Source organism: Cherax quadricarinatus, chromosome 21 (genome assembly GCF_038502225.1).
Source record: "Cherax quadricarinatus isolate ZL_2023a chromosome 21, ASM3850222v1, whole genome shotgun sequence".
NCBI lineage: Eukaryota > Metazoa > Arthropoda > Malacostraca > Decapoda > Parastacidae > Cherax > Cherax quadricarinatus.
Window position 1 is genome coordinate 34405974 of NC_091312.1, and position 144179 is coordinate 34550152.

Sequence of the window (144179 nt, forward strand, 5' to 3'; positions counted from 1 at the left end):
TTATAAGTACCGTCTGGTACATTGTTAGAATTTGATAACATAATACAAATTTATACAAGTAAGTTTGTGTGTATGTGTGTAAGTGCTCTAAGTAGTTTGCTATGTCTCAAGACTAGACTAGTCTTAACCAGTGACTGACTAAAAGTCCTCACATAAACTAACTTCTTGACCAACCTGGCAATCAGAACAGCTTGCTTGAACAATAAGGCTACTGTTAAGCCAAACAGCAATATAACAAGCAACAGCGACACAGAATCAGGTACAAGGAGATAATATAACGATACTAAGTAGGGACCATCTGCAGATCCTCCACAAAAGTCACAAAACTCCCATACTACTGAATCTAAGTTCAGCATTAGAAAATCCCCGACTGTGGCAGTACACAGATACCAGTACAAATTAGGAGAGAAGCTACAGCTCAGGACCTGAGTTTCTCAGAGTGTCTATGCGACACAACCTCAGTACAACGTCGAAAATCACTAAGTCTAGGCTATGTTCTGTGAACAGAGTTACACAGAACCAACAACAAGAAAGCGACAGTGACGATCTTCCAACAAGAGCCAGTAAGGAAGACACATCTTGTCGGAAGCCAAGCCAAACAGAAAGAGACAAGTGCAGGCCAGGCAGACTACTCTTGACGAGGTGTGATCACCCCCTCCCCCTGATCACATGATAGCTCCATGCTGCTGCTGCCCAGCAACACCGAGAAGCCGGCAGGGAAACGAGCAACGAGCGATAATTACAGTAGTTAGACAATCAAGACTTGAAATATGATCACTGAATAATATATATAAATGTTACATTCTATAATATAACTAAGTCAAATAATAATATAAAGCAATCTATTTACGATTTAGCTATTATCGCAGATATAAGCAATATAAAATTATATGAACAGGTAATATACATTATATACATTGTGACCCATTCAGGGGTCGCAATACCCATGCACTCTGCCCCAGGGCCAGACTCATGGAATTCCGTGTTCAGGATCTGATCCACCAGGACGCCTGGTCACAGACCAGGCTGCGGGGGCGTTGACCCCCAGAACTCTCTCCAGGTAAACTCCAGGTAATACCATAAACCCGAGATAAAATATAGTGAACAACTTTCAATAAACAGAAGAATGGATGGGGACTCAAACAGTGATCCTTGTATACATCAGACCCAGCGCTGTAAGCACTGTCATGCAACTTGCAATAGGCTGATTTTGCAACCAGCACTTCTGTGACATGGTTGTATCAGCGGCATCAACCGTGACCATACTGTGCCATCCCTCAACCCTACAAGCTTTCAAGGTACATCTATTCTCATACCCCTCGAAACCATATATGGCTTATATGAGCTAGGTGCAGTCTAAAAGAGCAAAGAGTAAGGAAGGTGCAGTCTAAAACAGTAGGGAGTGGGGGAGGTGCAGTCTAAAACAGTAGAGAGTGAGGGAGATGTAGTCTAAAACAGTAGGGAGTGGGGAGGTGCAGTCTAAAACAGTAGAGTGAGGGAGGTGCAGTCTAAAACAGTAGGGAGCGGGGGAGGTGCAGTCTAAAACAGTAGGGAGTGGGGGAGGTGCAGTCTAAAACAGTAGAGAGTGAAGGAGGTGCAGTCTAAAACAGTAGGGAGCGGGGGAGGTGCAGTCTAAAACAGTAGGGAGTGGGGGAGGTTCAGTCTAAAACAGTAGAGAGTGAGGGAGGTGCAGTCTAAAACAGTAGTGAGCGGGGGAGGTGCAGTCTAAAACAGTAGGGAGCGGGGGAGGTGCAGTCTAAAACGGTAGGTAGTGGGGGAGGTGCAGTCTAAAACAGTAGAGAGTGAGGGAGATGTAGTCTAAAACAGTAGGGAGCGGGGGAGGTGCAGTCTAAAACAGTAGAGAGTGAGGGAGGTGCAGTCTAAAACAATAGGGAGCGGGGGAGGTGCAGTCTAAAACAGTAGGGAGTGGGGGAGGTGCAGTCTAAAACAGTAGAGAGTGAGGGAGGTGCAGTCTAAAACAGTAGAGAGTGAGGGAGGTGCATGACTCGGGACATGTGGCGCAGTGCAGCAGCATAATACACACGTGGCTACTGGCATCACTGGGATGTACCATTATGAACGAGGTTAGTATGAGATCAGCTGTGAGTTAGTGAGCAGCTCAATTGTGCTACAATACACAATGGTAAGTGTCTTCGTGTTTTTTATTTTTTATTAATTCATCGGCAATTTCCCACCAAAGGCAGGGTGACCCGAAAAAGAAGAAACACTTTCATCATCATTCACTCCATCACTGTCTTGCCAGAGGCGCACCTACACTACAGTCATAAAACTGCAACATTAACACCCCTTCAGAGCGCAGGCACTGTACTTCCCACCTCCAGGACTCAAGTGCGACTTGCCAGTTTCCGTGAATCCCTTCATAAATATTACCTTGCCCACACTCCAACAGCATGTCAAGTACTATAAACCATTTGTCCTCACTCGCTACTATCTAACACGTTCATGCACTTGGAAGTACAAGCCCTTCGCACACACAACCTGCTTTACCCCCTCCCTTCAACCTTTCCTAGGCCGACCTCTACCCTACCTTACTTCCACTACAGATTTATATGTTTTTAAAGTCATTCTATTTCGGCCCATCCTCTATAAATGACCGAACCACCTCAACAGCCCCTCCTCAGCCCTCTGGATAATACACCTACTCCTAATTTTCCAAACTACGGATTCTCTGCATTATAGTCACAACACACATTGCCCTCAAACACGACATCTCAACTACGTCCAGCTTTCTTGTTGCAACATTCACCACCCATGCTTCTTTACTTCCATGGATAACATTTATGGAAATTTGTATGGACTGCCTCCTTGTGAACTGCTCACCCTGGCAAGTACTGTTGACACAGACACCCTGTGATTAGTCGTCTCAGTCTCACAAGTGATCTTGCAAGAAATTCCTAACTACATGCACAAATAAAGTACTAACTTACTTGATGGTGGAGAATATGCTACCAGAAATCCCCCAGTTCCACCCAAGCAACTAGATTCCTAAGGCCCCTGATTTCAAAAGGGGGCATTTCCTAAGCAATATTTATGCAGTAAGTGACTAGCTTCTAGACTAATACTTAAGAGTGAATGCCCTTAACGTACTGGTCTTCGGGCGTCCGTCCGCTCATGAGCCATAGTTCAAATAACCTACATTTCCCCAAAATATCGTTGGCAAACTATACTCAGAGAAATGAAAGGTATTGTCTTACTGCGGAGGGCCTGGAAAGAGACGAATATCCAAGGTACTTCGGGAAGCCTCTGTGATTCCTTGTCCCACAGGCCAAGTATATGTAGACACGAGTGGGCACCGAGCTGCAGCTCACGGCATCTGTTGTCTCTTTGGTATCTGGTCTTAGAAGGATTGGCTATTGTCTGTCTGAACACTTCTGCCTTAGTTCAAGTCAACCATGTCCTAAATGAAACAAGCTGGAAAGATATCCTAAACAACACGGATCCGAACCTTTGCCTAGAAAAAATAAACTCTGTGGTTCTTGAGATCTGCTCAAGGCACATTTCATTAAGAAAAAGAAAGAGATGTGCACTAGAAAGAGAGAGATGCTCCCTACACAGACGAAAGCGAAGAGTTACAGAGCTGCTGAGAGGGGTCAATTTATCTGAAATATGAAGGGAGGCACTGATCAATGAAACTGACCAGTGAAGATGAAATCCGTGTGTGTTTATCAAAAGTTCGACCCAGAATTACGTATTTGTGTACTAAAAGGCAACTGCAGGTTTCACATTAGAGAAGCAAATTTCATTATCTAAACTGGTTTCAAAAACATTTCCTTGTCAATAAACGATTAAGTTATTGTAGTAGATATTATCTGTTTTCGTTCTATTTGTGTGTGTTATGTATATTAGTTATTTAATTTTATATCTTTTTTGTTCACATATACGGTTAATTTTTTTAACCAGTTATCAGAAAAAAATATATATTCCTTATGAACTTCAAGTTTATAAAAGAGAAAAAAACGAAGCAGGATATTAATAATGATATATATTTTTTATGTATTGGTTCCCTGAGACATGAAAATTAGTTAAAGTGTTCTGCAAGGATAAAAAGGTTGAGAAACGCTGTCCTAGGTAATATATACATACATGTATGTCACTATGTATGATAACTGCAATCACCTAAATTTGTGTAACTGTACCTAAATAAACGTTCTAATCGTAGTAGCCTAATAAATTTGATATATGTATATATAAAGTTGCTGATTTATAACCTGACTTTGTTAGTAGCACTTTGCGCACCAAGTGTTTTATTGGCTTTTCTCAAGCGGTTGTCACACCAAGCTACGTCAAATCTTACAGATACCTTCCTTGGTATAGATGTACCCTTCAATAAATCCACCATACCACAATTAAATAAGAAATGCAAAGATTAGCTAAATGCTCTTAAAGCTGTTGCTGGCTACAACCCCAACTATGTGAGAATTGTGAGAATGATGTACATAGCCTATGTTAGGTCCTTAATTGATTATGCTGCTCCCATGTTGATATTAGCCAGGGAGAGTTCTCTCCGACCCTTGGAATTAGTGCAAAATGAAGCTCTCAGAATTATTCTTGGCTGTCCCAAATCTACAAAGGTCCTTAATATGAGGAATGAGATTAGTATTTCTAGTATCAGCGATAGGATTATTGAGAATAACGCTTCACTCGGTATTAGAATGTTAATAAATGAACCAGACGCTGTCACTACGAATCTTACTAAATCTCTAGAAGTAAATACACACAGATCTAAATTCTACTTTGATCCATTCTCTCTAAATGACCAAACCATCTCAACAACCCCTCTTCTGCCCTCTGACTAATACTTTTATTAACTCCACACCTTTTCCTAATTTCCACACTCCGAATTTTCTGCATAATATTTACACCACACATTGCCCTTAGACAGGACATCTCCACTGCCTCCAACCGTCTCCTCGCTGCTGCATTTACCACCCAAGCTTCACACCCATATAAGAGTGTTGGTACTACTATACTTTCATACATTCCCATCTTTGCCTCCATAGATAACGCTTTTTGACTCCACATATACCTCAACGCACCACTCACCTTTTTTCCCTCATCAATTCTATGATTAACCTTATCCTTCATAAATCCATCCGCCGACATGTCAACTCCCAAGTATCTGAAAACATTCACTTCTTCCATACTCCTCCTCCCCAATTTGATATCCAATTTTTCTTTATCTAAATCATTTGATACCCTCATCACCTTACTCTTTTCTATGTTCACTTTCAACTTTCTACCTTTACACACATTCCCAAACTCATCCACTAACCTTTGCAATTTTTCTTTAGAATCTCCCATAAGCACAGTATCATCAGCAAAAAGTAACTGTGTCAATTCCCATTTTGAATTTGATTCCCCATAATTTAATCCCACCCCTCTCCCGAACACCCTAGCATTTACTACTTTTACAACCCCATCTATAAATATATTAAACAACCATGGTGACATTACACATCCCTGTCTAAGACCTACTTTTACCGGGAAGTAGTCTCCCTCTCTTCTACACACCCTATCCTGAGCCTCACTATCCTCATAAAAACTCTTTACAGCATTTAGTAACTTACCACCTATTCCATATACTTGCAGCATCTGCCACATTGCTCCTCTATCCACTCTATCATATGCCTTTTCTAAATCCATAAATGCAATAAAAACTTCCCTACCTTTATCTAAATACTGTTCACATATATGCTTCAATGTAAACACTTGATCTACACATCCCCTACCCACTCTGAAACCTCCTTGCTCATCTGCAATCCTACATTCTGTCTTGCCTCTAATTCTTTCAATTATAACCCTACCGTACACTTTTCCTGGTATACTCAGTAAACTTATTCCTCTATAATTTTTACAATCTCTTTTGTCCTCTTTCCCTCCGCCAATCCCTAGGTACCTTCCCCTCTTTCATACATTTATTAAACAAAAGTACCAACCACTCCAACACTATATCCCCCCCTGCTTTTAACATTTCTGTCATGATCCCATCAGTTCCAGCTGCTTTACCCCCTTTCATTCTACATAATGCCTCACGTACCTCCTCCACACTTACATTCTGCTCTTCTTCACTCCTAAAAGATGGTATACCTCCCTGGCCAGTGCATGAAATTACCGCCTCCCTTTCATCCTCAACATTTAAAAGTTCCTCAAAATATTCTCGCCATCTACCTAATACCTCCCTCTCCCCATCTACTAACTCCCCTACTCTGTTTTTAACTGACAAATCCATACTTTCCCTAGGCTTTCTTAACTTGTTTAACTCACTCCAAATTTTTTTCTAATTTTCATTAAAATTTCTTGACAGTGCCTCTCCCACTCTATCATCTGCACTCCTTTTGCACTCTCTCACCACTCTCTTCACCTTTCTTTTACTCTCCATATACTCTGCTCTTCTTATAACACTTCTGCTTTGTAAAAACCTCTCATAAGCTTCCTTTTTCTCTTTTATCACACCCTTTACTTCATCATTCCACCAATCACTCCTCTTTCCTCCTGCACCCACCCTCCTATAACCACAAACTTCTGCCCCACATTCTAATACTGCATTTTTAAAACTATTCCAACCCTCTTCAACCCCCACTACTCATCTTTGCACTAGCCCACCTTTCTGCCAATAGTCGCTTATATCTCACCCGAACTTCCTCCTCCCTTAGTTTATACACTTTCACCTCCCTCTTACTTGTTGTTGCCACCTTCCTCTTTTCCCATCTACCTCTTACTCTAACTGTAGCTACAACTAAATAATGATCCGATATATCAGTTGCCCCTCTATAAACATGTACATCCTGGAGCCTACCCATCAACCTTTTATCCACCAATACATAATCTAACAAACTACTTTCATTATGTGCTACATCATACCTTGTATATTTATTTATCCTCTTTTTCATAAAATATGTATTACTTATTACCAAATCTCTTTCTACACATGGCTCAATTAAAGGCTCCCCATTTACATTTACCCCTGGCACCCCAAATTTACCTACTACTCCCTCCATAACATTTTTACCCACTTTAGCATTGAAATCCCCAACCACCATTACTCTCACACTTGATTCAAAACTCCCCACGCATTCACTCAACATTTCCAAAAATCTCTCTCTCTCCTCTACACTTCTCTCTTCTCCAGGTGCATACACGCTTACTATAACCCACTTTTCACATCCAATCTTTATTTTACTCCACATAATCCTTGAATTAATACATTTATATTCCATCTTTTCCTGCCATAGCTTATCCTTCAACATTATTGCTACTCCTTCTTTAGCTCTAACTCTATTTGAAACCCCTGACCTAATCCCATTTATTCCTCTCCATTGAAACTCTCCCACCCCCTTCAGCTTTGTTTCACTTAAAGCCAGGACATCCAGTTTCTTCTCATTCATAACATCCACAATCATCTCTTTCTTATCATTTGCACAACATCCACGCACATTCAGACTTCCCACTTTGACAATTTTCTTCTTCTTATTCTTTTTAGTAATCTTTACAGGAAAAGGGGTTACTAGCCCGTTGTTCCCGGCATTTTAGTTGACTTTTACAACACGCATGGCTTACGGTATAGATACTAAAAAATCCGGGACAAAAGAATAAATGTATAATTGCTATGGATCCCATCACACATTGGATTACTCCTTCATGATAAAGTTGATATGTTAGCCAAGAAGAGTACCCTGAAGGAAAAATCTAATCTTTCACAATAGCACTTGTCAGCAAGATAGGCCTGTGATTCAGCAGACCTTCCTTGTTGCCTGTTTTTAAATATCGGCACAATGTCACTTTTCACTTGTTCTGCAGTTTAGTCTTCTCGCGAAGTTCTAATGATTTTCCAGACTGATTTCTTCTGTAATTTACAGCTAGGCTTTCAATATTAAGATATTGCAAGGATCTCAATGAAAATAAGTTACTTGACTGTTTTGGGTTATCCTAGATAATTTACACATATGTTAAACTATATATGATAATTGTACTTATGTGTACCTGTACCTATATAAACAAACACACTAGTTCGTCTGTATATTAATTTTTGACCCACATTGCCATGTTGTCTGGATCTTCTGCCATCTCAACCTCCAGTAGTACTTTTTCTTGACCTCTTAGGGTATCACAAGATTTTCCATTTCAACTAATGGCGGTTTAAGGTTTACATCCTCAACGCCTGAGGTGTCCTATTTTTTAAACACACTTTGGAATCTCATATCTAGCATCACAGATATTTCCTTCTCCGATTCTGGGCATTGTTGATAGTATACGTGAAATCAGTATCAAGATAGGACTGAAGCTGCTACGTGCTGATCTAAACTCAATGTTCTGGAATAAATACATGGCCTTCTGGTACAGACTGTGTTGATGGGTCCTTTAACTCTGCCTGACAGTGGGAGGACGGAAAGTGCTGTTATCGTAAACCTGCCGGATACTATAATACAAAACAGTATTAGAGTTAATAACTGTGTTTCCACCCTACAAACTGATCTGTTTCCTATAATTGTTACTCTGAAGCTTGTGAAAACTACCTCCTCAGCCACAGTTTAACTGACTTTACTTTTTTCTAATATACCCTGAGACCTGAATGCAGTATGTATAAGCTAGGCACAGATATATAAAAATTATCAAGAAAGATATTATACTTGAGTTTATGTGGATTCACTCCGATATAGGCCTTCAGGTGCATGACAATAAACAGAATGGCGAATATAATTTTGGTTTTCAAAAAAGAACTAGCAAACGATTTTGAAGAAAGTAGAACAGTAAGTCTTCACTTAACGACGTTGATAGGTTCTTGGAAACTGCGATTAAGCAAAACGATGTATAACAAAACCAATTTTACCATAGGCAATTGATATAAATATCAAGGGTGCACAGTGCACCTTCAGTACTCATTATAACAGGGTTAAATCAAGGAATAAATGTTTGCAAAGAAAAAATTGTAAGGAGCACCACCCACCACCACGCAGTTCAAAAACCAACATGCAAACTCCATACAGACAGTGGGCTCCGGGCGGAAATCGATTTTTTTCTCACCAACGTTATAACGAAACAACGTTAAATGAGGACTTGCTGTGCAAATAAGAATTACCAGATCAATTGTTCATCATAATTCATTGTGTCAAGATAAGCATATTTTTGGAGAAAGTAAGAAGTTCAGTAGAATGCAAGATGTTACTGCTAGATTAAGGCCGGTTTGTTTGGAGAAGTCAGTGACATCAAATGCAGTGTGTGGACAGAGACAGGGGCATTATATTTTAGTATGTAATGTTTGCATTGCAGCTCATGGGTTCCTGTCTACAGTGTGGAAGCGTTACGTTGATGCTTCTGGTCACTGTAATCACAGTCGATGCTCGCACTTTAGCCGCTAGTGACACCGGAGCGGCAAGTGACATCGCAGCCGCCAGTGACACGGAAGCCGCCAGTGACACAGGAGCGGCTGGTGACACCGAAGCCGCCAGTGACACAAGAGCTACAAGTGATACGGCAGCCGCCAGTGACACCGGAGCAGCAAGTGACACGGAACAACTACCAACTAACAACTATCAGTACCTGGATGGCCATCAAGTAAGTACCGCCTTAAAAAGTTCTCTGTCCAAGTAAACAATTGTTAATGGTTCTATACGAACACCTTAAATGACTTATATCTATCTTAATGGTTTAAATTCAGGTGGGCACAAAATGAATCACTCTAAAGCCTATTTTATTATTAATAATAAATAATAATAAATAATATCTTTATTTACTACAAGTGCATGTACATGGTATACAGGCCTAGCTGACACCAGTGACATACTACTATACAGAAAGTCCCTTGTTATGCTGAGCATTTCGGGCAAATTAGGCCAGTTATGTCCCAGGATGCGACCCACACCAGTCGACTAACACCCAGGTACCCATTTTAAACTGATGGGTGAATAGGGACAGGGACAGCAGGTGTCTTATGGAAACACATCCCTAATGTTTTCCAGCCGTACCAGATGAGATTCGATCTCCGGACCTCAAAGTGTGAGGTGAGTCCGCTGGCTGGATGTCGAATTTTATACGGTGTCCCGTAAAAAATACGGGACATCGTATAAAATTTAATGTACATGTATAGCCATATCAAAGTGCTTTTCAAATTATAACACACTGGTTACCCTATTAAATAGCAATGCTCTTCTTGCCGAATAAGGCAAGCGAAAATTTGTGTATGCAATAATTTCGCAAAAATCATTCTGAACCTAACGAACAAAAAATTTCATTGTTTAGTTGCAGTAGGCTAAATTAAATTGCGCTTGATATAATAAGGTTAGGTAAGTTTTCTAAGGTTCCTTTGGCACAAAATTGTTAGTTTTTACTTTAACATAAATGAAAAAATATGTATCTTAAACATATAAGAGAAAATTTTAGAAAAGACTTTAATTTTAAGTGAGTTCTTGCTAATTGACCAATTTTACCTATTCGGCACGATACATACAAACACACATATATATAAGTAGTGATGATTTCTACAGAGCGGTCTCTTCTACAGAGCGGTCTCTTCTACAGAGCGGTCTCCCACGGTACGGTCTCCTATGAGCGGTCTCCTTTTCACACCTTTATGCTAATGACCTTGACCTCACCCACAACCCCCACCCACGACCCCCGCCCATGACCCCACCCACGACCCCCACCCACGACCCCCACCCACGACCCCCACCCTCGACCCCCACCCTCGACCACCTCGCCCTCAACCCACGACCACCCACCCACGACCCCACCCTCGACCCCACACACGACCCCAGACCGTCCGTGCCGCCCAACCGGGGCCCGCCTACGCCGACTCGCGCCCGCCCTCGCGCCCGCTCGCGACCGCCTTCGCCCTCGCGCCCGCCCGCCGCCCCCGCCCGCGCCTTCTGCAGCGCCTTCTGCAGCATCGTCCGGATCGCCCCCGCTCCCCGAATATTTTTTCCGATTTTTTTCGAATTTTTTTTTGAATTTCATTTTCTTGTGCTCTCCATCTTCTCGGATCAAGTTTTTCTCAATATCGATAATACAAAGATGCCACTTCCTCGAATCAAGTTTTTTGGATTCCCCCCTCTGGGGGTAAGCATTCAAAATGGACTCCCACTTGCATACCAAATTCCCTGCTCCAATTCTTCGGATCAAATTTTTCTCAAAATCAATAATACCACGACTCCATCTCCTTGGATCAAGCTTTTCTCGATAATACCAAGACTCCATTTCCTTGGATCAAGTTTTTTTGGATTCCCCCTCTGGGGTAAGCAATCAAATGAACTCCTCCTATGGGGCATGGTACTTTCTCTTATTACAGGTCCAAACAAGTGTGACGTCACCCCACCTGTGTTTACTCGGCGGTCAGTGACGTCACATAATGACCTCACACACACACACACAGGCTGAATCTTGTCGACTTCCCCCTATGTCACTGACGTCACGTGATGACCTCACACACACAGGCTGAATCTTGTCGAGCAGACAATAACTTAAAATGCAGGATAACACTAATACACAATATTTCATTATTTATTTATTATACAACCAATACATTTCATATACATCCAACAAAGAAAATTCATTGAAAAAAGGTACAATTCATCGACTAAAATCAACATATTTTTCTCTTGAAGAAATTCTGTGCATTTTGTTCTGGATCATCTTCGTCGCCACCATCTCAGTATTACACATTTCATATACAACATAGGGAAAACATTACACATTTTCACTCTTAACCCCAGGATAACCCAAATAATTCCACATTTTTTCGTTAATACCCACAACAATCCACAATTTCTTTACAAAAGATTCACTCTCCTCAAGTCTAGACATTTTTCTCATTTTAACTATTTCATCAGAAAAAGTCACCACAACACTTACAACTTATAACCACTTTTCGATAAATTCACTAGTCACAATTTTACATATTACGAAGTTAATACGCACACACACACAAACACAGACACACAGACACACAGACACACACACACACACACACACACACACACACACACACACACACACACACACACACACACACACACACACACACACACACACACACACACACACACCGCCAAGCTGAATGTGAATGGTCTAACTCTCATAGCACGATAAAGAATAGGCACTCAAGTATTCAATAAGGTTTAGCAAATGGTAATCCATTGAACAAGGCGATTAACTCACTATAAGCAGGTCGATATAGGCAACACTGTAAGGGTGGGAGTCAGGTCACAAGAGGTTGTGGACAAAGCAACAACTGAGAATCTACATTACACTCCAAGCACAAGCCACCTACTTTTCAGACACATAATAAACCCACACATAATTCGACACATAATTCGACACACACACACACACACACACACACACACACACACACACACACACACACACACACACACACACACACACACACACACACACACACACACACACATACACACACACACACACACACACACACACACACACACACACACACACATATCCAGACACACATACACTCCCCCCTCACCACCGACATCTCACTACTTTCTCTGATCCCTCCCCTCCCTCGATCACCCTCCCCTCCCCCGTTCACCCTAAACCCTCCCCACCCCTCCCAACTCAGCTCCCACATAGCCACAGTTCCTCCACTACTTCCCCCCCCCACACTCTGACACACACACTACTAACCTAACATACAGAACTACATAGGTTTCCCACTCTGAGGCAATCAGGATAAAACAAAAATGGGTTGCCAGAGAGCAACAAGAAAAACCAAGGGACAGGAGGAGGAAAATGCAAAGGAAGATTGGGCAGCAGAGCTCATAAAAAGGGATCATGAATGGGAAAAGAAACTAGAAGAACTTAGCATGAGAATGGAAGAGAGGATAGATATGGAAAGCAGGAAGTGGGAGGTGCATGTCAAAGCAGCAGAAGCTAGGATACAGAGTTTAGAAGAGGAATTGAAAAATCTGAAACAGCCTAAAGAACTAAAGAACATTTTGGGATGGACAACAGAGACTGCTACCTCAGCCACAAATAAGGGGACTGTAGGGAAAGAAGGGGCACAACTGCATGGAGATGCTCTATCAGAGGAGACTGTAGCAAATGAAAGAGCTAAGCTTTATGTGGAGGCCCTAACAGACAACAACAGAGCCCAAGGAAAGCCGAGAAGGGAAAATGACAGGCCACTGAGCCCAAGTACATTAGCCAGTGAAACTGATAAAAGGAAAGCTGCAGTGGAGGAAACCAAATTAAATGAGGGGATACACAGGGATATGCAGTGGGAGAATGAAAGGGTGAGGTCAGTCTTTGTGTATGGGCTCCAGGAAGTCGAAGGGGAAACATATGAAGCAAGAAAACAAGGGGAAAAAGAAGCAATTGAAAGCATCATGAAAGCAATAGGAGAAGACGATATGACCCAGCTGGAAAATTTTCGGAGAATAGGGGGGTTTGTAAAAAAAAAGAACCCGGCCAGTGAGAGTGACCTTCAAGACAGAAGCGACTCGGACCAGGATCCTGCAGGAGAAAGCACGATTAAGGGACATGACGGCATACAGGAGGGTGTATCTCGACCGCGACAGAACACAAGAAGAAAGGAAGAAACTGAGAGAGAGGGGATGGAGAAGACAGACAGGAGATCCGAGACCCAGGAAGAAGATCAAATACAGCCTCCCTCACAACTTTCTATGGAAGCCTCCCAACCAGGTCAACCCCAGTGCAACCAAACACTCTAAATCAAAACACCCATGCCACATCCAATGCCCCCACCCACTACATTACAAACTTCACCCCCACAGCAACAACCCATAGTTCCTTACCAGGTCTCCCACTTCCCCAACCCCAATATACTTCCCAGACCACAGTCTTAGAAAAGAAGTTGAAGGTGTGGTTTACAAATGCAGATGGAATAACAAACAAGTATGAGGAGTGGCACGAAAGAATCAGAGAGACATCCCCAGACATAATAGCACTCACAGAAACAAAACTCACCAGAATAATAACAGATTCAATCTTTCCATCCGGATATCAAATCTTCAGGAAAGACAGAGGGAGGAGAGGGGGAGGAGGAGTTGCACTGCTCATTAAAAACCAGTGGGGTTTTGAGAAAATGGAAGGAATGGATGGCATGGGCGAAAGGGACTACTTAGTAGGAACAATCCAGTCTGAGGGACATAAGGTGATAATTGCAGTAATGTACAACCCACCACAGAACTGCAGGAGGCCAAGAGAAGAATACGATGAGAGCAACAGAGCAATGATCAACACACTAGCCGAGGTGGCCAGGAGAGCACACATGGGGGGAGCAAAGTTACTAGTTATGGGTGATTTCAATCACAAGGAGATTGACTGGGAAAACCTGGAGCCCCATGGGGGTCCCGAAACATGGAGAGCCAAGATGATGGATGTGGTACTGGAGAACCTCATGCATCAACATGTTAGAGACACTACCAGAGAGAGAGGAGAGGATGAACCAGCAAGGTTGGACCTTGTATTCACCATGAGTAGTTCGGACATCGAGGGTATCATGTATGAAAGGCCCCTGGGAGCTAGTGATCATGTGGTTCTGTGCTTCGACTACATAGTTGAGCTCCAAGTGGAGAGAGTTGCAGGAATAGGCTGGGAAAAACCAAACTACAAAAGGGGGAACTACTCAGGCATGAGGAACTTCCTTCAAGACATTCAGTGGGAGAGGGAACTGACAGGAAAACCAGTACAAGAAATGATGGACTATGTAGCAACAAAATGCAAGGAGGCAGAGGAGAGGTTTGTTCCCAAGGGAAACAGAAATAATGGGAAGAACAGAACGAGTCCTTGGTTCACCCAAAGTTGTAGGGAGGCAAAAACTAGGTGTACTAGAGAATGGAAAAGGTACAGAAGACAGAGAACTCATGATAATAAAGAAATCAGCCGAAGAGCCAGAAACGAATATGCACAGATAAGAAGGGAGGCTCAGAGACAATATGAAAATTACATAGCATCAAAAGTAAAGACTGACCCGAAGCTGTTGTACAGCCACATCAGGAGGAAAACAACAGTCAAGGACCAGGTAATCAGACTGAGGAAGAGTGATGGGGAATTCACAAGAAACGACCGAGAGGTATGTCAGGAGCTCAACACAAGATTTAAAGAGGTATTTACAGTGGAAACCAGTAGGACTCCAAGAAATCAGAACAGGGGGGCACACCAGCAAGTGCTCGATGAGGTACATATAACCAAGGAGGAGGTGAAGAAGCTGCTATGCGAACTTGACACCTCAAAGGCGGTGGGACCAGACAACATCTCTCCATGGGTCCTTAAAGAGGGAGCAGAGATATTGTGTGAGCCATTAACAAAGATCTTCAACACATCATTTGAAACTGGGCAACTCCCTGAGGTATGGAAAATGGCAAATGTAGTCCCAATTTTTAAAAAGGGAGACAGACATGAGGCACTAAACTACAGACCTGTATCACTAACGTGTATAGTATGCAAGGTCATGGAGAAGATCATCAGGAGGAGAGTGGTGGGGCACCTGGAAAGAAACAAGTGTATAATTGACAACCAGCACGGCTTCAGGGAAGGAAAATCCTGTGTCACAAACCTACTAGAGTTTTATGACAAGGTGACAGAAGTAAGACAAGAGAGAGAGGGGTGGATCGACTGCGTATTTTTGGACTGCAAGAAGGCCTTCGACACAGTTCCTCACAAGAGGTTACTGCAAAAGCTAGAGGACCAGGCACACATAACAGGAAAGGCACTGCAATGGATCAGAGAATATCTGACAGGGAGGCAACAACGAGTCATGGTACGCGACGAGGTGTCAGAGTGGGCGCCTGTGACAAGCGGGGTTCCACAGGGGTCAGTCCTAGGACCTGTGGTGTTCTTGGTATACGTGAACGACATAACGGAAGGGATAGACTCAGAAGTGTCCTTGTTTGCAGACGATGTGAAGTTAATGAGAAGAATCGAATCGGACGAGGATCAGGCAGGACTACAAAGAGACCTGGACAGGCTACAAGCCTGGTCCAGAAACTGGCTTCTTGAATTTAACCCTGCCAAATGCAAAGTCATGAAGATTGGGGAAGGGCAAAGAAGACCGCAGACACAATATAGTTTAGATGGCCAAAGACTGCAAACCTCACTCAAGGAAAAAGATCTGGGGGTGAGTATAACACCGAGCATATCTCCTGAGGCGCACATCAATCAGATAACTGCTGCAGCATACGGGCGCCTGGCAAACCTACGGATAGCGTTCCGATACTTCAGTAAGGATTCGTTTAAGACTCTGTACACCATCTACGTCAGGCCCATACTGGAGTATGCAGCACCAGTTTGGAATCCACACCTAGTCAAGCACGTCAAGAAATTAGAGAATGTGCAAAGGTTTGCAACAAGACTAGTCTCAGAGCTACGGGGATTGTCCTATGAAGAAAGGTTGAGGGAAATCTGCCTGACGACACTGGAGGCCAGGAGGGTCAGGGGAGACATGATAACGACATATAAAATACTGCGCGGAATAGACGAGGTGGACAAAGACGGGATGTTCCAGAGATGGGACACAGACACAAGAGGTCACAATTGGAAGTTGAAGACTCAGATGAATCAAAGGGATGTTAGGAAGTATTTCTTCAGTCATAGAGTAGTCAGGCCATGTAATAGCCTAGAAAGTGATGTGGTGGAGGCAGGAACCATACATAGTTTTAAGGCGAGGTATGATAGAGCTCATGGGGCAGGGAGAGAGAGGACCTAGTAGCAATCAGCGAAGAGGCGGGGCCAGGAGCTGTGACTCGACCCCTGCAACCACAAATAGGTGAGTACAAATAGGTGAGTACACACACACATGCACACACACACACACACACACACACACACACACACACACACAGGACTGCGAAGAGACCTGGACAGGCTGGGCATGTGGTCCAGTAACTGGCTTCTCGAATTCAATCCAGCCAAATGCAACGTCATGAAGATTGGGGAGGGGCAAAGAAGACCGCAAACAGAGTATAGGCTAGGTGGACAAAGACTACAGACCTCACTCAGTGAGAAAGACCTTGGGGTGACCATAACACCGAGCACATCACCGGAGGCACACATCAACCAAATAATCGCTGCAGCATACGGGCGCCTGGCAAACCTGAGAATAGCGTTCCGATACCTTAATAAGGAATCGTTCAAGACACTGTACACTGTGTATGTTAGGCCCATACTGGAGTATGCAGCACCAGTCTGAAACCCACATCTGGTCAAGCACGTCAGGAAGTTAGAGAAAGTACAAAGGTTTGCAACAAGGCTAGTCCCAGAGCTCAAGGGAATGTCGTACGAGGAAAGGTTAAGGGAAATCGGACTGACAACACTGGAGGACAGAAGGGTCAGGGGAGACATTATAACGACATACAAGATACTGCGGGGAATAGACAAGGTGGACAGAGATAGAATGTTCCAGAGAGGGGACACAGGGACAAGGGGTCACAACTGGAAGCTGAAGACACAGGGACGATAGGAAGTATTTCTTCAGTCATAGAGTTGTCAGCAAGTAGAATAGCCTAGCAAGTGAAGTAGTGGAGGCAGGAGCCATACATAGTTTTAAGAAGAGGTATGACAAAGCTCAAGAAGCAGAGAGAGAGAGGACCCAGTAGCGATCAGTGAAGAGGCGGGGCCAGGAGCTGAGTCTCGACCTCTGCAACCACAATTAGGTGAATTAGGTGAGTACACACACACACACACACACACACACGTACACACACACACACACACACCTCACTCTACTTTGAACACCTTCAAAACACTCTCATAAATCATTTGAATACTCACAAAAGCACCTTTGAACATTTCCAAACTTCACTAAAACCTTTCCAAGACAACATTTTGAATACTCCCAAATAAGATTTGACATCTCTAATTTATCTACACTTACATATTTCATTAAATTGCAACTCATCCCCCAAACTCCTCCCTCATTCTCCAGATTTTTACAACAGTATCACAAAAACTAACTCAGTCACTTTACTTTGAACAACACCAATAACACCATCATTTACCTTTGAATACTCCAAAAACATCATTCGAACACCCCCAAATCGCCACTGAATACTCCCAGAACTCCTTCATAAATACTCTTGCACATCATTTGAGCACCTTTAAAAACACCTTTGAATAGTCTCAAACACCACTTGAGTACTCCCAAATACACCACTGAATACTACTAAAACACCACTGAATACGGTCAAAACACCACCAAAGTCACCATAAACCAAGATCAACATCACAGACTAACACCCATTTTCACACAAATCCTCTCAAATCACTATAACCAAGAAGATTACCAATTTCTATGAGTACACTCACCTTCAACTAAGATATAACATGAGCGCAAAAAACATGAACACAAACCAAACACACACGAACACTTACAACAGAATCACCTTTTTTTCGGTAACTCTAGTTCGACAACAACGCCCACAACCCACATCACCCACAACCCACATCACCCACAACCCACAACTCCCACAACCCACATCACCCACAACAACAACTCACTTATAATATCTTTTTTGGTATCTCTAGTTCGACAACAATACCCACAACCCACAACACCCACAACCCACAACACCCACAACCTACATCACCCACAACAACAGCCCACTTACAACTTCTTTTCGGTACCTCTAGTTCCACAACAACACCCACAACTCACAACACCCACAAAACAAAACACCCCACAACCCACAACACCCACAACAACAACCCACTTATAACATCTTTTTCGATATCTCTAGTTCGGCAACAACACCCACATCCCACAACACCCACATCCCACAACACCCACAACCCACGTCACCCACAACAACAACCCACTTATAACATCTTTTCGGTATCTCTAGTTCGACAACAACACCCACAACACCCACAACAACAACCCACTTATAACATCTTTTTCGATATCTCTAGTTCGACAACAATACCCACAACCCTCATCACTTACCAATTTATTCACAATTTCTCCTCTTTCCATACAAATTTTTCCCCTTCTTTTTATTGAATCTTAAAATGTAATACACATTCCTCCCTACATTACTAAAATTCTAATAAAATCCTCTCCATACCCATCTCCTTGTATCCACATAAATTAATATTATACTCACAACAAGTAATCTCACTACCCAACTACTGTGACATGTTTCTACACACTCCAATCTTTTCCAGTGTATCATAACTTTTCACTTCTATAATTTCTTTTATAATATTCACACATTATCTGGAGAGAGTTCCGGGGGTCAACGCCCCCGCGGCCCGGTCTGTGACCAGGCCTCCTTAGGTCAGTGTCCCAGGATGCGACCCACACCAGTCGACTAACACGCAGGTACCCATTTTACTGATGGGGAACATAGACAACAGGTGGAAAGAAACACGTCCAATGTTTCTACTCTGGCTGGGAATCGAACCCAGGCCCTCACCGTGTGAAGCGAGAGCGTTAACCACCAGGCCACCAGAACCTTTATTTTCAGTAAAATCCCCCCATATTTCATTAAATTTTTAATACAACCCTCCCCATACCCCTCTCCGTCTCACCCACATTTCTTCACACCCACTCACCCGTCTCCCAACACACCTCTTCAGAACAAACACAAAAATCACATTTCACATCCATAAATGCATCTTATCACCCATCTCAAATCCACTAAAATCACTGTAACCAAGATATTCACAAAATTCTATGACCAACTAACACACAGACAACTCACTTTACTTTGAACACCTTCAAAACACTCTCATACATCAACATTTGAGACCACCTTTTCTCAATATCTCTTAAGAAATATTCTCTCATCGACAACCTTTATCATCTCACTACAGAACAACCCACAGATTACTTCGAATACTCTCATAAATCATTTGAATACTCACATAAACACCTATGGACATTTTCCAGACAACACTGAAACATTTCCAAGTCAATATTTTGATTACTCCCAAATAAGATTTGACATCTCTAATTTATCTACACTTACATATTTCATTAAATTACAACTCATCCCCCATACTCCTCCCTCATTCTCCAGATTTTTACAACAGTATCACAAAAACTAACTCTTACACTTATGTCATGAGGCATTACCAACACTAAAACACACACACACACACGCACACACCACACTTTACTTTGTACAACACCAAAAACATCATCAATTACCTTTGATTACTCCAAAAACATCATTTGAACACATTCAAGAAATATCATCAAACTCCTTTGAATACTCCCAAAACACCACTGAATACTACCAAAACAGCACCGAATACTGCCCAAACAACACTAAAAATCACCAGAAACTAAGATCAACACCACCAACTAACACTCATTTTATTGAAATCCCCTCAAATCACTATAACCAAGACGATCCCACTCACCTCAGACTATTATATAAAATGAGCGCAAAAAAAAAAAAAAATTCTCATAAATCATTTGAATACTCACAAAAAAACACGTTTGAACATTTCCAAACAACACCGAAACCCTTACAGCAGCATCAGCACCAACTGAAAACATAACATGTACACACACACAAAAACAAAAAACTAAGACATCCATCAACTATCATAATGACCACTCATTTTTATAAAAATTCGCACAAAAAATCACAATCACCAACTCCATACAATATCTAATACACTCCTCTCACTACCACCAACACATACCAGCACAGATAGGGATACCTCCCGTGACATCACACTCCATCCTGTGTTTACTTGACGTCACACCCCACTTTTACTTCATTTAACTTATTGAGATGAAGCTACTTGTTTTAACCTGTTATATCTCCAATATCTAAGATCACCACAATCAAGACGTTTACCAAATTCTGTAACCCCACCACTAAGATCAAACATTTTTTGCACACATTCTCTTAAAACATCATCATAACGAAGTTCACTAAAACTATCTATACTTTTACTAAGATCACATAACATTTTGTCTTCTCTAACTCACTCACCAATTTACATTCACACTTACACATTTCATTAACCGAAATTACATCTCATCCACCAAACTCCTCCCTCATTCTCCAGACTTTACAACATTAACACACAAAAATATAACTCATACACATATGACAGGAGACATTACCGCAACTAACACACTGACTAACTTTGAACCAACACTGAACATCACCAAAACATCACTGAACATCTTCAAAAAATACTCTGCAAATCATTTGATCACCTTCAAAAACACCATCAAACACCTCCGAATACTCCCAAAACTCTACTGATTACTACCAAATCACCACTGAATACTACCAAAACACCATCAAAATCACCAGAAACTAAGTTTAGCATCACCAGCTAACACCCATTTTATAGAAATTCCCTCAAATCACTATAACTTAGAACTCCCTCCTCATGGGCGCAAAAAAAAGAAAAACTTGAACACAAACCTTTACTTCATTTACTACATGATCACCATCAACTGAAAACATGTCTTGTACACACATAAATCTAAGACAACCACCAATAACAATCACCCATGTTCACTTACCTCAAAAATCACTAATATCACAGGAAACACTCATTTTTTATAAACTTTCACACAAAAAAAATCATATTTGACAATATCTAAGCGCACTCACCTCACTACCACCAACACACGATGTCACACCTCACAGGACCGGCGAGATCACGTCCAGTGATGTCACACTCCCATCTGTGTTTACTTGGCGGTCGGTAACATCACACCCAACCCACCTTGTTTCAACCTGTTGTACCCACAATATCTAAGAACACTATAACCAAGACGATTACCAGATTTTATGACCTCACCACTAAGATCACAGAAAACACTCATTTTTATAATCATTCACACAAAAATCACGATCACCAATTCCATATCATGTTTACCATCATCTATCAACCCTCATCACCAAGATCACCAAAAATCTAAGATTATGCATCTCAAAACTACTATGATCACTGAAAACACTTATTTTTTTAAACATTCGCACAAAAATAAGACATACACAAAAAATACCACGACACTTCCACCAACATCTATAACATAACATGAGCACTATAACATATCACCATCACCAAAAAAAAAAAAAAAAAATAATACACACACCCACAACTTATACATTTCAATCACAAATTTAAGACATGAGACATACACACCAAATCTAAGACATTCACCTCCAGCTAAGACATACACATCATAACTAAGACATACACCAAAACCTATACTTGACATATTAACAATAAATATAAGACATAAGCACAAAAAAATTTACCATGTCATGAGACATTACCAGAACTAAGTCACACACCTCCAACTAATACACAATCACTTTACTAAGTTCATGTTATCTATTCATCAACTAAAAATATTAATACAATTTACCCACCAAATTTGTTATAATCATCAAAAAATAAAACTATTTTACACATTTTTTCTCAAACTAAATATTCATACAACATTTATCATTTCTCACCTATGCTATAAATCATATTTCTCATCCACATCAACCCTAAAACATCCTTCCTTATTCATCCGTATATCTCTTAGAGATGTTTTAACCCCGACGATCCATCACGACGTAGGAGCCAGAGCAACCATCACCACTCCAACACCACCTACAACACTCTGGCTTCTAGTGTCATGATGGTCGTCGGGGTTAAAACATCTCTAAGAGATATACGGATGAATAAGGAAGGATGTTTTAGGGTTGATGTGGATGAGAAATATGATATGTAGCATAGGTGAGAAATGATAAATGTGGAGTGAATATTTAGTTTGAGAAAAAATGTGTAAAACAGTTTTATTTTTTGATGATTATAACAAATTTGGTGGGTAAATTGTATTAATATTTTTAGTTGATGAATAGATAACATGAACTTAGTAAAGTGATTGTGTATTAGTTGGAGGTGTGTGACTTAGTTCTGGTAATGTCTCATGACATGGTAAATTTTTTTGTGCTTATGTCTTATATTTATTGTTAATATGTCAAGTATAGGTTTTGGTGTATGCCTTAGTTATGATGTGTATGTCTTAGTTGGAGGTGAATGTCTTAGATTTGGTGAGTATGTCTCATGTCTTAAATTTGTGATTGAAATGTATAAGTTGTGGGTGTGTGTGTATTATTTATTTTTTTTTTTTGGTGATGGTGATATGTTATAGTGCTCATGTTATGTTATAGATGTTGGTGGAAGTGTCGTGGTATTTTTTGCGTATGTCTTATTTTTGTGCGAAAGTTTAAAAAATAAGTGTTTTCAGTGATCATAGTAGTTTTGAGATGCATAATCTTAGATTTTTGGTGATCTTGGTGATGAGGGTTGATAGATGATGGTAAACATGATATGGACTTGGTGATCGTGATTTTTGTGTGAATGATTATAAAAATGAGTGTTTTCTGTGATATTAGTGGTGGGGTCATAAAATCTGGTAATCGTCTTGGTTATAGTGTTCTTAGATATTGTGGGTACAACAGGTTGAAACAAGGTGGGTTGGGTGTGATGTTACCGACCGCCAAGTAAACACAGATGGGAGTGTGACGTCACTGGAGGTGACCTCGCAGGTCCTGTGAGGTGTGACATCGTGTGTTGGTGGTAGTGAGGTGAGTGCGCTTAGATATTGTCAAATATGATTTTTTTTGTGTGTGAAAGTTTATAAAAAATGAGTGTTTTCTGTGATATTAGTGATTTTTGAGGTAAGTGAACATGGGTGATTATTGTAGGTGGTTGTCTTAGATTTTATGTGTGTACAAGATATGTTTTCAGTTGATGGTGATCATGTAGTAAGTGTTTGTGTATTAGGTTTGTGTTCAAGTTTTTGCTTTTTTTTGCGCCCATGGGGAGGGAGTTCTTGGTTATAGTGATTTGAGGGAATTTCTATAAAATGGGTGTTAGCTGGTGATGCTAAACTTAGTTTCTGGTGATTTTGACGGTGATTTGGTAGTAATCAGTATTGTTTTAGGAGTATTCGGAGGTGTTTGATGGTGTTTTTGAAGGTGATCAAATGATGTGCAGAGTATTTTTTGAAGAAGTTCAGTGGTGTTTTGGTGATGTTCAGAGTTGGTTCAAAGTTAGTCAGTGTGTTAGTTGTGGTAATGACTCCTGTCATATGTGTATGAGTTAGTTTTTTTTTGTGTTAATGTTGTAAAGTCTGGAGAATGAGGGAGGAGTTTGGTGGATGAGATGTAATTTCGGTTAATGAAATGTGTAAGTGTGAATGGAAATTGGTGAGTGAGTTAGAGAAGACAAAATGTTATGTGATCTTAGTAAAAGTATAGATAGTTTTAGTGAACTTCGTTATGATGATGTTTTAAGAGAATGTGTACAAAAAATGTGTGATCTTAGTGGTGGGGTTACAGAATTTGGTAAACGTCTTGATTGTGGTGAAATTAGATATTGGAGATATAACAAGATGAAGGAATAACATCTTGTAGGAGTGAGGAAGAGCCAGTTGTGAGTGTGGGGGAAGTTCGTGAGGCAGTAGGTAAAATGAAAGGGGGTAAGGCAGCCTGGATTGATGGGATAAAGATAGAAATGTTAAAAGCAGGTGGGGATATAGTTTTGGAGTGGTTGGTGCAATTATTTAATAAATGTATGGAAGAGGGTAAGGTACCTAGGGATTGGCAGAGAGCATGCATAGTTCCTTTGTATAAAGGCAAAGGGGATAAAAGAGAGTGCAAAAATTATAGGGGGATAAGTCTGTTGAGTGTACCTGGTAAAGTGTATGGTAGAGTTATAATTGAAAGAATTAAGAGTAAGACGGAGAATAGGATAGCAGATGAACAAGGAGGCTTTAGGAAAGGTAGGGGGTGTGTGGACCAGGTGTTTACAGTGAAACATATAAGTGAACAGTATTTAGATAAGGCTAAAGAGGTCTTTGTGGCATTTATGGATTTGGAAAAGGCGTATGACAGGGTGGATAGGGGGGCAATGTGGCAGATGTTGCAAGTGTATGGTGTAGGAGGTAGGTTACTGAAAGCAGTGAAGAGTTTTTACGAGGATAGTGAGGCTCAAGTTAGAGTATGTAGGAAAGAGGGAAATTTTTTCCCAGTAAAAGTAGGCCTTAGACAAGGATGTGTGATGTCACCGTGGTTGTTTAATATATTTATAGATGGGGTTGTAAGAGAAGTAAATGCGAGGGTCTTGGCAAGAGGCGTGGAGTTAAAAGATAAAGAATCACACACAAAGTGGGAGTTGTCACAGCTGCTCTTTGCTGATGACACTGTGCTCTTGGGAGATTCTGAAGAGAAGTTGCAGAGATTGGTGGATGAATTTGGTAGGGTGTGCAAAAGAAGAAAATTAAAGGTGAATACAGGAAAGAGTAAGGTTATGAGGATAACAAAAAGATTAGGTGATGAAAGATTGAATATCAGATTGGAGGGAGAGAGTATGGAGGAGGTGAACGTATTCAGATATTTGGGAGTGGACGTGTCAGCGGATGGGTCTATGAAAGATGAGGTGAATCATAGAATTGATGAGGGAAAAAGAGTGAGTGGTGCACTTAGGAGTCTGTGGAGACAAAGAACTTTGTCCTTGGAGGCAAAGAGGGGAATGTATGAGAGTATAGTTTTACCAACGCTCTTATATGGGTGTGAAGCGTGGGTGATGAATGTTGCAGCGAGGAGAAGGCTGGAGGCAGTGGAGATGTCATGTCTGAGGGCAATGTGTGGTGTGAATATAATGCAGAGAATTCGTAGTTTGGAAGTTAGGAGGAGGTGCGGGATTACCAAAACTGTTGTCCAGAGGGCTGAGGAAGGGTTGTTGAGGTGGTTCGGACATGTAGAGAGAATGGAGCGAAACAGAGTGACTTCAAGAGTGTATCAGTCTGTAGTGGAAGGAAGGCGGGGTAGGGGTCGGCCTAGGAAGGGTTGGAGGGAGGGGGTAAAGGAGGTTTTGTGTGCGAGGGGCTTGGACTTCCAGCAGGCATGCGTGAGCGTGTTTGATAGGAGTGAATGGAGACAAATGGTTTTTAATACTTGACGTGCTGTTGGAGTGTGAGCAAAGTAACATTTATGAAGGGATTCAGGGAAACCGGCAGGCCGGACTTGAGTCCTGGAGATGGGAAGTACAGTGCCTGCACTCTGAAGGAGGGGTGTTAATGTTGCAGTTTAAAAACTGTAGTGTAAAGCACCCTTCTGGCAAGACAGTGATGGAGTGAATGATGGTGAAAGTTTTTCTTTTTCGGGCCACCCTGCCTTGGTGGGAATCGGCCGGTGTGATAATAAAAAAAAAAAAAACAGGTTGAAACAAGTAGCTTCGTCTCAATAAGTTAAATGAAGTAAAAATGGGGTGTGACGTCGTCAAGTAAACACAGGATGGAGTGTGATGTCATGGGAGGTATCCCTATCTGTGCTGGTATGTGTTGGTGGTAGTGAGAGGAGTGTATTAGATATTGTATGGAGTTGGTGATTGTGATTTTTTGTGCGAATGTTTATAAAAATGAGTGGTCATTGATGATAGTTGATGGATGTCTTAGCTTTTTTTTGTGTGTGTACATGTTATGTTTTCATTTGGTGGTGATCCTGCTGTAAGTGTTTCGGTGTTGTTTGGAAATGTTCAAAGGTGTTTTTTTGTGCGTATTCAAATGATTTATGGGAATGTTTTTTTTTTGCGCTCATGTTATATAATAGTCTGAGGTGAGTGGGATCGTCTTGGTTATAGTGATTTGAGGGGATTTCTATAAAATGGGTGTCAGTTGGTGGTGTTGATCTTAGTTTCTGGTGATTTTTAGTGTTGTTTGGGCAGTATTCGGTGCTGTTTTGGTAGTATTCAGTGGTGTTTTGGGAGTATTCAAAGGATTTTGATGATGTTTCTTGAATTTGTTCAAATGATGTTTTTGGAGTAATCAAAGGTAATTGATGATGTTTTTGGTGTTGTACAAAGTAAAGTGGTGTGTGTGTGTGTGTGTGTGTGTGTGTGTGTGTGTGTGTGTGTGTGTGTGTGTGTGTGTGTGTGTGTGTAAGTGTATGAGTTAATTTTTGTGATACTGTTGTAAAAATCTGGAGAATGAGGGAGGAGTTAGGGGGATGAGTTGTAATTTAATGAAATATGTAAGTGTAGATAAATTAGAGATGTCAAATCCTATTTGGGAGTAATCAAAATGTTGACTTGGAAATGTTTCAGTGTTGTTTGGAAAATGTCCAAAGGTGTTTATGTGAGTATTCAAATGATTTATGAGAGTGTTCGAAGTAATCTGTGGGTTGTTCTGTAGTGAGATGATAAAGGTTGTCGATGAGAGAATATTTCTTAAGAGATATTGAGAAAAGGTGGTCTCAAATGATGATGTATGAGAGTGTTTTGAAGGTGTTCAAAGTAAAGTGAGTTGTCTGTGTGTTAGTTGGTCATAGAATTTTGTGAATATCTTGGTTACAGTGATTTTAGTGGATTTGAGATGGGTGATGAGATGCATTTACGATGTGAAATGTGATTTTTGTGTGTGTTCAGAAGAGGTGTGTTGGGAGATGGGGGGAGTGGATGTGAAGAAATGTGGGTGAGATGGAGAGGGGTATGGGGAGGGTTGTATTAAAAATTTAATGAAATATGGGGGGATATTACTGAAAATAAAGGTAATGTGTGAATATTATAAAAGAAATTATAGAAGTGAAAAGTTATGATACACTGGAAAAGATTGGAGTGTGTAGAAACATGTCACAGTAGTTGGGTAGTGAGATTACTTGTTGTGAGTATAATATTAATTTGTGTAGATACAAGGAGATGGGTATGGAGTGGATTTTATTAGAATTTTAGTAATGTAGGGAGGAATGTGTATTACATTTTAAGATTCAATAAAAAGAAGGGGAAAAAAATTGTATCGAAAGAGGAAAAATTGTGAATAAATTGGTAAGTGATGAGAGTTGTGGGTATTGTTGTCGAACTAGAGATATCGAAAAAGATGTTATAAGTGGGTTGTTGTTGTTGGTGTTGTGGGTTGTGGGGTGTTGTGGGTTGTGGGTGTTGTGGGTTGTGGGTGTTGTCGAACTAGAGATACCGAAAAGATGTTATAAGTGGGTTGTTGTGGGTGATGTGGGTTGTGGGTATTGTTGTCGAACTAGAGATACCAAAAAAGATGTTATAAGTGAGTTGTTGTTGTGGGTGATGTGGGTTGTGGGTGATGTGGGTTGTGGGTGATGTGGGTTGTGGGTGATGTGGGTTGTGGGTGATGTGGGTTGTGGGTGATGTGGGTTGTGGGTGATGTGGGTTGTGGGCGTTGTTGTCGAACTAGAGATACCGAAAAAGATGTGATCCTGTTGTAATTGTTCGTGTGTCTTTGGTTTGTGTTCATGTTTTTTGCGCTCATGTTATATCTTAGTTGGAGGTGAGTGTACTCATAGAAATTGGTAATCGTCTTGGCTATAATGATTTGAGAGGATTTGTGTGAAAATGGGTGTTAGTCTGTGATTTTGATCTTAGTTTATGGTGATTTTGGTTGTGTTTTGACCATATTCAGTGGTGTTTTAGTAGTATTCAGTCGTGTATTTGGGAGTACTCAAATGGTGTTTGAGACTATTCAAAGATGTTTTTAAAGGTGCTCAAATGATGTGCAAGAGTATTTATGAAGGAATTCTGGGGGTATTCAGTGGTGATTTGGGGGTATTCGAATGATGTTTTTGGAGTATTCAAAGGTAATTGATGGTGTTTTTGGTGTTGTTCAAAGTAAAGTGACTGAGTTAGTTTTTATGATACTGTTGTAAAAATCTGGAGAATGAGGGAGGAGTTTGGGGGATGAGTTGCAATTTAATGAAATATGTAAGTGTAGATAAATTAGAGATGTCAAATCTTATTTGGGAGTATTCAAAATCTTGTCTCGGAAATGTTTTAGTGTTGTTTGGAAATGTTCAAAGGTGCTTTTGTGAGTATTCAAATGATTTATGAGAGTGTTTTGAAGGTGTTCAAAGTAGAGTGAGGTGTGTGTGTGTGTGTGTGTGTGTGTGTGTGTGTGTGTGTGTGTGTGTGTGTGTGTGTGTGTGTGTGTGTGTGTGTGTCTGTGTGTGTGTGTGTGTGTGCATATTAACTTCGTAATATGTAAAATTGTGACTAGTGAATTTATCGAAAAGTGGTTATAAGTTGTAAGTGTTGTGGTGACTTTTTCTGATGAAATAGTTAAAATGAGAAAAATGTCTAGACTTAAGGAGAGTGAATCTTTTGTAAAGAAATTGTGGATTGTTGTGGGTATTAACGAAAAAATGTGGAATTATTTGGGTTTTCCTGGGGTTAAGAGTGAAAATGTGTAATGTTTTCCCTATGTTGTATATGAAATGTGTAATACTGAGATGGTGGCGACGAAGATGATCCAGAACAAAATGCACAGAATTTCTTCAAGAGAAAAATATGTTGATTTTAGTCGATGAATTGTACCTTTTTTCAATGAATTTTCTTTGTTGGATGTATATGAAATGTATTGGTTGTATAATAAATAAATAATGAAAATATTGTGTATTAGTGTTATCCTGCATTTTAAGTTATTGTCTGCTCGACAAGATTCAGCCTGTGTGTGTGAGGTCATCACGTGACGTCAGTGACATAGGGGGAAGTCGACAACATTCAGCCTGTGTGTGTGTGTGTGAGGTCATTAAGTGACGTCACTGACCGCCGAGTAAACACAGGTGGGGTGACGTCACACTTTTTTGGACTTGTAGTAGGAGAAAGTACCATGCCCCATAGGAGGAGTTCATTTGATTGCTTACCCCAGAGGGGGAATCCAAAAAAACTTGAGCCAAGGAGATGGAGTCTTGGTATTATCGAGAAAAACTTGATCCAAGGATATGGAATCTTGGTATTATCGAGAAAAACTTGATCCAAGGAGATGGAGTCGTGGTATTATTGATTTCGGGAAAAATTTGATCCGAGGAATTGGAGCAGGGAATTTGGCATGCAAGTGGGAGTCCATTTTGAATGCTTACCCCCAGAGGGAAGAGTCCAAAAAACTTGATTCGAGGAAGTGGCATCTTTGTATTATTGATATCGAGAAAAACTTGATCCGAGGAGATGGAGAGCACAAGAAAATGAAATTCAAAAATAAATTCGAAAAAAATTGGAAAAAAAATCGAGGAGCGGGGGCGATCCGGACGATGCTGCAGAAGGCGCGGGCGGGGGCGGCGGGACGGTCGGGGGTCGTGGGTGGGGTCGAGGGTGGGGTCGTGGGTAGGTGGTCGTGGGTTGAGGGCGAGGTGGTCGAGGGTGGGGGTCGTGAGTGGGGGTCGTGGGTGGGGGTCATGGGTGGGGGTCGTGGGTGGGGGTCGTGGGTGGGGATCGTGGGTGAGGTCAAGGTCATTAGCATAAAGGTGTGAAAAGGAGACCGCTCAGAGGAGACCGTACTGTGGAAGACCGCTCTGTAGAAATCATCACCTACTTATATATATATATGTATATATATATATATATATATATATATATATATATATATATATATATATATATATATATATATATATGTTATGTATATATATAATATATATATATGTATATATATATATATATATGTATATATATAATATATATATATATATATATATATATATATATATATATATATATATATATATATATATATATATATATATATATATATATATATATATTTATATATATGTATATATATATGCATGTATATATGCATGTATATATGCATATATATATATATATATATATATATGTGTATATATATATATGCATATATATATACATATATATATATATATATATATATATATATATATATATATATATATATATATATATATATATATATATATACATACATATATATATATATATATATATATATATATATATATATATATATATATATATATATATACATATATATATATATATATACATATATATATATATATATATATATATATATATATATATATATATATATATATATGTATGTATATATATATGCATATATATATATATCGTCGTATGAGGCGACTAAAATGCCGGGAGCAATGGGCTAGTAACCCCTTCTCCTGTATACATTTACTAAAAAAGAGAAGAAGAAAAACTTTATAAAACTGGGTTGTTTAAATGTGCGTGGATGTAGTGCGGATGACAAGAAACAGATGATTGCTGATGTTATGAATGAAAAGAAGTTGGATGTCCTGGCTCTAAGCGAAACAAAGCTGAAGGGGGTAGGAGAGTTTCAGTGGGGGGAAATAAATGGGATTAAATCTGGAGTATCTGAGAGAGTTAGAGCAAAGGAAGGGGTAGCAGTAATGTTAAATGATCAGTTATGGAAGGAGAAAAGAGAATATGAATGTGTAAATTCGAGAATTATGTGGATTAAAGTAAAGGTTGGATGCGAGAAGTGGGTCATAATAAGCGTGTATGCACCTGGAGAAGAGAGGAATGCAGAGGAGAGAGAGAGATTTTGGGAGATGTTAAGTGAATGTATAGGAGCCTTTGAACCAAGTGAGAGAGTAATTGTGGTAGGGGACCTGAATGCTAAAGTAGGAGAAACTTTTAGAGAGGGTGTGGTAGGTAAGTTTGGGGTGCCAGGTGTAAATGATAATGGGAGCCCTTTGATTGAACTTTGTATAGAAAGGGGTTTAGTTATAGGTAATACATATTTTAAGAAAAAGAGGATAAATAAGTATACACGATATGATGTAGGGCGAAATGACAGTAGTTTGTTGGATTATGTATTAGTAGATAAAAGACTGTTGAGTAGACTTCAGGATGTACATGTTTATCGAGGGGCCACAGATATATCAGATCACTTTCTAGTTGTAGCTACACTGAGAGTAAAAGGTAGATGGGATACAAGGAGAATAGAAGCATCAGGGAAGAGAGAGGTGAAGGTTTATAAACTAAAAGAGGAGGCAGTTAGGGTAAGATATAAACAGCTATTGGAGGATAGATGGGCTAATGAGAGCATAGGCAATGGGGTCGAAGAGGAATGGGGTATGTTTAAAAATGTAGTGTTAGAGTGTTCAGCAGAAGTTTGTGGTTACAGGAAAGTGGGTGCAGGAGGGAAGAGGAGCGATTGGTGGAATGATGATGTAAAGAGAGTAGTAAGGGAGAAAAAGTTAGCATATGAGAAGTTTTTACAAAGTAGAAGTGATGCAAGGAGGGAAGAGTATATGGAGAAAAAGAGAGAGGTTAAGAGAGTGGTGAAGCAATGTAAAAAGAGAGCAAATGAGAGAGTGGGTGAGCTGTTATCAACAAATTTTGTTGAAAATAAGAAAAAGTTTTGGAGTGAGATTAACAAGTTAAGGAAGCCTAGAGAACAAATGGATTTGTCAGTTAAAAATAGGAGAGGAGAGTTATTAAATGGAGAGTTAGAGGTATTGGGAAGATGGAGGGAATATTTTGAGGAATTGTTAAATGTTGATGAAGATAGGGAAGCTGTGATTTCGTGTATAGGGCAAGGAGGAATAACATCTTGTAGGAGTGAGGAAGAGCCAGTTGTGAGCGTGGGGGAAGTTCGTGAGGCAGTAGGTAAAATGAAAGGGGGTAAGGCAGCCGGGATTGATGGGATAAAGATAGAAATGTTAAAAGCAGGTGGGGATATAGTTTTGGAGTGGTTGGTGCAATTATTTAATAAATGTATGGAAGAGGGTAAGGTACCTAGGGATTGGCAGAGAGCATGCATAGTTCCTTTGTATAAAGGCAAAGGGGATAAAAGAGAGTGCAAAAATTATAGGGGGATAAGTCTGTTGAGTGTACCTGGTAAAGTGTATGGTAGAGTTATAATTGAAAGAATTAAGAGTAAGACGGAGAATAGGATAGCAGATGAACAAGGAGGCTTTAGGAAAGGTAGGGGGTGTGTGGACCAGGTGTTTACAGTGAAACATATAAGTGAACAGTATTTAGATAAGGCTAAAGAGGTCTTTGTGGCATTTATGGATTTGGAAAAGGCGTATGACAGGGTGGATAGGGGGGCAATGTGGCAGATGTTGCAAGTGTATGGTGTAGGAGGTAGGTTACTGAAAGCAGTGAAGAGTTTTTACGAGGATAGTGAGGCTCAAGTTAGAGTATGTAGAAAAGAGGGAAATTTTTTCCCAGTAAAAGTAGGCCTTAGACAAGGATGTGTGATGTCACCGTGGTTGTTTAATATATTTATAGATGGGGTTGTAAGAGAAGTAAATGCGAGGGTCTTGGCAAGAGGCGTGGAGTTAAAAGATAAAGAATCACACACAGGGTGGGAGTTGTCACAGCTGCTCTTTGCTGATGACACTGTGCTCTTGGGAGATTCTGAAGAGAAGCTGCAGAGATTGGTGGATGAATTTGGTAGGGTGTGCAAAAGAAGAAAATTGAAGGTGAATACAGGAAAGAGTAAGGTTATGAGGATAACAAAAAGATTAGGTGATGAAAGATTGAATATCAGATTGGAGGGAGAGAGTATGGAGGAGGTGAACGTATTCAGATATTTGGGAGTGGACGTGTCAGCGGATGGGTCTATGAAAGATGAGGTGAATCATAGAATTGATGAGGGAAAATGAGTGAGTGGTGCACTTAGGAGTCTGTGGAGACAGAGAACTTTGTCCTTGGAGGCAAAGAGGGGAATGTATGAGAGTATAGTTTTACCAACGCTCTTATATGGGTGTGAAGCATGGGTGATGAATGTTGCAGCGAGGAGAAGGCTGGAGGCAGTGGAGATGTCATGTCTGAGGGCAATGTGTGGTGTGAATATAATGCAGAGAATTCGTAGTTTGGAAGTTAGGAGGAGGTGCGGGATTACCAAAACTGTTGTCCAGAGGGCTGAGGAAGGGTTGTTGAGGTGGTTCGGACATGTAGAGAGAATGGAGCGAAACAGAATAACTTCAAGAGTGTATCAGTCTGTAGTGGAAGGAAGGCGGGGTAGGGGTCGGCCTAGGAAGGGTTGGAGGGAGGGGGTAAAGGAGGTTTTGTGTGCGAGGGGCTTGGACTTCCAGCAGGCATGCGTGAGCGTGTTTGATAGGAGTGAATGGAGACAAATGGTTTTTAATACTTGACGTGCTGTTGGAGTGTGAGCAAAGTAACATTTATGAAGGGATTCAGGGAAACCGGCAGGCCGGACTTGAGTCCTGGAGATGGGAAGTACAGTGCCTGCACTCTGAAGGAGGGGTGTTAATGTTGCAGTTTAAAAAGTGTAGTGTAAAGCACCCTTCTGGCAAGACAGTGATGGAGTGAATGATGGTGAAAGTTTTTCTTTTTCGGGCCACCCTGCCTTGGTGGGAATCGGCCAGTGTGATAATATAATATAATAAATATATATATATATATATATATATATATATATATATATATATATATATATATATATATATATATATATATATATATATATATATATATATATGGGAGCAAGGGGCTAGTAACCCCTTCTCCTGTATATATTACTAAATGTAAAAGGAGAAACTTTCGTTTTTCCTTTTGGGCCACCCCGCCTCGGTGGGATACAGCAAGTGTGTTGAAAGAAAGATATATATATATATATATATATATATATATATATATATATATATATATATATATATATATATATATATTATATATATATATATATATATATATATATATATATATATATATATATATATATATATATATATATATATATATATATATATATATATATATATATATATATATATATATATATATATATATATATATATATATATATATATAGTGAGAGTTTACCTTAATTTTTTATTTTCTGAATTTAAATGTTCTTGATGATTGTGAATAGAAATATTAAAGTCGAGAGGTTTAAAAGCCTAACAAATTGAGTGATGACGCTGGTTATTTGCCTCAGGTGTGGAGGGTGGAGGAGGAGGAGGGGAATACTACAATATTACAGCAGCTGCATGTGGCAGGTGTTCTGGATGTGTTGGACCACTCAGGACCTTCACGGACCATTCGGGTACCTCCTGAGTCCCTCAGTGAGGTGAATTACAACCTGCAGAACGCAGGTGTACATTACCTTGTGCTCATCCATGACTTGGCTACGTATCTCCGGGTGAGGTTCTAACACTCTGAATTAGTTACCACTTGTCAATAAACATTGATCTGTTGCATGTGTGGCGTGAGTGTTTGTGTGATTTCTTTGTGCGATTTATGTGCGGTAATTCGTAGTTAAGCGGTAGCACATTCGGCGCACAACTGAAGCACCCAGGTTTAATCCTAGGTCTGTAGAGATGTATGGGAAGTCTTACACTTGTCACCCTATTCATTTAGCATTTAATAGGTACATGAGTGTTAACTGACTGTTGTTGGTGGCATACAGGGGGATGGTGTGTTATATAAGGCTGGGCTGTGAAATGAGCTGAGGTAATATGTAAATTAAATGGTGGAAAATAAAATTGTCTATATTGTGGTGGTAGCTATGTGCCTGGTGGTGGTTGTAGCAGCACCAGATGTGCCTGGTGGTGGTTGTAGCAGCACCAGATGTGCCTGGTGGTGGTTGTAGCAGCACCAGATGTGCCTGGTGGTGGTTGTAGCAGCACCAAATGTGCCTGGTGGTGATTGTGGCAGCACCAGATGTGCCTGGCGGTGGTTGTAGCAGCACCAGATGTGCCTGGTGGTGATTGTAGCAGCACCAGATGTGCCTGGTGGTGGTTGTAGCAGCACCAGATGTGCCTGGTGGTGGTTGTAGCAGCACCAGATGTGCCTGGTGGTGGTTGTAGCAGCACCAGATGTGCCTGGTGGTGGTTGTAGCAGCACCAGATGTGCCTGGCGGTGGTTGTAGCAGCACCAGATGTGCCTGGTGGTGGTTGTAGCAGCACCAGATGTGCCTGGCGGTGGTTGTAGCAGCACCAGATGTGCCTGGTGGTGGTTGTAGCAGCACCAGATGTGCCTGGTGGTGGTTGTAGCAGCACCAGATGTGCCTGATGGTGGTATTAGCAGCACCAGATGTGCCTGATGGTGGTATTAGCATCACCAGATGTGCCTGGTGGTGGTTGTAGCAGCACCAGATGTGCCTGGGGGTGGTTGTAGCAGCACCAGATGTGCCTGATGGTGGTATTAGCAGCACCAGATGTGCCTGATGGTGGTATTAGCAGCACCAGATGTGCCTGATGGTGGTATTAGCATCACCAGATGTGCCTGGTGGTGGTTGTAGCAGCACCAGATATTCCTGGTGGTGATTGTGAAGCACCAGATATGCTTGTTGGTAGTTGTAGCAGCACCATATGTGCTTGGTAGTGGTTGTGCAGCACCAGATATGCCTGGTGGTGGCTGGAGCAGCATCAGATATGCCTGGTGGTGGTTGTAGCAGCATCAGATATGTTGTAGCAGCACCAGGTGGGTTGTTCAGGGAAGTGATGGAATGGAAGAGTGGTAGTGGTGGAAATATAAACACATATGCAGTATAATGCGATCCTTTATTGAAAACGTTTCGCCCACACAGTGGGCTTTATCAAGTCACAAACACATCTACCCGGGTGGAAGGTGAGTATTTGTAGGATGAAGTCAGGATGAGAATGCTGCATGTGACAGTCTACCGAGTAGGGTTATAGAGTCTAATACCTTAGTATATTTTAAAATATTTCACCGCAAAATATGTAACTTGCTTAGCTATCAAAACTCTGCGACCAAGTCCCTGGACCCATTATGTGCCTCTCATATTTTGACTACCACTCACACCATGGGTATGAAGTGCATGACAAGATATTATACTAACTTTACTGTCACATCTTCAAAAAATCTTTACATAAAAGTTAAAACTAGACCTGCTAGCTATGATCTAGTAATGTACTCACTATATATATATATATATATATATATATATATATATATATATATATATATATATATATATATATATATATATATATATATATATATATATATATATATATATTATTACATAATATGGTACAAAAGATTTAAGAGATACATTGTGGATATAAAGGTGGTATATACGGTACATGTTGTTACGTGTGTATCACCGATTATAAGGCGAAAATCTCGTCCAGCTCCTCAGAGCTGGGGCGTGTGCCCAAAATACAGCAGGCATTACCCCTTTGAACAGCCGCACTGAGCCGCTGGAACAGAAAACTAGCTGCCCTGGGATCCCTAGTTACCCTGATGAATCTTTTTCCCAGCTCCTTAAGGAATTTAGATGCATTCTTTTCCCATGAGCCAAGGGTCTCTGAGCCTATGGGAACAAACATATAATGATGGGCAAGTTCTCCATATTTTCTAGACTTTTGGGACTCCCTGAAGCTGGCAGCTGCCCCTCCTTCCTCCCTGGTGTATTGGAGATAGGTATCAGCCAAGGTAGATGCACATGTATAGTCCCACACCACCTGCTTCCCATCTGTCCAAGCTTGAAAGGTGATACCATCTGGACGCTTCTGGCTGCCATCAGATCTGCATAGTTGGGGTGGCTCCCTTACTGCTGGGCATCCGGCTGTTGTGAGGCTCCTCTTGATGATGTTATTAACCTCCTCATGTCTTGCAATCTTTCCCTCGGATTTACGGCACACAAGACCATGGTACCCGAATCGGTCTGCTGCTTCACTGCCACAAATACACCTGTGTTCGGCGAGAATAGGGGCGGCAAGTCGAAGGGCAACACCGATGCGGATGGTCTGTGGGTCGAGGCGTGTGCCAAGGCTGGGGTTGGGAACAGCCAACAGAAAATCCCCTGCATGAGGTGCTCTCACTGCCAGGAGGCGGGCTCTATCCTTCCCTGACACACTCTGGAGCATTGTTGAGGCTATATTTTCCACTATTGGACCATCCCAGTGCGATTGTTTGTAGTTGTTGGGGGGAGCAGGTCTGGTTTCAGAGCCCGTTAGATTTTCTCAGATCATGGCTCCGTCAATGAACTTTTGGTCCTGGACTCCGGTCTTGTCCCTAAGAGGTTCAGGGAGAATCGTTGCTACAAGCCCTCTGGATGCAATACATGAGGACAGAAAAGCAGGTAGCGCAATCTGTGATGACTTACGGACACCAATGCCTCCTTGGCTGACTGGAAGTGTAGCTTGGTTCCACTTCCCGTCTTCTAGAATAAGGTTAAGTACTTTCGTAAAAATCTGCCTCAGGATACTGTCATATCCGTGCAGTATAGGGTTATCATATGAAGGTGCACATCTAAGGAAATATATCAACCTGGGCAAACTCAAGCACTTTGTGAGAAGGTACAAGGCATCGTGGGTGTCCAGATTGCCTATTCGTTGTTCCATTCTCCTTAACTCTTCCAATTTCTTCCTGAGAATTGTCAATGGCATTGCTTCCCAGAGGTGCTCCTAGCAAAACACTGTTTGTGGGGGCAATAACTGCTGCTCCTGGTAGTTTTGATCTCACTGCATTTATCACTTGTTGATTGACTGAGATGATTTCACATTTGGATAGATTCAGGATGAGACCCATTTCCTGTCCCCGTGTCATTACCTGTGTAAGATCATGTAGGAGGGACTCCTTTGTACCTGCTAGTGTGCCATCTTCTAGGAATCAGATGTTTAGCTCGCTGGTCAGTCTGACTGTGATTTCCCTAACTGCTATACAGAAGAGAAATGGTGCAAGAGGATCTATTTGTTGGACACCCTCCAATGATGTGATTTCATGCTCTCCAAAGAGAAGCATTGATTCCTTGCTATACCCAGCTGCAACAAAAGAGAAAAGACCAGGGAAATGTTCTTGTACTGCTGCTAATACCACGTCTCTTTTCAGGAGATTGAATGCATTCTTGAAATCTAATTTTACCACTGCATTGTCCTCAGGCAGGTTGTTGATATACGCCCTTGTTGCATGAACCGCTGCTTCACTTCCTTGAGAGACCCCAAAGCCAAGCTGGTTTGGTTGAAGCATCATGGCTGCCTGTGCACGAATACTTTGGACAGCAGCTTTGGATACGAGGCGGCGTAACGTGTTGCCTACTGCAATTGGCCGAATTCCTCCATCCTTTTTTTTAAGTGCACAAAGTGTTGCACCAAAAAAGAAAGGTCTAATTTCATCAGGAATCAGACCAGCCAAGGAATTGTTGATGAACCTTGTGATCTCTGAAAGCAGTGTGTCTGTAATTTCCCCAATAACTGGATTAACCATTTCCTTTAAATGCTGTGGCCTTATTCCAGTGTAACCCCCAGCAGAGCCAGATGGGAATGACATTATTGCTTTGTAAATGTCTGAGTCTTCCACAATCAATGGTTCCATAGTGGGGACAGAGGTGTTGGAACTGTTGGTGCCACTGGTTTCCCTGGCAGGGTGCTATCCTCTAAGTGCTTCAACCGTGTCAGCATCCCTGGGAGCAACTGTATCTTCACTGGTAATAATTCTGATTGCCCCCACTGTGTTTCCCTCTTCAATTTTCTTGCTCACCTGGACTCTGACTATTTCACTGTCAGTGGAGTAAGTGGGGGTTCTGCCTCTCCCTTTTTAGTGTTGACAGGGAAGGCGAATTACCTGGAGTTTACATGGAGAGAGTTCCGGGGGTCAACGCCCCCGCGGCCTGGTCTGTGACCAGGCCTCCTGGTGGATCAGAGCCTGATCAACCAGGCTGTTGCTGCTGGCTGCACGCAAACCAACGTACGAGCCACAGCCCGGCTGGTCAGGAACCGACTTTAGGTGCTTGTCCAGTGCCAGCTTGAAGATTGCCAGGGGTCTGTTGGTAATCCCCCTTATGTATGCTGGGAGGCAGTTGAACAGTCTCGGGCCCCTGACACTTATTGTATGGTCTCTTAACGTGCTAGTGACACCCCTGCTTTTCATTGGGGGGATGCTTCATCGTCTGCCAAGTCTTTTGCTTTCGTACTGAGTGATTTTCGTGTGCAAGTTCGGTACTAGTCCCTCTAGGATTTTCCAGGTGTATATTATCATGTATCTCTCCCGCCTAATTGAGGTGTTTTATCTCCGTTATGCGCGCCGTGAAGGTTCTCTGTACATTTTCTAGGTCAGCAATTTCACCTGCCTTGAAAGGTGCTTTTAGTGTGCAGCAATATTCCAGCCTAGATAGAACAAGTGACCTGAAGAGTGTCATCATGGGCTTGGCCTCCCTAGTTTTGAAGGCTCTCATTATCCATCCTGTTATTTTTCTAGCAGATGCGATTGATACAATGTTATGGTCCTTGAAGGTGAGATCCTCCGACATGATCACTCCCAGGTCTTTGACGTTGGTGTTTCGCTCTATTTTGTGGCCAGAATTTGTTTTGTACTCTGATGAAGATTTAATTTCCTCGTATTTACCATAGTTGAGTAATTGAAATTTCTCATCGTTGAACTTCATATTGTTTTCTGCAGCCCACTGAAAGATTTGGTTGATGTCCGCCTGGAGCCTTGCAGTGTCTGCAATGGAAGACACTGTCATGCAGATTCGGGTGTCATCTGCAAAGGAAGACACGGTGCTGTGGCTGACATCCTTGTCTATGTCGGATATGAGGATGAGGAACTAGATGGGAGCGAGTACTGTGCCTTGTGGAACAGAGCTTTTCACCGTAGCTGCCTCTGACTTTACTCTGTTGACGACTACTCTCTGTGTTCTGTTAGTGAGGAAATTATAGATCCATCGACCGACTTTCCTTGTTATTCCTTTAGCACGCATTTTGTGCGCTATTACGCTATGGTCACACTTGTCGAAGGCTTTTGCAAAGTCTGTATATATTACATCTGCATTCTTTTTGTCTTCTAGTGCATTTAGGACCTTGTCGTAGTGATCCAATAGTTGAGACAGACAGGAGCGACCTGTTCTAAACCCATGTTGCCCTGGGTTGTGTAACTGATGGGTTTCTAGATGGGTGGTGATCTTGCTTCTTAGGACCCTTTCAAAGATTTTTATGATATGGGATGTTAGTGCTATTGGTCTGTAGTTCTTTGCTGTTGCTTTACTGCCCCCTTTGTGGAGTGGGGCTATGTCTGTTGTTTTTAGTAACTGTGGGACGACCCCCGTGTCCATGCTCCCTCTCCATAGGATGGAAAAGGCTCGTGATAGGGGCTTCTTGCAGTTCTTGATGAACACGGAGTTCCATGAGTCTGGCCCTGGGGCAGAGTGCATGGGCATGTCATTTATCGCCTGTTCGAAGTCATTTGGCGTCAGGATAACATCGGATAGGCTTGTGTTAATCAAATTTTGTGGCTCTCTCATAAAAAATTCATTTTGATCTTCGACTCTCAAGTCTGGTTAGCGGCTTGCTAAAAACTGAGTCATATTGGGACTTGAGTAGCTCACTCATTTCCTTGCTGTCATCTGTGTAGGACCCATCTTGTTTAAGTAGAGGCCCAATACTGGACGTTGTTCTCGACTTTGATTTGGCATAGGAGAAGAAATGCTTTGGGTTTCTTTCGATTTCATTTATGGCTTTTAGTTCTTCCCGCGATTCCTGACTCCTATAAGATTCCTTTAGCTTAAGTTCGATGCTTACTATTTCTCTGACCAGTGTCTTCCTACGCATTTCAGATATATTGACCTCTTTTAGCCGCTCTGTTATTCTTTTCCGTCGCCTGTAAAGGGAGCGCCTGTCTCTTTCTATTTTACATCTACTCCTTCTTTTTCTTAGAGGAATAAGCCTTGTGCATACATCGAGTGCCACCAAGTTAATCTGTTCTAGGCATAAGTTGGGGTCTGTGTTGCTTAGTATATCTTCCCAGCTTATATCGGTTAGGACTTGGTTTACTTGGTCCCACTTTATGTTTTTGTTATTGAAGTTGAATTTGGTGAATGCTCCCTCGTGACTAGTCTCATTATGTCGGTCTGGGGCTCCACGCATACATGTCTAGGAAAATCTCTTAAGGATTTAATTATCATTGAGGCTAGTCTCTTTACCCTTCTTTCCGGCACAGCCAAGCAGACATTGCCAAAAAGTAGCAAGTTGTGCCAGGTCTGTAAGTTTCCCAGCTGCGTGTGGACGGACTGCTTTGGGAATATGTGTGAGTGTTCTGGTACCTGTTGCTTTAATTGCTTCCAAGATATTGTCTGATGAGTTGAGATCTGTTGGAGTGGGTTCAGGTGCCTGAGGAGGCTCTGCATCATCACTTTCCACAGGAGGACATCCTGAACCAGGGAAACTACCGTGTTTGCGGAGGAAACCATTAGAGTTGAGACAACGAAGCTGTAAGCATGACCGACACTTGCCTCTCCTACTATTGCCAGCCGTGCCATTTCCCTGGCTGCTTGCTTCCTCCTGGTTGGCATCCATCTGCTAGACTAGACAATAGGAGTGGAGTCTGACATGCTGGGCGGGTATGGTGCGTGGAAGGTAGTGAACTTGACCGTGGTGGCCTGGTAGAGTTTGAGGGGCAGGTGAGGGGCTGGGAGTTGAAGGGGAAAACTTCCCCTGGGAATTGGGTGGGGGAGTGAGAGTTTACCTTAATCTTTGATTAATGAATTAAAATGTTCTTGATGATTGCGAATAGAAATATTAAAATATTAAAGTCGAGAGGTTTAAAAGCCTAACAAATTCAGTGATGGCGCTGGTTATTTACCTCTGGTGTGGAGGGTGGAGGAAGAGGAGGGGAATATTACGGCAGCTGCATGTGGCAGGTGTTCTGGATGTGTTGGACCACTCAGGACCCTCAAGAGAAGATCGGACTTACTAGGAAACTCCAAACTCTCTGCGATAATAGTCATTGGAAAAGTTTAGGAAGACCTGACATTATTCAAAATCTTTCATCTCGTCTAATGTCAACCACAGAAACTGAAGCCCTCAGCTTAAGCCTCAAATTTGCAACAGAAATTACGAAACCAAAACAAGACCTCAATTTCATCACTAAAAATTAGACACAATGACTTCGACTTCCTAAAAGGCTATCTTCAAGGCATCATCTTAGCGGCCATCTCAACACGCAGCTCCCCAGTCATACCTCGACGTTAAATCATTGCACTTGAAGCTTTAGCAGAAGACACGACCATCAGCGTTACAACCGATGATAAAGGAGGTGGTGTTGTTATCATGAACTCTGACGATTACAGGAACAAAATGTTCAATCTACTTAATGACCCAGATACCTACAAACCTCTCACAACTAACCAAGTGGACAACCTTACCAAAACATTTCTTCACAGGACTCGCTGCATTCTGAGGGACTCAGAACAAGGAAAGAAACTTCTGCACACCATACCCAGCAACCCCAGACCTACCAGAATGTACGGCCTGCCAAAAAAAAACGCAAGCCAAGTATCCCATTGAGGCCCATATCCTCAGGAATGGACAATGAACCCATCAACTCTCAGGAATTCTCGCTAAACACCTCTCTAAACACTTGGGCACTATCAATCCAGCACATCTCAAACACTCGGGTGTTCTTGTCAATAGCATTCGCAACATCACCATCAGGAACAAGAAACTCTCCAGTCTTGACGTAACTTCCCTATTCACCAAAGTACCTACTACACAAGCCATCGATCTCTTGCGCAGGAAAATTGACGATTCACTTGATCTTCCTATTCCAGCCAGCGATTTCATCGATCTTGTTGAACTATGTATTGGATTTACGTGTTTCTCTTTCGAAAATCACCTCTTTCAGCAGACTTTTGGACTACCCATGGGTTTGCCACTCAGTGCCGTCCTGGCGAACCTATACATAAAACATCTGGAATCCGAGCGTTTTTCCACCATTATTCACTCGTCAGTCACCTGGCTCCGTTATGTTGACAACATTCTCCTCATAACTCCCAGACGCTTCAACGTTCAAGCTCTCTAAGACAAGCTCAACCAGGTCGAGCCCTCAATCCAGTTCACACTTGACGAAGAAGTCGACAACACTCTTCCTTTCCTTGATGTTCTTCTCTGCAAAGTTGACCATGAAATTCGTTTTAAAGTCTATCGAAAACCTACTGACCAACACCATCTTCTCCACTTCTACTCTCACCACGACACCAAAACTGAACGTGGTGTAATTATAGGCTTTTCCCTGCTCGCACTCATAATCTGCAGAAATGAGTTTCTTGAAGAAGAATGCTATATAATTGAACAAATATTTTCCAAACTTCACTCTCCTCGTCACTTCATCAGAGACTGCAGACGACAGGCATTAAACATCTTCAACACACCCAGAGAAGACACTGTCCAGAAGAGATACATAGTCCTCCCCACCAACTCTATTGCCAAACACGTTTCCAACGTCTTTTCCAGTACCTCATTCTAAGTATCTACCTCCACAACCATCACCATCAAGGGCATTACCAATAATAGACAGGACAAGCTTCCTTCCTCTGCAGGGGTATACACAATCACTTGTAATGACTGTAGCAAATTATACATTGGCAAAACATCAAGAGACCTCCAAACATGTATTTCATAACACCAGTACGCAGGCAGATCTGACGATTCAAGGAATGCCTGAGTACAACACCGAAATTCACACAACCATTTAATCAACTACAGAAACACAAGACTTATCGCCAGAGAAGACAAAGCTCAATATAGAAAAATCTTGGAATCAAGATTGATGGACTCATTCTATTCAAGATTGATGGACTTAACCAAATGCCCTCCATCGAGCAACTTTACCAACAGCTTAAGGAAGAATTGAGGATGGCGAAGATGAAGATTCGGCGACTGACCGAGGAAAACAAGAGGATTCGTAGTAGTCCTCCTGTTTTGAGTACTCAGGTCAAGAAGGGAAACTGGACAGTGGCTGGACAGCATGGAACGAAGCTGACGATCAAGAAGACGAATGGAAAGGTAGAAACGATGAAGAAGAAAGAGACTGCTGTGGAAACTGTTGTGGAAACATCTAATGCATTCTCCGTGCTACCCGACGAATGTGAGTCGACTACTGGGAACGTCACGACGAACGACACCAAGGAAGGTAAGAATATTGTTGTTGTTGGGGACAGCCAAGTTAGGTACATGGATAGCACGTTCTGCTTGAAGGACAGAAGTAGGAGCTACAGAGGGTTTGCTTTCCTGGGGCTGGGATGGAGGTTGAGGGACTGATTACCTCATTCTCCTCCTGTTCTTCAAGTTTCTCCTATGTATGGACTGATGAAGCCACTGTGTGGCGAAACGTTTCCTCAATAAAGATACCCAAGAGTTGCACATGTGTCTAATTTATCAACATGTCGGTTCTCTGAACCATTCATCTACAAACCTGTCAGACACTGCAACTTCTTGGGATCTTAATACTTAGGAATTCTTCGCTTGCCTAATTCTTGGGCACGACCTACTTCCACATTGAACAAATGTGACACCACCTATGACTGCTGCACCTCTCCTGCCATACGGTTTATAAGCTGCTTCTCCGCTCATATGCCGTATTCTACTCAAGATTGATGGACTGAACACATCGACTCAAGGTTGAGGGACTGATTACCTCATTCTCCTCCTGTTCTTCAAGTTTCTTCTATGTATGGACTGATGAAGCCACTGTGTGGCGAAACGTTTCCTCAATAAAGATACCCAAGAGTTGCACATGTGTCTAATTTATGTTCTTATGTTCTTATCACTTATCTCTATATCCAATAATTTCTACCAGAACAACGGCTTCTATAACATAGCTAAACCTCTTGCCAAGAAACTTCTTCATCGCTATCCCACAAAAGTTTATGATAATGGAGGAACACTGCAAAAGGTCTACTCATATACTTATCCAATCTCTCGTCCAAGCTACCCAAGGTATTAGACTCTATAACCCTACTCTGTAGATTGTCACGTGCAGCATTCTCCGCCTGACCCAGCATTCTCAACCTGACTTCATCTTATAAATACTCACGTACCTTCCACCCAGAAAGATCTGTTTGTGACTTGATAAAGCCCATTGTGTGGGGGAAACGATGTCAATAAAGGATCACATTGTAATGTATATGTGTTTATATTACTATTGTGTCGGAATTTTATACCATTTATTTGCACAGTGGTAGTGGTATGATGGTGGTAACAGTGGTAATGATGGTGGTGGTAGTGGTAACGATGATGGTGGTAGTGGTAATGATGGTGGTGGTAGTGGTAATGATGATAGTGGTAGTGGTAATGATGGTGGTGGTAGTAGTAATGATGATGGTTGTAGTGGTAATGATGATGGTGGTAGTGGTAATGATGATGGTAGTAGTGGTAATGATGGTGGTGGTAGTGGTAATGATGGTGGTGGTAGTGGTAATGATGATGGTAGTAGTGGTAATGATGGTGGTGGTAGTGGTAATGGTGGTGGTAGTGGTAATAAAAACGGAGCAGTTAAATTAGTATATTATGATTATTGATTTTTGTAAAGGCATAGAAAATATTGATAACAATCCTAATGAAAGTTTTGTCTTAACCTGCAGATTATTCATAAATATCTGTTGTCAGTTACTGTTGCTCTCATAGAGTTGAACATTGTACAAGTCGAGTCACAAGGCAAAAGCCACAACTAGTCTTCAGTAATGTGATCCCAGTGTCTCTCCCCCAGGATCACGAGGTGATAAAGCTGAGACGTGGAAATATAGGTCAGACGTGTACCTCCTCCAGCTGTCCTGCCCCTCTCACTGATGCCTACATGACCTTCGAACAGGTGCGTTATGACCTGGGCTCTCGCTCAGATGCGTCATGATCAAGGCTCTCGCTCAGGTGCGTCACGAAATGGCCTCTCGCTCAGGTGCTTCACGACCTGGGTTCTCGCTCAGGTGCGTCATGACCTGGGCTTTCGCTCAGGTGCGTCATGACCTGGGCTCTCGCTCAGGTGCGTCATGACCTGGGCTTTCGCTCAGGTGCGTCATGGCCTGGGCTTTCGCTCAGGTGCGTCATGACGTGGGCTCTCGCTCAGGTGCGTCATGACCTGGGCTTTCGCTCAGGTGCGTCATGACCTGGGCTTTCGCTCAGGTGCGTCATGACCTGGGCTCTCGCTCAGATGAGTCATGACCTGGGCTCTCTCTCAGGTGCGTAATGACCTGGGCTCTCGCTCATGTGCGTCATGACCTGGACTCTCGCTCAGGTGCGCCATGACCTGGGCTCTCGCTCAGGTGAGTCATGACGTGGGCTCTCGCTAAGGTGCGTCACGACTTAGGCTCTTGCTCAGGTGCGTTACGACCTGGGTTCTCGTTCAGGTGCTTCAAGACCTCGGTTCTCGCTCAGGTGCGTTTCGGCCTGGGCTCTCGCTCAGATGCGTCATGACCTGGGATCTCACTCAGGTGCGTCAGGACCTGGTCTCTTGCTGAGGTGCGTCACGACCTGGTCTCTTGCTGAGGTGCGTCACGACCTGGGCTCTTGCTCAGGTGCGTCACGACCTGGGCTCTTGCTCACGTGCGTCACGACCAAGGTTCTCTCTCAGGTGCGTCACGAGCTGGGCTCTCGCTCAGGTGCGTCACGACCTGGGCTCTTGCTAAGGTGCGAAACGACCAGGGTTCTCGATCAGGTGCGTCACGACCTGGGTTATCGCTCAGGTGCGTCACGACCTGGGCTCTCGCTCAGGTGCGTCACGACCTGGTCTCTTGCTGAGGTACGTCACGACCTGGGATCCTGCTCAGGTGCGTCACGACCTGGGCTCCAACTCAGTTGCGTCACGACCTGGACACTTGCACAGGTGCGTCACGACCTGGGTTACCGCTAAGATGCGTCATGACCTGGGCTCTCGCTCAGGTGCGTCACGACCTGGTCTCTTACTGAGGTGCGTCCCGACCTGGGATCTTGCTCAGGTGCGTCACGACCTGGGCTCCAACTCAGTTGCGTCACGACATGGACACTTGCACAGGTGCGTCACGACCTGGGCTCCGGCTCAGGTGCGTCACGACCTGGGCCCTCGCTCAGGTGCGTCATGACCTGAGCTCTCGCTCAGGTGCGTCATAACCTGGGCTCTCGTTCAGATGCGTCATGACCTGGGCTCTCGCTCAGGTGCATCATGACCTGGACTCTCGCTAAGGTGCGTCACGACCTGGGCTCTCACTCAGGCGCATCACGATCTGAGCTCTAACTCAGCAGCATCATGACCTGGGCTCTCTCTCAGGTGCGTCACGACCTGGGCCACTCAGGCGCGTCACGACCTGGGCTCTCAGGAGCGTCATGACCTGGGCTCTCACTCAGGTGCGTCACGACCTGGGCTTTCACTCAGGTGCGTCATGACCTGGGCTCTCGCTCAGGTGCGTCATGACCTGGGCTCTAACACAGGTGCGTCACCACCTGGGCTATCGCTCAGGTGCGTCATAACCTGGGCTCTCAGGTGCGTCACGACATGGGCTCTCGATCATGTGCGTCACGACCTGGGCTCTCGTTCAGGTGCGTCACGACCTGGGCTCTCGCTCAGGTACGTCATGACCTGGGCTCTCAGGCGCGTCATGACCTGGGCTGTCGCTCAGGTGCGTCATGACCTGGGGTCTCACTCAGGCGCGTCATAACCTGGGCTCTCGCTAAGGTGCGTCATGACCTGGGCTCTCGCTCAGGCGCGTTATGACCTGGGCGGCTCTCGCTCAGGTGCGTCACGACCTGGGATCTCACTCAGGTGCTTCACGACCTGGCCTCTCGCTCAGGTGCGTCATGACCTGGGCTCTCGCTCAGGCGCGTCATAACCTGGGCTCTCGCTCAGGTGCGTCATGACATGGGCTCTCGCTCAGGCGCGTCATGACCTGGGCTCTCGCTCAGGTCCGTCATGACCTGGGCTCTCGCTCAGGCTAGTCATGACCTGGTCTCTCGCCAGGTGCGTCACGACCTGGGCTCTCACTGGAGTTTACCTGGAGTTTACCTGGAGAGAGTTCCGGGGGTCAACGCTCCCGCGGCCCGGTCTGTGACCAGGCCTCATGGTGGATCAGAGTCTGATCAACCAGGCTGTTACTGCTGGCTGCACGCAAATCAACGTACGAGCCACAGCCCGGCTGGTCAGGTACCGACTTTAGGTGCTTGTCCAGTGCCAGCTTCAAGACTACCATGGGTCTGTTGGTAATCCCCCTCATGTATGCTGGAAGGCAGTTGAACAGTCTCGGGCCCCGAACACTTATTGTATGGTCTCTTAACGTGCTAGTGACACCCCTGCTTTTCATTGGGGGGATATTGCATCGTCTGCCAAGTATTTTGCTTTCGTACTGAGTGATTTTTGTGTGCAAGTTCGGTACTAGTCCCTCTAGGATTTTCCAGGTGTATATAATCATGTATCTCTCCCGCCTGCGTTCCAGGGAATACAGGTTCAGGAACCTCAAGCGCTCCCAGTAATTGAGGTGTTTTATCTCCGTTATGCGCGCAGTGAAAGTTCTCTGTACATTTTCTAGGTCAGCAATTTCACCAGCCTTGAAAGGTGCTGTTAGTGTGCAGCAGTATTCCAGCCTAGATAGAACAAGTGACCTGAAGAGTGTCATCATGGGCTTGGCATCCCTAGTTTTGAAGGTTCTCATTATCCATCCTGCCATTTTTCTAGCAGATGCGATTGATACAATGTTATGGTCCTTGAAGGTGAGATCCTCCGACATGATCACTCCCAGGTCTTCGACGTTGGTGTTTCGCTCTATTTTTTGGCCAGAATTTGTTTTGTACTCTGATGAAGATTTAATTTCCTCGTGTTTACCATATCTGAGTAATCGAAATCTCTCATCGTTGAACTTCATATTGTTTTCTGCAGCCCACTGAAAGATATGGTTGATGTCCGCCTGGAGCCTTGCAGTGTCTGCAATGGAAGACACTGTCATGCAGATTCGGGAGTCATCTGCAAAGGAAGACACGGTGCTGTGGCTGATATCCTTGTCTATGTCAAATATGAGGATGAGGAACAAGATGGGAGCGAGTACTGTGCCTTGTGGAACAGAGCTTTTCACTGTAGCTGCCTCGGACTTTACTCTGTTGACGACTACTCTCTGTGTTCTGTTAGTGAGGAAATTATAGATCCATCGAACAACTTTTCCTGTTATTCCTTTAGCACGCATTTTGTGCGCTATTACGCAATGGTCACACTTGTCGAAGGCTTTTGCAAAGTCTGTATATATTACATCTGCATTCTTTTTGTCTTCTAGTGCATCTAGGACCTTGTCGTAGTGATCCAATAGTTGAGACAGACAGGAGCGACCTGTTCTAAACCCATGTTGCCCTGGGTTGTGTAACTGATGGGTTTCTAGATGGGTGGTGATCTTGCTTCTTAGGACCCTTTCAAAGATTTTTATGATATGGGATGTTAGTGCTATCGGTCTGTAGTTCTTTGCTATTGCTTTACTGCCACCTTTGTGGAGTGGGGCTATGTCTGTTGTTTTTAGTAACTGTGGGACGATCCCCGTGTCCATGCTCCCTCTCCATAGGATGGTAAAGGCTCGAGATAGGGGCTTCTTGCAGTTCTTGATGATCACGGAGTTCCATGAGTCTGACCCTGGGGCAGAGTGCGTCACGACCTGGTCTCTCGCTCAGGTGCGTCACGACCTGGGCTCTGGCTCAGGTGCGTCACGACCTGGGCTCTCGCTCAGGTGCATCATGACCTGGGCTCTGGCTCAGGTGCGTCACGACCTGGGCTCTCGCTCAGGCGCGTCATGACCTGGGCTCTCGCTCAGGTGCGTCATGACCTGGGCTCTCGCTCAGGTGCGTCACGACCTGGGCTCTCGCTCAGGTGCGTCATGACCTGGGCTTTCGCTCAGGTGCGTCATGATCTGGGCTCTCACTCAGATGCGTCATGACCTGGGCTCTCGCTCAGGTGCGTCATGACCTGGGCTCTCAGGCGCGTCATAACCAGGGCTCTCGCTCAGGTGCGTCATGACCTGGGCTCTCGCTCAGGTGCGTCATGACCTGGGCTCTCGCTCAGGTGCGTCATGACCTGGGCATTCGCTCAGGTGCGTCATGACTTGGTCTGTTGCTCAGGTGCATCACGACCTGGACTCCCCCTCAAGTGCGTCATTACCTGGGCTCTCAATCAGGTGCGTCATGACCTGGGCACTTGCACACGTGCGTCACGACCTGGGATCCCGCTCAGGTGCGTCACGACCTGGGCTCCCGCCCAGGTGCGTCACCACCTGGGCACTTGCACACGTGCGTCACGACCTGCGTTCCCGCTCAGGTGCGTCACAACCTGGGCTCTCGCTCAGGTGCGTCATGACCTGAGCTCTCGCTCACGTGCGTCATGACCTGGGCTCCCGCCCAGGTGCGTCACCACCTGGGCACTTGCACACGTGCGTCACGACCTGGGCTCCTGTTCAGGTGTGTCACCACCTGGACTCCCGCTAGAGTGCGTCACGACCTGGGCTCCTGCTCAGGTGTGTCACCACCTGGACTCCCGCTAGAGTGCGTCATGACCTGGGCTCTCGGTCAGGTGCGTCATGACCTGGGCACTTGCACACGTGCGTCACGACCTGGGCTCTCGGTCAATTGCGTCATGACCTAGGCTCTCGGTCAGGTGCGTTATGACCTGAGCTCTCAATCAGGCGCCTCACGACCTGGGCTCCCGCTCAGGTCCGTCACGACTTGGACACTTGCACACGTGCGTCACGACCTGGGCTCCTGCTGAGGAGCGTCACGACCTGGGCTCTCGTTCAGGTGCGTCATGACCTGGGCTCTCGCTCAGGTGCGTCACGACCTAGGCTCTCTCTCAGGCGCGTCACGACCTGGGCCTTCACTCAGGAGCGTCATGACCTGGGATCTCGCTCAGTTACGTAACGACCTGGGCTCTCAGGCGTGTCATGACTTGGGCTCTCACTCAGGTGCGTCACGACCTGGGCTCTCACTCAGGTGAGTCATGACCTGGAGTTCCGCTCAGGTACGTGACGACCTGGGCTCTCGCTCAGGTGCGTCACGACCTGGGCTCTCGCTCGGGTGCGTCACGACCTGGGCTCTCGCTCATGCACGTCATGACCTGGGCTCTCGCTCAGGTGCGTCATGATCTGGGCACTCGCTCAGGTGCGTCATGACCTGGACTCGCGCTCAGGTGCGTCATGAACTGGGCTCTCGCTCAAGTGGGTCATGACCTGGGCTCTCGCTCAGGTGCGTCATGCCCTGGGCACTCGCTCAGGTGCGCCATGACCTGGGCTCTCACTCAGGTGCGTCATGACCTGGGCTCTCGCTCAGGTGCGTCATGACCTGGGCTCTCGCTCAGGTGCGTCATGACCTGGGCTCTCGCTCAGGTGCGTCATGACCTGGACTCACGCTCAGGTGCGTCATGACCTGGACTCTCGCTCAGGCGCGTCATGACCTGGGCTCTCGCTCAGGTGCGTCACGACCTGGGCTCTCGCTCAGGTGCGTCATGACCTGGGCTCTCGCTCAGGTGCGTCATGACCTGGACTCGCGCTCAGGTGCGTCATGACCTGGGCTCTCGCTCAGGCGCGTCATGACCTGGGCATTCGCTCAGGTGCGTCATGACTTGGTCTCTTGCTCAGGTGCATCACGACCTGGACTCCCGCTCAAGTGCGTCATTACCTGGGCTCTCGGTCAGGTGCGTCATGACCTGGGCACTTGCACACGTGCGTCACGACCTGGGATCCCGCCCAGGTGCGTCACCACCTGGGCACTTGTACACGTGCGTCACGACCTGGGTTCCCGCTCAGGTGCGTCACAACCTGGGCTCTCGCTCAGGTGCGTCATGACCTGAGCTCTAGCTCACGTGCGTCACCACCTGGGCTCCCGCCCATGTGCGTCAACACCTGGGCTCTTGCACACGTGCGTCACGACCTGGGCTCCTGCTCAGGTGTGTCACCACCTGGACTCCCGCTAGAGTGCATCATGACCTAGGCTCTCGGTCAGGTGCGTCATGACCTGGGCACTTGTACACGTGCGTCATGACCTGGGCTCTCGCTCAAGTGCGTCATGACGTGGGCTCGCTCAGGTGCGTCACGACCTGGGCTCTCGCTCAGGTGCGTCATGATCTGGGCTCTCGCTCAGGTGCGTCATGACCTGGGCTCTCGCTCAGGTGCGTCATGACCTGGGCTCAGCTCAGGTACGTCATGACCTGGGCTCTCGCTCAGGTGCGTCATGATCTGGGCTCTCGCTCAAATGGGTCATGACCTGGGCTCTCGCTCAGGTGCGTAATGACCTGGGCTCTCGCTCATGTGCGTCATGACCTGGACTCTCGCTCAGGTGCGCCATGACCTGGGCTCTCGCTCAGGCGCGTCATGACCTGGGTTCTCTCTCAAGTGGGTCATGACCTGGGCTCTCGCTCAGGTGCGTCATGGCCTGAGCACTCGCTCAGGTGCGTCATGACCTGGGCTCTCGCTCAGGTGCGTCATGACCTGGGTTCTCGCTCAGGTGCGTCACGACCTGGACTCTCGCTCAGGTGCGTCATGACCTGGGCTCTCGCTCAGGTGCGTCATGACCTGGACTCTCGCTCAGGTGCGTCATGACCTGGACTCTCGCTCAGGTGCGTCATTTCCTGGATTCTCGCTCAGGTGCGTCATGACCTGGGCTCTCGCTCAGGTGCGTCATGACTTGGACTCTCGCTCAGGTGCGTCATGACTTGGACTCTCGCTCAGGTGCGTCATGACCTGGATTCTCGCTCAGGTGCGTCATGACTAGGACTCTCGCTCAGGTACGTCATGACCTGGGCTCTCACTCAGGTGCGTCATGACCTGGGCTCTCTCTCAGGTGCTTAATGACCTGGGCTCTGGCCCAGGTGCCTCACGACCTGGGCTCTCGCTCAGGTGCGTTACGACCTGGGCTCTCACTCAGGTGAGTCTTGACCTGGGCTCTCGCTCAGGTGCGTCTTGACCTGGGCTCTCACTCAGGTGCGTCTTGACCTGGGCTCTCACTCAGGTGCGTCTTGACCTGGGCTCTCACTCAGGTGCGTCTTGACCTGGGCTCTCGCTCAGGTGCTTCATGACCTGGGCTTTTGCTCAGGTGCTTCATGACCTGGGCTCTGGCTCAGGTGCTTCATGAACTGGGCTATCACTCAGGTGCCTCATGACCTGGGCTCTCGCTCAGGTGCGTCTTGACCTGGGCTCTCACTCAGGTGCGTCTTGACCTGGGCTCTCACTCAGGTGCGTCTTGACCTGGGCTCTCGCTCAGGTGCTTCATGACTTGGGCTCTTGCTCAGGTGCTTCATGACCTGGGCCCTCGCTCAGGTGCTTCATGAACTGGGCTATCACTCAGGTGCCTCACGACCTGGGCTCTCGCTCAGGTGCCTCACGACCTGGGCTCTCGCTCAGGTGCGTCATTACCTGGATTCTGGCTCAGGTGCGTCACGACCTGGGCTCTCGCTCAGGTGCGTCATGACCTGGGCTCTCGCTCAGGTGGGTCATGACCTGGGCTCTCGCTCAGGTGCGTCATGACCTGGGCTCTCGCTCAGGTGCGTCATGTCCTGGGCTCTCGCTCAGGTGGGTCATGACCTGGGCTCTCGCTCAGGTGCGTCATAACCTGGGCTCTCGCTCAGGTGCGTCATGACCTGGGCTCTCGCTCAGGTGCGTCATTACCTGGGCTATCGCTCAGGTGCGTCATGACCTGGACTAGCGCTCAGGTGCGTCATGACCTGGGCTCTCGCTCAGGTACGTCATGACCTTGCCTCTCGCTTAGGTGCGTCATGACCTGGGCTCTCGCTCAGGTACGTCATGACCTTGGCTCTCGCTTAGGTGCGTCATGACCTGGGCTCTCGCTCAGGTGCGTCATGACCTGGGCTCTCGCTCAAGTGGGTCATGACCTGGGCTCTGGCTCAGGTGCGTAATGACCTGAGCTCTCGCTCAGGTTCGTTATGACCTGGGCTCTCAGGCGCGTCATGACCTGGGCTCTCACTCAGGTGTGTCATGACCTGGGCTCTCACTCAGGCGCGTCATGACCTGGGCTCTCACTCAGGCGCGTCATGATCTGGGCTCTCACTCAGGCGCATCATGACCTGGGCTCTCACTCAGGCGCGTCATGACCTGGGCTCCCACTCAGGCGCGTCATGACCTGGGCTCCCACTCAGGCGCGTCATGACCTGGACTCTCAGGCGCGTCATGACTTGGGCTCTCACTCAGGCGCGTCATGACCTGGGCTCTCACTCAGGCGCGTCATGACCTGGGCTCTCACTCAGGCGCGTCATGACCTGGGCTCTCACTCAGGCGCGTCATGACCTGGGCTCTCACTCAGGCGCGTCATGACCTGGGCTCCCACTCAGGCGCGTCATGACCTGGGCTCCCACTCAGGCGCGTCATGACCTGGACTCTCAGGCGCGTCATGACTTGGGCTCTCACTCAGGCGCGTCATGACCTGGGCTCTCACTCAGGCGCGTCATGACCTGGGCTCTCACTCAGGCGCGTCATGACCTGGGCTCTCACTCAGGCGCGTCATGACCTGGGCTCTCACTCAGGCGCGTCATGACCTGGGCTCTCACTCAGGCGCGTCATGACCTGGGCTCTCACTCAGGCGCGTCATGAGTTGGGCTCTCACTCAGGCGCGTCATAACCTGGGCTCTCAGGTGCGTCATGACCTGGGCTCTCACTCAGGCGCGTCATGACCTGGGCTCTCACTCAGTCGCGTCATGACCTGGGCTCTCACTCAGGTGCGTCAAGACCTGGGCTCTCACTCAGGCGCGTCATGACCTGGGCTCTCAGGCGCCTCATGACCTGGGCTCTCACTCAGGCGCCTCATGACCTGAGCTCTCACTCAGGCGTGTCATGACCTGGGCTCTCACTCAGGTGCGTCATGACCTGGGCTCTCACTCAGGCGCGTCATGACCTGGGCTCTCACTCAGACGCGTCATGACCTGGGCTCTCACTCAGGCGCGTCATGACCTGGGCTCTCACTCAGGCGCGTCATGACCTGGACTCTCACTCAGGCGCGTCATGACCTGGGCTCTCACTCAGGCGCGTCATGACCTGGGCTCTCACTCAGGTGCGTCATGACCTGGGCTCTCACTCAGGCGCATCATGACCTGGGCTCTCACTCAGACGCGTCATGACCTGGGCTCTCACTCAGTCGCGTCATGACCTGGGCTCTCACTCAGGCGCGTCATGACCTGGGCTCTCACTCAGGCGCGTCATGACCTGGGCTCTCACTCAGGCGCGTCATGACCTGGGCTCTCACTCAGGCGCGTCATTGCCTGGGCTCTCACTCAGGCGCGTCATGACCTGGGCTCTCACTCAGGCGTGTCATGACCTGGGCTCTCACTCAGGCGCGTCATGACTTGGGCTCTCACTCAGGCGCGTCATGACCTGGGCTCTCACTCAGGCGCGTCATTGCCTGGGCTCTCACTCAGGCGCGTCATGACCTGGGCTCTCACTCAGGGGCGTCATGACCTGGGCACTCACTCAGGGGCGTCATTGCCTGGGCTCTCACTCAGGCGCGTCATGACCTGGGCTCTCACTCAGGCGCGTCATGACCTGGGCTCTCACTCAGGCGCGTCATGACCTGGGCTCTCACTCAGACTCGTCATGACCTGGGCTCTCACTCAGGCGCGTCATGACCTGGACTCTCACTCAGGCGCGTCATGACCTGGACTCTCAGGCGCGTCATGACCTGGGCTCTCACTCAGACTCGTCATGACCTGGGCTCTCACTCAGGCGCGTCATGACCTTGGCTCTCACTCAGGCGCGTCATGTCCTGGGCTCTCACTCAGGCGCGTCATGACCTGGGCTCTCACTCAGGCGCGTCATGACCTGGGCTCTCACTCAGGCGCGTCATGACCTGGGCTCTCACTCAGGCGCGTCATTGCCTGGGCTCTCACTCATGCGCGTCATTGCCTGGGCTCTCACTCAGGCGCGTCATTGCCTGGGCTCTCACTCAGGCGCGTCATGACCTGGGCTCTCACTCAGGCGCGTCATGACCTGGGCTCTCACTCAGGCGCGTCATGACCTTGGCTCTCACTCAGGCGCGTCATGACCTGGACTCTCACTCAGGCGCGTCATGACCTGGGCTCTCACTCAGGGGCGTCATGACCTGGGCTCTCACTCAGGGGCGTCATGACCTGGGCTCTCACTCAGGGGCGTCATGACCTGGGCTCTCACTCAGGGGCGTCATGACCTGGGCTCTCACTCAGGGGCGTCATGACCTGGGCTCTCACTCAGGGGCGTCATTGCCTGGGCTCTCACTCAGGCGCGTCATGACCTGGGCTCTCACTCAGGCGCGTCATGACCTGGGCTCTCACTCAGGCGCGTCATGACCTGGGCTCTCACTCAGGCGCGTCATGACCTGGGCTCTCAGGCGCGTCATGACCTGGGCTCTCACCCAGGCGCGTCATGACCTGGGCTCTTGCTCACGCGCATCATGACCTGGATTTACCCTTCTCTTCCCTCAAAAAAAACAAAAAACAGTGAAAGTTATGAAAATTTTCCGTATGTAAATTTTTAATTTTCAGCTAAATTAGCCTGGAAACTTAACCATGATGGAATTTGAACACTACAACTAGCATAACTTATCTAACCTATCTTAAGAATTTGCTTAACAGTTAACTGAGAGTGGCCAAACTTCAGATTATTTATAATATTACAGATTATTACACTTGCTTATAAAGTTAATTTTGTTCATTTGTTAGGTATGCTTGTGATACGGATGTTAGTATCACTAACATCCGTATCACTAGCAGCCTGTTATTATCACTAACATACTTAAGTATAACTAATCTGTTAGTATCACTAATATCAGTGTAACTAGCAAGCTGTTTGTATCATTAACAAAATGTTTCGGTAGCATTATCACCCATCTTCAATATCAGTAATATAACAATCACTAACAGCCTACTTCATTGTCACTAACAACCTACTACAGTGTCGCTAACAGCCTACTACAGTGTCACTAACAACCTACTACAGTGTCGCTAACAGCCTACTACAGTGTCACTAACAACCTACTACAGTGTCACTAACAACCTACTACAGCGTCACTAACAACCTACTACAGTGTCACTAACAACCTACTTCAGTGTCACTAACAACCTATTTCAGTGTCTCTAACAACCTACTAGAGCGTGACTAACAACCTACTACAGTGTCACTAACAACCTACTACAGTGTCACTAACAACCTACTTCAGTGTCACTAACAGCTTACTACAGTGTCACTAACAACCTACTACAGTGTCACTAACAACCTACTACAGTGTCACTAACAACCTACTACAGTGTCACTAACAACCTACTAGAGCGTCACTAACAACCTACTACAGTGTCACTAACAACCTACTAGAGTGTCACTAACAACCTACTTCAGTGTCACTAACAGCTTACTACAGTGTCACTAACAACCTACTAGAGCGTCACTAACAACCTACTACAGTGTCACTAACAACCTACTACAGTGTCACTAACAACCTACTTCAGTGTCACTAACAACCTGATACAGTGTCACTAACAACCTACTACAGTGTCACTAACAACCTGATACAGTGTCACTAACAACCTACTACAGTGTCACTAACAACCTACTACAGTGTCACTAACAACCTACTTCAGTGTCACTAACAGCTTACTACAGTGTCACTAACAACCTACTTCAGTGTCACTAACAACCTACTTCAGTGTCACTAACAACCTACTTCAGTGTCACTAACAACCTACTTCAGTGTCACTAACAACCTACTACAGTGTCACTAACAACCTACTACAGTGTCACTAACAACCTGATACAGTGTCACTAACAACCGACTACAGTGTCACTAACAACCTACTTCAGTGTCACTAACAACCTACTACAGTGTCACTAACAACCTACTACAGTGTCACTAACAACCTACTACAGTGTCACTAACAACCTACTACAGTGTCACTAACAACCTACTACAGTGTCACTAACAACCTACTTCAGTGTCACTAACAACCTACTTCAGTGTCACTAACAGCTTACTACAGTGTCACTAACAACCTACTTCAGTGTCACTAACAACCTACTTCAATGTCACTAACAACCTGATACAGTATCACTAACAACCTACTACAGTGTCACTAACAACCTACTACAGTGTCACTAATAGCCTACTATAGTGTCACTAACAACGTACTACAGTGTCACTAATAGCCTACTATAGTGTCACTAACAACCTACTACAGTGTCACTAACAACCTACTACAGTGTCACTAATAGCCTACTATAGTGTCACTAACAACCTACTACAGTGTCACTAACAACGTACTACAGAGTCACTAATAGCCTACTATAGTGTCACTAACAACCTACTACAGTGTCACTAATAGATTACTATAGTGTCACTAACAACGTACTACAGTGTCACAACCTACTACAGTGTCATTAACAACCTACAACAGTGTCACTAACAACCTACTACAGTGTCACTAACAACCTACAACAGTGTCACTAACAACCTACTTCAGTGTCACTAGCAACCTACTTCAGTGTCACTAACAGCTTACTACAGTGTCACTAACAACCTACTTCAGTGTCACTAACAACCTACTACAGTGTCACTAACAACCTACTACAGTGTCACTAACAACCTGATACAGTGTCACTAACAACCGACTACAGTGTCACTAACAACCTACTTCAGTGTCACTAACAGCTTACTACAGTGTCACTAACAACCTACTTCAGTGTCACTAACAACCTGATAGAGTGTCACTAACAACTTACTACAGTGTCACTAACAACCTACTACAGTGTCACTAACAACCTACTTCAGTGTCACTAACAACCTACTTCAGTGTCACTAACAACCTGATACAATGTCATTAACAACCTACTTCAGTGTCACTAACAACCTACTACAGTGTCACTAACAGCCTACTATAGTGTCACTAACAACCTACTACAGTGTCACTAACAACCTACTACAGTGTCACTAACAACCTACTTCAGTGTCACTAACAACCTACTTCAGTGTCACTAACAACCTGATACACTGTCACTAACAACCTGATAGAGTGTCACTAACAATCTGATACAGTGTCAATTACAACCTGATACAGTGTCACTAACAGCCTCCCACAGTGCCACTAACAACCTCCCGCAATGCCAATAACAACATAACACAATGCCACTAACAACCTCCCACAATGCCACTAACAACTTCCCACAATGCCACTCTCCCACAATGCCACTGACAACCTCCCACAATGACACTATCAACCTGCTACAGTGTCACTAACTACCTACATCGGTGTCACTAACAACCTTCTTCAGTGCCACTAACAACCTGATTCAGTGTCACTAACAACCTGATTCAGTGTCACTAACAACCTACTTCAGTGCCACTAACAACCTGATTCAGTGTCAATAACAACCAACTACAGTGTCACTAACAACCTACCACAATGCGCCACTAACAGCCTCCCACAATGCCACTAACAACCTACCACAATGCCACTAACAACCTCCCACACTGCCACTAACAACCTCTGACAATGCCACTAACAACCTACCACAATGCCACTAACAACCTTACACAATGCCACTAACAACCTCCCACAATGCCAGTAATAACCTCCCACAGTGCCACTATCAACCTGTTAGAGTGTCACTATCAACCTGTTACAGTGTCACTAACAACCTACTTTAGTGTCACTAACAACCTTTTTCAGTGTCACTAACAACCTACTACAGTGTCACTAACATCCTACCACAATGCCACTAACAACCTCCCACAATGCCACTAACAACGTACCACAATGCCACTAACACCCTAACACAATGCAACTAAAAACCTCCAACAATGCCACTAACAACCTCCCACAATGCCACTAACAACATCCCACAATGCCACTAACAACCTCCCACAATGCCACTAACAACCTCCCACAATGCCACTATCAACCTGCTACAGTGTCACTAACTACCTGATACAGTGTCAATAGCAACCTACATCAGTGCCACTAACAACCTGCTTCAGTGTCACTAACAACCTACCACAATGGCACTGACAGCCTCCCACAATGCCACTAACAACCTACAACAATGCCCCTAACAACTTCCCACAATGCCACTAGCAACCTCCAACAATGCCACTAACAACCTACCACAATGCCACTAATAACCTCCTACAATGCCACTATCAACCTGCTACAGTGTCACTAACTACCTGGTACAGTGTCACTAACAACCTACTTCAGTGTCATTGACAACCTTCTTCAGTGCCACTATCAACCTGCTTCAGTGTCACTAACAACCTACCACAATGCCACTAACAACCTTCCACAATGCCAATAATAACCTCCCACAGTGCCACTATCAACCTGCTACAGTCTCACTAACAACCTGGTACAGTGTCACTAACAACCTACTTTAGTGTCACTAACAACCTATTTCAGTGCCACTAACATCCTGCTTCAGTGTCACTAACAACCTACTACAGTGTCACTAACAACCTACGACAATGCCACTAACAACCTCCCACAATGGCACTAACAACCTCCCACAATGCCACTGTCAACCTGCTACAGTGTCACTAACTACCTGATACAGTGTCACTAACAACCTACTTCATTGTCACTAACAACCTACTTCAGTGCCACTAACAACCTGCTTCAGTGTCACTAACAATCAACTACAGTGTCACTAACAACCTACCACAATGGCACTAACAGTCTCCCACAATGCCACTAACAACCTACCACAATGCCTCTAACAACCTCCAACAATGCCACTAACAACCTACCACAATGCCACTAACAACCTCCCACAATGCCACTAACAACCTCCCACAATGCCAGTAATAACCTCCCACAGTGCCACTATCAACCAGATACAGTGTCACTAACTACCTGGTACAGTGTCACTAACAACCTACTTCAGTGTCATTGACAACCTTCTTCAGTGCCACTAACAACCTGCTTCAGTGTCACTAACAACCTACTACAGTGTCACTAACAACCTACCACAATGCCACTAACAACCTCCCACAATGCCACAAACAACCTCCCACAATGCCACTGTCAACCTGCTACATTGTCACTACCTGGTACAGTGTCACTAACAACCTACTTCAGTGTCACTGACAACCTTCTTCAGTGCCACTAACAACCTGCTTCAGTGTCACTAACAACCTAATTCTGTGTCACTAACAACCTATTTCAGTGCCACTAACATCCTGCTTCAGTGTCACTAACAACCTACTACAGTGTCACTAACAACCTACCACAATGCCACTAACAACCTCCCACAATGCCACTAACAACTTCCCACAATGCCAGTAACAACCTCCCGCAATGCCACTAACAACCTCCCACAATGCCACTAACAACCTACCACAATGCCACTAACAACCAACCATAATGCCACTAACAAATTCCCACAATGCCACTAACAACCTATCACAATGCAAGTAACAACCTACCACAATGCCACTAACAACCTCCCACAATGCCACTAACAACCTCTCACAATGCCACTAACAACCTACCACAATGCCACTATCAACCTACCGCAATGCCACTAACAACCTACCACAATGTCACTAACAACCTTCCCACACTGCCACCAACAACCTACCACAATGCCACTAACAACCTACCACAATGCCACTAACAACCTACCACAATGCCTCTAACAACCTACCACAATGCCACTAACAAACAATGCCACTAACAACCTCCCACAATGCCACTAACAACCTCCCACAGTGCCACTAACAACCTACCACAATGCCACTAACAACCTACCACAATGCCACTAACAGCCTACCAAAATGCCACTAACACCCTCCCACAATGCCACTAGCAATCTCCCACAATGCCACTAACAACCTACCACAATGCCACTAACAACCTCTCACAGTTCCACTAACAACCTTCCACAATGCCACTAACAACCTACCACATTGCCACTAACAACCTAACACAATGCCACTAAGAACCTCCCACAGTGCCACTAACAATCTCCCACAATGCCACTAACAACCTACCACAATGCCACTAACAACATACCATAATGCAACTAACAACCTCCCACAATGCCACTAACAACGTACCACAATGCCACTAACAACCTACCATAATGCCACTTATAACTTCCCACAATGCCAATAACAACCTCCCACAATGCCACAAACAACCTCCCACAGTGCCACTAACAACCTCCCACAATGCCACTAACAACCTCCCATAATGCCACTAACAGCCTCCCACAATGCCACTATCAACCTGCTACAGTGTCACTAACTACCTCGTACAGTTTCACTAACAACCTACTTCAGTGCCACTAACAACCTGCTTCAGTGTCACTAACAACCAACTACAGTGTCACTAACAACCTACCACAATGCCACTAACAGCCTCCCACAATGCCACTAACAACCTGCCACAAAGCCTCTAATAGCCTCCCACAATGCCACTAAGAACCTCTAACAATGCCACTAACAACCTACCACAATGCCGCTAACAACGTCCCACAATGCCACTAACAACCTCCCACAATGCCAGTAATAACCACCCACAGTGCCACTATCAACCTCTTACAGTGTCACTAACAACCTGCTACAGTGTCACTAACAACCTGCTAGAGTGCCACTAACAACCTGCTTCAGTGTCACTAACAACCAACTACAGTGTCACTAACAGCCTCCCACAGTGCCACTAACAACCTCCCGCAATGCCAATAACAACATAACACAATGCCACTAACAACCTCCCACAATGCCACTAACAACTTCCCACAATGCCACTAACAACCTCCCACAATGCCACTGACAACCTCCCACAATGACACTATCAACCTGCTACAGTGTCACTAACTACCTACATCGGTGTCACTAACAACCTTCTTCAGTGCCACTAACAACCTGATTCAGTGTCACTAACAACCTGATTCAGTGTCACTAACAACCTACTTCAGTGCCACTAACAACCTGATTCAGTGTCACTAACAACCAACTACAGTGTCACTAACAACCTACCACAATGCGCCACTAACAGCCTCCCACAATGCCACTAACAACCTACCACAATGCCACTAACAACCTCCCACACTGCCACTAACAACCTCTGACAATGCCACTAACAACCTACCACAATGCCACTAACAACCTTACACAATGCCACTAACAACCTCCCACAATGCCAGTAATAACCTCCCACAGTGCCACTATCAACCTGTTAGAGTGTCACTATCAACCTGTTACAGTGTCACTAACAACCTACTTTAGTGTCACTAACAACCTATTTCAGTGTCACTAACAACCTACTACAGTGTCACTAACATCCTACCACAATGCCACTAACAACCTCCCACAATGCCACTAACAACGTACCACAATGCCACTAACACCCTAACACAATGCAACTAAAAACCTCCAACAATGCCACTAACAACCTCCCACAATGCCACTAACAACATCCCACAATGCCACTAACAACCTCCCACAATGCCACTAACAACCTCCCACAATGCCACTATCAACCTGCTACAGTGTCACTAACTACCTGATACAGTGTCAATAGCAACCTACATCAGTTCCACTAACAACCTGCTTCAGTGTCACTAACAACCTACCACAATGGCACTGACAGCCTCCCACAATGCCACTAACAACCTACCACAATGCCCCTAACAACCTCCCACAATGCCACTAGCAACCTCCAACAATGCCACTAACAACCTACCACAATGCCACTAATAACCTCCTACAATGCCACTATCAACCTGCTACAGTGTCACTAACTACCTGGTACAGTGTCACTAACAACCTACTTCAGTGTCACTGACAACCTTCTTCAGTGCCACTATCAACCTGCTTCAGTGTCACTAACAACCTACCACAATGCCACTAACAACCTTCCACAATGCCAATAATAACCTCCCACAGTGCCACTATCAACCTGCTACAGTCTCACTAACAACCTGGTACAGTGTCACTAACAACCTACTTTAGTGTCACTAACAACTTATTTCAGTGCCACTAACATCCTGCTTCAGTGTCACTAACAACCTACTACAGTGTCACTAACAACCTACGACAATGCCACTAACAACCTCCCACAATGCCACTAACAACCTCCCACAATGCCACTGTCAACCTGCTACAGTGTCACTAACTACCTGATAGAGTGTCACTAACAACCTACTTCATTGTCACTAACAACCTACTTCAGTGCCACTAACAACCTGCTTCAGTGTCACTAACAATCAACTACAGTGTCACTAACAACCTACCACAATGGCACTAACAGTCTCCCACAATGCCACTAACAACCTACCACAATGCCCCTAACAACCTCCAACAATGCCACTAACAACCTACCACAATGCCACTAACAACCTCCCACAATGACACTAACAACCTCCCACAATGCCAGTAATAACCTCCCACAGTGCCACTATCAACCAGATACAGTGTCACTAACTACCTGGTACAGTGTCACTAACAACCTACTTCAGTGTCATTGACAACCTTCTTCAGTGCCACTAACAACCTGCTTCAGTGTCACTAACAACCTACTACAGTGTCACTAACAACCTACCACAATGCCACTAACAACCTCCCACAATGCCACAAACAACCTCCCACAATGCCACTGTCAACCTGCTACATTGTCACTACCTGGTACAGTGTCACTAACAACCTACTTCAGTGTCACTGACAACCTTCTTCAGTGCCACTAACAACCTGCTTCAGTGTCACTAACAACCTAATTCTGTGTCACTAACAACCTATTTCAGTGCCACTAACATCCTGCTTCAGTGTCACTAACAACCTACTACAGTGTCACTAACAACCTACCACAATGCCACTAACAACCTCCCACAATGCCACTAACAACTTCCCACAATGCCAGTAACAACCTCCCGCAATGCCACTAACAACCTCCCACAATGCCACTAACAACCTACCACAATGCCACTAACAACCAACCATAATGCCACTAACAAATTCCCACAATGCCACTAACAACCTATCACAATGCAAGTAACAACCTACCACAATGCCACTAACAACCTCCCACAATGCCACTAACAACCTCTCACAATGCCACTAACAACCTACCACAATGCCACTATCAACCTACCGCAATGCCACTAACAACCTACCACAATGTCACTAACAACCTTCCCACACTGCCACCAACAACCTACCACAATGCCACTAACAACCTACCACAATGCCACTAACAACCTACCACAATGCCTCTAACAACCTACCACAATGCCACTAACAACCTCCCACAATGCCACTAACAACCTCCCACAATGCCACTAACAACCTCCCACAGTGCCACTAACAACCTACCACAATGCCACTAACAACCTACCACAATGCCACTAACAGCCTACCAAAATGCCACTAACACCCTCCCACAATGCCACTAGCAATCTCCCACAATGCCACTAACAACCTACCACAATGCCACTAACAACCTCTCACAGTTCCACTAACAACCTTCCACAATGCCACTAACAACCTACCACAATGCCACTAACAACCTCCCACAATGCCACAAACAACCTCCCACAATGCCACTGTCAACCTGCTACATTGTCACTACCTGGTACAGTGTCACTAACAACCTACTTCAGTGTCACTGACAACCTTCTTCAGTGCCACTAACAACCTGCTTCAGTGTCACTAACAACCTAATTCTGTGTCACTAACAACCTATTTCAGTGCCACTAACATCCTGCTTCAGTGTCACTAACAACCTACTACAGTGTCACTAACAACCTACCACAATGCCACTAACAACCTCCCACAATGCCACTAACAACTTCCCACAATGCCAGTAACAACCTCCCGCAATGCCACTAACAACCTCCCACAATGCCACTAACAACCTACCACAATGCCACTAACAACCAACCATAATGCCACTAACAAATTCCCACAATGCCACTAACAACCTATCACAATGCAAGTAACAACCTACCACAATGCCACTAACAACCTCCCACAATGCCACTAACAACCTCTCACAATGCCACTAACAACCTACCACAATGCCACTATCAACCTACCGCAATGCCACTAACAACCTACCACAATGTCACTAACAACCTTCCCACACTGCCACCAACAACCTACCACAATGCCACTAACAACCTACCACAATGCCACTAACAACCTACCACAATGCCTCTAACAACCTACCACAATGCCACTAACAACCTCCCACAATGCCACTAACAACCTCCCACAATGCCACTAACAACCTCCCACAGTGCCACTAACAACCTACCACAATGCCACTAACAACCTACCACAATGCCACTAACAGCCTACCAAAATGCCACTAACACCCTCCCACAATGCCACTAGCAATCTCCCACAATGCCACTAACAACCTACCACAATGCCACTAACAACCTCTCACAGTTCCACTAACAACCTTCCACAATGCCACTAACAACCTACAACATTGCCACTAACAACCTAACACAATGCCACTAAGAACCTCCCACAGTGCCACTAACAATCTCCCACAATGCCACTAACAACCTACCACAATGCCACTAACAACATACCATAATGCAACTAACAACCTCCCACAATGCCACTAACAACGTACCACAATGCCACTAACAACCTACCATAATGCCACTTATAACTTCCCACAATGCCAATAACAACCTCCCACAATGCCACAAACAACCTCCCACAGTGCCACTAACAACCTCCCACAATGCCACTAACAACCTCCCATAATGCCACTAACAGCCTCCCACAATGCCACTATCAACCTGCTACAGTGTCACTAACTACCTCGTACAGTTTCACTAACAACCTACTTCAGTGCCACTAACAACCTGCTTCAGTGTCACTAACAACCAACTACAGTGTCACTAACAACCTACCACAATGCCACTAACAGCCTCCCACAATGCCACTAACAACCTGCCACAAAGCCTCTAATAGCCTCCCACAATGCCACTAAGAACCTCTAACAATGCCACTAACAACCTACCACAATGCCGCTAACAACGTCCCACAATGCCACTAACAACCTCCCACAATGCCAGTAATAACCTCCCACAGTGCCACTATCAACCTGTTACAGTGTCACTAACAACCTGCTACAGTGTCACTAACAACCTGCTAGAGTGTCACTAACAACCTACTTCAGTGTCACTAACAACCTATTTCAGTGCCACTAACATCCTGCTTCAGTGTCACTAACAATCTACTACAATGCCACTAACAACCTCCCACAATGCCACAAACAACGTACCACAATGCCACTAACAACCTACCATAATGCCACTAATAACTTCCCACAATGCTAATAACAACCTCCCACAATGCCACTAACAACCTCCCACAATGCCACTAACAACCTCCCACAATGCCACTATCAACCTTCTACAGTGTCACTAACTATCTGGTACAGTGTCACTAACAACCTACTTCACTGTCACTGACAACCTTCTTCAGTGCCACTAGCACCCTGCTTCAGTGTCACTAACAACCTACTACAGTGTCACTAACAACCTATTTCAGTGCCACTAACATCCTGCTTCATTGTCACTAACAACCTACTACAGTGTCACTAACAACCTACCACAATGCCACTAACAACCTCCCACAATACCACTAACAACATACCATAATGCAACTAACAACCTCCCACAATAACACTAACAACTTCCCACAATGCCAGTAACAACCTCCCCCAATGCCACTAACAACCTCCCACAATGCCACTAACAACCTACCACAATGCCACTAACAACCAACCATAATGCCACTAACAAATTCCCACAATGCCACTAACAACCTATCACAATGCAAGTAACAACCTACCACAATGCCACTAACAACCTCCCACAATGCCACTAACAACCTATCACAATGCCACTATCAACCTACCGCAATGCCACTAACAACCTACCACAATGCCACTAACAACCTCCCACACTGCCACCAATAACCTACCACAATGCCACTAACAACCTACCACAATGCCACAAACAACCTACCACAATGCCACTAACAACCTCCCACAATGCCACTAACAACCTCCCACAATGCCACTAACAACATCCCGCAGTGCCACTAACAACCTACCACAGTGCCACTAACAACCTCCCGCAATGCCAATAACAACATAACACAATGCCATTAACAACCTCCCACAATGCCACTAACAACTTCCCACAATGCCACTAACAACCTCCAACAATGCCACTGACAACCTCCCACAATGACACTATCAACCTGCTACAGTGTCACTAACTACCTACATCGGTGTCACTAACAACCTTCTTCAGTGCCACTAACAACCTGATTCAGTGTCACTAACAACCTGATTCAGTGTCACTAACAACCTACTTCAGTGCCACTAACAACCTGATTCAGTGTCACTAACAACCAACTACAGTGTCACTAACAACCTACCACAATGCGCCACTAACAGCCTCCCACAATGCCACTAACAACCTACCACAATGCCACTAACAACCTCCCACACTGCCACTAACAACCTCTGACAATGCCACTAACAACCTACCACAATGCCACTAACAACCTTACACAATGCCACTAACAACCTCCCACAATGCCAGTAATAACCTCCCACAGTGCCACTATCAACCTGTTAGAGTGTCACTATCAACCTGTTACAGTGTCACTAACAACCTACTTTAGTGTCACTAACAACCTATTTCAGTGTCACTAACAACCTACTACAGTGTCACTAACATCCTACCACAATGCCACTAACAACCTCCCACAATGCCACTAACAACGTACCACAATGCCACTAACACCCTAACACAATGCAACTAAAAACCTCCAACAATGCCACTAACAACCTCCCACAATGCCACTAACAACATCCCACAATGCCACTAACAACCTCCCACAATGCCACTAACAACCTCCCACAATGCCACTATCAACCTGCTACAGTGTCACTAACTACCTGATACAGTGTCAATAGCAACCTACATCAGTGCCACTAACAACCTGCTTCAGTGTCACTAACAACCTACCACAATGGCACTGACAGCCTCCCACAATGCCACTAACAACCTACCACAATGCCCCTAACAACCTCCCACAATGCCACTAGCAACCTCCAACAATGCCACTAACAACCTACCACAATGCCACTAATAACCTCCTACAATGCCACTATCAACCTGCTACAGTGTCACTAACTACCTGGTACAGTGTCACTAACAACCTACTTCAGTGTCACTGACAACCTTCTTCAGTGCCACTATCAACCTGCTTCAGTGTCACTAACAACCTACCACAATGCCACTAACAACCTTCCACAATGCCAATAATAACCTCCCACAGTGCCACTATCAACCTGCTACAGTCTCACTAACAACCTGGTACAGTGTCACTAACAACCTACTTTAGTGTCACTAACAACCTATTTCAGTGCCACTAACATCCTGCTTCAGTGTCACTAACAACCTACTACAGTGTCACTAACAACCTACGACAATGCCACTAACAACCTCCCACAATGCCACTAACAACCTCCCACAATGCCACTGTCAACCTGCTACAGTGTCACTAACTACCTGATAGAGTGTCACTAACAACCTACTTCATTGTCACTAACAACCTACTTCAGTGCCACTAACAACCTGCTTCAGTGTCACTAACAATCAACTACAGTGTCACTAACAACCTACCACAATGGCACTAACAGTCTCCCACAATGCCACTAACAACCTACCACAATGCCCCTAACAACCTCCAACAATGCCACTAACAACCTACCACAATGCCACTAACAACCTCCCACAATGCCACTAACAACCTCCCACAATGCCAGTAATAACCTCCCACAGTGCCACTATCAACCAGATACAGTGTCACTAACTACCTGGTACAGTGTCACTAACAACCTACTTCAGTGTCATTGACAACCTTCTTCAGTGCCACTAACAACCTGCTTCAGTGTCACTAACAACCTACTACAGTGTCACTAACAACCTACCACAATGCCACTAACAACCTCCCACAATGCCACAAACAACCTCCCACAATGCCACTGTCAACCTGCTACATTGTCACTACCTGGTACAGTGTCACTAACAACCTACTTCAGTGTCACTGACAACCTTCTTCAGTGCCACTAACAACCTGCTTCAGTGTCACTAACAACCTAATTCTGTGTCACTAACAACCTATTTCAGTGCCACTAACATCCTGCTTCAGTGTCACTAACAACCTACTACAGTGTCACTAACAACCTACCACAATGCCACTAACAACCTCCCACAATGCCACTAACAACTTCCCACAATGCCAGTAACAACCTCCCGCAATGCCACTAACAACCTCCCACAATGCCACTAACAACCTACCACAATGCCACTAACAACCAACCATAATGCCACTAACAAATTCCCACAATGCCACTAACAACCTATCACAATGCAAGTAACAACCTACCACAATGCCACTAACAACCTCCCACAATGCCACTAACAACCTCTCACAATGCCACTAACAACCTACCACAATGCCACTATCAACCTACCGCAATGCCACTAACAACCTACCACAATGTCACTAACAACCTTCCCACACTGCCACCAACAACCTACCACAATGCCACTAACAACCTACCACAATGCCACTAACAACCTACCACAATGCCTCTAACAACCTACCACAATGCCACTAACAACCTCCCACAATGCCACTAACAACCTCCCACAATGCCACTAACAACCTCCCACAGTGCCACTAACAACCTACCACAATGCCACTAACAACCTACCACAATGCCACTAACAGCCTACCAAAATGCCACTAACACCCTCCCACAATGCCACTAGCAATCTCCCACAATGCCACTAACAACCTACCACAATGCCACTAACAACCTCTCACAGTTCCACTAACAACCTACCACAATGCCACTAACAACCTACCACAATGCCACTAACAACCTCCCACAATGCCACTAACAACCTCCCACAATGCCACTAACAATCTCCCACAATGCCACTAACAACCTACCACAATGCCACTAACAACATACCATAATGCAACTAACAACCTCCCACAATGCCACTAACAACGTACCACAATGCCACTAACAACCTACCATAATGCCACTTATAACTTCCCACAATGCCAATAACAACCTCCCACAATGCCACAAACAACCTCCCACAGTGCCACTAACAACCTCCCACAATGCCACTAACAACCTCCCATAATGCCACTAACAGCCTCCCACAATGCCACTATCAACCTGCTACAGTGTCACTAACTACCTCGTACAGTTTCACTAATATTACAACCTAGGATTTCAAATGGCCTGTTATCCCAGGTGTAATGGGAGCAAATAAACACAGTAGAAAAAGTTTAGACTTATATTATCCTTCACCAATTATAACAGCAATATGTACACTATGTACAGTGATAAATATAGTGCACTCCACGGTAAGCAAGGCAGAAATAGAAGCCACAAGATAGCAGACCGTGCTTCAACCAGCTCTAGAATGGGAATGACAAGGGCAGACAGGAGAGCGGTATCCACATAACCTCTGCGATTGTCAATCCCACCTTCTTATTGGCTAGAACCTGGTCACTAGTTGAACGATGGGGCCCCATCATCAACTCTTAGCAACCTGGTTCGCTGGTTGGGGGAGATAGCCTGTAAATGAGGGTGTGTCCATGCGCCGAATAAAGGTTACGTACTCTTTGCATGCCACACCCCCACCCCCGAGAAGGCTCAGGATTAGGCTGCCACCTCCCAGTGGTAACCGTGCCGCCATGGCACCAAATAATGGGACCGCCTATCCTCTCCACCATCCAACTCTTAGATAGAGCTCAGCTTTCCTAGTAACCAAAAGCCAAACCCTAAACTCAGAGTGAGACAGCAGTCAGATAGGCCAACATAGGTCCAAGATACAAGCGGACGGTAGCCCGTATCCCCTCACTAAAAAAAAACCCCCACATCAGGGGATAAAAAAAAGAGCTTGAAAGGGGGGTTACCACAAGTACATCCTAACCTAAATAAAATATTAAACTAGACTCTTGACAAAGAGTCTGCCAACACATTTTCTTTGCCGGCAATATAATTTATTTTTAGGTTGTAGGGCTGCAGCCTGAGCGTCCAACGCATAAGCCTTGTGTTGTGATTCTTCATGGCTTGGAGATAGACTAACGGGTTGTGATCACTGTAGACTGTGACCACCTGCGATGTCTGGCCCACATAAACATCGAAATGTTCCAAAGCCATTACCAGCGCGAGGGCTTCTTTTTCAATGGTAGAGTAAGCTCTCTGATGTGGCTGGAACTTAGCTGAAAAGTATGCGATTGGCTGCAGCTCCTTGTTCCCGATTTGTAATAGTACCGCCCCAACCCCAGACTCACAAGCATCAACCTGTAATGAAAAAGGTTTGGAGAAGTCTGGAGACAGGAGAATGGGTGCAGAGCACAATAATCTTTTTGCTTTATTAAAAGCAGTGTTACAATCTGACGTCCAATTAAAGGGAACTTTATGACTGGTAAGAGAGGTAAGAGGGGCTACAATATCTGAGAAATTCTTACAGAATCTTCTGTAAAATCCTATCATGCCTAGGAAACGTTGAAGAGATTTCCTATCATGAGGAACTGGATAATCTTTAATCGAAAGAACTTTAGCAAGTTTAGGTGCAACATTACCACTACCTACTTCATGGCCTAGAAAAGTGATAGTGGCCTGGCCAAAGGAAGATTTAGATAAATTAACTGTTAATTGGGAATTCTTAAAGGTCTCAAACAGAGCTTTAAGTCTAAGTAGGTGTTGATCCCAAGCATCAGACACCACAACAATATCATCTAGGTATGCTGCCGTGCCTTCAAGTCCTTTAATAGCCTGATGGATGAGTTTCTGGAATGAAGAGGGGGAATTTTTCATTCCGAAGGGGGTAACTGTATACTGATAATGACCTCCTGGAATCACGAAGGCAGAGATTTCCTTCGCCTTATCTGTCAAAGGTACCTGATAGTAACCTTTAAGGAGATCTAATTTGGACACAAAAGTAGCCTTACCCACAAAGTCAATTACGTCATCCAGACGAGGAAGAGGGTAAGCATCTGTGATTGTGACCTCGTTCACTTTACGGTAGTCTGTGCACATACGAAACCCTCCATCAGCCTTTTTTACTAGGATGCACGGTGAAGCCCATGGACTAGATGACTCCTCCACTAAACCATGTTCTAACAAGAAGTCTACTTCCTGCTGAAGTAGCCTTTGCTTTTCAGGATTAGCTCTGTAGGGGGAGAGTTTAATTGGTTTAGATTTTCCCACATCTACATCATGGTAACCTAACGTACATTTTTTCGGCACATCCGAAAAAATATTAGGATATGACTGTAGAAGCTCAGTTAAATTGGTTGCTTGTATTTCAGATAATCCATCCATTAACGGGCTAGGATCCTTGAGGAGGACAGAATTTGAAAGTTTAGTATTAATTTCAGAGATAGAGTGCAAAGAGTCAGAGTCGTCCTCAGAGGTAGAGGACAGAGTCATTACTGGGACTTTATCTGGTGTATGAAAGGCCTTGATTTGATTAATGTGGTAAGTTTTTGTTTTTGAGGTCTTATCAATGGGAGCTACCACATAATTTAAATCAGATAATCTACTTACAATCTGCATAGGTCCCGTATATCTAGCTTTCAAGGTGTGGCCAGGTATAGGTTCCTGCACCAACACCTTGTCTCCTGGATGGAAGGAGCGGAATTGTGCACTTTTGTCATACCTCTGTTTCATCTTACTTTGAGCTATCTTTAGGTTAGCCGTGGCTAACTCACGTGCCACCTGCAACCTTGAAGACGGGTTGTAGAGTGCTGAGCTTACGTCTTCTCCCATCCATCCTTCTTTGAGCACCCGAAGAGGACCTCGTACATTGTGCCCAAAGATCAGCTCAAACGGACTATACCCTGTAGACTCTTGCACCGTCTCTCGTACTGAGAACAGCAACAACGGTAGAGATTCATCCCAATCTGTCGGAAAGTGCATGCAAAAACTTCTCATCATTGTTTTTAATGTTTGGTGGAATCTTTCCAAGGCGCCTTGGGACTGAGGGTGATAGGCAGTGGATAAGTTGTGAATTATCCCTAACCTAGTTAATACTTCCCTAAATGCTTTGGCAGTGAAGTTAGTACCTTGATCACTTTGTATAGTTTTAGGAATGCCAAAACAAGAAATGAATTTTGTTAAAGCTTTGAGAATAGCTTTAGTATTGATACTACGCATTGGGATCGCTTCAGGATATCTGGTTACTTTATCCATAATTGTAAATAAATACTGATTTCCAGACTTTGACTTAGGTAGTGGACCTACACAATCTATAATTAAATCTGCAAAAGGTTCTCCATCAGCAGGTATGGGTTGGAGAGGTGCAGGTTTAATGGAATGTCCAGGTTTTCCAACTTGCTGACATTCTCGGCAACACCTAATATGATTCTTCACATCTTTCTTTAATTTTGGCCAATAAAATTCTTTTGTGATTCTATACAAGGTTTTTGTAATTCCTAAGTGACCTCCTGATGACGTATTATGAGCTATATTTAATATCTGAGGTCTATACTTGGTTGGAACCACTAACCTGTCGTATAATTGCCGGCCCTCTTTCTCCTTACCAGTCTCAGTGCAAACCAAATAATCATTTTTAACTTCATACTTGACTGGATGACCCCAAGAGGATTTACCCATGGCTGCCTGAAAAGCGAATTTTAAAGAAGGGTCCTTTCGTTGTTCCTCCCGGAAGGACAGTCCCTCGGGCATGGAAACAGAGACATCTGGCAATCCTGCAACCTGGGAATAGGAAGGCTTGATCGGGGTCTGTTCACTTGATTTACGAGACTCCGGCCGGTGTGTCTCATAAAACAACGTGGCTATTCCGAGATCGGAGTCGTCCAAGGATAGGTCAACATTCTCCCCAGACAACCCTTGGGATGTTGCCCGAGTTATGGCCAACACTGGAGAAGCATTAATCATTATAGGTTCAGGACACGAAGTAACAGTAGTAATGTTATTACCCAGTAATAACATGGCATTTTTCATGGGAAATCCTTTTGAGATACCTACAGTCAAGTACCCAGTGTAATATTTGCACTGTACATAAATTTTATGCAAAGGAACTGAATATATAGCTCCTCCATAGGCTTCCAATAAAACTGAGGAATTCAAGGAAGTATTCTCTGAAAGGGGTAATATTCCTTCTCTGACAAGTGAGCAATATGCTCCAGTATCTCTAAAGGTATTTACTTTAGTTGGTTCTGAGTTTTCCTGAAGGGAAATAAGACTTTCGCAATAATAAGGGGCCATACCTTTTTCTACTTCTCTAGGGGACATGTTACTAGGGATATTAGAGATTTTCCCGATGGGTTGAGGTTTTTGGGGGCAGTTGGAACTGATGTGACCTACTTTATTGCACCTGAAGCAGACGACAGGCTTGCCCTTTACTCCCTGATGACGTTGCAAGTGGTGTCGTTCTGGCTGGTGCCTCTCTGGATATTGTTGTCGAGATGCTCCATAAGTAGTTTGCCTCTCCGCAGGGGGACCATATGTTGAGAAGCGTGGCTCACCAGGTGACTTGGTTGGATGACGTAGACGCTCTCCCTCCGGCTGGCACTTCATTCTCCAATGTTGTCGATCTCTGCTCACGCCAGACTGTTGAAAAGAGAGACGGGACCGCTCGGACAAGGAGCGGTTCGTTTCGAAGGTATCAGCCAACCTGGCCGCCTCCAATGCAGTGGTTAAGTCACGATCCTGCAGAAAGACACGAACCTCTGGTCCCACAGACTCCAGCAGGTTATCAATCAGAATAAGCTGCACCAGCTCCTCAAAGTTAGAGACACCACTCGCTTTATACCAGCTGGTAAAAGCTTTGGTTTGCTGTCTCACAAAGTCCACCAGGGATTGACCAAGCTGCCGCCTGTTCAATTTGAAGGTCTTACGATATTTAGCTGGGATACATGTATATGCTCCCAACACTGTGGTCTTCACTACTTGATAATCAGAGAATTCAGCGTCAGTTAATACCGACGTAAATTCCTGTGCCTTACCCAATAATGCTGTATGAACCAACGCTGCCCAGTGCTGTTCCGGCCACCTCAAGGCTCGAGCCTGATTTTCGAAGCTTTCGAAAAATTGCTCTGGTTCGGCCTCATTGAAGCGGGGAACAAGCTGTACTGCTTTTTGTAAACTGAAATCGTTTACAGAATGCGAAAACTGCCTCCTTTCTCTTTCCCTATCAAATTCTTCCCTTGCGAATGCTCTCTGTTCCCTAGTTTGCTCCAGCGTGATTTTTGCCAGCTCAAGTGCCAACGACGCTGATTCACCTCGAGACAACCCAGCTGCACCATACTGACCATTTTGCTCCGTAGGTGTATCATCTTCCTCATGCGAGAACATAAGAGTTTTTTCCCTAGCTCCCGTAGAGGGAGGAGTTTGATGTGCCATCTCTTCTTCAATAAGTATGTCAGCAATAAGTGAACGCAGTTGCGCAGCTGTGAGAGTGCGTTTATAGGGAATGCCAATGGAATGAGCAATTTGCCAACAACGCTGTAGGGACAATTTAGGTAGGTTATGCAAAGTATATGCCGACACCAGGCGTCTGACTCGTCTAGGTGGCATAAGTTATTCGCTATGCACAGTACGAATACCCCAACGTAACACGTTAATTTGCAGAACACGCTTAGCTATGCACAGTACGATTGCAGAATACGCATACAAGCAAAGCCGACTGTACACAAGATTGACCGTAGCGAAGCGAGCACACTGAACAAGCTAGTAGCGAGCTGTTGAACGATCACCCAATAGCAAGGCTGATCATAAGCAACTGACACGCAAAATTTGTAAAGCGAAGCGAAACAGCAAGCTACACAATGTTCCTGCTACAAGCTTCACCCTAAGCTCAACCGTTTCTCTAAGTCCAGCTCTCGGACAGGCTACCCATATTACAACCTAGGATTTCAAATGGCCTGTTATCCCAGGTGTAATGGGAGCAAATAAACACAGTAGAAAAAGTTTAGACTTATATTATCCTTCACCAATTATAACAGCAATATGTACACTATGTACAGTGATAAATATAGTGCACTCCACGGTAAGCAAGGCAGAAATAGAAGCCACAAGATAGCAGACCGTGCTTCAACCAGCTCTAGAATGGGAATGACAAGGGCAGACAGGAGAGCGGTATCCACATAACCTCTGCGATTGTCAATCCCACCTTCTTATTGGCTAGAACCTGGTCACTAGTTGAACGATGGGGCCCCATCATCAACTCTTAGCAACCTGGTTCGCTGGTTGGGGGAGATAGCCTGTAAATGAGGGTGTGTCCATGCGCCGAATAAAGGTTACGTACTCTTTGCATGCCACAACTAACAACCTACTTCAGTGCCACTAACAACCTGCTTCAGTGTCACTAACAACCAACTACAGTGTCACTAACAACCTACCACAATGCCACTAACAGCCTCCCACAATGCCACTAACAACCTGCCACAAAGCCTCTAATAGCCTCCCACAATGCCACTAAGAACCTCTAACAATGCCACTAACAACCTACCACAATGCCGCTAACAACGTCCCACAATGCCACTAACAACCTCCCACAATGCCAGTAATAACCTCCCACAGTGCCACTATCAACCTGTTACAGTGTCACTAACAACCTGCTACAGTGTCACTAACAACCTGCTAGAGTGTCACTAACAACCTACTTCAGTGTCACTAACAACCTATTTCAGTGCCACTAACATCCTGCTTCAGTGTCACTAACAATCTACTACAATGCCACTAACAACCTCCCACAATGCCACAAACAACGTACCACAATGCCACTAACAACCTACCATAATGCCACTAATAACTTCCCACAATGCTAATAACAACCTCCCACAATGCCACTAACAACCTCCCACAATGCCACTAACAACCTCCCACAATGCCACTATCAACCTTCTACAGTGTCACTAACTATCTGGTACAGTGTCACTAACAACCTACTTCACTGTCACTGACAACCTTCTTCAGTGCCACTAGCACCCTGCTTCAGTGTCACTAACAACCTACTACAGTGTCACTAACAACCTATTTCAGTGCCACTAACATCCTGCTTCATTGTCACTAACAACCTACTACAGTGTCACTAACAACCTACCACAATGCCACTAACAACCTCCCACAATACCACTAACAACATACCATAATGCAACTAACAACCTCCCACAATAACACTAACAACTTCCCACAATGCCAGTAACAACCTCCCCCAATGCCACTAACAACCTCCCACAATGCCACTAACAACCTACCACAATGCCACTAACAACCAACCATAATGCCACTAACAAATTCCCACAATGCCACTAACAACCTATCACAATGCAAGTAACAACCTACCACAATGCCACTAACAACCTCCCACAATGCCACTAACAACCTATCACAATGCCACTATCAACCTACCGCAATGCCACTAACAACCTACCACAATGCCACTAACAACCTCCCACACTGCCACCAATAACCTACCACAATGCCACAAACAACCTACCACAATGCCACTAACAACCTCCCACAATGCCACTAACAACCTCCCACAATGCCACTAACAACATCCCGCAGTGCCACTAACAACCTACCACAGTGCCACTAACAACCTACCACAATGCCACCAATAACCTACCACAATGCCACTAACACCCTCCCACATTGCCACTAACAACCTCCCACAATGCCACTAACAACCTACCACAATGCCACTAACAACTTCCCACAGTGCCACTAACAACCTTCCACAATGCCACTAACAACCTACCACATTGCCACAAACAACCTACCACAATGTCACTAACAACCTCCCACAGTGCCACTAACAATCTCCCTCATTGCCACTAACAACCTCCCACAATGCCACTAACAACCTACCACAATGCCACTAACAACCTACCACAATGCCATTAACAACCCACCACAATGCCACTAACAACCTCCCACAATGCCACTAACAATATCCCACAATGCAACTAACAACCTCCCACAGTGCCACTAGCAAGCTACCACAATGCCACTAACATCCTCCCACAATGCCACTAACAACCTACCACAATGCCACTAACAACCTACCACAATGCCATTAACAACCTACCACAATGCCACTAACAAACTCCCACAATGCCGCTAACAACCTACCACAATGCCACTAACAACCTCCCACAATGCCACTAACAACCTACCACAATACCACTAACAACCTACCACAATGCCACTAACAGCCTACCATAATGCCACTAACACCCTCCCACAATGCCACTAACAACCTCCCACAATGCCACTAACAACCTACCACAATGCCACTAACAACCTCCCACAGTGCCACTAACAACCTTCCACAATGCCACTAACAACCTACCACATTGCCACTAACAACCTACCACAATGTCACTAACAACCTCCCACAGTGCCACTAACAATCTCCCACAATGCCACTAACAACCTCCCACAATGCCACTAACAACCTACCACAATGCCACTAACAACCTACCACAATGCCATTAACAACCCACCATAATGCCACTAACAACCTCCCACAATCCCACTAACAATATCCCACAATGCAACTAACAACCTCCCACAGTGCCACTAACAACCTACCACAATGCCACTAACAACCTCCCACAATGCCACTAACAACCTACCACAATGCCATTAACAACCTACCACAATGCCACTAACAACCTCCCACAATGCCACTAACAACCTACCACAATGCCACTAACAACCTCCCACAATGCCACTAACAACCTACCACAATACCACTAACAACCTACGACAATGCCATTAACAACCTATCACAATGCCACTAAGAACCTCTCACAATGCCACTAACATCGTCCCACAATGCCACTAACATCGTCCCACGATGCCACTAACAACCTACCAATAACAACGTCCCACAATGCCATAACAACATCCCACAATGCCACACAATGCCACTAACAACGTCCCACTATCAATGCCACTAACAAGTGCCACTAACAACCTACCACAATGCCATTAACAGCCACTAACAACCAATAACAACGTCCCACGATGCCACTAACATCGTCCCACAATGCCACTAACATCGTCCCACGATGCCACTAACAACCTACCACAATGCCATTAACAGCCTATCACAGTGCCACTAACAACCTGTCACAATTCCACTAAGAACCTCTCACAATGCCACTGACAACGTCCCACAATGCCACTGACAACGTCCCACAATGCCACTGACAACGTCCCACAATGCCACTGGCAACGTCCCACAATGCCACTAACAACGTCCCGCAATGCCACTAACAACGTCCCACAATGCCACTAACAACGTCCCACAATGCCACTAACAACGTCCCACAATGCCAATAACAACGTCCCACAATGCCAATAACAACATCCCACAATGCCACTAACAACGTCCCACAATGCCACTAACAACGTCCCACAATGCCACTAACAACATCCCACAATGCCACTAACAACGTCCCACAATGCCACTAACAACGTCCCACAATGCCACTAACAACATCCCACAATGCCACTAACAACATCCCACAATGCCACTGACAACGTCCCACAATGCCACTAACAACGTCCCACAATGCCACTAACAACGTCCCACAATGCCACTAACAACGTCCCACAATGCCATTAACAACGTCCCACAATGCCACTAACAACGTCCCACAATGCCACTAACAACGTCCCACAATGCCACTAACAACATCCCACAATGTCCCACAATGCCACTAACAACGTCCCACAATGCCACTAACAACGTCCCACAATGCCACTAACAACGCCATTAACAACATCCCACAATGCACAACTAACAACGTCCCACAATGCCATAACAACATCCCACAAACTAACACGTCCCACAATGCCACTAACAACATCCCACGTCCCACAATGCCACTAACAACGTCCCACAATGCCACTAACAACGTCCCACAATGCCACTAACAACGTCCCACAATGCCACTAACAACGTCCCACAATGCCACTGACAATATACTTCACTGTCACAAACACCTTACTACAGTATTAGTGAGAAAGTTTTCAGTTAACAATTAACCGACTCATTTAACAAAAAGGAAACAAAAAAAATCGTTTTTGGTAATGCAGGGCTGAATAAGAAAGGTAAAGTCATAACATATCAAATTTTATCTTTTTTTTGAGTCTTCTCTAGCTTCTTTTTGTTCTTCTAAGCCCATGGGAGTCACACAGCACCTGAGGAAAAAAATGGAAATCAAGTTTCAACGGTGGAAACGAAGAGTAGCCTCAATTCCCGGAATCAAGAGCTCTCCGCTGACTTCAAGGCACCTACCTACAAGGGATTTACAAACTATTTTTGGGGGGGATATCAATGAGAGGTCTCATTAGGTGGAAAAAAATTAATTGTAAATATCTCACGAAGACAGGACTCAGAGCAATGGATTCAAACTGGTCAAATTTAGTGTTAGAAAGGATACGGGAAAGTGTTGGTTTAGTAGTAAAGTTGTAGATGATTAGAACAAACACTCAGGTAGCGTCATTAATGCAGCTTTAAATACAGGATTGATGGATACATGAGTGGGTGTGGATGGGTGAGTTGAACCTGCCTAAAATGCGTTAGTAGTCCCGCTGCATTGTTTCTTCATTATTGTGTTCTGGTATAATGCACTGCAATGTTTTCTTACTTTGGTTTAGTGTATTGTTTTGGTGTTCGTCCTCCGTTTCACACACTACCGCTAGATATTACCACCTGCTCAGACGTTCCATTAGAACAAGCAGATGACCCACTGGAACCCACCAGTTGCTTCGGAGCACCCACTAGAACTCGATATCAACCCCAGACGACTTACTGAAATCCCTATTTACTTCAGACAACCCATTAGAACCCACTTGCCTCGATCGACCCACTAGAACCCTCAAACGACCTATCGGAACCCACCACTTGTCTTAAGCTCAACACCAACTTCAGAAGATCCACTAGAACCCACCCATCTGTTACAAAAAAATCCACTGGAACCCACCACCTGCCGAGGACTGCTTCTTGTAACTCTATACTTGGTCAAATTCCCCAGATTGAGTGGTACTTGAGACATCTGGCTACTCATCCCCGGGTTGAGGTTACCTCGATTGGCAAGTCGGTGGAAGGTCGCAACATCTGGCTGGTTCATATCATGCCTGCCACCACGTGTAGAGGTAAGTCCCATGTACCATGTATAAGTGGGTCCTATATGATGCATCAACCCCACCATCAGGTGTATAGGTGGGTGCAATATTGCATGCAGCCCACCACCAGGTGTATAAGTGCAATGGGTGCTATGGTGTGAGAAGCTTTCTACTGCGCTAAAAGACATTAAAAGAAGAAATCATTGACATGACTAAAACCTCTATGAAACATTATGAACTTGGGTATTATCAGTGTCTTATATTTTAATCTTCATACATAAGTCATGTATCAAGCCGTCCTACCTCTCAAGGGTAGAATGGAGTGATATATGATTTATTTATGGTGAGGGGCTCTTGATCTAGGGAATTAGATCTGTTTCAGTTCCCTGAATTGAGCCTGAATGCCTTCCATACTCCCTCCTCCCCAGCCTCTGTATAATCCCTTCCGGTTTAGCGCTCCCGCATAATAATAATAATAATAATAATAATAATAATAATAATAATAATAATAATAATAATAATAATAATAATAATAATCAATCCGTCCTAAAAGAAACGTCAATTTCTTACATACGATTTTTATCAATTTTCTAAATATACTTTGTTTAGGATAGGTTAGTCTAGGCTAAATTGTCGTCCATAAAAATTTGACCAATTATAATATAACGCCAATAAACGAAGTTTTGAATCACGATTTCCTAGCATTGTGAGTCAAGTGTTTGATGTTCCTGGACAGTGATGTACTGACGTTGAACTGGAAGATGAACTGTATTTTTTCACGTAATTTCTCAAACTTTTTTCTGTTTTAACTATATTTTTTCAGGTGCAGATAATATACAGCAATATAAATTCCAATATTGGTTTAAAAAAGTCAACATTTCTCTATCTATAAATTTGAGAGAGAGAGAGAGAGAGAGAGAGAGAGAGAGAGAGAGAGAGAGAGAGAGAGAATGAATGAGAATTTGTAACACTGAACCAGTAGAAGACTGTCAGTTATTATATAACTATTGTCGTGATATTTTGTGGTAAAGCTTGTGAATTAAACACTTGTGTTGAGCACTGTCAGTTATTACCGGTTGAACTGTAAACTGTAGATCTTGACATTGTACTAGTTAACAGTTCTGTATGACGTATTATGGAATAAATTGTATAGTTCATGAGAGTACTTGTGCTCTGTAGCGACAAGTGTACATTTAATGGCGTCTCTGCTAACCAAATGTTGGAATAGGAGTTTCATTCCTCACCTTGTAGCGGAGGTAGTTAACTTTTTATTACACGGTGGAATTTACAGGTCAAGAGCTATTATCCGATTTCAGCTCATTTCAAACTCTCGTTCTGAGTTATGCTGCCTCCCCAAGGATGCCATCCAGAACAGTCGATTAACAATGGTGAATAGGTGCAATAGAAACCTGTCAGTATTCCTTCACCAGCCTTGCATTTACCCAGACTCCTTCAGTTGTGAGGTAAAGGTGCTACTTCTTGAGTTACGAGCCACCAACTTCGATGTACCATAATAGGTGAATCTATGTTGCCGCGCGTAGCGCTCCGAACGTACTAGATCTACGTTTTTTTTTTTTAACATAAGATACAGGGCATACTCAACTTCATTTTATTTTGCAGTTACTTCTGTGTATTCCATATCCATTCACTGAAACTAAACATAACAAACCCATAACTCTACGCAAATAATTACCCACACATAGGAGCGAGGAGCTTACGACGACGTTTCGGTCTAACTTGGACCATTTACGAAGCTCCTTTCTCCTATATGCGGTTATTTGTTTATTCCAGTCACGGTACTGTGCCTTTTTGTTCTTTCTTTTCCATAATAACTTTCCGGTTACAAAAACTGTGTGCTGTGTTCAAGTCCCCATCTGATATAAGTGTAAAGTTATGCTGTTATGCTGCCAGGCGCATAACAGCACTTTATAGGCAAAACTTATTATTTGTCAGACATTGGCTGTTGACAAAATCTGTTCTGTTGCGATGGGGATCTTGTGTATTTAATTAATACCTGCCTAGTTAAGCTCTTAACTTCTAGAAACAGGATTTGTTGATTCCTGCCTCCAGACCCGGTCATATCAGCCCTTGAAACTGTGTATTACCTTTGCCTCCAACATTTCCATATAGTGACCTCCATTTGTTCACCACACTAAGTCTGAAAAAAATAGTTCCTAACGTCCTTGTGACTAACTTTCGTCTTAGCTGCGATCTATGTTTTTAAAGATGGCTCCCTCTCCTCTGTCTAATCCTGTGAATATTTTGTATATCATAATCATGATCTCCCCTAGTTCCCTTTATTTCTTCTGTTTAGTGTTTCAAGTGTCTTGGTAGTTCATTCCCCTCAGTTCCGGTACCAATCTCATAGCGGATCTCTGGATATGTTCTAGCTTTTTAGTGGAGTTCAGTGCTGGTGCCACATATTTCAAGATGTCCCTAACGTACGTTGTTATTGTCCGAAATTAATCCAAATTCAGGTTCATAAAAGTTCTAATATTAGCTAGTTTTGTATAGGATGCCGAAGTTATATATTTTGGGTACTGGTGATATACTTTGTATAATACCTATAAATTTCAGATCTTTCTCCCTGCACGTCATCTGCAGTTTCTTTCCTCCCTGGTTGTATCCCTATCCAGTCTCCTTTTTCATATTTTCATTATTTTGAACTCATCAGAATTGAATTCAAGTGGACAACTTCCTGACCAGGTTTGCAACCTGTTCGCATTTTCTTGGAACCTTTTCCCTTCCTCTTGAAATATTCAACAATTTCACATTCAAACATAATAATATGTAAGATTCGGTTTCCTCTAACAGTCCACTGACATATATCGGGCTTAGCAAACGTCCCACCACTTATCCTTGGGACACTCCACTCGTCACCTATGTCTATTCTAATACCCTGTCTGAAGAGATAAGGGCCCAATGTTAAGAGATGTGTGTTACCAGGAGGCAGGTCAGCGGCAGTCATGCCAAGACATCATCAGAGACAGAAACACTACCGAGCCGCGAAGGCACGCTCCATCTGGCTGGAGGCTGGTGCGTATTAATCTATTTTGTTCATATTTCACTGGCATTTGAGGTTTTCGAGTACATGTTAAGTGTCAGAGTAAAAAAAATAGCTAAATCATGTCTACAAAATTGTTGACAGCTTGCGCAAGACTAACTTTGCTCAAATTTTGAAAGAGTTATAGATTTAAATCAACATTAAAGGTTATTGCTATTACAATAATATTGCTATTACAATAATATTGCTATTACAATAATATTGCTATTACAATAATATTGCTATTACAATAATATTGCTATTACAATAATATTGTTATTACAATAATATTGCTATTACAATAATATTGCTATTACAATAATATTGCTATTACAATAATATTGCTATTACAATAATATTGCTATTACAATAATATTGCTATTACAATAATATTGTTATTACAATAATATTGCTATTACAATAATATTGCTATTACAATAATATTGCTATTACAATAATATTGCTATTACAATAATATTGCTATTACAATAATATTGCTATTACAATAATATTGCTATTACAATAATATTGCTATTACAATAATAGCAATAATCAAAAGTAAACTTTAATAAATGAAGCTGCAGAAAATGAAAGATCAAGTGAAATTCCAAGCGCCTTCGTAACTTCTCACATTATCAGGGAACTATAAAAATAAAAGGTTAACATGAAGGCATATAAAGACGAGACTACACCTCGCTGCCACCCCACAACAACACCTGACTTTTATGATGATGTAGGTAGGCCATTCCATCAGAATGGAAACACAGTTTGTTGGATCATTGCTATAATAAACTTAGAAGAATTTGTAATGAACTCAAAAACAAACTGCAACGAAAATTAGACATTTTAGTTGAAAACAGTGATTGGATAAAGCATGCTAATAACAATTTTGTAATTAATTTACCAGATGAAATACTAGATAGAAATACAATTGCTAAGTTTTGCAACTTCAAAAAAAAAAAAACTTGAAAATGTTGAAATTGCAAAAGCCTTCTGTAACTCAGAAAAATCCTCTGATTTATCCACTGATGAAAATAACATTAGTAAGGGGATGATATAGAGCTATATATTAACACAAAATATTTCCGATTGCCCTCAAAGATTCTTTAAGTCTTATGATGTACTTATTAGTAATAAAAAAATCGCATCTCACTAAAGCAGATAAAGTAAATGCAATAGTAATTCTGGAAGAAACTGAATATCAAGATAAAATGAATAATCTCCTAAGTGATACTGAAACTTATTCCAACCTTAGAAAGTATCTCTTAGAATCTGTTAACAGCAATTTCAATAAAATAATAAAACGTCTATTGAAAGGCAAAGATGAATAAATTAAAAAAATTACTTCCACTAATCCATCTTTACCCTATACGTATGGATTAATAAAAAACGCATAAACCAGGTAATCCAGTTAGACCAATTATTAGCTCCATAGGCTCAGTTTCCTATAAATTATCTGCAAGATAATTTATAATTCATAAATTATCTTGCAGATATTTTGAGCCCAATTGTTGGAAAAAATTCTAATAGATTTAAATTAAATTCTAATAGATTTAAATTAAATTAAGCACCTTGACTGACTTATATGATTTCAGTATGGTTAGTTATGACGTTACTTCCTTGTTTACAAAAGTTCCAGTTGATGATTTATTAAGTTTCTTATCTGAAGAACTTGTTAATTACGATTTACCATTGCCAGTTCTACTGTCGTTAAACTTATTAAACTTTGCATTATTGATGCAAAATTCGTGTTTAATGGCGAGTTTTACACTCAGAAATTTGGTATGTCAATGGGAAATCCTTTATCACCTGTTCTTAGTAATTTATACATGGAATTTTTTTAAATAAGATTGCTTAACACAATCCTTCGTAATAGAGCAAAGTGGTATAGATATGTTGATGATATTTTGTGTCTTATGCTTAAGAATATAGATATAAACCATTTCCTTGTTAAATTAAATAGTTTAGCTCATTCTATAAATTTACTGTTGAGTTCGAAGAAAATTACTCATTGCCTTTTCTAGATGTTTTAATTATTAAGGGTAACAATGATTTTAATTTTAAAGTTTACAGAAAACAAACCAATAACTGTTCCTATGTACACTATTATTCTTCACATCATGATAGAGGTAAACTGTCGGTATTCTCATCATTGTTTTTGAGAGCTTTACGTATTTGTAGTCTAGAGTTCATAGATGAAGAAATATCCAAAATTTATAAGAAATAGCTAATGATCTAAAATGCCCAAGAAATGTAACTGATAAAGCCTTTAAAATTGCTAGAAATAATTTTTACAATTCAAAAAGGGACAACCAGCCTTATTCAACTAAAACTATGTTGGTTCTCCCTTACCATGAAAACTTTCTTGATATGCCTTCTATACTTAGGAATTTTAATATCAAACTTGTATTTAAAAACCTTGATACTGTTAAAAAGCTTTTGATAAAAACTTGCCCAAAAATGCTGATGGGCGTGTCTATAAAATTCCTTGTCAAATATCTGATGAAGTTTATTACGGTCAAACTGGTAAAAGTCTTGAACTAAGATTAAAACAACATTAATATAGCATTAGTAGTAGACAAGATTCTAATACTCTGTTTATTCATGAGAGAGATTTTAACCATCCAATTGATTTTCAAAATGTTGAGAAAGTTGTATCAAGCAAGTCCATGGTCGACAGGAATATAATTGAATCTTGTTTCATAAAAAGTAGTTTTGAAAGTAATATGAATATTGCTTTTGGTTTATGTAAATTGGATTCATTTATAATTAATAAAATTTGGAAAGAATTTAACCCTTAAACTGTCCAAGCAGATCTATGTTCACATGCGTAGTGCTCCAAAAGTAGATCTATGTTTTTTTACATATTTCAAATATAACAAAAAAAAAAAAAGTAGATCAAAGTTTTTTTTACACTTTTTCAAATGTAAAAAAAGAAAAGAGGATCTACTTTTTCACATACTTTCAAATGTTGTAAAAACGTAGATCTACGTTTGGACAGTTTAAGGGTTAAGATACATTGGACAAATTTTTGGGGTAGAATGTAAGCTTTGCTTCACGGATCACTGACTACCTACCTACATCATCATAAAAGCCAGGTGTTGTTGCTGTTGTTGTTGTTGTTGTGGGGTGGCAGAGAGGTGCAGTCTCGTCTTTGTATGCCTTCCTATTAACCTTATATTTTTATAGTTCCTTGATAATGTGAGAAGTCAGGAAAACGCTTGGAATTTCACTATTTTTTCAGAGTTCTTATTTTGTATATATATATATATATATATATATATATATATATATATATATATATATATATATATATATATATATATATATATATATATATATATATATATATATATATATATATTTATATTTATATATATATATATATATATATATATATATATATATATATATATATATATATATATATATATATATATATTGTAACCATAGTGTAAATACGATGCTACCCTTGACTAACTGTTATCCCACTAATCCTTATCATATGTTGCACCAGGCCTCCATGCACGGGAATGGATCTCAGTATCTGTGGCTCTACAACTTATTCATAACATGGTACGTGAATGCAGTGTGGGACGAGCAGTGCATGTTTACGTGGTACCCATGGCCAACCCTGACGGCTACGTTTACACCTGGACCCACCAACGCATGTGGCGCAAAAACCGCAGGAGGAATCATGGATCTAACTGTGACGGAGTGGACCTCAATCGTAACTGGGACTTCCAGTTTGGCGTTGGTGCTTCCTCTAGTCCCTGTAGTGAGATTTATCAAGGACCTAGCTCCTTCTCTGAGCCAGAGACACAGTCACTACGTGATGCCATGCATCAGGTAAACAGTGTAAGTAAACTGATGCTAGTTTTAGCCCTACACAGCTACGGCCAGCTACTGTTATACCCATTTGGTCACACCACAGAACCAGCACCTCACACACCCGCCATGAGACGACTGGGCAATATCTTTGCCCAACATGCTAAAGTAGGTTCAGGTACTGTTTACGATGTTATGAACTCTGCTACAGGTCTTTACTTCTCGTCTGGCTCCACGGATGACTGGGCGAAGGGAGTCCTTAATACCAAGTTTGTGTACACGCTTGAACTCAGAAATAAAGTCACCTTCCTTCTTAATGCTGACCAGATATTTCCAACGGGCCAGGAAGTCTGGGATGGCTTGAGGGCAATGATAGAAGCTCTTACCCCAGAAAAACTTTCCGAATAATACTGACTTTATTCTGTGTGATGATGCATGGCTTTTAGCTCACTCCATATATATATTATAAACACTGTTTCTATAGAAACAACACAAAGATTTCTAGATCAATTTGAAAAACACATTTATATTTAAAAAAAGTCAAAATAATTTTTCCGAAACAGGACATTAGTGTTATGATGTAATTAAAAATGCTCGAAAAAACTATACCAATGCATTGATTGTCATAATATATCTGTAGAGATTAAAGCCGCCTCAGTACTGTCGCCTGGGTTCCAATAGTCATTACTTCTCTCTCTTGTAATAAAGACCGGCAAGTATTTCTGTTTCTGATTTATGTAACAAAGATTTCCACTTAGTATATATGTAAGAGACGTAGAAAAACTTGGGTAAATATCACCATATGTAATCACTGCCACACACAACCACCCACCATCACTGCCACACACAACCACACACCATCACTGCCTCACACAAACATCCACCATCACTGCCACGCACAACCACCCACCATCACTGCCACACACAACCAACTACCATCACTGCCACACACAAACACCCACCGTGAATACCACTCACACAACCACCCACTATCACTGCCACACAAGCACCCACCATCACTGCCGCACACAAACATCCACAATCACTGCAACGCACAACCAACCACCATCACTCCCACACACAACCACCCACCATCACTGCCACACACAACCACCCACAATCACTGCCACGCACAACCGCACACCATCACTGACACACACAACCACCCACCATCACTGCCACACACACAACCACCCACCATCACTGCCACACACAACTACCCACCATCACTGCCACACACAACCATCCACAATCACTGCCACACACAACTACCCAACATCACTGCCACACAAAACCACCCACCATCAATGCCACACACAACCACCCACTATCATTGCCACACACGACCACCCACAATCACTGCCACACACAACCACCCACCAGCACTGCTACACAAAACCTCCCACTATCACTGCCACACACAACCACCCACCATCACTGCCACACACAACCACCCACCAGCACTGCTACACAAAACCATCCACCATCACTGCCACACAGAACCATCCACAATCACTGCCACACACAACCACCCACTTTCAATGCCATACACAACCACGCACAATCACAGCCACACACAACCACCCGCCATCACTGCCACAAACAACTACTCACCATCACTGCCACACACAACCACCCACCTTCACTGCCACACACAACCACGCACCATCACAGCCACACACAACCACCCGCCATCACTGCCACACACAACCACCCACCATCACTGCCACACACAGCCACCCGACATCACTGCCACGCACAACCACCCGCCATCACTGCCACACACAACCACCCACCATCACTGCCACACAAAATCACCCAACTTCACTGCCACACAAAACCACCCACCATCACTGCCACACACAACTACCCACCATCACTGCCACACAAAACCACCCACCATCACTGCCACACAAAACCACCCAACATCACTGCCACACAAACAACCACACACCATCACTGCTTAACACAACCACACACTATCACTGCCACACAAGCACTCACCATCACTGCCTCACTCATACATCCACCATCACTGCCAAACACAACTACCCACCATCACTGACACACAAAACCACACACCATCTCTGCTTAACTCAACCACCCACCATCACTGCCACACACAGCCACCCGACATCACTGCCACGCACAACCACCCGCCATCACTGCCACACAAAACCACCCACCATCACTGCTAAACACAACCACCCACCATAACTGCCACACATAAACACCCGCCAGCACTGTCACACAAAACCATCCACCATCACTGCCACACAAAACAATCCACCATCACTGCCACACAAAATCACCCACCTTCACTGCCACACAAAACCACCCACCATCACTGCCACACACAACTACCCACCATCAATGCCACACACAAACACCGACCATCACTGCCACGCAAAACCACCCACCATCACTGCCACCAACAACCACTCACACTATCATTGCCACTCAAGCAACCACCATCACTGCCACACACAACCACCCACCCGCACTGCCACACAAAATCACCCACCATCACTGCCACACAAAACCATCCACCATCACTGACACACACAACCACCCACCTTCACTGACACACACAACCACCCACCATCACAGCCACACACAACCACCCGCCATCACTGCCACACACAACCACCCACCATCACTGCCACACACAACAACCCGCCATCACTGCCACACACAACCACCCGCCATCACTGCCACGCACAACTACCCACCATCACTGCCACACACAACCACCCACCATCACTTCCACGCACAACCACCCGCCATCACTGCCACACACAACTACCCACCATCACTGCCACACACAACCACCCATCATCACTGCCACACACAATCACCCGCCATTTCTGCCACACGCAACTACCCACCATCACTGCCACACAAAACCATCCACCATCACTGCCACACACAACCACCCACAATCACTGCCACACACAACCACCCACCATCACTGCCAAGCACAACCACCCGCAATCACTCACACACACAACTACCCACCATCACTGCCACACACAACCACCCACCATCACTGCCACGCACAACCACCCGCCATCACTGCAACACACAACTACCCTCCATCACTGCCACACACAACCACCCACCATCACTGCCACACACAACCACCCGCCATCACTGCCACACACAACTACCCACCATCACTGCCACACAAAACCATCCACCATCACTGCAACACACAACCATCCACAATCACTGCCACACACAACCACCCAACATCACTGCCACGCAAAAACATCCACCATCACTGCCATGCACCACCACCGACCATCACTGCCACACTCAGCCACCGACCATTACTGCCACACACAACCAGCCACCTTCACTACCACACACAACCACCGACCGTCATTGCCACACACAACCACCCACCATCACTGCCACACACAACCACTAACCATGAATACCACACAAACAACCACCCACTATCACTGCCACACAAGCACCAACCATTACTGCCTCACACAAACGTCCACAATCACTGCCATGCACAATCACCGACCAACACTGCCACACACAACCACCGATCATCACTGCCACACACAACCATTGACCATCACTGTCACACACAACCACCGACCATCACTGCCACACACAACAACTCACCATCACTGCCACACACAAGCACCGACCATCATTGCCACACACAGCCATCCACCATCACTGCCACGCACAACCACCGACCATCATTGCTACACACAACCACCCACAATCACTGCCACACACAACTACCCACCATGATTACAACACAAACAACCACCCACTATGTGTGTGATGAATGGTTTGAAAAACCGACAAGTTGAAGATTGAGACACTTATGCAGCATATGGGAATCTTTATTCAGGAAACGTTTCGCCACACAGTGGCTTCATCAGTCCAATACAAAGAGGAAGGCTTAAGGAGAGGAGGAGTATGAGGTAATCAGTCCCTCAGCCTGGAGTCAAAGTGTTCAGTTCATCAATCTTGTAGAATGATTGATGGACTGAACACATCGACTCCAGGCTGAGGGACTGATTACCTCATACTCCTCCTCTCCTTAAGCCTTCCTCTTTGTATTGGACTGATGAAGCCACTGTGTGGCGAAACGTTTCCTGAATAAAGATTCCCATATGCTGCATAAGTGTGTCAATCTTCAACCACCCACTATCACTGCCACACAAGCACCCACCATCACTGCCTCACACAAACATCCACCATGACTGCCACGCACAACCACCCGCCAGCACTGCCACACAAAACCACCCACCATCACTGCTAAACACAACCACCCACCATAACTGCTACACATAAACACCCGCCAGCACTGCCACACAAAACCATCCACCATCACTGCCACACACAACCACCCACAATCACTGCCACACACAACCACCCGCCAGCACTGCCACACAAAACCACCCACCATCACTGCCATGCACAACTACCCACCACGACTACTTCACACATAACCACCCACCATCACTGCTTCACACAACCACCCACCATTATTGCCATGCACAACCACGCACCATCACTGCCAAACACAACCACCCACCATAACTGCCACACACAAACACCCGCCATCACTGCCACACAAAACCATCCACCATCACTGCCACACACAACCACCCACAATCACTGCCACACACAACCAACCACCATCACTGCCATGCACAACCACCCACCATCACTGCCATGCACAACCACCCACCACGACTATTTCACACATAACCACCCACCATCACTGCTTCACACAGCCACCCACCATCACTTCCACACACAACCACCCATTATCACTTCCACACACAACCACCCACCATCAATGCCACACACAAACACCCACCATCACTGCCACACAAGCATCCACCATCACTGCCACGTACAACCACCCATCATCACTGCTACACACAACCACCCACCATCACTACCACACACACAAAACCACCCACCATCACTGCCACGCACAACCACCCACCATCACTACCACACACAACCACACACCTTCACTACCACACACACAACCACCCACCATCAGTGCCACACACAACCACCCCCATCGCTCCCACACACAACCACCCACCATCACTGCCACACACAACCACCTACCATTACTGCCACACACAACCGCTCACCATCACTGCACAAAACCACCCACCATCACTCCACCCACCATCACTACCACCTTCACTCACAACCACCCACCATCACTGCACTGCCACACACAACCACCTACCACACACACACCCACCATCACTGCCACACCACACATCACTGCCACACAAAACCACCATCACACCCACTTACTGCCACACACAACCACCCACCATCACTGCCACTCACAACCACCCGCCATCATTGCCACACAAAACCACCCACCATCACTACCACGCACAACCACCCACCATCACTGCCACGCACAACCACCCACAATCACTGCCACATACAACCACCCACCATCACTACCACACACAACCACACACCTTCACAACCACACACACAACCACCCACCATCAGTGCCACACACAACCACCCCCCATCACTCCAACACACAACCACCCACCATCACTGCCACACACAACCAAGTACCATTACTGCCACACACACAACCACTCATCACTGCCACACACACGTCCACCCACCATCACTACCACACACACAACCACCCACCATCACTGCCGCACACAACCACCCACCATCACTACCACGCACACAACAACACAACATCACTGCCACACACAACCACCCACCATCACTGCCACACACAACCACCCACCATCACTACCACACACAACCACCCGCCATCATTGTCACACACAACCACCCACCATCACTTCCACACACAACCATCCACCGTCACTGCCACACACAACAATCCACCGTCACTGCCAATCACAACCACCCCCCATCACTGCCACACACAAACACCCGCCATCACTGCCACACAAAACCATCCACCATCACTGCCACACAAAACCACCCACAATCACTGCCACACACAACCACCCACCAGCACTGCCACACACAACCACCCACCATCACTGCCACGCACAACCACCCGCCATCACTGCCACACACAACTACCCGCCATCACTGCCACACACAACCACCCACCATCACTGCCACACACAACTACACACCATCACTGCCTCACACAACCACCCATCGTCACTGCCACACACAATCACCCGCCATCACTGCCACACACAACTACCCAACATCACTGCCACACAAAACCATCCACCATCACTGCCACACAGAACCACCCACGATCACTGCCACACACAACCACCCGCAATCACTCACACACAAAACTACCCACAATCACTGCCACACACAACCACCCACCATCACTGCCACGCACAACCACCCGCCATCACTGCCACACACAACTACCCACCATCACTGCTACACAAAACCTTCCACCATCACTGCCACACACAACCACCCACAATCATTGCCACACACAACCGCCCACTATCACTGCCACACAAGCACCCAACATCACTGCCTCACACAAACATCCACCATCACTGCCATGCACCACCACCGACCATGACTGCCACACACAACCACTAACCATGATTACCACACAAACAACCACCCACTATCACTGCCACACAAGCACCCACCATCACTGACCCACAAAACCGTCCACCATCACTGCCACACACAACCACCGATAATCACTGCCACACACAACCACCGATAATCACTGCCACACACAACCACCGACAATCACTGCCACACACTACCACCGACCATCACTGCCACACACAACCACCGACCATCATTGCCACACACAACCATCCACCATCACTGCCACGCACAACCACCGACCATCATTGCCACACACAACCACCCACCATCACTGCCACACAAAACCACTCACCATGATTACCACACAAACAACCACCCACCATCACTGCCACACACAAGCACCCACTATCACTCCCTCACACAAACATCCACCATGACTGCCACGCACAACCACCGACCATCATTGCCACACACAACCACCCACCATCACTGCCACACAAAAGCACTCACCATGATTACCACACAAACAACCACCCACCATCACTGCCACACACAAGCACCCACTATCACTGCCTCACACAAACATCCACCATGACTGCCACGCACAACCTCCCACCACCACTGCCACACACCACCGAACATAACTACCACACTCAACCACATACCATCACTGCCAAACACAACCACCCACCATAACTGCCACACTCAAACACCTGCCATCACTGCCACACAAAACCATCCACCATTAGTGCCACACACAACAACCCACAATCACTGCCATACACAACCACCCACCATCACAGCTATGCTCAACCACCCACCATCACTGCCATGCACAACCGCCCACCACGACTACTTCACACATAACCACCCACCATCACTGCTTCACAAAACCACCCACCATCACTGCCATGCAAAACCACCCACCATCACTGCTAACCACAACCACCCACCATAACTGCCACACACAATCACCCGCTATCACTGCCATACAAAACCATGAACCATCATTGCCACACACAACCAACCACCATCACTGCCATGCACAACCACCCACCATCACTGCCATGCACAACCACCCACCACGACTATTTCACACATAACCACCCACCATCACTGCTTCACTTAGCCACCCACCATCACTGCCACACACAACCACCCATCATCACTTCCACACACAACCACCCACCATCAATGCCACACACAAACACCCGCCATCACTGCCACACAAGCATCCACCATCACTGCCACGTACAACCACCCATCATCACTGCCACACACAACCACACACCATCACAACCACACACACAAAACCACCCACCATCACTGCCACGCACAACCACCCACCATCATTTCCACACACAACCGCACACCTTCACTACCACACACACAACCACCCACAATCAGTGCCACACACAACCACCCCATCACTCCCACACACAACCACCCACCATCACTGACACACACAACCACCTACCATCACTGCCACACACACAACCACTCATCATCACTGCCACACACAACCACCCACCATCACTACCACACACAACCACCCGCCATCATTGTCACACACAACCACCCACCATCACTGTCGCACACAAGCACCCACCATCACTTCCACACACAACCACCCACCAACACTGCCACACACAACCACCCACCATCACTGCCACGCACAACCACCCGCCATAACTGCGACACACAACTACCCGCCATCACTGCCACACACAACCACCCACCATCACTGCCACGCACAAGCACCCGCCATCATTGTCACACACAACCACCCACCATCACTGTCGCACACAAGCACCCACCAACACTGACACACACAACCACCCATTATCACTGCCTCACACAAACATCCACCATGACTGCCACGCACAACCTCCCACCATCACTGCCACACACAACCACCGAACATCACTACCACTCTCAACCACATACCATCACTGCCAAACACATCCACCCACCATAACTGCCACACACATACACCTGCCATCACTGCCACACAGAACCATCCACCATTACTGCCACACACAACCACCCACAATCACTGCCACACACAACCACCCACCATCACTGCCATGCTCAACCACCCACCATCACTGCCGTGCAAAACCGCCCACCATGACTACTTCACACAAAACCACCCACCATCACTGCTTCACACAACCACCCACCATCACTGCCATGCACAACCACCCACAATCACTGCTAAACACAACCACCCACCATAACTGCCACACACAAACACCCGCTATCACTGCCACTCAAAACCATCCACCATCACTGCCACAGACAACAACCCACAATCCCTGCCACACCCAACCAACCACCATCACTGCCATGCACAACCACCTACCATCACTGCCATGCACAACCACCCACCACGACTATTTCACACATAACCACCCACCATCACTGCTTCACACAGCCACCCACCATCACTGTCACATACAACCACCCATCATCACTTCCACAGACAACCACCCACCATCAATGCCACACACAAACACCCACCATCACTGCCACGTACAACCACCCATCATCACTGCCACACACAACCACCCACCATCACTGCCACACACAACAACCCACCATTACTGCCACACACAACCACTCACCATGATTACCACACAAACAACCACCTACTATCACTACGACACAAGCACGCACCATCACTGCCTCACACAAACATCCACCATCACTGCCACGCACAACCACCCACCATCACTGCCACACACAACCACCCACCATCAATGCCACACACAAACACCCACCATCACTGCCACGTACAACCACCCATCATCACTGCGACACACAACCACCCACCATCACTGCCACGCACAACCACCCACCATCACTGCCACACACAACCACCCACCATCACTACTACACACAACCACCCGCCATCACCTCCACACACAACTACCCAACATCACTGCCACACAAAACCACCCACCATCACTGCCACGCACAACTACCCACCATCACTGCCACACACAACCATCCACGATCACTGCCACACGCCACCGCCCACCATTACTGCCACACATAACCGCCCAAGATCCCTACCACACAAAACCCACCCACCATCAATGCCACACACAACCATCCACTATCACTGACACACACAACCACCCACCATCTCTGCCACACACAACCACCCACCAGCACTGCTACACAAAAACATCCACCTTCACTGCCACACAAAACCAACCACAATCACTGCCACACACAACCACGCACTTTCAATGCCATACAAAACCACGCACAATCACAACCACGCACAACCACCCGCCATCACTGCCACGCACAACCACCCACCATCTCTGCCACACACAGCCACCCGACATCACTGCCACACAAAATCACCCACATTCACTACCACACAAAACCACCCACGACCACTGCCACACACAACTACCCACTATCACTGCCACACAAAACCATCCACCATCTCTGCCACACAAAACCACCCAACATCACTGCCACACAAACAACTACACACCATCACTGCTTAACACAACCACCCACTATCACTGCCACACAAGCACCCACCATCACTGCCTCACTCATATATCCACCATCACTGCCACTCACAACTACCCACCATCACTGCCACACAAAAACCACCCACCATCACTGCCACACAAAACCACCCAACATCACTGTCACACAAACAACCACACACCATCACTGCTTAACACAACCACCCACCATCACTGCCACACACAGCCACCCAACATCACTGCCACGCACAACCACCCGCCATCACTGCCACACACAGCGACCCACCAGCACTGCCACACACAACCACCCACCATCACTGCCACACAAAACAATCCACCATCACTGTCACACAAAATCACCCACCTTCACTGCCACACAAAAGCACTTACCATCACTGCCACACACAACTACCCACCATCAATGCCACACACAAACACCCACCATCACTGCCAAGCACAACCACCCACCATCACTGCCACAAACAACCACTCACACTATCATTGCCACTCAAGCAACCACCATCAATGCCACACACAACGACCCACCCGTACTGCCACACAAAATCACCCACCATCACTGCCACACAAAACCATCCACCATCACTGACACACACAACCACCCACCTTCACTGACACAGACAACCACCCACCATCACAGCCACACACAACCACCCGCTATCACTGCCACACACAACCACGCACAATCACTGCCACTCACAACCACCCGCCATCACTGCCACACACAACCCCCCGCTATCACTGCCAAGCACAACTACCCACCATCACTGCCACACACAACCACCCGCCATCACTGCCACACTCAACTACCCACCATCACTGCCACACACAACCACCCATCATCACTGCCACGCACAATCACTCGCCATCTCTGCCACACACAACTACCCACCATCACTGCCACACAAAACCATCCACCATCACTGCCACACACAACCACCCACAATCACTGCCTCACACAACCACCCACCATCACTGCCACGCACAACCACCAGCAATCACTCACACACACAACTACCCACCATCACTGCCACACACAACCACCCATCATCACTGCAACACACAACTACCCTCCATCACTGCCACACACAACCATCCACCATCACTGCCGCACACAACCGCCCGCCATCACTGCCACACACAACTACCCACCATCACTGCCACACAAAACCATCCACCAACACTGCCACACACAACCATCCACAATCACTGCCACACACAACCACCCAACATCACTGCCACGCACAACTGCCCACCAGGACTACCTCACACACAACCACCCACTATCACTGCCACACAAGCACACAACATCACTGCCACACACAAACATCCACCATCATTGCCATGCACCACCACCGACCATCACTGCCACACTCAACCACCGACCATTTCTGCCACACACAACCAGCCACCATCACTGCCACACACAACCACCAACCGTCATTGCCACACACAACCACCCACCATCACTGCCACACACAACCACTAACCATGAATACCACACAAACAACCACCCACTATCACTGCCACTCAAGCACCAACCATCGCTGCCTCACACAAACGTCCACCATCACTGCTATGCACAATCACCGACCAACACTGCCACACACAACCACCGATCATCACTGCCACACACAACCACCGACCATCACTGCCACACACAACCACCGACCATCACTGCCACACAACTACTCACCATTACTGCCACGCACAACCACCGACCATCATTGCCACACAACTACTCACTATCACTGCCACGCACAACCACCGACCATCATTGCCACACACAACCACCCACCATCACTGTCACACACAACCACTCACCATGATTACCACACAAACAACCACCCACTATCACTGCCACACAAGCACCCACCATCACTGCCTCACACTAACATCCACCATGACTGCCACGCACAACCACCCACCATAACTGCCACACACAAACACCCGCCATCACTGCCACACAAAACCATCCACCATCACTGACACACACAACCACCCACAATCACTGCCACACACAATCACCCACCATCACTGCCATGCACAACCACCCACCATCACTGCCATGCACAACCAACCACCACGACTACTTCGCACATAACCTCCCACCATCACTGCTTCACACAACCACCCACCATCATTGCCATGCACAACCATGCACCATCATTGCCAAACACAACCACCCACCATAACTGCCAAACACAAACACCCGCCATCACTGCCACACAAAACCATCCACCATGATTGCCACACACAACCACCCATAATCACTGCCACACACAACCAACCACCATCACTGCCATGCACAACCAGCCACCACGACTATTTCACACATAACCACCCACCATCACTGCTTCACACAGCCACCCACCATCACTGCCACACACAGCCACCCATCATCACTTCCACACACAACCACCCACCATCAATGCCACACACAAACACCCACCATCCTTGCCACACAAGCATCCACCAACACTGCCACGTACAACCACCCATCATCACTGCCACACACAACCACCCACCATCACTACTACACACACAAAACCACCCACCATCACAGCCACGCACAACCACCCACGATCACTACCTCACACAACCACACACCTTCACTACCACACACACAACCACCCACCATCAGTGCCACTCACAACCACCCCATCACTCCCACACACAACCACCCACCATCACTGCCACACACAACCACCTACCATTACTGCCACACACACAACCACTCACCATCACTGCCACACACACATCCAACCACCATCACTACCACACACACAACCACCCACCATCACTGAGGCACACAACCACCCACAATCACTACCACACACACAACCACACACCATCACTGCCACACACAACCACCCTCCCTGCAACACTGCCACACACAACCACCCTCCCTACAACACTACCACACACAACCACCCGCCATCATTGCCACACACAACCACCCACCATCACTGCCGCACACAAACACCCACCATCACTGCCACACACAACCATCCACCATCACTGCCAATCACAACGACCCACCATCACTGCCACACACAAACACCCGCCATCACTGCCACAGAAAACCATCCACCATCACTGCCACACACAACCACCCTGAATCACTGCCACACACAACCACCCTCCATCAGTGCCACACACAACCACCCTCTATCACTGCCTAGCACAACCACCCACCATCACTGCCACACACAACCACCCGCCATCACTGCCACACTCAACTACCCACCATCACTGCCACACACAACCACCCATCATCACTGCCACGCACAATCACTCGCCATCTCTGCCACACACAACTACCAACCATCACTGCCACACAAAACCATCCACCATCACTGCCACACACAACCACCCACAATCACTGCCTCACACAACCACCCACCATCACTGCCACGCACAACCACCAGCAATCACTCACACACACAACTACCCACCATCACTGCCACACACAACCACCCATCATCACTGCAACACACAACTACCCTCCATCACTGCCACACACAACCATCCACCATCACTGCCGCACACAACCGCCCGCCATCACTGCCACACACAACTACCCACCATCACTGCCACACAAAACCATCCACCAACACTGCCACACACAACCATCCACAATCACTGCCACACACAACCACCCAACATCACTGCCACGCACAACTGCCCACCAGGACTACCTCACACACAACCACCCACTATCACTGCCACACAAGCACACAACATCACTGCCACACACAAACATCCACCATCATTGCCATGCACCACCACCGACCATCACTGCCACACTCAACCACCGACCATTTCTGCCACACACAACCAGCCACCATCACTGCCACACACAACCACCAACCGTCATTGCCACACACAACCACCCACCATCACTGCCACACACAACCACTAACCATGAATACCACACAAACAACCACCCACTATCACTGCCACTCAAGCACCAACCATCGCTGCCTCACACAAACGTCCACCATCACTGCTATGCACAATCACCGACCAACACTGCCACACACAACCACCGATCATCACTGCCACACACAACCACCGACCATCACTGCCACACACAACCACCGACCATCACTGCCACACAACTACTCACCATTACTGCCACGCACAACCACCGACCATCATTGCCACACAACTACTCACTATCACTGCCACGCACAACCACCGACCATCATTGCCACACACAACCACCCACCATCACTGTCACACACAACCACTCACCATGATTACCACACAAACAACCACCCACTATCACTGCCACACAAGCACCCACCATCACTGCCTCACACTAACATCCACCATGACTGCCACGCACAACCACCCACCATAACTGCCACACACAAACACCCGCCATCACTGCCACACAAAACCATCCACCATCACTGACACACACAACCACCCACAATCACTGCCACACACAATCACCCACCATCACTGCCATGCACAACCACCCACCATCACTGCCATGCACAACCAACCACCACGACTACTTCGCACATAACCTCCCACCATCACTGCTTCACACAACCACCCACCATCATTGCCATGCACAACCATGCACCATCATTGCCAAACACAACCACCCACCATAACTGCCAAACACAAACACCCGCCATCACTGCCACACAAAACCATCCACCATGATTGCCACACACAACCACCCATAATCACTGCCACACACAACCAACCACCATCACTGCCATGCACAACCAGCCACCACGACTATTTCACACATAACCACCCACCATCACTGCTTCACACAGCCACCCACCATCACTGCCACACACAACCACTCATCATCACTTCCACACACAACCACCCACCATCAATGCCACACACAAACACCCACCATCCTTGCCACACAAGCATCCACCAACACTGCCACGTACAACCACCCATCATCACTGCCACACACAACCACCCACCATCACTACTACACACACAAAACCACCCACCATCACAGCCACGCACAACCACCCACGATCACTACCTCACACAACCACACACCTTCACTACCACACACACAACCACCCACCATCAGTGCCACTCACAACCACCCCATCACTCCCACACACAACCACCCACCATCACTGCCACACACAACCACCTACCATTACTGCCACACACACAACCACTCACCATCACTGCCACACACACATCCAACCACCATCACTACCACACACACAACCACCCACCATCACTGAGGCACACAACCACCCACAATCACTACCACACACACAACCACACACCATCACTGCCACACACAACCACCCTCCCTGCAACACTGCCACACACAACCACCCTCCCTACAACACTACCACACACAACCACCCGCCATCATTGCCACACACAACCACCCACCATCACTGCCGCACACAAACACCCACCATCACTGCCACACACAACCATCCACCATCACTGCCAATCACAACGACCCACCATCACTGCCACACACAAACACCCGCCATCACTGCCACAGAAAACCATCCACCATCACTGCCACACACAACCACCCTGAATCACTGCCACACACAACCACCCACCATCACTGCCACACACAACCCCCCGCTATCACTGCCAAGCACAACTACCCACCATCAGTGCCACACACAACCACCCGCCATCACTGCCACACTCAACTACCCACCATCACTGCCACACACAACCACCCATCATCACTGCCACGCACAATCACTCGCCATCTCTGCCACACACAACTACCAACCATCACTGCCACACAAAACCATCCACCATCACTGCCACACACAACCACCCACAATCACTGCCTCACACAACCACCCACCATCACTGCCACGCACAACCACCAGCAATCACTCACACACACAACTACCCACCATCACTGCCACACACAACCACCCATCATCACTGCAACACACAACTACCCTCCATCACTGCCACACACAACCATCCACCATCACTGCCGCACACAACCGCCCGCCATCACTGCCACACACAACTACCCACCATCACTGCCACACAAAACCATCCACCAACACTGCCACACACAGCCATCCACAATCACTGCCACACACAACCACCCAACATCACTGCCACGCACAACTGCCCACCAGGACTACCTCACACACAACCACCCACTATCACTGCCACACAACCACACAACATCACTGCCACACACAAACATCCACCATCATTGCCATGCACCACCACCGACCATCACTGCCACACTCAACCACCGACCATTTCTGCCACACACAACCAGCCACCATCACTGCCACACACAAGCACCAACCGTCATTGCCACACACAACCACCCACCATCACTGCCACACACAACCACTAACCATGAATACCACACAAACAACCACCCACTATCACTGCCACTCAAGCACCAACCATCACTGCCTCACACAAACGTCCACCATCACTGCTATGCACAATCACCGACCAACACTGCCACACACAACCACCGATCATCACTGCCACACACAACCACCGACCATCACTGCCACACACAACCACCGACCATCACTGCCACACAACTACTCACCATCACTGCCACACACAAGCACCGACCATCATTGATACTCACAGCCATCCACCATCACTGCCACGCACAACCACCGACCATCATTGCCACACAACTACTCACCATCACTGCCACGCACAACCACCGACCATCATTGCCACACACAACCACCCACCATCACTGCCACACACAACCACTCACCATGATTACCACACAAACAACCACCCACTATCACTGCCACACAAGCACCCACCATCACTGCCTCACACTAACATCCACCATGACTGCCACGCACAACCACCCACCATAACTGCCACACACAAACACCCGCCATCACTGCCACACAAAACCATCCACCATCACTGACACATACAACCACCCACCATCACTGCCATGCACAACCACCCACCATCACTGCCATGCACAACCAACCACCACGACTACTTCGCACATAACCTCCCACCATCACTGCTTCACACAACCACCCACCATCATTGCCATGCACAACCACGCACCATCATTGCCAAACACAACCACCCACCATAACTGCCAAACACAAACACCCGCCATCACTGCCACACAAAACCATCCACCATGATTGCCACACACAACCAACCACCATCACTGCCATGCACAACCACCCACCACGACTATTTCACACGTAACCACCCACCATCACTGCTTCACACAGCCACCCACCATCACTGCCACACACAACCACCCATCATCACTTCCACACACAACCACCCACAATCAATGCCACACACAAACACCCACCATCCCTGCCACACAAGCATCCACCAACACTGCCACGTACTACCACCCATCATCACTGCCACACACAACCACCCACCATCACTACCACACACACAAAACCACCCACCATCACAGCCACGCACAACCACCCACGATCACTACCTCACACAACCACACACCTTCACTACCACACACACAACCACCCACCATCAGTGCCACTCACAACCACCCCATCACTCCCACACACAACCACCCACCATCACTGCCACACACAACCACCTACCATTACTGCCACACACACAACCACTCACCATCACTGCCACACACACATCCACCCACCATCACTACCACACACACAACCACCCACCATCACTGAGGCACACAACCACCCACAATCACTACCACACACACAACCACACACCATCACTGCCACACACAACCACCCACCATCACTGCCACACACAACCACCCACCATCACTACCACACACAACCACCCGCCATCATTGCCACACACAACCACCCACCATCACTGCCGCACACAAACACCCACCATCACTGCCACACACAACCATCCACCATCACTGCCAATCACAACGACCCACCATCACTGCCACACACAAACACCCGCAATCACTGCCACAGAAAACCATCCACCATCACTGCCACACACAACCACCCTGAATCACTGCCACACACAACCACCCACCATCACTGCCACGCACAACCACCCGCCATCACTGCCACACACAACTACCTGCCATCACCGCCACACACAACCACCCACCATCACTGCCACGCACAACCACCCTCCATCACTGTTACACACAACTACACACCATCACTGCCTCACACTGTTGCGAATAAGAAATTTTTTAAAGAACTTCAGAATATGGCCTGTTACTATTTATTTCTTGTGCAACAAGATTTTTGGATCCGAGTTCTTTAAAGGTCTTTTAGAGTCTAGGGGAAATAATTTCAACTGGGAAACTCCATAGAATAATATTCAAATTTATTAAAGTATTTAAATATAATACTTTATCTTCTCTTTGTAGTTAATTTAACTTAATACTTTGTACAATAAAATTACCATATACATTGAGCTCCAAATCATGGAAATGTCATATTAATAAGGAAGTTTAATTATTCTTCCTGTATCTAAGTCCTCATTAATATTTACGTCTGATTCTTAACAAGACTGTAGACTCAAAATACAAAAGGTACAAGATTTAACAAGACCTTTGAATCTGGCCGTATAGTATCTCAATGGATTACTGAACTGACCAAGAATATAAATATCAAAAGAGTCTTTCAAAGTAATGAGGAACAAATTGAGTCAGCTCTATAGTCCAATTCTCAAAACCATTCAACTGTACACCGTAAGAGCCAATATATGATCAGTTGTCAGGGCTAGAGCTGGGAGCAGACTGACTACTTGCCAGTCTGTTGACGTGTCGTCAGGTTGGATCAGCTGAGCCACGTCAGCCAGCCGGAGATAAACAACTGAACAATTCACTGGATGGTTCCGAGACTTAAACTCTATATACACAAGAAATCCTACCTAACCATAATAGTAAAATAATAGTGATAATTACAAAATAGTGATAATAACAATAATAGTGATAATTACAAAATAGTGATAATAACAATATTAGTGATAATACCATTGTATTTTTCATATATTAACAGATAATAATATAACGCCGAAAGTCTCTATTTTAGCTATAAATGGGGACTTTCGCGCTATAATATTAAGTGATGAACATATGCTGTTACAATATTTAAATAACACAGGATGACCAATTTCAAAGATATAACACCCCCCTTCCGTACGACAATAGGTCGCAGTAGGGAGTTTGCAAGCGTCCTTGGTAATATCTCCTTTATAGTGAGCGTCCTCTTGGTAAATAAGGCAAGTAGTACGACAGAAGAATGGAGAAGCAAGAACTCGAACAGCATGGTTATTTGCCAGAGGATGAGCTTTTGGAACAATGGCCAGAAGAACTATCTGGTGTGGCTTCCATCATAATTCGAGAATAAGAGTCTCGGACATGACTGTCAGGGTCATCCATGTGGACTTAATACTTCGTCCCGTCAACGAAACGGCTTTCATAGTCATACTGTCAATATAAAAGAAAATTATTAACAAAAATATATAATATATATATAAATTAGGCTCTGAGAGTACTCATTACTTTACATTTTAAGGTATACATTTTTTTTTTCAGGGGCGAGAAAGGGTATCAGCAATTATGTTAAGGGATCCACTTAAGTGTTGAATACTAATCAGATAAGGTTGGATCCTCAGAGCCCACCTGAGGATTCGGGTGTTCTTTGATTTCATAGAATTAATATAAATTAAAGGGTTGTGATCAGAAAATACCATAATTTTATGGGGGGAGGTTCCCAGATAAATGTCAAAATGTTCCAAAGATATTACTAGGGCAAGAGCTTCTTTCTCTACAGTGGCGTAATTCTTTTGGTGACGTTTCAACTTTGAAGAAAAATAAGATATAGGATGAAAAATATCAGTAGAGGGGGATTTCTGAAGTAACACCGCTCCCACAGCATAACCGCTGGCATCGATGTGTAAATAGAAGGGTTGATTAAAGTCAGGACTTTTCAATACGGGTGACGAAGAAAGCAACCGCTTCAACCAATTAAAAGCTATCTCACAATCTTTCGTCCAGCAAAACTTCATCTTACTACTGGTTAACTCAGTAAGAGGAGATGCAACCTGAGAAAAATTAGGACAGAAACGTCGATAATAACCAGTCATTCCAAGGAACCTCTGTATAGACTTTCTATCTTGAGGGATAGGAAACTCGGCAATGGCCCTAACTTTTACATCAACAGGACGTACCTCACCCTGACCTATACAAAAACCGAGGTATTTAATCTTGGCTTGTCCAAACTGACACTTGGCTAAATTTATGGTGAAGTTGTACTTTTCTAACTTTTTAAATAAGGTTTCCAGGCGAATTAAATGTTGCTCCCACTCATTGCTATATATAACAAGATCATCTAGATATGCATCCACTCCTTCTAAATCATTGGTCAGCAGGTTCATCAGGCGCTGAAAGGTAGAGGCCGCGTTACACAACCCGAAGGGCATAACACGATAATTGAATAATCCTCCTTGTATAGTAAATGCGGATATTTCTTGGGCTCGCTGGGTAAGCGGCACTTGGTAATAGCCCCTTAATAAATCCAGGCGGGTGACATAGGCGGCTCCTGATACTCTGTCTATTAGAACATCAATACGGGGTAGTGGGAAACCATCTGGTACCGTGAGAGCATTAACCTTACGATAATCAGTGCACATTCTAGAAGTTCCATCAGGCTTGGGAACTAATATACAGGGCGAGGCCCACGGACTTTTACTCCGTTCTATGAGTCCATGGGACAACAAAAATTCTACTTCTTTGTTTAATGTTTCCTGTTTGAGTGGACTTGCCCTATAAGGTGACTGTTTGCAAGGCTTTGCTCCTTGTACATCTATGTCGTGAATTTCCAATGTACAACACCTAGGGACGTCATAGAATAAAACCTCATAACGTAATATCAAGTCTTTGATATCTTTGGCTTTCTTCAAATCAAGGTCCATAAGAAAGGTATCAAGAGATTGCAATGTCTCTGAATTTTTTAAACGTACTTCTATCGCTTTAGAGATGCTGGGCAGATTTACATTTTCAGTTTCAGCTAAAGGAAGAACTGGCGAAACTGGTACGATACTAGGGTGCTAAGCCTTTAGTTGGTTTATGTGATAAGTACGTTTTGCTTTTCTCTTTCCTGGAGTTTGTAGTACATAATTTACCTCATTGAGCCGCTCAATCACTTTCAAAGGACCTTCGTATCTAGGTTGCAGAGCGTGTCCAGGTAAGAATTTCTGTGCCATCACACTGTCACCTGGTTTGAAGAAACGAGAGCGTGTGTGTTTGTCATAACAATGCTTCATCTTGGATTGGGCCTTAGCTAAGTTTTTTGAGGCTAATTCCCTCAGTTGTGACAAACGCTTTTGCATTAGAGTTGGAGTTGTTTTAAGCGAGGGTTCTGATTTTCCGGTCCATGAATCTTTTAGTACTGCGAGGGGGCCGCGTACTTGGTGTCCGTAAATTAATTCAAATGGACTGAACCCAGTGCTTTCTTGTTCGCTTTCCCTTAAGGCGAACAAGAGGAATGGTATTCCTTCGTCCCAATCTCTGGAAAACTGCTCGCGGTATGCTCTCATCATTGATTTTAATGTTTGATGAAACCGCTCGAGGGCTCCTTGCGACTGAGGGTGATAAGCAACAGAAAATACGGACTTAATTCCGAGGCGTGATAAGGCATCACGAAACATCTTAGAGGTAAAATTTGAACCTTGATCGGATTGAATTATTCGAGGAATCCCCACCTGTGAGAAAAATTTTTGCAAAGCTCAAACAATGATGCGAGAATTAATTTTTCTCAAAGGGATAGCCTCTGGATATCGAGTAACGACATCCATAATGGTAAACAGATATTGATTCCCTTGTTTAGTCTTGGGTAACGGACCAACACAATCTATTATCAGGCGTGAGAAGGGCTCACCACTGACGGGAATAGGAATGAGGGGAACTGGAGGAGGTGTGTGCGAAGGTTTGCCAAGATACCCTTGTGTTGCTTTGACAGAATGAACATTAAAATGGTATGAAATACCGACATTAAAATGGTATTTCATACCATTTTAATGTTCATTCTGTCAGACACTGCAACACAAGGGTATCTTGGTACAGACCTTCTACTTCGACAACCTCTACTAGTGAGAACGGCTGGGTTTGAGAAGGACCTGCCCTCCCAAATCAACCTACGTCTCACCTGGCACTATATAAGGCCCGATTCTGTCACTTCAACTTCATATTGTTTCAGACAACGGAACAATGCTCTTCTCCAGACTGAGGGACTGACCACCTCAAAACTTTAAGGGTGATGGACTGATTACATCGTCTTCAAGTATCTTCTGCTTCTATCAACTTTTCTGTACTCGACTGAAGAAGCCTACTGTGTAGGCGAAACGTTTCAAAATAAAGATACCTAACTGTTGCATATGTGTCTTACCTAACAATCTGTCGGTATTTCATACCATTTTAATGTTCATTCTGTCAGACACTGCAACACAAGGGTATCTTGGTACAGACCTTCTACTTCGACAACCTCTACTAGTGAGAACGGCTGGGTTTGAGAAGGACCTGCCCTCCCAAATCAACCTACGTCTCACCTGGCACTATATAAGGCCCGATTCTGTCACTTCAACTTCATATTGTTTCAGACAACGGAACAATGCTCTTCTCCAGACTGAGGGACTGACCACCTCAAAACTTTAAGGGTGATGGACTGATTACATCGTCTTCAAGTATCTTCTGCTTCTATCAACTTTTCTGTACTCGACTGAAGAAGCCTACTGTGTAGGCGAAACGTTTCAAAATAAAGATACCTAACTGTTGCATATGTGTCTTACCTAACAATCTGTCGGTATTTCATACCATTTTAATGTTCATTCTGTCAGACACTGCAACACAAGGGTATCTTGGTACAGACCTTCTACTTCGACAACCTCTACTAGTGAGAACGGCTGGGTTTGAGAAGGACCTGCCCTCCCAAATCAACCTACGTCTCACCTGGCACTATATAAGGCCCGATTCTGTCACTTCAACTTCATATTGTTTCAGACAACGGAACAATGCTCTTCTCCAGACTGAGGGACTGACCACCTCAAAACTTTAAGGGTGATGGACTGATTACATCGTCTTCAAGTATCTTCTGCTTCTATCAACTTTTCTGTACTCGACTGAAGAAGCCTACTGTGTAGGCGAAACGTTTCAAAATAAAGATACCTAACTGTTGCATATGTGTCTTACCTAACAATTCTCTAAAGGTGCTAGGTAGCACTACTAGATGTTTGCTGGTAGCCAGATGATCGTCGGAAGACAAAAGAGACTTTTCCTTTCTCATTAATGTACCATTAGCAAGGTAGTAACAATTTTCCAGGTCTTGGGCGTCGTCTTCTGTAATAGCTATCTCTCGTAATTTCTCTAGGGATGGATCAAGGAACTGATCCCTTATTAAATCTTCTTTCGATAGCATTTTAATATCAGAATCTTGAAAAGGGCCGATCATAGAATATTTCAGATTTGAAGATCCGGGTTGTAAGGATCGGCTGAACAATAAATCGAGACCTAAATCTTCGCCTTCACTTAGGACTTCAGTTGATAAAGTATTTTGAGGCGCTCTAGACATTGCTCTAGTTATAACATTGAGAGGAAATAAGGTAGGAGCCTCTTTTCGAGCTTCTATGGCATAGTTAATGTCAGTAGAATTATCAATAACTACAGGCTCTCGGCTTATACCCGGATAGTCTAGATCATTGCCTATGAGTAAGTCAACGCCCTGAATAGGAAAAGTTTCACTGGATATACCTACCGACACAAAGCCAGTATAGGTTGGTGTTTGGATGTATATCCTGTGAAGAGGCTTCTAATAAGACATCTAGCTTTGTGCGAGTCATATCACTTACGGGAAGTATGTCCTGCTTCAACAATGTTAAATAACTTCCAGTATCACGGAAGGAATTAATTTCAACTAATTGAGTCTCGTCTATTCCAACTTTCACTTTAGCAAAGTAGGGACTCATAGCTGAGTGAATATCTTTTTCTGAAACAGCTCTAGTATTTAGTCATCTGGAATGACTACTGATTCGTTCTTGTGAACCTTGTTCGGTACTAGGGTTCAGTTTCTTTTTAGTTGTCGATGAAGATATTACCTGAGTTGGGAAACGAAGTCGCTCGTTCCTGGTATCCCTCTCTAGCCAATAACAGTATTTCCTTACATGCCCTTTCTTATTACAATAAGTGCAGCTCAACTCACTGTTATGCCTTAGTGGTTTTGAACTTTTCCTAGAGTTAGATCTAAATTTATTAGTGGAGGCATCATAGGAGGTCTGGTAAGGATTCTGTATGCGACGCATCTCTGTAAGATTGGATCGTCCTTTCTTAGGGGCATATTTAGTCACTGTTTCCTTACTTTTTGTTTCGCCAATCAATTGTTGAGATATTTCATAATTATCGGCGAGCGAGGCTGTTTCTAGTATATTTACTATGGGGCAACTAATCAAATACCTATGCAAGTCTTCTGGTAAATTATTATAGAAATCCTCATGCAGGATCAATTGGGAAAGACTTTCCATAGATTTACAGTTAGAAGCTCTACACCATCTCTCAAAATCGATTTTCTTTTCACGTGCAAATTCTACATACGACTGAGTTGGCTGGCGTTTTAATGCTCTAAAGGTTTTTTGATAACTTACTGGGAGGAGATCATAAGCCTTTAGGATAGCCTTCTTAACGGAATCATAATCCACATATTTTTCAAAAGGTAACGTAGCCGTACAACTTTGAGCTTTACCAGACAACGAAGTATGTAATAAGGTTGCCCAGTGTTGTCGGGGCCAGCGCATAGCACGTGCTATAAGAACATAAGAACATAAGAATGTAGGAACACTGCAGAAGGCCTACTGGCCCATACGAGGCAGGTCCTTATCAAAACGACATCTACCTAAAGCTACCCAAGAAATAACTCCCGTACCCCATGACACCAATCAAACCCAGCCCCTCCCACTCATATATTTGTCCAGTCTCTTCTTAAAGCTACCCAAGGTCCTAGCCTCTATCACCCCACTGGGAAGACTGTTCCACGCATCTACAACTCTGTTAGAAAACCAGTACTTACCTATGTCCTTTCTAAATCTAAATTTATCCAACTTAAATCCATTATTCCTGGTTCTTACCTGGTTCGACACCCTCAGTACTTTATTAATGTCTCCCTTGTTTATGCCCGTCATCCACTTATACACTTCAATGATATCTCCCCTCATTCTACGCCTCTCCAGAGAGTGGAGATTTAAGGCTTTAAGTCTATCTTCATACGGGAGGTTCCTTACACAGTAAATCATTTTAGTCATTCTTCTCTGTATGTTCTCTAATGAGTCTATGTCCATCCTGTAGTAAGGGGACCAAAACTGAGCAGCATAATCTAAATGAGGCCTCACTAGTGATGTATAGAGCTGTAAAATAACTTTTGGACTTCTGTTACTTATACTTCTTGAGATAAATCCAAGTAATCTGTTGGCCTTGTTGCGCACACTAAGGCACTGCTGTCTTGGCTTTAGATTTCTGCTTACCATGACTCCCAAGTCTTTTTCACATTCTGTATGACCAAGCTCTACTTCACCTAGATTATAGCTTCGAGGGTTATTTTCATTACCAAGGGCAAGTACCTTACACTTATCCACATTAAACTTCATCTGCCATTTTTCAGACCAAGACATTAATTTGTTCAAATCGTCCTGGAGTTCATTGATATCCTCCTCAGAGTGAATTATACGGCCTATCTTTGTATCATCAGCAAACTTACTCATGTCACTAGTAATCCCTTCATCAAGGTCATTAATGTAAATTATGAACAGGAGAGGGCCTAAAACTGATCCTTGTGGAACGCCACTAGTGACTAATCCCCATTCAGATTTCACTCCATTAATTGTAACTCTCTGCTTTCTATTGGTAAGCCATGCCTCAATCCATGCTAGAACTTTACCTCCTATACCATGAGCTGCCACTTTTCTTAAGAGTCTCTTGTGAGGTACTCTGTCGAAGGCTTTACTAAAATCCAAATAAACAATATCATATTCCTTATCACTGTCAACTGCCTCAAATGTTCTATTGAAGAACGTCAGCAAGTTTGTCAGGCAGGAACGACCTCTCGTGAATCCATGCTGAGATTCATTTATCAAGTTATGCTCTTCAAGGTGACTTCTGATAATGTCAGCTATAATTGATTCTAATAACTTGCCCACTATAGATGTCAGGCTTATTGGACGGTAATTTGAAGGAGTGGACTTATCCCCTGATTTGAATATAGGAACCACATTAGCCATCTTCCACAACTCTGGCACAACACTGGTAAGGATGGACGCATTGAATACACTCGTTAATGGCTGACTAAGCTCCATCTTGCATTCCTTAAGTACCCTTGAAAACAACTCATCGGGTCCCGGGGACTTATTTTGTTTCAGTTTGTCTATCTGTTTAATAACCATGTCCCTCGTGACAGTAATATTAGTTAACTTAAATTCATCAGGAACTAAATAATTGTTAATTACTGGAATCTCATTTACATCTTCCTGTGTAAAAACTGACAAAAAGTAGTCATTAAATAAGGAACACATTTCCAGTTCATTATCCGTCAGCTGTCCATTCCCAGTTTTCAGAGGTCCTACTTTTTCCTTCACCTTCGTCCTATACACTTGAAAGAACCCCTTTGGATTAGTCTTTGATTCATTAGCAACTCTAATTTCATAGTCACGTTTAGCCTTTCTAATCGCCTTTTTTACTTCTCTTTTAAGCTGAACATATTGGTCAGTAAGGTTAACCTCTCCTCTTCTGATGCGCCTATAAATTCCCCTTTTCTCCCCTAATAGATGCTTTAGCCTCCTGTTAACCCATTTGGGATCGTTATTATTAGACCTAATTTCTCTCTGGGGAATGTATATACTCTGGGCACTGTGTACATTATTAAGAAAACAATCATAAAAGCAGATCCCTTCATATTCATAAGTATGATTATCGTCAATAAAATCATTAGCTAGATAACCCCAATCAAGATTAGACAGATGTTCCCTAAGTCCATTATAATCGGCAGAACGAAAATCAGGGATTTTTACTGTATTATCATTATTCTTGCATTCCCAATTAATGCTAAAAGTGATGGATTTGTGATCACTTGCGCCAAGCTCTTCAGTGATCTCCAGATTATTCACGAGTGTTTCCTTATTTGACAAGACTAGGTCTAGCAAATTATTACCCCTGGTAGGCTCAGTTACGCTCTGTTTCAGAAAACAGTCCTGAACTGTTTCCATAAAGTCACTGGACTCTAGATTACCTGTCAAAGAATTCCAGTCAATTTGACTAAAGTTAAAGTCCCCTACTATGACTATGTTACTGTGTCCAGAAGCCCTAACAATTTCGTCCCAAAGAAGTCTCCCTCTATCGTGATCCAAGCCTGGAGGTCGGTATATTACACCTAGAATTAGTTTTTCTTGACCCTCCACGAACTCTACCCAAACAGACTCTGTTACTGCTCCATCTATTTTTATACCTGTTTTTATGCAACAATTAATATTTTCTCGAACATACAATGCAACTCCTCCCCCCTTCCCATTACATCTATCCACATTGAACAACTTAAATCCCTGAATATTACACTCAGCAGTCATATCCCGACTCTTTAAATCATACCACGTTTCAGTTAATGCAATGATATCAAAGTTCCCAGCACATGCTACCAAACGTAGTTCATTAATTTTATTTCTTGCACTTCGACTGTTAGCATAAAACACCATCATATGTTTTTTCTTCTGCACATTTTTCCTAGTCATCTTTGTTTTAACACAATTTCTGAAATTATCATTACCCAGAGTTACTCCATGACAGTTACTATTAAGATTCTTAATATCAGAGCATAAGTCAATATATCCATACTCATTATTTATCATTTCTAAACCCATACCTCTAACTAATCCTAGTTTAAAGTCCTAACAACCCCCTCAACTGAGTTAGCAAGAAAACCCACACCTGCCCTGGATAAGTGAACCCCATCCCTGGAATACATGTCATTTCGGCCATAGAAGTTGTCCCAGTTGTCAATGAATGGTACTGCATTATCCTTACAGTGTTTATCCAGCCAACAATTAATACCAATTGCTCTGGACAACCATTCATTACCAACACCTCTTCTTGGCAAAATCCCACATATAACAGGGCGCCCCCCCTTCTTCCTAATTATGTCTATAGCTGTCCTGAACTTTCTAACTAAATCCTCACTTCTACGCTTGCCTACATCATTGCCTCCAGCACTGAGGCAAATAATAGGATTGATCCCATTACCGTTCATGATGTTGTCAAGCCGGCTAACAATGTCCTCCATCCCAGCCCCAGGAAAGCATACCCTTTGTCTCCTACTCCTGTCCTTCAAGCAGAATGCCCTATCCATGTATCTAACCTGGCTATCCCCAACAACAACAATATTCTTACCTTCCTTGTTGTCGTTCGTCGTGACGATCCCAGTAGTCGACTCACATTCGTCGGGTAGCACCGAGAATGCGTTGGAGGTTTCCACAGGAGTTTCCACAGCAGTCTCTTTCTTCTTCATCGTTTCTGGCTTTCCATTCGTCTTCTTGATCGTCAACTTCGTCGTCCCCTGCTGTCCAGCCACTGACCACGATCCCTTCTTGACCTGAGGACTCGAAACAGGAGGACTACTACGAATCCTCTTGTTTTCCTCGGTCAATCGCCGTATCTCCATCTTCGCTGCCCTCAATTCTTCCTTAAGTTGCTGGTAAAGTTGCTCGATGGAGGGCATCTTGGTTCAGTCCACGGGAGCACACAAGACACTTCTTCACAGAGTTAAGTACAGGTCACCACTGAGTTAAGTACAGGTCACCACTGAGTTAAGTACAGGTCACCACTGAGTTAAGTACAGGTCACCACTCGACCAGTATATAACTTTAATATTGTTCTTTTGATCAACGTCATAGAACAACAGAGCTCCCGGACGGGTAACCCATTTGTTGCGAATAAGAAATTTTTTAAAGAACTTCAGAATATGGCCTGTTACCATTTATTTCTTATGCAACAAGATTTTTGGATCCGAGTTCTTTGAAGGTCTTTTAGAGTCTAGGGGAAATAATTTCAACTGGGAAACTCCATAGAATAATATTCAAATTTATTAAAGTATTTAAATACAATACTTTATCTTCTCTTTGTAGTTAATTTAACTTAATACTTTGTACAATAAAATTACCATATACATTGAGCTCCAAATCATGGAAATGTCATATTAATAAGGAAGTTTAATTATTCTTCCTGTATCTAAGTCCTCATTAATATTTACGTCTGATTCTTAACAAGACTGTAGACTCAAAATACAAAAGGTACAAGATTTAACAAGACCTTTGAATCTGGCCGTATAGTATCTCTATGGATTACTGAACTGACCAAGAATATAAATATCAAAAGAGTCTTTCAAAGTAATGAGGAACAAATTGAGTCAGCTCTATAGTCCAATTCTCAAAACCATTCAACTGTACACCGTAAGAGCCAATATATGATCAGTTGTCAGGGCTAGAGCTGGGAGCAGACTGACTACTTGCCAGTCTGTTGACGTGTCGTCAGGTTGGATCAGCTGAGCCACGTCAGCCAGCCGGACATAAACAACTGAACAATTCACTGGATGGTTCCGAGACTTAAACTCTATATACACAAGAAATCCTACCTAACCATAATAGTAAAATAATAGTAATAATTACAAAATAGTGATAATAACAATAATAGTGATAATTACAAAATAGTGATAATAACAATAATAGTGATAATACCATGGTATTTTTCATATATTAACAGATAATAATATAACGCCGAAAGTCTCTATTTTAGCTATAAACGGTGACTTTCGCGCTATAATATTAAGTGATGAACATATGCTCTTACAATATTTAAATAACACAGGATGACCAATTTCAAAGATATAACACACACAACCACCCATCATCACTGCCACACACAATCACCCGCCATCACTGCCACACACAACTACCCACCATCACTGCCACACAAAACCATCCACCATCACTGCCACACACAACTACCCACAATCACTGCCACACACAACCACCCATCATCACTGCCACTTACAACCACCCGCCATCACTGCAACACACAACTACCCACCATCACTGCCACACACAACCACCCACCATCACTGCCACACACAACCACCCGCCATCACTGCCACACACAACTACCCACCATCACTGCCACACAAAACCATCCACCATAACTGCCACACACAACCACCCACAATCACTGCCACACACAACCGCCCACTATCACTGCCACACAAGCACCCAACATCACTGCCTCACACAAACATCCACCATCACTGCCACACACAACCACCGACCATTACTGCCACACACAACCAGCCACCATCACTGCCACACACAACCACCGACCGTCATTGCCACACACAACCACTAACCATGATTAGCATACAAACAACCACCCACTATCACTGCCACACAAGCACCCACCATCACTGACTCACAAAACCGTCCACCATCACTGCACACACAACCACCGATAATCACAGCCACACACAACCACCGACAATCACTGCCACACACTACCACCGACCATAACTGCCACACACAACCACTCACCATCACTGCCACACACAACCACCGACCGTCATTGCCACAAACAACCATCCACCATCACTGCCACGCACAACCACCGACCATCATTGCCACACACAACCACCCACAATCACTGCCACACAACCACTCCCCATGATTACCACACAAACAACCACCCACTATCACTGCCACACAAGCACCCACTATCACTGCCTCACACAAACATCCACCATGACTGCCACGCACAACCTCCCACCATCACTGCCACTGTTACGCAAAAATGTGGGATAGCTGGGGGCTTGAGCCTGGTCTAAGGGCAAAGGTAAAAGTTACACACATCTCAAGCCCAAACCGGCCACCCAGGGCTATCCCAGTCAAAACAGAAAGCGCTAAACTGGTATGTGTACTTCAAGGGGTTGGGTAACAGAGGGTTAGGCAAAAATCCCAATTAGGAAAATATATCTATTTAATCACCATAACATAACATAACATAACAGAAAACCTTAATCGTAAACGCCCAAATGAGGGTACACACAACAGCTGGCTGGAGGTTCAGCCACCATAACCACTAGGCTTCGTCAGCGTCAGGCCGTCATTACACTACAAACCTCATTTCTTACTTCATCACTCATCCCACAGCACCCTGACCATGTCAGAGCCTGGTTGAACATACAGGTAAGCCATATGAGAGCCTATGGCTTGAGTTGGATAAACAAAATGAGTGTACAACTACAAACGTATCTTAAATACACAGCATCTCCGACGCCAGCCTCTACACCATGCTGACTCCACGTGACTCCCCAAGCCACGCTTACCCAGCGTACCCAAACATAGTTGGAAAATAAATCCCTAGCAGGATTTCTTTATAATTATAGTTTAACCTACATTACAGTACCCCCAAAAGCACATTATGAATTATAAAATTATTCTTTACAATTATAACATTCATACTATTATGGCACACTTCTCCACTATATGTACATTATGATGTCATGCAGAACCCTGCATAACACCCCCACCCCCAGACCATAGGTCTCACTCTGCTAGCGGGGTCCCTATGGACACTGCTAGGCAAATGGAAAAAGAAAGAAAATAAACCCCACATTAAGGTCTGAGGCAACGGGCAAAATGATAACTGGGGAATGACCACCATACAATCATGGTCTTTTGGTACTACAAATATGCAATATTAACAAACTGAGGTACTAGACTGCTGACATGTGTAACTCGCAGAACATAAAAGTGATCAAGTTCTATGCCAAACGAGCCCACAGTCACACTCTTAGACAATTGTGTTAGGAAAAGGCACCATCACAACACAGAGCTGGCCAGACACTGGCATTGATGCATTTTACCTAAATTACATCAAGCAAACTTATAAACGAGCAAGTTAACTTTGTACAAAAGTGCCCCTGAGGAATACCATTTTATGAAGTAACACCAAAGTTCAGTATGTTGCAAGGCAGACCAAACTGTATGTGCCACCAAAAAAAAACTTTTAAACAGTAAGTACATTTTCCATGAGTTCAAAGAAAAGAAAAACAGATTTTACATGTTAAATTCTACTTAGAAAGCAACATCACATTATCACTCCCATCTCACAGCAATTTTTGTGTAAACAAAACTGGTTCCCCATGACACACCTCTGCGAGAATCAGGAGAGCACAGGAAAGGGAAAAATATCAGGTCCCCAAAACAACGGGTGGATAGTCACATAAATCTTGTTGGTGGGACTGCGGCCGTAAAACCCTGGAGTCATCACTGAAGACCCCCAAAAGGTGGACCTCCCAGGCCGACACCTACATGTCATTCCAAGGACCCTGGAGTCACCCCAGCGGTGATCCAAAAAGGAAAAATTGAAAAGAGTCCTGGAGAACCAAAACACCTCGGATCAAGAGACATGACCCAAACAGTGGAGGGCATCACCGCCAGCCCCACATTCACTAAAATGTTAGGCCCAACAGTCCCTATACCAACGTAAAATGGAGGCGAGGCATCTCAGCCAACACCTAAAAAAAATGTAGCATACCTTACCTAGGCATGGCACTTGATGTGCCTACCCCCCAAAACACACACACACTAGGGAATCCTGATACCTCCAGCTCCAGCTCAACCTGCTCTTCTCCCTTGGGTGGTCCAGGGTTCCATCTACTCGTCTACTGCAAATCACTGCAAAATAAGAATAGATAAGTGATCTATACACTACATCGTGCACTTTAAACACGAGACAAGGTATCAGCAACCACATTCTCCGCTCCCTTCACATAACGAATCACAAGATTAAAAGGTTGGAGAAACAAGGCCCACCTCGTAAGTCTCTGATTGTGGTTCCTCATTAAGTGAAGGAAACGTAAAGGATTATGGTCACTATACACGGTTATAGGGTGAACTGATGATGATATATACACCTCAAAATTTTGCACTGCCAACACTAAAGCAAGAGCCTCCTTTTCTATGGTGGTATAACTTCTTTAGTGCCTGTTACTTTTTGCTGCTGCTCTACCCTGCAACAAGACTGCCCCAACCCTTGTATCATTTTGCAAAACCCAGGGTGGGTAACTCAGGATTATACATAAAAGATCTTGAGGGTTAATGGCATACAAAAGGTTCATATACAGAGATATTAAAGTTACAAATATGGGTGTGTCCTTGGCACACATGGTCATGGGAATCAGATGATCCCCCCATGGTTCATTTACACACTTTGCATATAGTTCATAAAGAGGAGACAAAACCTTATTTCTTAAATGTACCTGGCGGCAGTCAGTGCACGTGTTCAAGGTATCACCTAGTGTGAGACCAGTAAAAGACAACGTCCACCGACTCTCGCTGGATGCAAACACAGTCTCTAGAAATAAACACTTCACTTCCTTCAAGGAACCTATTTCACCCCAGCTTACATCATGCCAGGCATGCTGACGTTGCGCAAATTCCGAAACCTCTACCTCATGGGGGTTAATGTGGCCCCATTTTCAGCATCCCAAAACTCTTTCACTAAGGTGCACCATGGCTGAGCTAACACTACAACCCATCTTTCAGAAGATCCAAATCTTCCACAATCTCTTACAATTTTCCTGCTTACATTATCTTTCTCAGGGACCTTATCCACCATCATTTTGAAGCCACCACACAGTTCCATCATAGCCTTCCCAAGACCCGGCTCCAATGCCAATCCCATCTCTCCAGCTTCCAGAATGTGTAGCACCACCTCATGGTCCCACATCATCCTGGGCGGGCTGGCAGACTGCTTCACTAGTGCCATCAACCTCATCTTAGCCAAGCATTTTCTGAAACTGAGAAAAAACACCGCGGGGGAAACGTCACCATCCTCACGTAGCCCATGACTTAATGATTCCAGTGCTTTCCCACACGGTAATGAAAAGAAGGGGAATTCCCTCATCCCAGTCTTTCTGGTACTGGGTAAAACAAACATGCATTGCCCTGAGAGACTGGGAAAACCATGGTGCTTTTCTTTGACTCTTAGGATGATATACATTGGTAAATTTAACCTCAGGTAGGCCTCTCAAAACTACATGACATTTCATAAAATATGACTTCTGGGTGATTTGTGCAAAGCCTAAGAGACAAAAATGTTTCACCAGAAATCTCAAAACCACACACACAAAAATTATTCAGAAAGGGTATAGACTCTGGGAACCTGTTAGAAAAGGAATTTATTAATAAACACCGATTATTTAGCTCTCCCATCTTAACACTGAAATGCCGTTCCTTCAGAATCTGTAAAAAATACTGACAAAGACACTTTAATAGTTCTGCCGCATCCACATAAGCACAGGTCCTCTTAAAAAGAGTCTTACTCATTTGATCAACTCTGCAAAATAAACACTTGGTAAATTTGGGAACCACATCCTACACGACAACTGATAAATGAATAGTGTTCCGGAGGTCACAACCTTCCTGGGCCTCACTCAGCTGCTGCAGAGTCAGGGGATTTTTTCCCACATCAGCACCAAGACCACTTCTCCAACCAAGTTCCGGTTGAGCCGGTTCATCACTGCTCAGAGTCTCCTGCAGGTCAGACTCAATGAACAGGCTCCCCATGCCCAAACCATCACCACAGTGTGCAGAAGGGTCACAGGGAGGCACAGCTCCTGCCTTGTTCCCCTGTTTAGTCCGAAAGCACATTGAAAAATTTTCAGGTACCGTTGCTCCAATTGGGTCATTACCACCTTGGAAAGCAGGGTCCTGCAAAACCAAACATTCCTCACTTTTGAGGAGTCTCACAACGTTGTTGCCTAGTAGAAGGTCAACTCCTGCAAAAGGTACATCTTCTGCAATACCTACAGGTAGGTACCCAGACTGGTACGCAGACTCTATCCATAACCTGTGCACTGGAGTCCTGACAGGGACTCCAGTTATCCCTTTAAGAAAAATGTCCAATCCGGTGTAGGTGTCATCCGACACTGGCAATACACCCCAGTGAAGCAAGGTGTATGTGCTACAAGTGTCCCTCAAAGACATAACACCTGTGACCCTACCTTCATTTTGGTGTAAGGCCACAATAGACTTACTTGAATAGACCTTCATCCGAGGGTCAAAAACAGCTGGTCTTCTTTGGATACCTTGGGGCAAGACTGCAATGCAAGCCACATCATGTGTAATCAGTGTATTTACTGGAGAAGCATCTGCCGCAGCCTGGTCCCTAAGCATCTTTCGACAATATGGCTGCAGGTGGCCCTGTTTATTGCAATATGTACAGTGTTAAGGTTTAAAGGCACCCTGCCCATTTGACCTAGGTTGGATCCCTTGGTTCTGGGGAACTGGGCTCGTCCCACCTGTTCCTTGTAGTCCTGGACCTGTGACAGCTGACTTAAAACCTCCTCGAGTGGGTACTGGTAAATTAGGGTTATTAAAACTCTTGTGGTTATTAGGCTGATAAATGGGTGGCTTAAACTTCTAAAATTTCTTATTCCTATTGGTGGGTGGAGAAAACTTACCATTATTAGTATGGGGGGTGTGGTAACTACTACCAAATTTTTGGTTAGCTAAAAATCTGTCACCCAGCTCTAAAGCATTATTAAAATCATCAAGATCCTTCTCCTCAAGATATGCCTTAAGGTCAGAAGGAACATTTCCCAAAAGATCCTCTAACAAAATTAAGGTAATTACACCTTCATAATTGCCTACCACCCCCTTTGAGCGACACCACCTATTTAGAAGTGACATCTTCTCCTTGCCATATTCCACCAAAGACTGCCCTGACTGAAACTTAAGTCCTCTGAATTTCTGCCGGTACCTTTCCGGCAACATTTGATAAGCCAGTAAAACTACCTCTTTTAGCTTATGATAATCAGAAAAGGCAGATCCTTCTAAAGAACTAATAGTCTGTAACCCTTTACCAACTAATTGGGTTCTTGCTAATGTCGCCCATTCCTTTTCCGGCTAAACTTGGGATTTGGCCGTACTTTCAAATAACAGAAAAAACTGGTCTGGGTCTTTCTCTAGGAATTTGGGCACAAATTTTATGGCTTTATCCAAATGAAAAACATCTACTCTTGTGTCTGTGGCTGGGTGAGAAGCAAGCTGCCTCTCTTTAGCTCTTTCTTGAGCCCTAAGCTCCTCTAAGGCTCTCTGTTCCTGGATCTTTGTGCGCTCAATCCTTAATCGTTCCTTTTCTTCTGCAACTAGGGCTAATTTCATTTGTAAAATTACTACTTCCTTATCCAGGTCCCTATCATGGGGATTTGATTCAATGTCACCTTCCAAATGCATGTCATCCTCAGAATTTTCACCAGTGTCAGCCATTTTGAGAAATAATAGCAGCAAATCTTACTACCAGCCACAGAACTTACTGATATAAAATAATAAAGCACACAGCAAGGTACATATACTGAAGTAGTATATTCACAAGGAGTTTTCATGTGACTCCCTCAAATTAAACAGGATTGCACACAAAAAGAAAATCCTGGCAGGAAAAAAAATAAGAGCTACTGCACCTGCAAAGGTAAATTATTTCCAGAAATTTAGGTGAGCATAACCCCCTAAAAATCAGCAAGATTGTACCTGCAAAGGTAAATTATGCACAAAATATCAAGTATTAATAACACCCTAAAAATCAACAATATGGCACAGAAAGGTAAATGATTTATAGAGTATTAATTAATAATAACACCCTAAAACCAGCAATATTATACAGAAAGGTAAATTATTCACATGGTATTAATTAATAATAACACCCTAAAAACCAGCTATGTTGCACACAAAAGTAAATTATTTACAGGGTATTAATTAATAATAACACCCTAAAAACTAGCAATGTTGCACACAACAGTAAATTATTCACAGGGTATTAATTAATAATAACACCCTAAAAACTAGCAATGTTGCACACAACAGTAATTTATTCACAGGGTATTAATTAATAATAACACCCTAAAAACTAGCAATGTTGCACACAACAGTAAATTATTCACAGGGTATTAATTAATAATAACACCCTAAAAACTAGCAATGTTGCACACAACAGTAATTTATTCACAGGGTATTAATTAATAATAACACCCTAAAAACTAGCAATATTACAAACAAAGGTAAATTATTATTTTAGTGTGAGTGTTATAGTGAATGCTTTGTCTGACCAACCCAGTAAAGAATGATTATTGACTTTCCAGGTTGCAAACTTGAATTACCACATAAAATTTGATAATTCTCCCATATACAGGCCCCCATGTTACGCAAAAATGTGGGATACCTGGGGGCTTGAGCTTTGTCTAAGGGCAAAGGTAAAAGTTACACACCTCTCAAGCATAACAGGCCACCCAGGGCTATCCCAGTCAAAACAGAAAGCGCTAAACCAGTAAGTGTTACTTCAATGGGTTGGTTAACAGAGGGTTAGGCAAAAATCCCAGTTAGGAAAATATATCTATTTATTCAACATAACACTGTATACACACTCTAGAAACACCTTAATCCTAAACGCCCAAATGAGGGTACACAAGAAACAGCTGGCTAGAGGTCCAGCCACCATAACACTAGGCCTAGTCACAGCCAGGCCGTCTCTACTCCACTACAAACCCCATTTCTTATTTCCTCACTCCTCCCACAGCATCCTGACCATGTCAGAGCCTGGGTGAACATACAGGTAAGCCATAGAAGAGCCTATGGCTTGGGTTAGCTAAACAAAAGGAGTACACGACTACAAACAGTAGACCACGACATCCTACTCCACAAACTTGATCATTACGGTATAAGAGGCCATGCGCTTGCTTATTTCAAATCTTACATTATTAACAGGTATCAGTATGTCACCATTAAAGACACAGCATCAGCAACACGGCCACTTGATACTGGAGTTCCGCAGGGAAGTGTCCTTGGTCCCCTGCTCTTCCTCATATACATCAATGACCTTCCAAACGTATCCCAACACCTGAAACCCATTCTCTTTGCTGATGACACGACTTATGTCATCTCTCACCCTAATCTTGCCACCCTCAACACCATTGTGAATGAGGAGCTGATTAAAATATCGACTTGGATGACAGCCAATAAACTTACGCTTAACACTGACAAAACCTACTATATTATGTTTGGTAGCAGAGCAGGAGATGCACAAATTAATATTAAGATTGACAACACTCTAATTACCAGAAATAATGGGGGCAAATTCCTAGGCTTATATCTTGACAACAACATGAATTTCAGCACCCATATCCAGCATATAGCCAAAAAAGTATCCAAAACGGTTGGGATCCTCTCCAAGATACGATACTACGTGCCGCAAAATGCCCTTCTCACACTATACCACTCACTTATTTATCCATACCTCACCTATGCTATTTGTGCTTGGGGATCAACTGCAGCAACACACCTAAAGCCAATAATAACCCAACAAAAAGCTGCAGTAAGAATAATCACTAAATCCCATCCCTGGCAACACCCCCCCCCACTCTTCATAGACCTAAACTTACTCCCAGTTCAGTACATCCACACTTACTACTGTGCAATCTACATCTACAGGGCCTTAAACTCTAATATCAACCTTGACCTAAAACGCTTTCTTGATAGTTGTGACAGAACCCACAGGTATAACACCAGACACAAACATCTCTACGACATTCCCCGTGTCCGACTAAACCTTTACAAAAATTCAATGTATGTCAAAGGCCCTAAAATCTGGAATACCCTACCTGAGAACTCTAGAACTGCAGACACATTCATCACCTTCAAAACTACTATTAGAAAACATCTTATCTCCCTGATACACCCCGTCAACTAACTACACGAATACCACCTGGTGGTTCACACTTACACTCACTCACTCATTTGACCATAAACAGAAATATTAATCTCAATCTTAAAATAATGAATCCTGTGATACTCCAATACTGAAACTATGTACTGTGTCAAAACAAAAGCATTCACATTGCTAAACTCACAAACTAGTAATTAGTCACTTAGCCATAATACCAACTTACCTCATAATTTGAAATATTTTACAATTAAGAATAAAACTAAGTCTGCCCGAAATGCCTAGCCATGCTAAGCGTTCTAGTGGTACACTCTGTAATCACAATTTTACAACATGTAAACCACACAATAACCAAATTTCTGTAAACTCAGCATTGTAATCCTTATAGAGAATAAACTTTAAATACACAGGATCTCCGACGCCAGCCTCTACACCATGCTGACTCCACGTGACTCCCCAAGCCACGCTTATCCAGGGTACCCACACATAGTTGGAAAAGAAATCCCTAGCAGGATTTCTTTATAATTATAGTTTAACCTACATTACAGTACCCCCAAAAGCACATTATGAATTATAAAATTATTCTTTACAATTATAACATTCATACTATTATGGCACACTTCTCCACTATATGTACATTATGATGTCATGCAGAACCCTGCATAACAGCCACACACAACCACCGAACATCACTACCACACTCAACCACATACCATCACTGCCAAACACAACCACCCACCATCATTACTACACACAACCACCCACCATCACTGCCACACACAACCACCCACCATCCCTGCTTCACACAACCACCCACCATCACTGCCATGCACAACCACCCACCATCACTGCTAAACACAACCACCCACCATAACTGCCACACTCAAACACCCGCTATCACTGCCACACAAAACCATCCACCATCACTACCACACACTACCACCCACCTTCACTACTACACACACAACCATCCACCAGCACTGCCACGCACAACCACCCACCATAACTGCCACACACAACCACCTTCCATCACTCCCACACACAACCACCCACCATCACTGCCACACACAACCACCCACCATTACTGCCACACACACACAACCACTCACCATCACTGCCACACACACATCCACCCACCATCACTACCACACACACACAACCATCCACCATCACTGCCGCACACAACCACCCACCATCACTACCACACACACAACCACTCACCATCACTGTCACACACAACCACCCACCATCACTGCCACCCACAACCACCCGCCATCACTACCACACACAACCACCCGCCATCATTGCCACACACAACCACTCACCATCACTGCCACACACAAACACCCACCATCACTGCCACACACATCCATCCACCGTCACTGCCACACACAACCACCCAACATCACTGCCAATCACAATCACCCAGCACCACTGCCACACACAAACACCCGCCATCACTGCCACACAAAACCATCCACCATCACTGCCACACACAACCACCCACAATCACTGCCACACACAACCACCCACCATCACTGCCATGCACAACCAACCACAACGACTACTTCACACATAAGCACCCACCATCACTGCTTCACACAACCACCCACCATCACTGCCATACACAACCACCCACCATCATTGTCACACACAACCACCCACCATCACTGCCACACACAACCACCCACCATCACTACCACACACAGCCACCCACCTTCACTACCACACACACAACCACCCACCATCACTGCCACGCACAACCACCCACCATCACTGCCACACACAAGGTCCCCCATCATTACCACACACAACCACCCACTATCACTTCCACACACAACCACCCACCATTACTGCCACACACAACCACCCACCATCACTACCACACACAACCATCCACCATCACTACCACACACAACCACCCGCCATCACTGCCACGCACAACCACCCATCATCACTGCCACACACACAGCCACCCACCATCACTACCACACACAACCACCCGCCATCACTGCCACACAACCACCCACCGTCACTGCCAGACACGAACACCCACCATCAATGCCACACACAACCATCCACGGTCACTGCCACACACAAACACCCACCATCAATGCCCCACACAACCACCCACTATCACTGCCACACACAAACACCCGCAATCACTGCCACACACAACCACCCACCATCACTGCCACACACAACCACCCACCGTCAATGCCACACACAACCACCCACCGTCACTGCCACACACAACCACCCTCCCTACAACACTGCCACACAACCACCCTCCCGGCAACACTGCCACACACAACCACCCTCCCTGCAACACTGCCACACACAACCACCCTCCCTGCAACACTGCCACACACAACCACCCTCCCTGCAACACTGCCACACACAACCACCCTCCCTGCAACACTGCCACACACAACCACCCTCCCTGCAACACTGCCACACACAACCACCCACCATCACTGCCACTCACAACCACCCACCATCACTGCCAGACACTACCACCCACCATCACTGCTTCACACAACCACCCACTATCACTGCCACACAAGCACCCACCATCACTGCCACACACAACCACCAACCATCACTGCCACAGACAACCACCCACCATCATTGCCACACACAAACACCCACCATCACTGCCACACACAAACACCCTTCCTGCAACACTGCCACACACAACCACCCTCCCTGCAACACTGCCACACACAACCACCCTCCCTGCAACAATGCCACACACAACCACCCTCCCTGCAACACTGCCACACACAACCACCCACCATCACTACCACTCACAACCTCCCACCGTCACTGCCACACACAACCACCCTCCCTGCAACACTGCCACACACAACCACCCTCCCTGCAACACTGCCACACACAACCACCCTCCCTGCAACACTGCCACACACAACCACCCTCCCTGCAACACTGCCACACACAACCACCCTCCCTACAACACTGCCACACACAACCACCCTCCCTGCAACACTGCCACACACAACCACCCTCCCTGCAACACTGCCACACACAACCACCCATCATCACTCCCACTCACAACCACCCACCATCACTGCCACACACAACCACCCACCATCACTACCACTCACAACCTCCTACCGTCACTGCCACACACAACCACCCACCATCACTGCCACACACAACCACCCACCATCACTGCCACACACAACCACCCACTATCACTGCCACACAAGCACCCACCATCAATACCACACACAACCACCCACCATCACTGCCACAGACAACCACCCACCATCATTGCCACACACAACCACCCACCATCACTGCCACACACAACCATCCACCATTACTGCCATGGACAACCACCCACCATCACTGCCACACACAACCACCCACCATCACTACTACACACAACCTCCCACCATCACTGCCACGCACAACCACCCACCATCACTGCCACACAACCACCCACCATCACTACTACACACAACCACCCACCGTCACTGCCACGCACAACCACCCACCATCACTGCCACACACAACCCCCCACCATCACTACTACACACAACCACCCACCATCACTGCCACACACAACCACCCACCATCACTACTACACACAACCACCCACCATCACTGCCACACACAACCACCCACCATCACTACTACACACAACCACCCACCATCACTGCCACACACAACCACCCACCATCAATGCCACACACAACCACCCACCATCACTACTACACACAACCACCCACCATCACTGCCACACACAACCACCCACCATCAATGCCACACACAACCACCCACCATCACTACTACACACAACCACCCACCATCACTGCCACACACAACCACCCACCATCACTGCCACACACAACCACCCACCATCACTACTACGCACAACCACCCACCATCACTGCCACACACAACCACCCACCATCACTACAACACAAAACCACCCACCATCACTGCCACACACAACCACCCACTGTTACAAAAAACGCGATTCTAAAAGCTTAGAGATCTCCAGTGAATACTAGAAAGGACTGCCCTTCTAGCATCCAGCCTGTTACTGGGTTTTTGTAACAAGTAGTCAGTATCCTTGTCCAATTATCCATTAAAATTCAGTATGGTTCAATAGTGCTTTAGGATTACAACTGGTAGGCTACTAACTAGAGAAATTAAAATTTAATAAATTTATTAAGTAGTAATTTGTCTAGAGGTATATTATCAAATTAAATTAATTACAGCAATCAAAATAAAATCAATCTCTCGAGTTCAATATTATTGTGCTGAAAGCACATATCACATTTATAATTCTTAAGTACCGTCAGGTACATTAACATTTAATAAGATATTACAAATATGTACAAGTAAGTGTGTGTATGCGTGTAAGTGCTCTTAAGTAGTTAGCTATGTCTCAAGACTCGAATAAGACTTAAACAAGTGACTGACAAAGTCCTCAAATAAACTAACTTCTTGACCGACTGGCAACCCGAACAGTCTGCTTGAACAACAAAGAATGCTAAGCCCAATAGCAATGCAATATGCGACTGCGACACAATCAGGATCAAGGAGATAATATAACGACACTAAGTAGGGACCTTCTGCAGATCCTCCACGAAAGTTACAAAACTCCCATAATACTGAATCTTTGTTCAGCATAGGAAAACCCGACTGTGACAATGCACAGAAACCAGTACAAAATTAGGTCAGAAGCTATAGCTAAGGACCTGAGATGTTCAGAGTGTCAATGTGACACACAACCTCAGTACAACGTCGAAAATCACTAAGTCTATACAATGTTCTGTGAACAAAGTTCTACAGAACTAACAAGAATAATGAGACAGACAATCTGTCCAACCAGCAAGCGAGTCTCCAGCAGACTCAGACAGACAATGTCCAACCAGCAAGCGAGTCTCTAGCAGACTCAATACTTCAAGCGAAAGGTGAGGACACCCCCCCCTCGATCACGTGATAGCTACGTGGACAACTGCAGCTCAGAAGCCGGCAGTATAACGAGCGACAAGCGATAATTACAGTAGTTTGACAATCAAGCCTAACTGAGCACATTTTATATACATCCTAACAACATAAGTCAAATAAGAATATAAAGCAATATATTTACGATTTAGCTATTATCGCAAATATAAGCAATATAAAATTATATGAAAAGATAATATACATTACATATATACATAATAATCATTGTAACCCATTCAGGGGTTGCAACACCCACCATCACTGCCACACACAACCACCCACCATCACTACTACACACAACCACCCACCATCACTGCCACACACAACCACTCACCATCACTGCCACACACAAACACCCACCATCACTGCCACACACATCCATCCACCGTCACTGCCACACACAACCACCCAACATCACTGCCAATCACAATCACCCAGCATCACTGCCACACACAAACACCCGCCATCACTGCCACACAAAACCATCCACCATCACTGCCACACACAACCACCCACAATCACTGCCACACACAACCACCCACCATCACTGCCATGCACAACCAACCACAACGACTACTTCACACATAAGCACCCACCATCACTGCTTCACACAACCACCCACCATCACTGCCATACACAACCACCCACCATCACTGTCACACACAACCACCCACCATCACTGCCACACACAACCACCCACCATCACTACCACACACAGCCACCCACCTTCACTACCACACACACAACCACCCACCATCACTGCCACGCACAACCACCCACCATCACTGCCACGCACAACCACCCATCATCACTGCCACACACACAGCCACCCACCATCACTACCACACACAACCACCCGCCATCACTGCCACACAACCACCCACCGTCACTGCCAGACACGAACACCCACCATCAATGCCACACACAACCACCCACTATCACTGCCACACACAAACACCCGCAATCACTGCCACACACAACCACTCACCATCACTGCCACACACAACCACCCACCGTCACTGCCACTCACAACCTCCCACCGTCACTGCCACACACAACCAACCTCCCTGCAACACTGCCACACACAACCACCCTCCCTACAACACTGCCACACACAACCACCCTCCCTGCAACACTGCCACACACAACCACCCTCCCTACAACACTGCCACACACAAACACCCGCCATCACTGCCACACACAACCACCCACCATCACTGCCACTCACAACCACCCACCATCACTGCCACACACTACCACCCACCATCACTGCCACACACAACCACCCATCATCACTCCCACTCACAACCACCCACCATCACTGCCACACACAACCACCCATCACTACTACACACAACCACCCACAATCACTGCCACACACAACCACCCACCATCACTACCACTCACAACCTCCTACCGTCACTGCCACACACAACCACCCACCATCACTGCCACACACAACCACCCTCCATCAATGCCACACACAACCACCCACCCTCACTGCCACACACAACCACCCACCATCACTGCCACACACAACCACCCACTATCACTGCCACACAAGCACCCACCATCACTGCCACACACAACCACCAACCATCACTGCCACAGACAACCACCCACCATCATTGCCACACACAAACACCCACCATCACTGCCACACACAACCACCCACCGTCAATGTCACACACAACCACCCACCGTCACTGCCACACACAACCACCCACCATCACTACCACTCACAACCTCCCACCGTCACTGCCACACACAACCACCCACCAACACTGCCACACACAACCACCCACCATCATTGCCACACACAACCACCCACCGTCACTGCCACACACAATCACCCACCATCAATGCCACACACAAACACCCGCCATCACTGCCACACACAACCACCCACCATCACTGCCACACACAACCACCCACCCTCACTGCCACACACAACCACCCATCATCACTCCCACTCACAACCACCCACCGTCACTGCCACACACAACCACCCACCATCACTGCCACACACAACCACCCACTATCACTGCCACACAAGCACGCACCATCACTGCCACACACAACCACCAACCATCACTGCCACAGACAACCACCCACCATCATTGCCACACACAACCACCCACCATCACTGCCACACACAACCACCCACCGTCAATGTCACACACAACCACCCACCGTCACTGCCACACACAACCACCCACCATCACTACCACTCACAACCTCCCACCGTCACTGCCACACACAACCACCCTCTAACACTGCCACACACAACCACCCTCCCTGCAACACTGCCACACACAACCACCCTCCCTGCAACACTGCCACACACAACCACCCACCATCACTGCCACACACAAACACCCGCCATCACTGCCACACACAACCACCCACCATCACTGCCACACACAACCACCCACCCTCACTGCCACACACAACCACCCATCATCACTCCCACTCACAACCACCCACCATCACTGCCACACACAACCACCCATCACTACTACACACAACCACCCACAATCACTGCCACACACAACCACCCACCATCACTACCACTCACAACCTCCTACCGTCACTGCCACACACAACCACCCACCATCACTGCAACACACAACCACCCTCCCTCCAACACTGCCACACACAACCGCCCTCACTGCAACTATGTCACACACAACCACCCTCCCTCCAACACTGCAACACACAACCACCCACTATCACTGCCACACAAGCACCCACCATCACTGCCACACACAGCCACCCACCATCACTGCCACAGACAACCACCCACCATCATTGCCACACACAACCACCCACCATCACTGCCACACACAACCATCCACCATTACTGCCATGGACAACCACCCACTATCACTGCCACACACAACCACCCACCATCACTACTACACACAACCTCCCGCCATCACTGCCACGCACAACCACCCACCATCACTGCCACACAACCACCCACCATCACTACTACACACAACCACCCACCATCACTGCCACGCACAACCACCCACCATCACTGCCACACACAACCCCCCACCATCACTACTACACACAACCACCCACCATCACTGCCACACACAACCACCCACCATCACTACTACACACAACCACCCACCATCACTGCCACACACAACCACCCACCATCACTACTACACACAACCACCCACCATCACTGCCACACACAACCACCCACCATCAATGCCACACACAACCACCCACCATCACTACTACACGCAACCACCCACCATCACTGCCACACACAACCACCCACCATCACTGCCACACACAACCACCCACCATCACTACTACGCACAACCACCCACCATCACTGCCACACACAACCACCCACCATCACTACTACACAAAACCACCCACCATCACTGCCACACACAACCACCCACCATCACTGCCACACACAACCACCCACCATCACTACTACACACAACCACCCACCATCACTGCCACACACAACCACCCACCATCACTGCCACACACAACCACCCACCATCACTACTACACACAACCACCCACAATCACTGCCACACACAACCACCTACCATCACTGCCACACAACCACCCACCATCACTGCCACACACAACCACCCACCATCACTACTACACACAACCACCCACCATCACTGCCACACCCAACCACCCACTTTCACTGCCACACACAACCACCCACCATCACTGCCACACACAACCACCCACCATCACTACTACACACAACCACACACCATCACTGCCACACCCAACCACCCACAATCACTGCCACTCACAACCACCTACCATCACTGCCACACAACCACCCACCATCACTGCCACACACAACCACCCACCATCACTACTACACACAACCACCCACCATCACTGCCACACACAACCACCCACAATCACTGCCACACACAACCACCTACCATCACTGCCACACAAACACCCACCATGACTACCACACACCCAACCACCCACCATCACTGCCACACACAACCACCCACAATCACTGCCACACACAACCACCTACCATCACTGCCACACAAACACCCACCATGACTACCACACCCAACCACCCACCATCACTGCCACACACAACCACCCACCATCACTACTACACACAACCACCTACCATCACTGCCACACACAACCACCCACCATCACTGCCACACACAACCACCCACCATCACTACTACGCACAACCACCCACCATCACTGCCACACTCAACCACCCACCATCACTACTACACACAACCACCCACAATCACTGCCACACACAACGACCTACCATCACTGCCACACAAACACCCACCATGACTACCACACACCCAACCACCTACCATCACTGCCACACACAACCACCCACAATCACTGCCACACACAACCACCTACCATCACTGCCACACAAACACCCACCATGACTACCACACCCAACCACCCACCATCACTGCCACGCACAACCACCCACCATCACTGCCACACACAAGGTCCCCCATCATTACCACACACAACCACCCACTATCACTTCCACACACAACCACCCACCATTACTGCCACACACACAACCACCCACCATCACTACCACACACAACCATCCACCATCACTACCACACACAACCACCCGCCATCACTGCCACGCACAACCACCCATCATCACTGCCACACACACAGCCACCCACCATCACTACCACACACAACCACCCGCCATCACTGCCACACAACCACCCACCGTCACTGCCAGACACGAACACCCACCATCAATGCCACACACAACCATCCACGGTCACTGCCACACACAAACACCCACCATCAATGCCCCACACAACCACCCACTATCACTGCCACACACAAACACCCGCAATCACTGCCACACACAACCACTCACCATCACTGCCACACACAACCACCCACCGTCACTGCCACTCACAACCTCCCACCGTCACTGCCACACACAACCACCCACCATCACTGCCACACACAACCACCCACCATCACTGCCACACACAACCACCCTCCCTGCAACACTGCCACACACAACCACCCTCCCTGCAACACTGCCACACACAAACACCCTCCCTGCAACACTGCCACACACAACCACCCACCATCACTGCCACACACAACCACCCACCATCACTGCCACACACTACCACCCACCATCACTGCCACACACAACCACCCATCATCACTCCCACTCACAACCACCCACCATCACTGCCACACACAACCACCCATCACTACTACACACAACCACCCACAATCACTGCCACACACAACCACCCACCATCACTGCCACTCACAACCTCCCACCGTCACTGCCACACACAACCACCCACCATCACTGCCACACACAACCACCCACCATCACTGCCACACACAACCACCCACCGTCACTGCCACACACAACCACCCACCATCACTGCCACACACAAACACCCGCCATCACTGCCACACACAACCACCCACCATCACTGCCACACACAACCACCCACCATCAATGCCACACACAAACACCCGCCGTCACTGCCACACACAACCACCCTCCAACACTACCACACACAACCACCCTCCCTGCAACTGCCACACACAACCACCCTCCCTGCAACACTGCCACACACAACCACCCTCCCTGCAACACTGCCACACACAACCACCCTCCCTGCAACACTGCCACACACAATCACCCACCATCAATGCCACACACAAACACCCGCCATCACTGCCACACACAACCACCCACCATCACTGCCACACACAACCACCCACCCTCACTGCCACACACAACCACCCATCATCACTCCCACTCACAACCACCCACCGTCACTGCCACACACAACCACCCACCATCACTGCCACACACAACCACCCACTATCACTGCCACACAAGCACCCACCATCACTGCCACACACAACCACCAACCATCACTGCCACAGACAACCACCCACCATCATTGCCACACACAACCACCCACCATCACTGCCATACACAACCACCCACCGTCAATGTCACACACAACCACCCACCGTCACTGCCACACACAACCACCCACCATCACTACCACTCACAACCTCCCACCGTCACTGCCACACACAACCACCCACCAACACTGCCACACACAACCACCCACCATCATTGCCACACACAACCACCCACCGTCACTGCCACACACAATCACCCACCATCAATGCCACACACAAACACCCGCCATCACTGCCACACACAACCACCCACCATCACTGCCACACACAACCACCCACCCTCACTGCCACACACAACCACCCATCATCACTCCCACTCACAACCACCCACCATCACTGCCACACACAACCACCCATCACTACTACACACAACCACCCACAATCACTGCCACACACAACCACCCACCATCACTACCACTCACAACCTCCTACCGTCACTGCCACACACAACCACCCACCATCACTGCCACACACAACCACCCACCATCACTGCCACACACAACCACCCACCGTCACTGCCACACACAACCACCCACCATCACTGCCACACACAACCACCCACTATCACTGCCACACAAGCACCCACCATCACTGCCACACACAACCACCCACCATCACTGCCACAGACAACCACCCACCATCATTGCCACACACAACCACCCACCATCACTGCCACACACAACCATCCACCATTACTGCCATGGACAACCACCCACCATCACTGCCACACACAACCACCCACCATCACTACTACACACAACCTCCCGCCATCACTGCCACGCACAACCACCCACCATCACTGCCACACAACCACCCACCATCACTACTACACACAACCACCCACCATCACTGCCACGCACAACCACCCACCATCACTGCCACACACAACCCCCCACCATCACTACTACACACAACCACCCACCATCACTGCCACACACAACCACCCACCATCACTACTACACACAACCACCCACCATCACTTCCACACACAACCACCCACCATCACTACTACACTCAACCACCCACCATCACTGCCGCACACAACCACCCACCATCAATGCCACACACAACCACCCACCATCACTACTACACGCAACCACCCACCATCACTGCCACACACAACCACCCACCATCACTGCCACACACAACCACCCACCATCACTACTACGCACAACCACCCACCATCACTGCCACACACAACCTCCCACCATCACTACTACACAAAACCACCCACCATCACTGCCACACACAACCACCCACCATCACTGCCACACACAACCACCCACCATCACTACTACACACAATCACCCACCATCACTGCCACACACAACCACCCACCATCACTGCCACACACAACCACCCACCATCACTGCCACACACAACCACCCACCATCACTACTACACAAAACCACCTACCATCACTGCCACACAACCACCCACCATCACTGCCACACACAACCACCCACCATCACTACTACACACAACCACCCACCATCACTGCCACACCCAATGTGGCATGCAAAGAGTACGTAACCTTTATTCGGCGCATGGACACACCCTCATTTACAGGTTATCTCCCCCAACCAGCGAACCAGGTTGCTAAGAGTTGATGATGGGGCCCCATCGTTCAACTAGTGACCAGGTTCTAGCCAATAAGAAGGTGGGATTGACAATCGCAGAGGTTATGTGGATACCGCTCTCCTGTCTGCCCTTGTCATTCCCATTCTAGAGCTGGTTGAAGCACGGTCTGCTATCTTGTGGCTTCTATTTCTGCCTTGCTTACCGTGGAGTGCACTATATTTATCACTGTACATAGTGTACATATTGCTGTTCTAAATTGGTGAAGGATAATATAAGTCTAAACTTTTTCTACTGTGTTTATTTGCTCCCATTACACCTGGGATAACAGGCCATTTGAAATCCTAGGTTGTAATATGGGTAGCCTGTCCGAGAGCTGGACTTAGAGAAACGGTTGAGCTTAGGGTGAAGCTTGTAGCAGGAACATTGTGTAGCTTGCTGTTTCGCTTCGCTTTACAAATTTTGCGTGTCAGTTGCTTATGATCAGCCTTGCTATTGTGTGATCGTTCAACAGCTCGCTACTAGCTTGTTCAGTGTGCTCGCTTCGCTACGGTCAATCTTGTGTGCAGTCGGCTTTGCTTGTATGCGTATTCTGCAATCGTACTGTGCATAGCTAAGCGTGTTCTGCAAATTAACGTGTTACGTTGGGGTATTCGTACTGTGCATAGCGAATAACTTATGCCACCTAGACGAGTCAGACGCCTGGTGTCGGCATATACTTTGCATAACCTACCTAAATTGTCCCTACAGCGTTGTTGGCAAATTGCTCGTTCCATTGGCATTCCCTATAAACGCACTCTCACAGCTGCGCAACTGCGTTCACTTATTGCTGACAAACTTATTGAAGAAGAGATGGCACATCAAACTCCTCCCTCTACGGGAGCTGGGGAAAAAACTCTTATGTTCTCGCATGAGGAAGATGATACACCTACGGAGCAAAATGGTCAGTATGGTGCAGCTGGGTTGTCTCGAGGTGAATCAGCGTCGTTGGCACTTGAGCTGGCAAAAATCACGCTGGAGCAAACTAGGGAACAGAGAGCATTCGCAAGGGGGAAGAATCTTGATAGGGAAAGGGAGAAAGGAGGCAGTATTTCGCATTCTTAATTATATATATATATGTAAACGATTTCAGTTTACAAAAAGCAGTACAGCTTGTTCCCCGCTTCAATGAGGCCGAACCAGAGCAATTTTTCGAAAGCTTCGAAAATCAGGCTCGAGCCTTGAGGTGGCCGGAACAGCACTGGGCAGCGTTGGTTCATACAGCATTATTGGGTAAGGCACAGGAATTTACGTCGGTATTAACTGACGCTGAATTCTCTGATTATCAAGTAGTGAAGACCACAGTGTTGGGAGCATATACATGTATCCCAGCTAAATATCGTAAGACCTTCAAATTGAACAGGCGGCAGCTTGGTCAATCCCTGGTGGACTTTGTGAGACAGCAAACCAAAGCTTTTACCAGCTGGTATAAAGCGAGTGGTGTCTCTAACTTTGAGGAGCTGGTGCAGCTTATTCTGATTGATAACCTGCTGGAGTCTGTGGGACCAGAGGTTCGTGTCTTTCTGCAGGATCGTGACTTAACCACTGCATTGGAGGCGGCCAGGTTGGCTTATACCTTCGAAACGAACCGCTCCTTGTCCGAGCGGTCCCGTCTCTCTTTTCAACAGTCTGGCGTGAGCAGAGATCGACAACATTGGAGAATGAAGTGCCAGCCGGAGGGAGAGCGTCTACGTCATCCAACCAAGTCACCTGGTGAGCCACGCTTCTCAACATATGGTCCCCCTGCGGAGAGGCAAACTACTTATGGAGCATCTCGACAACAATATCCAGAGAGGCACCAGCCAGAACGACACCACTTGCAACGTCATCAGGGAGTAAAGGGCAAGCCTGTCGTCTGCTTCAGGTGTAATAAAGTAGGTCACATCAGTTCCAACTGCCCCCAAAAACCTCAACCCATCGGGAAAATCTCTAATATCCCTAGTAACATGTCCCCTAGAGAAGTAGAAAAAGGTATGGCCCCTTATTATTGCGAAAGTCTTATTTCCCTTCAGGAAAACTCAGAACCAACTAAAGTAAATACCTTTAGAGATACTGGAGCATATTGCTCACTTGTCAGAGAAGGAATATTACCCCTTTCAGAGAATACTTCCTTGAATTCCTCAGTTTTATTGGAAGCCTATGGAGGAGCTATATATTCTGTTCCTTTGCATAAAATTTATGTACAGTGCAAATATTACACTGGGTACTTGACTGTAGGTGTCTCAAAAGGATTTCCCATGAAAAATGCCATGTTATTACTGGGTAATAACATTACTACTGTTACTTCGTGTCCTGAACCTATAATGATTAATGCTTCTCCAGTGTTGGCCATAACTCGGGCAACATCCCAAGGGTTGTCTGGGGAGAATGTTGACCTATCCTTGGACGACTCCGATCTCGGAATAGCCACGTTGTTTTATGAGACACACCGGCCGGAGTCTCGTAAATCAAGTGAACAGACCCCGATCAAGCCTTCCTATTCCCAGGTTGCAGGATTGCCAGATGTCTCTGTTTCCATGCCCGAGGGACTGTCCTTCCGGGAGGAACAACGAAAGGACCCTTCTTTAAAATTCGCTTTTCAGGCAGCCATGGGTAAATCCTCTTTGGGTCATCCAGTCAAGTATGAAGTTAAAAATGATTATTTGGTTTGCACTGAGACTGGTAAGGAGACAGAGGGCCGGCAATTATACGACAGGTTAGTGGTTCCAACCAAGTATAGACCTCAGATATTAAATATAGCTCATAATACGTCATTAGGAGGTCACTTAGGAATTACAAAAACCTTGTATAGAATCACAAAAGAATTTTATTGGCCAAAATTAAAGAAAGATGTGAAGAATCATATTAGGTGTTGCCGAGAATGTCAGCAAGTTGGAAAACCTGGACATTCCATTAAACCTGCACCTCTCCAACCCATACCTGCTGATGGAGAACCTTTTGCAGATTTAATTATAGATTGTGTAGGTCCACTACCTAAGTCAAAGTCTGGAAATCAGTATTTATTTACAATTATGGATAAAGTAACCAGATATCCTGAAGCGATCCCAATGCGTAGTATCAATACTAAAGCTATTCTCAAAGCTTTAACAAAATTCATTTCTTGTTTTGGCATTCCTAAAACTATACAAAGTGATCAAGGTACTAACTTCACTGCCAAAGCATTTAGGGAAGTATTAACTAGGTTAGGGATAATTCA

At 45.4% G+C, this 144179-nt stretch overlaps 1 protein-coding gene across 2 annotated transcripts; it reads left to right on the forward strand.

The window, feature by feature from the left end:
* Positions 1-2093: 2093 nt before the first annotated feature.
* On the forward strand, positions 2094-90229 carry LOC128689027 (carboxypeptidase B-like). 2 transcript variants are annotated; one of them, XM_070087366.1, is made up of 7 exons: positions 2094-2143; positions 9289-9573; positions 34709-34912; positions 46219-46320; positions 82560-82680; positions 85597-85686; positions 89211-90229. In XM_070087366.1, the coding sequence occupies exons 1-7, from the start codon at positions 2141-2143 to the stop codon at positions 89927-89929; spliced, it is 1524 nt and encodes a 507-aa protein (XP_069943467.1). In that variant the 5' UTR covers positions 2094-2140; the 3' UTR covers positions 89930-90229. The 2 variants fall into 2 exon arrangements, with proteins under 2 accessions (XP_069943467.1, XP_069943469.1); XM_070087368.1 differs by lacking the exon at positions 46219-46320.
* Positions 90230-144179: the final 53950 nt, after the last annotated feature.

Coding starts and splice junctions, on each gene's coding strand:
- LOC128689027 (XM_070087366.1), top strand. Junction 34,913..46,218: donor ACTTGGCTACGTATCTCCGG/GTGAGGTTCTAA, acceptor TCTCTCCCCCAG/GATCACGAGGTGATAAAGCT. Junction 46,321..82,559: donor CCTACATGACCTTCGAACAG/GTGCGTTATGAC, acceptor CAAATTCCCCAG/ATTGAGTGGTACTTGAGACA.